General features: G+C 42.5%; 1 protein-coding gene and 1 long non-coding RNA gene across 3 annotated transcripts; one reads left to right on the plus strand and one right to left on the minus strand.

Annotated features, from left to right (window-relative positions):
* Nucleotides 1-36159: 36159 nt before the first annotated feature.
* EPHA8 (EPH receptor A8) lies at nt 36160-94226 on the minus strand. 2 transcript variants are annotated; one of them, XM_072155449.1, is made up of 17 exons: nt 93904-94226; nt 78092-78156; nt 61749-62412; nt 50640-50795; nt 50077-50412; nt 48198-48322; nt 47813-47975; nt 45987-46083; nt 45780-45847; nt 45263-45388; nt 44902-45087; nt 44579-44640; nt 42892-43101; nt 42280-42429; nt 41461-41651; nt 40426-40581; nt 36160-40213 (listed from the first exon to the last, which is right to left on the minus strand). In XM_072155449.1, exons 1-17 carry the CDS (start codon nt 93983-93985, stop codon nt 40099-40101), a joined length of 2952 nt encoding a protein of 983 aa, XP_072011550.1. In that variant the 5' UTR covers nt 93986-94226; the 3' UTR covers nt 36160-40098. The 2 variants fall into 2 exon arrangements, with proteins under 2 accessions (XP_072011550.1, XP_072011551.1); XM_072155450.1 differs by having other exon boundaries at nt 50329-50412; nt 93904-94225.
* A 4699-nt stretch (nt 94227-98925) lies between these two features.
* LOC140134803 (uncharacterized) lies at nt 98926-129399 on the plus strand. Its single transcript, XR_011856406.1, has 3 exons — nt 98926-98982; nt 128865-128959; nt 129062-129399. It is a non-coding gene; the product is annotated as an uncharacterized lncRNA (long non-coding RNA).
* The last annotated feature ends 14780 nt before the right edge of the window (nt 129400-144179 follow it).

Raw genomic sequence — 144179 nt, forward strand, 5'->3', positions numbered from 1 at the left:
TCCAAGCTGCTCAAAAATGATCTACCATCTTAGGGTGTACTCCTGACCAGCTAGGAAAGGTGCACCTAGACTGGAGAATGCCTTAGTTGCTAAAATCGTACTAAGGGGTTAATGGCCCTTTAATGTAAAGGGGCGTTGTGTGTGTGATTCTCCTCCCCCCTCCTTCCTGTTTCCTGTGCTTATAATGGGCTGGCACCCTGTGCTCTCCCTCTTTGGTCTGTGGCACCTGAAGCAGTCCCTCCTTCCCAATGATGGCGATTTGTTGAATTTCTACATCAAGATGTTTATATTTTGCTGTAACTAGTTTTATAACGTTTGTTTACATATTTATAATGTGAGAGTAAGGCTACATTCACACAAACGAATGGGGGACCTATATGCAGCCGGTATAGATAGAGCATATATACGTCCCCCATACACGGCAATGGGCGCACGGCACCATACGGGAGCGGTACGGTGCCGCATGTAGCCTAAAGCTGTGAGTGGTTTGCACCACCCAATATGTGTGTGCTATTTCGAAAACTTTTAAGAGTTGTAACTGATGGTGGGTTACCCAGAAAAGAGCCAGGTTAAGGGTCAACAAGGGGTAATAGTTTATGCATTTCACCAGCCTACTCCACCGATGTCGCTCCACCTCGTGTACCTGACTACAGGTGGCACCGCGACCCAGAAACTTGGAATTGCAGAGTTCCTCAGCGATCGCAATCAAAATTGTGCAAATATAATAACCCAATATTACCCCTTATAAAGCACAATCGCTCCATAAAGCGCCCCCTGCAGGACGCCGTGTTATTGGGAAGGCCTCTGTACCGAGAAGCACTTGACAAGCAAACGAACTTATGTTTTATGCGTTTCTAAGATGTCTGACAGAGTACAAAAGTTCATCTTTAATAGGGAGGCAACATGCAATGCTTACAGCTGTATTCTGACACAGAAGCCGGGCTCTGCCGCCTTTGAAGTGTCTTCTGATATTCCATTCTGCCTGAAGTTCCTCTGGATGTTTATGCAGCAGATGGGGTAAATTCCCAGGCTGCTCAGCTCTCTCTTGCACACCGCATCAGCCACTCTGACTCGCAGCCTCTTAAGTTGGTCAGATTCTTAAAAAGCAGCCGGGCCCCAGGGAAAGAGGCTGCTGGTGGTGGGGGGACGGATCCTTTATGATGCAGCCTAATTTCTCTTATTTAATCAGAGAATTTTATTTTATCTGTGTAAAATTATTCCTGATAAGTCTAAAGTGTGTAGAAGCCGTCTCAGAGAAGAAAAACGAGAAGTTTATGGGGGGCAGGAGGTGACGCATTTGCATCTGTTTGAAAACAAGTCACATGAAGTTTAAGCTATCGCTGACTGCAAGTTGTGGAGCTTACAAAGGAGGCGATAAAATATGAAACTAAATGATGTCAGCAAAACTTCTGGAGCCTGTGTCACCTCCGCCGAGGACCTAACTGCAGATTAAGAAGCCCAGAGGCGGGGGCCGAGGCTGCGCCACAACACAAGGTCCTCAGTATAAAGGGGAAGTAGTTCTGTCATCTGTAATAAAGCACCACTATAGTACCTGGATATCGCCAGATTAGCCCCAAGTCACCAATAATACATCTACAACACCTGTACAGCCTATATACCAGCTGTATTACCCCAAAGTCACCAATAATATATCTTCATCACCTGTACAGCCTATATATCACCTGTATTACCCCAAAGTCACCACTATTACCTCTACATCACCTGTACAGCCTATATATCACCTGTATTACCCCAAAGTCACCAATAATACATCTACATAACCTGTACAGCCTATATGTCACCTGTGTTACCCCAAAGTCACCACCATTACCTCTACATCACCTGTACAGTCTATATATCACCTGTATTACCTCAAAGTCACCAATAACACATCTACATAACCTGTACAGCCTATATATCACCTGTATTACCCCAAAGTCACCACTATTACCTCTACATCACCTGTACAGCCTATACACTCACCGGCCACTTTATTAGGTACACCTGTCCAACTGCTCGTTAACACTTCATTTCTAATCAGCCAATCACATGGCGGCAACTTAGTGCATTTAGGCATGTAGACATGGTCAAGACAATCTCCTGCAGTTCAAACCGAGCATCAGTATGGGGAAGAAAGGTGATTTGATGCCTTTGAACGTGGCATGGTTGTTGGTGCCAGAAGGGCTGGTCTGAGTATTTCAGAAACTGCTGATCTACTGGGATTTTCACGCACAACCATCTCTAGGGTTTACAGAGAATGGTCCGAAAAAGAAAAAACATCCAGTGAGCGGCAGTTCTGTGGGCGGAAATGCCTTGTTGATGCCAGAGGTCAGAGGAGAATGGGCAGACTGGTTCGAGCTGATAGAAAGGCAACAGTGACTCAAATCGCCACCCGTTACAACCAAGGTAGGCAGAAGAGCATCTCTGAACGCACAGTACGTCGAACTTTGAGGCAGATGGGCTACAGCAGCAGAAGACCACACCGGGTGCCACTACTTTCAGCTAAGAACAGGAAACTGAGGATACAATTTGCACAAGCTCATCGAAATTGGACAGTAGAAGATTGGAAAAACGTTGCCTGGTCTGATGAGTCTCGATTTCTGCTGCGACATTCGGATGGTAGGGTCAGAATTTGGCGTCAACGACATGAAAGCATGGATCCATCTTGCCTTGTATCAACGGTTCAGGCTGGTGGGGGTGGTGTCATGGTGTGGGGAATATTTTCTTGGCACTCTTTGGGCCCCTTGGTACCAATTGAGCATCGTTACAACGCCACAGCCTACCTGAGTATTGTTGCTGACCATGTCCATCCCTTTATGACCACAATGTACCCAACATCTGATGGCTACTTTCAGCAGGATAATGCGCCATGTCATAAAGCTGGAATCATCTCAGACTGGTTTCTTGAACATGACAATGAGGTCACTGGACACAAATGGCCTCCACAGTCACCAGATCTCAATCCAATAGAGCATCTTTGGGATGTGGTGGAACGGGAGATTTGCATCATGGATGTGCAGCCGACAAATCTGCGGCAACTGTGTGATGCCATCATGTCAATATGGACCAAAATCTCTGAGGAGCTTCCAGCACCTTGTTGAATCTATGCCACAAAGAATTGAGGCAGTTCTGAAGGCAAAAGGGGATCCAACCCGTTACTAGCATGGTGTACCTAATAAAGTGGCCAGTGAGTTTATATCACCTGTATAACCCCAAAGTCACCACTAATACCTATACATCAGCTGTACAGCTTATATATCACCTGTATTACCCCAAAGTCACCAATAATATATCTTCATCAACTGTACAGCCTATATATCACCTGTATTACCCCAACGTCACCACTGTTACCTCTACATCACCTGTACAGCCTATATATCACATGTATTACCCCAAAGTCACCACTTTTACCTCTACATCACCTGTACAGCCTATATATCACCTGTATTACACCAAAGTCACCACTATTACCTCTACATAATCTGTACAGCCCATATATCACATGTATTACCCCAAAGGCACCACTATTACCTCTACATTACCTGTACAGCCTATACATCACCTGTACTACCCCAAAGTGACCAATAACACATCTACATAACCCGTACAGCCTATATGTCACCTGTATTACCCCAAAGTCACCAATAATATATCTACATAACCTGTACAGCCTATATAATACCTATATTACACCTAAATAACCAATAATATATCTACATAACCTATACAGCCATATATATCACCTGTATTACCCCAAAGTCACCACTAATTACTCTACATAACCTATACAGCCTATATATCACCTGTAATACCCCTAAGTCACCAATAATACCTATACATCACCTGTATAGCCTAAATGTCACCTGTAATACTCCCGAAGACACCAGTAATATATCTACATCACCTGTACAGCCTATATATCACCTTTATTACCCCAAAGTCACCACTATTACCTCTACATCACCTGTACAGCCTATATATCACATGTATTACCCCTAAGTCCCCAATAATACCACCACATCACATGTATAGCCTTTATATCACCTATATTACCCCTAACGCACCAATAATAGCACCACATCACATGTATAACCTTCATATCACCTGTATTACCCCTAAGGCACCAATAATACCACCACATCACATGTATAACCTTCATATCACCTGTATTACCCCTAAGGCACCAATAATACCACCACATCACATGTATAGCCTTTATATGACCCGTTTTATACATAAATCACCAATAAAACCTCTAACCCATAGAACCCTATGCTACAATAAAACCTGTATTTGACTGATTCCATAACTGACTGATCTCTGAATGACTGACCCAACATATGCCTCGTCCTATATTTCGTTTTGATGACTTCAATATAAGTAACCCATTATCTTCGGCTTGATGGCTTTTGATCCAGGTGGCTTGTTCAAAGTTGCTATGTAAGTCTGGCTCGGCTGTCCAGGATTCAATAATTGAGCCATAACCTCCTTATCCAACTTATCTGACCTGGGACTTGACTCTATGGTTATATAACCTGTATATATATGACTGATTCCATATCAATTTCTAAAATCTTGTGTATGACTGACCAATCCTATAGCTAACAAATTGAGCATTTGACTGATCCTACATGATATATATATATATATATATGACAGATCCCACACCCTGATTGATCCTACAATATCTCCATATTCCCTGAACTACATCTGTAACAGCTTGTTGCCTCCTGTATACCTATGTAATCACCATATAATACACTGGTACCCCTGTGTTGGCGGGCTCCTATGTATATGTACTTTGTACAAGGTCGGCTGGGGATATTGATTTCTTTCCCAGCAGTTTTTGCCGGTGACAGTTTCACACCCAGCTTCAATCATTCCCTATTTCCAGGTATCTCTCAGCGCCTCCTCCTCCTCTCGGCACTATGTTACACTTTGCAAACTTTCCATTTAAATGAGTATTTCTATCACAGCAGAATGTGTCTCCGAGGGTCTATGTAGGGTATAGACGCCAGTTGTGACATGTTGATAGCTGCACTTAGTGGGAAGATGTCGGCCGGATTATTAAGTGGGCGCCTGTCTTACTCCAAACACAATGACAAGTCAGGAATTCATGGTCAGAATACCGAGAGGATGTCTCATCCACTGCTCATCTACCTGAAGAGTCATATATAGGGTAGAAATCCTTTCCACCCCTTGTCACATTCACTTGTGAACAATTGAAGTATGTAACATTGTCTTAGGCATGAATTGCCAGACAAAAGCAAAATTAGTGGATCAACAATTATGCTTGGATTTTGGGGCGTAATGGAGACCCCTTTCTGAATTAACCTTCCCTAAAGTGTATGTGATATTTCATTTTGTGACTAAATATAATGTAAGCCCTGTAAGTCTACTTGGATAATAACTAATGGCTAGATTGGGACAAACATTCACAGATGTCTCGAATTCCGCACATTCCCATCTATCATCATGGACTTGGTCAGATTTGGTCTTTGATTTGATACAATGGGGCACATTTACCTACCCGGTCCGGTCGCAATCCCCGATCCGGATGGCCCGACGAAGATCGTGCGCCCAAGATCCTGCATGTGTCGCTTTCCTGCTGAGGTCCGCCGGAGTTCACCTTCTTCTTTCCGGTGTATGTGAGTGAATGGCTTGTGGCACAATTTGCGATGTTAAATCCAGTGCATTGTCCGAATCCGTCGGATCGTCCGACAGCCCGCCCCCTGATTTTTGTCACGTGAAAGCCGGCGCCAAAATCCGATCATGTGCCCAAAAACCCCTTCTAAATGCGGCGCAACACATACATCGTCCGGAAACCTGCCGGTCCGTGGACCCTTAGTAAATGAGCCCCAATATCTGATCACTCCTATATAGTATATGGCTGATTTTATAACTTACCGATCATATCCATGATTGATCTATGCCTTGTGATATATTTGTGGCAAGATCTCTTGGTAGGACGCCTATTGACCCAGGTGGCTTGTTCAGGTCTGCTCCCGGTTTGCTCTTATGGTTGTTCAGCCACATCTTGCTTTTTTAGCAAATTAATTTGTGTAATTTTTTCTTGTGATTGAATTCTATGACTATACAACTTTCTTGCTGACTGAACCCACATTTGCTAATTGTATAAGGTAAGAAGAAGCTGTATACCGTACGATACAGTAGATAAATCAACTTCTTGCATCCATCTTTGTACTTACGCCTTCACGGTGTACTATACATACATAAACGGAGAAGACTGAGTGTAGAGATTAGAGACGATTAATAGAGCATAAAATGGTAAATGATGCAGAAATAACATTTTAAATCTTAAGTGAAGTTTCAGGGCTTTTCATTTCATCGTCTCGCTGCCTTTGTGTTTGTAAATTGCAGTATCACCTGGCGGCGATTTCCACAGGACATGGAGCAGTGTTAATATTCAGAGCTGTGCGTGAAGGGAGAGCGGAGCGTTAGGTGAGCAGAGCCCACACATCAATGGAGCCTCATAAATTAAGAAAGATTGATTTCGCCTCACTGGAAGCTCCTCTTAAGCCAATCTGCTATCTCCCCTGAGTAACGGAGTGCAGTCCCTTTATAGAATGATAACACCAAATGTACCATAACCTGCAACGAGGCCAAAGGATGATGGCCCCAAACCTGAACTGACCAAACCACAAGTTTTGGTGGCCCCCAAACCTGGCCATGCCAAACCATATAGTATGATAGTTCTCATCCTGTTCCAACATTATGGGGCACACTTACTTACCCGGTCCATTCGCGTTCCAGCGGCGGCTTCTCGGACGAGCGTTTGGGTCTTCTGGCGATTCATGAAGGTCCTGCGCCCGATGTCCACCAGGTGTCGCTGATGCGCCCAGGTCCGCCGAGTTGCGTCGGAGTTCACTGATCTCTTCCTGGTGCATGTGAGTATGGCCCATGCGACCAATTTTTTGTTTTAAATGCGGCGGTTTATCTGAAGCCGTCGGGTTTTCGTTTTGCCACGCCTCTCGATTTCCGTCACGTGCATGCCAGCGCCGATGCGCCACAATCCGATCGCGTGCGCCAAAAACCGGGGCAATTCAGCGAAAATCGGTGCAAATCGGAAATATTCGTGTAACACGTCGGGAAAACGCGAATCGGGCGCGAATGTCCTCCTATATCTCAAAACTGGACTGGCCATGTGACTATAGTGGCTGCCCCTCAAGCTTGGACTTGCATAGTCTCACTTTTTCTCTGTGTTAAATTTTTTTTTTTCATATCTGTTTTTGAGACATTTGTTACAAATGTAGTAAAAATGTCGCTCAAATGTCGCAAGTCAGTGCTTTCCATTTTCTAAGTTTTCCTTAAGTATGGTGTCGTCTGGAGTTTTTTGCGCCAAAAAAAAGTGTTGCAAATATTAGACAATTTGAAATGATAAATGTCATTTGTGACATTTAGCACATCTGGAATAGAAGATAAATGTGTATTACTACCGAAAAACAAATGCCCAGCGGCGCAAAAATTACAATGCGCCAAAAAATATCTCAAAAAAGAAAGAAAAAACAGGAAGAAAAATAAAGATAAATGACCCCTCTTGACTGTCCATGGTAAATAAGGTGGTAGACACAATCCTAACCAAACCTAATCATGATGTGTCGTAGTCTCAAACTTGATTGTCCAGGACACTAATATTGATCTAGTATTAGCCCAAAACCTGATTTGACCATGGCACAATGGGTAATATATAGTAAGAATGGCACAGCTTGTGAAAGCCTGAATAGATGATAGTCCCAGACTTGTACTAACAATGGTACAATGGTGGATAACTTCTAACCTAAACTGTAGCTCTCAACCAAGTCCCTGTAGAAGAAGTAGAGGTTTAATCGCCCCCAAGACTCCTCTGAGCCCATGCAGTAGTTATGCAAATGACTATATACTTATCCTGAGTATCTGGAGATGTGAATGGGGATGTCCTGTAATAGACCTGATGTTAACATTCATTTATAGCGCTGGAAATATGATAGCGCTTCCCAATGGAACAGAAGGAAAAAATCTCTAGCTCTTTATTCTTTTCAGCAAAAAGAGAAGTTCTCAAGGTGTCCTTCCAACTTCACAAAACACAAAGAGATTGATCTCCACTCATGTTCCCCAGAGATGCCCAACTGAGCTGCTCCTTCCCCTTACACAAAGATAGTTGGGTCAGCCAGGGCAGGTACCGGGAGGCCTGCAGGAGTAACATATTTTTTAGGAGTTTGTATCAGCAAAAATCTAAAGATAGACCAAGACTAAGATGTTCTCAACCAGCCTTCAGTTATTTCGTACTAGAGATCCCAAAACTCTCCCCTTATCCACATGGTTCAGGTTTTCCTTTTTTTTTATTGGAGAAGATCGTAATACAGTCCAATCTACACTAATATGACTGTATTTCACATCAATGGGTTGTTTGTGAAGTCATTGGACTAGCCCAAAGAAGTATATGGAGACTTCAGATTGATGGAATCCATGTACTGTCCATTTTTGACTGACCTGATGTTGAAACACTAGAGAAAACATCTTCTTTTTTTGGTATTCGCATGAAGGGACCCCATTCTCAATGTGCTTCCTTGGTTTGACTCCCATGTGACTCCTTTAATTGTTGCCTTCATGACTTCCACTGGCTTCTGAATGTGACTTTGTTTACCTTCCATTGTGCATCCTCTGTGTGACTTCTCTATGACTCCTGTCCTGTATACGTCACCTCCAAGTCACTATGTCCTCAATGTCTTCTTCTGCTGCGTGTGAGTCCTCTCTGACTCTTTGTGTTACTTCTCCATGATTCCCCTATGGCTCTTCTGTTTGACTCCTTTCTGACCCTTTTCATTACTCTCTCTATGACTTCCGTAAGCTTCCGTATGTGACGGCTCTATGTTTATCTGACTTCTCTGTGGCTCCTCCATGTGACTTCTGTATCTAATGACTCCCGCTGGCTTCTGTCTGTGACTCCTCTAATGTTTAGCCTTTATAACTCCCCCTGTGAATCCTGTATGACTTCTGCCTGCTTCTGTGTCTGACTCCTCCATGACTTCCCCTTTTATTTGCTAATACCCTTCCCTTTTGCACCCCAGCATTGCTCGGCTTACACGCAGCGAGTGCCCTGACACTTCTGTGACTCCACTTTCTTCAGACTCAGCATTGTTACAGGCGACATGGGATGTTATATGGAGATAATTGCTTCTTTCCATCAGGCTTAGTATAGGACTTTCTATATGATCTGTGTGGATTTGAAGTAGGGAGGGGGAGTTCATCTCTCCGGCGATTGTGTATGGGGAGCACGAGCTCCGAGTAATCAGCGACAGGAGGAGCAGCAAAAACTCCCCAGTAAATAGAGAGAACTATTTGTCCTGTAGGAAAAGATTGGATGTTTCTCTGCTGATAGCAAAATATTCATTTCAGAAATCATTTCCAGAATATTCGCTGTAAACAGAACATATTTCAGACAATTGCGCTGGAATTAGAGGCTCCTCTGCTCCTTCGTCTTATAGCACAATCCTTACCTGGTGATTACTGGGCCCCGAGTGAATAGCATAGAGATACAGATGGATGAGGAGAGGAGAGGGGGTGTGGAGGTGATTGAGGATGGCATCAGGGGTTGATAGGAGCAGCTATGTGGGGACCTGGACTGGAGGATCTAATAAAGAGAGCTAAAACTGTTCTCCGACACTGGGAAAACATAGGAAACACTTATGGAGACATCAACTTGACAGCCAGCATAGATAACATATTCTATATATTTCATCCTCAGAGATAAGATATGACCTGACGATCTATTCCAGATATCACCCACATACATCAACTTTATTTTTTTTTAAATCGATTCATTAAAAAAACGGGAAGAGTTTGCACATACCCCATTACATCTGGGGACAGGGCAAGTGGAATTTATAAATTGCTACAATCCTGTCAAATTTGGGAGATTTAGAAACTTTGGGCTGAACTGAGGGTTAACAACCTCTTCTTTAATTCTTTTCATGGACAATGGAGGAAAATTTTGAAAAACTTTTTACGATACGATTCTTAGATCAGGGTCCAAACGGACTTGAACTAAAATATTACAGGATCATGGGTAACGCAGTGCAAATGCCCCCTCCATCCACTATTAAAATAAATTAAAACTAAGCTTACATTTAGAAGGAGACTTTAAAGTCCAAGTTGTTTTTTTGGGCACAAAATGGAGCACTTTTCCGATGCATCTAATTTTCCGGCTCGTTTTGTGGCACAATTTTTGGCACAAAATTAGACCAGCTAAAACCCGTTTTAGGGAGTTCTAATTCACCTTCATGAATGCGGAGACAGTTCTCATCCTTTTTGTTTGTTCGCCAATTCATTGATCCCTTGAGCCACAAACTAACATCCCACTGAAAATTATAACTTCCTGCGCCACCCTGCACACAAATTGATAAATGGCTGCCATAATTAATACATCCAGGCCTTAAAAACAAAACAGACCACCAAAACCCATACCGAATTAAAAGAAATTCTAAATTGCAATTGCTAATAAGGCAAAATAGACTAATACAGATCCCAAGCCCCAAATATATCACTACTAGCCCCAGTGTGCAGCCATCGGCACCTTCCCAGGATCTTCACCATTTATGGGGTTACCTGCTGCTTGCTATTGCTGTATAGTAGAGGTCAGTATCTCCTCTTAAGGCTATATTCACAGTATGGTTTATCTATAAGTCAGCATTACTTGGGAGGATTATACTCTTATGTATATATAACCATACTGCTGAATATGTTGGTAATTGGAGGGTGAATGGTGCCCTCAGGCTATGTTTGACAGAACCGACAGAAGAAATCTGCACTATACACAGGATTTACACTATAAATATATTCGATGTATTCACCCTCACAGATCGGACATGCCCAATTGCTTCTATAGAGAAAATCAATATCATATAAAAAGCCCTATAAATGTCTTATAGGATGTTATCATATACAACCTCTAGAAACCTCTGTATGACTAATAGCGGTAATATTAGAGCATTTGCTCTTATCCTCTCAAGACTTTTGTTGTGTTATTATTCATTGACTGTGACTTCTGCCGATTTATTACCTAGGATTTTACATAGGTACATAGTGAGATGCTCCCCTGCCAGTCGCGGGGTAATCTTCCTTACCGGGAGGACATGTCTCGCTCCTGCAGCTCTCGCCACTCTCTCGGATTCAGGTTTTTTCATTTGCTGAACTAACAAGATTTCTGTGCGGGGACCAGGAGTAAATATTGACTTTTGTACTTTGTGGAAATATCTCTTTTTATTCTCGTGATCAGGTAGCGAAGAAATAAGTAAAGATAGTAAGACAGGAGGTGTATTTAACCGGTTGTGAATCAGAAATAATCATCATACAGGAGGGTGATAGTCCTGTGGAGTCAATGGTGTTGATAATTTCCATTTACACGCGTGGCTATCATCCACGGATCTAATTATCAATAAATCTCACAGTGGTGAAGAGACTTGATTTAGAGATGATATTATTGTACAATGCACCAAGGCAAAAAAAAATTCTACAGTGGATTCCCGGATTAATAATAAGACTGCCACACTAAAGTGGAGACTGTCTTGCTAAAGAAGAGACTACCCTGCTAAAAAAAGAGTACCCAACTAAATAGTATAGTGACCTGCTAAAGAATAGACTTAACTTAAGAGTAGATGACAGACAAAAAGAAGTCTGTCCCAAAAAAATTAAGACTTTCCCACAAAGAGAAGACTGTGATGATAAATAAGAGACTGTCCCGATAAGAAAAGAGTGCACAACCAAACAGAATGCTGCCCCTCTAAAGATAAGATCACACTATTAAAGACTGCTGCCCAAAAAGAAGACCTTCCCAAGAAAAGTAAGACTTCCTCACAAAGAGAAAACTGCCCAGCTTAGAAATGAGTGCACAGCTAAAGAGAATAGTGTCATGCTAAAGAGAACACTACCCCATGTCATTTAAGGTCACACTATTAAAGACTGCCGCCCCAAAAAGAAGACCATCCCAAGAAAAGTAAGATTTCCTCCCTAAGGGAATAATTTTATTATAAAGAAGAGACTGCAATTCTAGCAAAAGTTGTCCAACTAAAGAGAATATACATCTTGTACAGAAGAGACTACCCAACGACAGATAAGATCACACCATTAAAGACTTCCAACCCAAAAGAAGACCGTTACAAGAAATATAAAACTTCCTCGCTAAGAGTTAAAGAAGAGACCTACCTGCTAAAGAAAATATTGCCCCACTAAATAAAGGACTTCATAAATGAAGTTAAGTTATTGCCCTAACCAATTAAAGAGAAGACTGTCCTACTAAAGATACAACAACCCCACTAAAAAGAAGACTACTACAGAAGGATCTGCCTGCTAAAGAGAAGGTTATTTTAACAAAGTACAAAGTTCCTCTGTAAAACCAAGACTGCCCCGAGAAAGAGAATATCCCTCCCTTAAAGTCTCACTAAAGATAAGACTAACTTGACAAATAAGAGACTGCCCTATTAAAGAAAAGACTCCATGACTAAAGGTATATACCGGCCAAAGAACAGATTGCCCACACTAAACAGAAGTGTGTATCAATAAAGGAAAGACGGCCCCTTTATAGAGAAGGCTCGTACCCCCTGAAGAAGCTTGGTCGAAACGCGCGTTGGGGAGTCCGGGAGGCAGCCACAGACAGCATACAATGGGTAGGACACTTGTCTGTTACTTTATATTGATATGCTTATTATATAACCTACCAATATACCCTAGTATGTAGTCATGCCGTCTTTTGTCTCACTGGACCTTTTGTTTTGGATTTCCTTTGCATAAAATTCACTGGTTACATCTTTTTAACAGTAAAAACCAATAGAAGAAAAGGAGCCTCATAGAGTATCACTATAGCTCTCAACAAAAAACACAATCAATGACCCTTTTCCTTTTTGGGTCATCTTTTTAACAGTGTATGAAAGTACAATTCTGTGTTGTCTTGTGTCAAAAATAAAGATTTGTATGTATTGATTTTATATGAACGCTGTAACTCCGTTTCTTTTGTGGCAATACCCTTTTTAGAGAAGGCCTAGGAGGAGATTTCTTTAAGAGGCTGAGACTGTATTAGTGATAAGACTTTCCCGGCCAAACGTTAGACTGTCTCACTAAGGATACATGTACAATACCATATTTTGGCCATGATTTGTCCACACCAGATCAAGGCCACGATAGAGGTCTATGGTACCGAGTCACGGAAAGGCGTGCACACTGTGGCTTTCTATGGGGAGGGGAAAGGTGAGGCGTCCTTCCCCCCACCTCTCTTCTGCACCTGGACGTGTGCTAGACGTGAATACACAGTTGTGCTCATGTAGTCTAAAGAGGAATCTACTGGTTGAATAGAGAACTACACAAAAAGTAAAGAGCTCCCAATATCTATATGAGCTGAATCCCCATATCTTTGGACTGTGGGGACTTAGCAGAATAACCCTAGGCTTGTTAAAAAAAATCCCCACCATAATCAATCTTTAAAGGAGACCACACCATAACTTGTTGTGGGTATGTGGGCAGGCCACAGCATTTATTTAAAGAGAAAAACTTATTAATTAATTGAATAACTTGAAAAAAGTGCAAAAATCGGAAGTTGAACAAAAAAATCATGCCCATTCGGGTCCTACGTTTCTTCGGAACAAAAAACCTTCGCCCAAATGGCGGCTGCTGTTGGGCAGACATCATGAGGGCACCTTCATTTTGCCTTCAGGCATGTGCAAAAACCACCAAAGTTGTGATATCTGTAAAGAAACAGAGAACAACCATCAGAGAATGAATTGACACAGACAAAAACCACCTGTAAATAAACTTAACCTGAGGGCAGGGTGGGTGGGCGACTTCACACCGCTTGGTCCTGATGGCAGAAGGAAAGAGACCCCTCCACGTGCCCCCATAACTCATAAAGAACCTGGGCACCGTACACCCCTCCTTTAAGAAATGGGCCAATCGCTGCCTTCCGACTTTTTAAAACTGAAATACAACCCCCCCACAGTCCTCTGTTTTTTCACTAGGTAATTTGGGGCTAGTGATGGTGTCAGTCTGCATAAACCTGGAGATGATCCAAGAACCAATTATGAAGAAGTCCACACCCAGTATGTGACCCCGGAGTAAGTCTCTTTGTTGGGGTATGAAGCAATAGGGACTAAATAACCCCAGTGCACTTCAGTCTCTGTACGCTGCACAGAAGATCCTGTGACCCTGTGATCCTTATACTGATGTATGGAGTGAGACTCCTTCACTGCTTGTTTCCTGGATAAAAATAAGACAAGTAATCTCATTCCTGTCTAGAAACCGGTCTGATAACACTCGCTCTGGTATATAACGGCCGCCCCATGGCTTCTGAGTGATAAGTGGATATACCAGATCTTCTCAAGATGTGACCCAGTTCTCCGACAATTTCTCCACACTCCTCTGTAACAATGAAACAAATGAGATTGAAAATCCTCAGAGAAAAAATAAAAAGCTGCACTTGGGAGCCTTCCCACCCGGATTGTTGTAATACGTTCATGGCTTCAGTAAAATTGGTGCCCTCTTTCAGTATCTTTCCAGCAGGGCCGGCGCCAGCACTGGGTACTGGAAAGTGCCGGGGCCCGGGGCTGCTGGTGGGGCCCACATAAGGTTGTACATAAGGAATCCATGAGGGTGAGAGGGGCTGTTTCTAATGAAACCATAGGTAAGGGGGGCTCTATACATATAATAACCATGAGGGGCTGTATATAAAGTAACCATGAGGCGGCTGTTTGGGATGATAAACTAGGGAATATTTTAGGGAACAGGAGACTGTTTAGTTTCTGAATTTTTAATGCTGCCACATGAGTTCACTGCAAAGGGGCCCACTGAGGCTCTGTCACCCAGGGGCCTACTGAAATCTGGAGCCAATCCTGCTTTCATGTACTATTGATTCTGATATTGATGTAGTAGTTCCCCCTTTGCATACCATCCCTTACTGGAATCCAACTTTGTGTCTGTCTGTAGCCCACTGTAACATCTCCTCGGTTAATAGTGCCTACAACATAGTAATAGTGCCCTCTTATTTCTTCTACATAGTCATATTCATGACCTAATCTATCTTCTGTCTGAGGCGTCCTATAAGACGGCACCTCCTCTGCCCAATCCAGTAGTAATATATAAGGTTATTCTTTTAGTAAGTGGGTTCTCCATGCTGACATGAGGTGCGAAGAGACACAGAGTCTGGTCCTACTTTGTGGCAGGTGACTGCACCCCTTATGCTGCCCAGATTTTGCTGCAGGTGGTGCTGTCTGAGGCAAGAGGCTCAACTGACCTTATGTCTGGCGCAACCCTTGTTCTTGTGGTCCGTTAGTTGCGCTAATGCTGTTATAGTGTCCCACATGGGAAATGTGTCTGCTTTTAAGTCTGCCTTCAGTAATTCCGCTCCCAACACAGTAAAAATACTGTGGTCCTACAGTGCCTTCGTAGTAGACCAGCTTAGTACACTAAGGACGCTTGAGGATCCTTCACATTGATGGTGTCATTAAGTGATTGTACAGCTATGAACAATGGAGCAGTCCTTCCAACCTATGCATTTTTGGTTTCTTGTACCTTCACTACAGTATCCAAGATAGGATCAGAAATATTGCCAGAATATGGTCAGCACATGAGGCATGGGACATGTAGAGTGACGTATCATATCCATATTGTTGATCCAATACTATACCGTCTTAAATTGCTCTCTCCCAGAAATCGGAATGTGGAATATCCCAAGACATCATAGGCCATCGATTTCTTGCCTTATGTAGAGGAAGCTTGCGGTCTACTCTGAGGGTATTGGGGCACTGCGGCACCGGTAGGCTGCCCTATTATTAGCGGATGAGCGCCAGGATTAAGGTCAGTCTCGGAAATCAGAAATTCACTGATGGAAGGCGAACAGCAGCTTTTCACAAGTGCAGGAGGGGGAGGCACAAATCCCTGGCTGTTCTGTGTGTTGTGCCAACAGTTGCGTGTAAAGCGTCGCCCATGCAAGAGGAATAGCGTGTCAAGCTTCCCCCAGGGCCCCCGTATCATGTCTGGTTACTTCTCTCTTCGCACACACACAGCGCAGCACTCCATTAGCTGAAGCTTCCTCTGCCAGTCCTCTCAGGTCAGCCAAATCAAGTGCACATAACACTGACATAGATTTCTGCTCACTTATTACAGGAACACCGCGGGCGTCTCCAGCAGAAGCAGCTTCCTAATGGCTCCTCTATTACCTACATCCACCTGTGCATGGCGCTCACTTCCAACATCTCTGAGAAGTGGGAAAGCTCCTATAAATTCTATATAGAGTGTAACAAAGAGCATGGAACCCACCAGAGAAATCCGTGAGTGTGTGGAAAATAAAGCTGAACACGCCATCATACCTGAATGGAGACGGGGGGCCCTATAGGCGAAATTCTAGAAAAGGTCATCTGCTGCCAATTCATCATGCATCACATCCAACCTTTGTAGGTCCATGTAAAATAAATACTGAGGGGCACTATTCCTATATATAATACACATCCCAAAATTCGGGTTCTTGCCAGAGATCCGGAATGGAGCCAGACAGCATATACAAAAATGGTGGTGCTCAATGTATGGCAGTCCCCGGGTTACATACAAGATAGGGTCTGTAGGTTTGTTCTTAAGTTGAGTTTGTATGTAAGTCGGAACTGTATATTTTATCGTTGTAATCCCAGCCAGAACTTTATTGGTCTCTGCGACAATTGGATTTTAAAAATGTTGGGTTGTCATAAGAATCAATATTAACACTAAAGCTTCATTACAGACACCTGTGATAACTGTTATAGCTGATTATTGTAGCCTAGGACTAAAGCACAGAAAATTACCAATATCCAGAGGTCCGTTTGTAACTAGGGGTCGTATGTAAGTCGAGTGTTCTTAAGTAGGGGACCGCCTGTAGACAAGTCTATTCAATATGGGGCAGTAGAAAACAATATGTGGCACTCACCAATACAATTTAATTGTCCTTAATTTCATTTCTTTTTAAAAATATCAGCAGATATGCAGGGTGGGAGCATGGGGCAGACGGGATGAGCAACCTGGTCTGCCCCCTGCTCCGACCCTGAATGTCTTTTTTAGAAAGAAATTAAATAAAGGACCTATAAAGTTTTATTGGTCAGTGCCACATTCTGTTCCCAACTTTCTTAGGGAAAAATTCAGATCCCATCCCTTCCTGAAGAGCGGGGAGGGCTCTGATTTGCTGTGGATATCGATAACAGATGCCACGTATCAGGTCCACACACACATATGAAAGGTCATAGGTGGTTCTGCTTAGACCTTATCTTTGTAGATTGATTGATTTCTTTTCTTTTATATAAATAAAAAACCAAAAAAATTACAGATAATATATATGAAATATCTATCCATCAACATTCAAAAAGATTATTATAAAATTATAACATCTTTCATGAATTAATTCATTTTATTTTCAGTAACACCTCTGCCCTATCCCTTAATTTTTTCACTTTATATTATCTTCTTCTGTCTTTTGGCCCAGATTACTTTGTTTCTACTAATCTATATATATGGCCCACATTTGTCAAAAACAGTGCAGTATGTACTAGGTGCAGTTTGTTTGTGTAGTGTGCAGGGGGCGCCAGATTCAGGATTTCTGGTGCATGTTTTTCATGGATCTGGTGCCCCCTGCACTGCTCCAACTTTTTTTTTGTTGCACTTTTAACAAGGGGCGTGCAACACAATTCTGTCGGACTCTGCATGATTAATGTGGCGCACGGTCTGACTGTGAACCGGAACACTCCTGTGCAGAATATTGGGGGTCATTTACTAAGGGCCCGATTCGCGTTTTCCCGACGTGTTACCCGAATATTTCCGATTTGCACCGATTGTACCTGAATTGCCCCGGGATTTTGGCGCACGCGATCGGATTGTGGCGCATCGGCGCTGGCATGCACGCGATGGAAATCGGGGGGCGTGGCCGAACGAAAACCCAACGGATTCGGAAAAACCGCCGCATTTAAAAATAAAATTGTGTCGCGAAAATTTCACTCACCTTCATCCAGGATAGGCCGGTGTATTTCGAGGCATTCCAGCGGACTTCAGCGCAGCAGCGCCACCTGGTGGATGGCGGAGGAACTACCATCATAAATCCTGGCCGGACCTGAATCCAGCGCAGAGAACGCGCGGCTGGATCGCGAACGGACCGGGTAAGTAAATCTCCCCCTTTATGTGCAAGCAGCTCGCCCTGAAAAGAACTTGCAAAGTCCGACAGAAAACTGGCGCAGGGGCTTTAATAGATCTGGGCTTATGTGTCCATGCTTTCCGAATTCATATAAATTTTATTAACTTCATGATATTCTACCAACCACAGAAGATTTGTTGTTTCATCCGTAGCCCGGATTGTAGGAGATCTTGGATTTTTCCAATGATATAAAATAACCTTTATTACTACCAAGAAATACCTTCATAATAGTTCATGCATTCGGCTCTACACCCACTTTACCGATTTTGGTACCCAATACACAAGCCTTTGGGTCAATCGCTATACAACATTCAAATATCTTTTGCAATCTATCAACAACTTCTACCCAATATTGATATAACTTTGGGCTCCTCCATAGTATATATATTATATAGTGTAAGATATATCTGAGTTTCCCATCACTCCTAGGGCATTTTTCATTGCTTTTCTTTCTAAAACGATTCAATAGTTTTGCTTTATAAAATGCTGACTGTATAAATAAAAATTGGGAAACAGTATATGAAAGAATTTTCATCTCTTTTTAAAAAAAATAATTTTTAAGGCATTAACCCATTCATCTGATAGAACTGATAGATCTTTTATTCCCCACCCCCATGGATCTATTTAAGGCTGTAAACAAGGGATACATTTTTTTCTTAAAATCATTTTCAAGCAGTACCTGCATCTGATTTCGGCATAAAAAACACCCTTAAATCTTAATCTCCCACATGAATCCTCGAAGGATGTTATTTGCCCCTTTTCTATAATTTAGTGCACATAAGGTAAACCTCTCTCATGCTTTATATTTGAATATCCCCAAAATTGAGTCTCCTTAATAAATCCTGTGCAATTTCAATGTTACTTTTACCTTCTCCAATACCCAATAAGCAAGTGTAAAAAATGGGAACTTGTTCAAGTAGACACCCAATTATTATAAACCTTTTAATAATTATATTTATTGCAAAAAACATAGGGTGGGAATTTGTTAAAGGGAACCTGTCACCAGGGACCTCATTTTCACTAAAGACAGGTTGCAGAAGCTTATTACACCTGCAGTGCAAATCTGCCTCTCTGCCTTTTCTAAGCATTTGCATTACAATATAATTGTGTGTTATAACTTACCTTGCATCCTGACAAAATCCGGGGATAGTCACAGAGGCTGGACTTTGGTTTAGATGCATTTAAAAAAAAAACAACATGTGCCTTATCTGTGTTACTCACTCCTCAGAGCTTGGCCCCCACCTTTGTGCTCCTGTACAGCTCCTCCTCCTGCTCCTTCTCAGAGATCACAGCCTGGTGTGATGACATCAGTGGGGGAGGGACAAACTGTACAGGAGCACAAAGATGGAGGCAGCCTGCAGCTCAGACAAGTCACATGTTGTTTTTTGAAATGCATCCAAACCAAAGTCCAGCCCCTGTGACTACCCCAGGATTTTGTCAGGATGCAAGAGTAAGTTATACAATTATATAGTAATGCAAATGCTTAGAAAAGGCAGAGAGCCGTTTTTGCACTGCAGGTGTCATGGGCTTTTACAATCTGTCTTTAGTGAAAATGAGGTCCCTGGTGAGCGGTTCCCTTTAAGATCTGATAAGACCAATTTAGACCTGATAACAAAACTCCTGTCTTATTTTATGGATAAGGGGATTTACATTGTGAACCAAAAAAGTTTTCCATGTAACCAAATACCTAAAATGTTCTACAACCAATCAAAATGGAACAGTCTTACAAAAGTGAATTTGTTATCCAAAATACGTGCCATAGATTTCGATCAAGTCAATTACATGATCATATCTTCTGACTGATGGATCTCTTCTTATGGGTGCCCGAATTTGGGGTTATGAAGTGGACGTTTAACCATTCAGCACCCAATATACTAAATAGAGGACACATGAGGGTAGTAGTGGGACCCCAACTGACCCCACCTGTCAGCAAGTTATACTCTTGGATAGGGGAAAACTTGCTTCGCCATTTGATGTGACTGGACAACCCCTTTAAGTACACTTTTCCATGAAAAGTGTGCATTGAGTTACAAGTAAATGTAATGTGTTGCATGTAATACAGGAAATGAATGCTGGGTCCAAGTGGTTGCTACCAGAACATTTTTAATAATACTATAGCCCAGTTCTATATATGTACAGTATATTGTGGTTATTGTGGTTGTGGAATCGGGTCTTCCGATGATTCACTAAGGTTGTGCGCCCGATGTCCACCAGGTGTTGCTGCTGCGCCGAGGTCCGACGGCCAAGCTCCCCTGATTTCTGTTGCGTGAAAGCCAGCGTGTTTGCACCAAAATCCGATCGCGTGCACCAAAATCCCGGCGGAATACGGCGCAAAACGGGAAAATTCAGGCAACCCAATGAAAGTGCGGCCGCGGAGCCCTTAGTAAATGAGCCCCATTGTGTATTTATATAAATGAGTATTTCTACATATAGTATATAATGATATTGTTTACATAAGAAGAATATATTACACTTATTTACGTATACAGTATAGAATTGAATCCAAATCTAATTTATTGATACTGTTTACATTTACAATATACAGGCAGTCTTTACATTAGCAGTATATAGTTGAATTATTCATATGAATGTTAGATTGGTATTTATGTTCTGTATGCAGTAGATGGTGATACTGTTTAAAATGAGCAGTTTATAGCGGATTTGTTAATGAGCACAACAAATAATTTCATTATTTAAGTGTACATTGTTGCAGTATTCAAAGAAAATCTACCACCAGGATGAAGGATCGTAAACCAAGCACACTCAGACATACTGTCAGGATCAGTGGATCCTCTGGACCACCGTGGGAGATGGAACTAGCCGACACCTGGGACCAGAGTCTAAGTGGCTCCTGGTTTTCACCAGAGCGCGCCGCAAAGTGGGTTGGACTTGCTGCGGCAGGATACCACCAGGTTGTTTCACAGGTGCGACTAGCCCGCGGTGGCGGTCGAGGTACCTTAGCAGAAGACAGTCTCGCGGTCAGGTCCAGGCTCAGGATCAGGGCAGGCGGCAGAGATGCAAGGTCAAGTCCAAATCTGGGGTCAGCAATGGGAGGTCCAGGCAGGTGGGAACGGGAACACAGGCACACAGCAACACGGAGGAACTCGGGTAACACAGGACACAGGAGCGGGAATACACAGGAACGCAGGAATAATCACCAGGAAGCTTTTTCTTAGGCTGTGAGGCACAAAGATCCGGCAGGGGACACAGGAATTCTCAAAGGTGAGGTGTACAGCCAGTGCACCAATTAGCGGTGCGCTGGCCCTTTTAATTTTCAGCAGGAGCCGCATGCACAGCAGTCCAGGGAAGAGCAGGAGCCGGGAGAGGTGAGTGAAGTGGCCAGGCTGCAGAGGGGACACACGAAGGAGCACGGATGCGCCCGCGATCCGAGACAGGGATCGCGGGGGCACCCGTGACACATACTGTGTACATACTGTACATCTGTGCCCCCTCTGGCACTCTTCTTTTAGCTCCTTATGCTCTTGTTTTCACAAAATAAGGCCTTAAAAATTATGAAAATGAGCCTTAGTCCAGATTTTAATTAACAGCTATTAAGCCCAGAGCCCCTCAGGCTGATTTTCATAATTTTTTAATAAGTTTTTTTGTAAAAACAAGGTCACACAATGCTAAAAGAAAATCGGACCCTGCCAGAAGGGCACTTACCTGCATGTTAGTGTGCTTGGTTTACAATCCTTCATCCTGGTAGTTAAGTATTTGTGTTACTAGTACAATTTATGTGTATGGTCTAGTCTTGTTATTTGTATCTATTACATGTTAGTCTTGCTTACCCTTTATTACCTGTACTGTATGCAAGCTTTATTTCTATGCTTTTTTATAAAGCACTCACTTCAGATATATATTTTATAAGTATAGAACTATATTATTTTTTTAGCAAAATATTCACAATATACATCTGCATTATATGTTGTACTATATATTTAGCACTAGCCTGGTACTTGCATATTGCTTACTCTTCTATTTGCACACGGCATGACTCTTTGCTCTCTGTTGTGTATGGTTATATTGTTTCCAGTCTATAGTATTATTCGCCTTTTTCCAGCGGGTCCCTACGCTCTCCCTGCTGTATTTCTTCTATACTTCACAAGCTGTGATCATTCAGCTCTTGTACGTGGCCGCTGTATACATCTCAAACATCACATTACGCTCTCATGTAGTCATTCTGTGGAATTAACTGATGTAGGAAATACTTGGGAAATGTACTTCGGGAACGTCGAGAAGTACTTGGTTTATGTCAATGATAATTGAAAACTATCTCCAAACCTGCTTTGTTTAGTATAGATGTAGGATTGGTCCTCAGAGCTGATACCTATGGTAGGCCTTAGGTATACACGGCCTGTAATGTATAGAGTAGTACCATGTAATGCATGCTACATACAACCAGGGGCGTAACAATAGGGGGTGCAGAGGTTGCGGTCGCACCCGGGCCCAAGAGGTTTAGGGGGCCCTTATGGTGTCACTTTCCCATATGAGAAGACTATTACTATAAACCGTACATTATAGTCGGGGGCCTGGCACAGACTTTACACTGGGGCCCATCAGCTTCTAGTTACACCACTGCATACAACCATCACCATCTCAGATTCAATAGGACAGTCCTAGATGTTAGGTAGCATCCCAGGTGGAACGTGGGGGCAATTGCCTCTCTACCAGGGGCGGATTAAGACTTCTCCTGTATGAATATTATAGCCCCTACAAGTCCGTAAATCACTTCCTACTATAATACTTGAATCAGCTTTTTAGAGAATGGAGGATGTGTAGAGGACCTTCAAAGGTCCTGAAATGACTCTTAGGTACATGTGTATTAAGAGCAGGAACAGATGTATAAGGATTTCATGGATGAAGGGTGATTTGGATGGGCATGGGCCCTAGAAGGCTTGGGCCCCGGGCTACCGCCCAAACCACCCATGTTATATAGCGCAGTATAGTGTGTTATGTATAATGTTATGCATTGTGTAAGGTACATGTTGGGAAATGTAAGTATCCGTATGGGTGGGATAAGGATATAGTTTCATCTGTAGCAGTGAATCATAGGGTTAGACTGTGGTATCCCTGTCATGAAGCAATGTGGGGGTCAGGTGTCATGTGTAGGAAATTCCGTGACTGTGCTACGCTCCTGGCAGATGGGTTAAACGCTGCGACAGAGGGGAGCGTCTCCCTCATGAAAGAAACATCAGTGTTAATTGAATCAGAAGTAGCAAGGCAGCCGCACGCTACCTCATGTATACTTTATACGGTGTCAGAGAGATGGCCGGGAAGGCAAGAGCGTAATGAAGACCCAACTCTCCCTGTACTGAACCTTACGTTGGCCTATAAGGAATATCCAGAGGATCCTGCATTGCTGTAGTTTTCTCTTTTGACATTCAGATGTGGATAAGGGTCTGGAGCATTAGAAATGGTCTCAATTATTCCACCCTGGTGAGGTTTTAGGTTTGTGCAAGAGTAGGGAGTGAATGGAGGCTGTTTCTGGTCAAAGCCGATATCAACAACTTTTCACGAGATTCTTAATTTTGAAGCATTATTTCAAGATCCTTGGCCAATGAAAAACCTATAACAGGACCCACCTGCCATAATACTGGTGATGAACCGGGGCAACAATGACCTATTCATCTCCTATAACCTTAACTTTTTTGGACAACTCTTAAAAGTCCATAGGGACAAATAAATTGAGTGACATTGAGCATCGGGTGACATCTAGAACGCTGAAGGTCATTCAATCTTCAACATCACATGATCATAAGCAGTTTTTGGACTATGTAGAGGGTCCCACCATGGGTCTGTACTGTAACCCAATAAGAGATCCAACATTTGGAGACTAATATTGGGGTCAATGAAATGTTGGAATCCAATAATGATTGCGACGGTCTTCACCAAATTTATCAGTTGTGAAGAAAATGAAGAATATGTGCAGATTATTACCCTGAGACCCCTTTCCCCTCGCCAAAGGTGTTGCTAACCCCTCTCTCTTCATAGAAATAAAAAAGTGTATGGCTGCAAATTCCTATCATAACTTTTTAGCTGCCCCCGATTTCATTGTGGGATGTGGTCCCAGCTCAGGGACTGTTAGGGTTAAGTGCGTGCTACTCGGGCTGGTAAAGAGCCGCTCGTACTCGCTGCCTGCTGTGCTGCTGAGAGGATCGCACTGTGCAGAGCATTGATCTGTTTGCATGTTTCCGTGACAGGATTTTCGTGCCTGGATGGCGTGTGGCATTTATTCTATTCCTGTCAACCTTGTGAGAGTTGACATGACGATGATGGCGTGCTGGGATCTCGGTGACTTGGAAGCAGAGGGGAGATGAATGGGACGGTGGTGGGGGGTGATGTTTGTTGACTTGTAGGTGCCAGAATTGTGTAAGCTCACTGACCTGGCATGCCCATTGATTTGCTGCGCCCTGCATCCACTCCGAGAACTGACGGGGTGATTAAAAGGGTCTTTAGAGATAAAAAAATATTGGGAAGCTAAAATCCATAAACAGTCTCAGGCTGAAAGGATGAACGGGCAAGTCCTGTGCTGAAACTTTCTCATCTCCATCCTGCATCCTAGTGTCACTGTGCTGATATCATGTGCTGAGTGATGATAAAGTCATTTCTCAATAAACCTCCAGTACATTTATTTAATTGTTTTATAGGAAATCTATTGTATCACTCGGCCGTATTTTGACACCACCCTAGAACCTGTCCACACAGCCCCATTTTATGGGAACACTTTGGAAGTATAATTCATATATATACTTCATAAACATACTGTAGAACATTACTTATCTGATAACACTATGCAGTGCCCTTATAATGGTAGACTACAATGCACTCACAAAACCCCAAGCCTGTAATAATCAGTAACACCGCACCCCCCCCCCCCCTTCATGTCCCACTGGCGTGAAGGTGGCAGATTGGGGAAAATAATCGCAAGTGCTAGCAATAAGCTAGCATTTGCAATTATTGCTGAGCTTCTACGACACTGAATAATACAGTGAGTAATATAATATATACAAAATATATTAATTATATAATATATGAGGTCGGTTCAATAAGTACACGTGTTAGAAATGGAGACACCATTTAAAAATATATATATATATATATTTTTCAACATAGCCCCCTTTTAGAAAGATACACTTCTCCCAACGTTCCTGCCATTTTTTTAACCCCTCAAAAAAATAGGATTTGTTGAACTTTCCAAAATACACCTCTTTCTCGGTGATGACTTCCTCGTTTGAGCTAAAAAATTTTCCCGTGAACCATTTCTTCAAGTTAGGAAACAAGAAAAAGTTGCAGGAAGCCAGATCGGGTGAATACGGGGGGGTGCGGCAGCAATTTATAACGCAATTCATGCAGTTTAGCAGCGACAACTCCGGATGAATGTGCTGGTGCGTTATCGTGTTGAAACAGCACCTTCTTTTTCGCGGCCGTGTCTCCTTCAATTTTTTGTCAAAGCGGTCCAATAACTCACTGTAGTATTGTCCAGTGATCGTTCTTCCTTTTTCAAAAAAATCCATGAGGATTGCATCCCAAAAAATCATCGCCATGACCTTTCCGGCTGATGGGACCGTCTTTGCCTTCTTTGGAGCAGATTCACCAGGAGAAATCCATTGTTTTGATTGCTGCTTAGTTTCTGGTGTGGTGATGAATCCAGGTTTCATCAACGGTGACAACTCGATGCAAAAACTTCTTCGGATCTCGCTTAAATTGCTCCAAACACTGCTTTGAAGTTATCAGCCGCATCCGCGTGTTGTCCACCATGAGCAATCGCGGCACCCATTGGGCCGACAATTTTTTCATTGCCAACTTGTCATGTAAAATAATTAATTGCTGTTCTGGTCGACACACCTACCACACACCTACCACGTCAGCCTCTGCTACTTCGCACACTTTCGTTCGGCGATCAGCGAGTATCATGTCATGGACTTTTTGAATTATTTCCTCGGTAACCACACCTGCTGGGCGTCCTGGTCACTCCTCATCAAAAACAGATGTTCGCCCATGTTTAGATTCGTTGAACCAATATCTAACTGTGGTCATAGATGCCGAAGTGTCCCCATAAACAGGATCCAACTTTTCTTTTATCTCCTGGTAATTTTCCCATCCAAAAACAAAAAGCAAATTACTGATTGATACCGCTCTTTTTCCATCCTAGCGAATATCACGAAACACGTCTTACTCACATGGCTGCCAAATCCAAACTAATCAATCAATCAGTCTGCAATTTGTTTTGCCGTCGTTTGATAGATGGCAGCACACGATGATAACACCGACTTCCCTCAGGAACGCCCTCTGTCATCAAACATGGATACTTATTGAACCACCCTCATATATATATAATATAATGGGTAATGAATATATAACCCTCTAATTTATACAGCCCCCCCCCCCCGTAATTTAATTAACCACTTAACGCTGTTAACAATGTATGAAGAGGGCTCACGAGGTTGCTGTGCACCATGAGATGTACTATCAAGGTCACGAATTACAGTTTTGGTTCCCTCAGGTGACACTGTGAGGAAAGTTTCAGTCAGTTTTCCGCTTTGTTTGAGGCCCATTTGTCAGTTGGTGCACAGTTCCTCACATTGTGTTCGGCACTAGATATTGTCAGGCAAATTGTAATGACTTTCCCCCAGCACCATCATTAGACGGAGCTCTATCCGAGCCCTGAATCTCAGCCTGCTCCCTGCTCTGCATCCATTGATTTTCCACTCTGGACAGACTTAGTTGCTAGTAATGAAAACTGAGAAGAAAATTGGACATTACAGGGAAAAAAAACTTTGAAATGAAAATAAAATGGAGTAATTTGCTTAGACAGAGGCAGAATGAAAGAAATAAGTGTTTCTGTGCCTGAGTGAGCAGCGATTCCCTGTGTGAGATAAATGTTACAGGCAGTCAGGGTGACCCGATGCCTCCAGCCCTGGGGATGAACGCATAAGGGCACCCCTTCTGGTAGGGTTCAAGGGAGATGTAGGCATAATCTACAATTATAAAAATCTTAAAATATAAATAAGACCCCCATGGTATAACTGACATCCATGCTCTCACTCCTGAGGTAATTTCCCGCCAAAAGCTTGGGCAGATTAGATGTCACTTGGTGATGTTTGTCATTGGTCCAGGTTTATGCCAACGTCAGGCTGCCACCATGAAGTTCTCCTTGAGGTACCCAATGACTGGAGTTGCTAAGCTCAGGGGAAGTGGGGGGTATAAATAGAGACTTAAGGTGCTTAAGGTTTTGGCCAGACCCTTACAGTCTGTTAAGATACCCCCCTCAATTTTGGTTATTATTGCATTGCATTCAGGACTGTATTGCTCTACTCCTCCCTGGGAGGGGGGAGGTTAAGATATCAGAAGCTTTCTAGCACTTGGAAATCAATCAGATCTCAAATCCATAGTGCAAGTGACCATAAGAAACTTTGTAATTTATCTTATCAAAGAAAATTGCCTCTTTCTCCACTTACTTTGACTCTTACCATCCTGCCACAAAATCTCATCCACAAAAAAATAATTTGTCCAATAAACGTCCAAATTACAAAAAAATAAACATTTTATAGCCTGTAAATTGTGACAATGAAGATCTGCCCCGAATGGCGCCTCCTTCCCTTCTATGCCCGGCCGTGTGCTCATACAGCAGTCACCACCACATATGGGGCATCCTCATACTCAGGAGAAATTGGGTATCAAACTTTGTGGAGTTTTTGGTCATTTAATACTTTGTGATGGTTTAATTTTTGGCCAAAACTAATGTATTATCTAAGGTTTAACTAACTTCTCAAAGTCGATTTTTCAGACATTAAGGGGTGTCAATTCTAAAATGGCACAATTTACGGGGGTTTTAATGTTATTTAATCCTCTCAAAGTCACTAAGCAGGTGCCTCTAAATAAGGGATTTGGTGATTTTAATAAAAATGAGAAAAATTGCAACTTCGGAACCACCTAACAACCTAGAAAAGAGAGAGGATGCATAAAAAGCTGATGTAAAGCAGATATTTGGGAAATGTTAGTTATAAAGTTATTTGGGTGGTATGACTATCTGCCTGAAATGCAAAAAATTAGCAAATTACCATGAAAATGAATAATTTTTAGAATTTTTTGCCAAATTTCAGTTTTTTTCATAACTAAACACAAAAGATATAATCAAAAAATTTCTATTAATTTGAAGTACAATGAGTGATGAGAAAACAATCTCAAAAAACCTTGGATATGTTAAAGCGTAACAAATGTATAACCTATAATGACACAGGGCAAATTTGCAAGCCCGGAGGCATATAGCCGTTGGGCTAATGACTGCACAAAGGGGGTCTTAGTTAGCGGGGTTTAAGTACAGGATAAGGCCCCTTTGACTGAGGTGGTTTTTCCGTCCCTTTCTTATTTCCTGCGTTTGATATGGTGGTGGGGGCTACGTGACTAGGGACGGGTCTGGGTCGCGGGTGGTACAGGAAGTGAGCATAGCTTAAATACAAGCTGCAGACGTCACTCACCCTCTTTCTGGATCGCATTTCCCACCCGCCCTCCCTTTGTTTAAATTGTTTTCAGCGTTACATTTGTCACAGCTGGCGGATAGTTGGAGTTATTTGGCCTACATGCCCATTGGCTGGTCGGCATACAGGTGGGAGGGTTTTGCACTTTTTGTGTGCTGTTATTTAAATTTGTTTATTGTTCAATCTATGTTTTGGAAATAATACAAAAAATATTAAAAAATTAAGAAAATAATCGCAAGTGCTAGCAATAAGCTTGATTTAAAATTGATTTATTTGACCCAGGTCTTTTACAATTTTAGTGACAGGTGGTGCTGTAATCACAAAAAATCGAAATGTTGAAAAAGAGTATATTTCTAATACATATCAGATACAAGATCTGAAAATAGACATATGCAATCTTTTTTCTAAAAGTTTCCAATGTTACCAATATCCATCCCTTAATGTAGAACATTCAAATTTAGAAAACTTTGTAGACCACAAGAAAAATCTCCATCTTCAGAGGGGAGGAGACTTAAGTTAATCATCTGACTGATGTGTTCTACATACACTTCGATGGGCTCACAGCCCTCTACAGGAGCTGTACACGTTCCATAGCCCTTAGAAAGATAGGACATGGGAGGAGACTTAAGTTAATCATCTGACTCATGTGTGAGAGGCGGGGACTCATATTACACCAGCCCCTAATGTGTGAGAAGGGAGGACTCACATTACAGCAGACCCCCATGTGTGAGAGGCGGGAACTCACATTATACCAGCCCCTGATGTGTGAGAGGCAGGGACTCACATTATATCAGCCCCCGATGTGTGAGAAGGGAGGACTCACATCACACCAGCCCCCGATGTGTAAGAGGTGAGGACTCACATGACACCAGCCCCCGATGTGTAAGAGGCGGGGACTGATGTTACACCAGCCCCTCATGTGTAAGAGGCGGGGACTCACATTACACCAGCCCCCAATGTGTAAGAGGCAGGGAGTCACATTACACCAGCCCCCAATGTGTAAGAGGTGAGGACTCACATTACACAAGCCCCCAATGTGTAAGAGGCAGGGAGTCACATTACACCAGCCCCTGATGTGTGAGAGGCAGGGACTCACATTACAGCAGCCCCCAATGTGTAAGATGCAGGGAGTCACATTACACCAGCCCCCGATGTGTAAGAGGTGAGGACTCACATTACACCAGCCCCTGATGTGTGAGAGGCGGGGACTCACATTACACCAGCCCCCAATGTGTAAGAGGCGGGACTCACATTACACCTGTCCCTGATGTGTGATAGGCGGGACTTAAATTACACCAGCCCCTGATGTGTGAGAGGTGGGGACTCACATTACCCCAGCCCCTGATGTGTGAGAGGCGGGGACTCACATTACACCAGCCCCTGATGTGTGACAGGTGGGAACTCACATTACACTAGCCCCCAATGTGTGAGAGGCAGGACTCACATTACACCAGCCCCCGATGTGTGAGAGGTGGGGACTCACATTACACCAGCCCCTGATGTGTGAGAGGCGGAGACTCACATTACACCAGCCCCCAATGTGTAAGAGGCAGGACTCACATTACACCAGCCCCTGATGTGTGAGAGGCGGGACTAAAATTACACCAGCCCCTGATGTGTGAGAGGTGGGGACTCACATTACACCAGCCCCTGATGTGTGAGAGGCGGGGACTCACATTACACCAGCCCCTGATGTGTGACAGGTGGGAACTCACATTACACTAGCCCCCAATGTGTGAGAGGCAGGACTCACATTACACCAGCCCCCGATGTGTGAGAGGTGGGGACTCACCTTACACCAGCCCCCGATGTGTGAGAGGTGGGGACTCACATTACACCAGCCCCCAATGTGTGAGAGGGGGGGGACTCACATTACACCAGCCCCCAATGTGTGAGAGGGGGGGAACTCACATTACACCAGCCCCCCAAGTGTGAGAGGCGGGACTCACATTACACCAGCCCCCAATGTGTGAGAGGGGGGGACTCACATTACACCAGCCCCTGATGTGTGAGAGGCGGGGACTCACATTACACCAGCCCCTGATGTGTGAGAGGTGGGGACTCACATTACACCAGCCCAAAATGTGAGAGAGGCGGGACTCACATTACACCAGCCCCCGGTGTGTGAGAGGAGGGGACTCACATTACACCAGCCCCCGGTGTGTGAGAGGAGGGGACTCCTATTACACTAGCCCCTGATGTTTGAGAGTTGGGGACTCTCATTACAGCAGCCCCCGATGTGCGAGAGGTGGAGACTCACATTACACCAGCCCCTGATGTGTGAGAGATGGGAACTCACATTACACCAGCCCCTGATGTGTGAGAGGCGGGAGTGTGGTCAGTTAAAAAAACTAAAAATAAATGGTATTGGGGATATTTATCATATACCGGAGCTTGCATGCCAGTGTATGATAGCCCCCCCGTTGCATTTTCGTAGCGCAATACATCAAGAGGCTTGATGTATCAGGGTGTTTTGCAGCATTTATTCTACTTATCACATGCAAAAAGCTGCCAGCTGCAGCGAGTGTGTAGGTGCGGGGACAGTAACTCCCCACACCAGCCCACTCCCGGCTGGTTACACCCCCCTGGTCCTCCTGGCCCCCTGGCCCTCCTGGCCCCCTGCCCCACTGGCTTGAAGGTGGCGGAGGGGGCTAAATAATCGCAAATGCTAGCAATAAGCTTGATTTAAAATTGATTTATTTGACCCAGGTCTTTTACAATTTTAGTGATAGGTGGCGCTGTAATCACAAAAAATCGAAATGTTGAAAAAGAGTATATTTGTAATACATATCAGATACAAGATCTGAAAATAGACATATGCAATCTTTTTTCTAAAAGTTTCCAATGTTACCAATATCCATCCCTTAATGTAGAACATTCAAATTTAGAAAACTTTGTAGACCACAAGAAAAATCTCCATCTTCAGAGGGGAGGAGACTTAAGTTAATCATCTGACTGATGTGTTCTACATACACTTCGATGGGCTCACAGCCCTCTACAGGAGCTGTACACATTCCATAGCCCTTAGAAAGATAGGACATGGGAGGAGACTTAAGTTAATCATCTGACTCATGTGTGAGAGGCGGGGACTCATATTACACCAGCCCCTAATGTGTGAGAAGGGAGGACTCACATTACAGCAGACCCCCATGTGTGAGAGGCGGGAACTCACATTATACCAGCCCCTGATGTGTGAGAGGCAGGGACTCACATTACACCAGCCCCTGATGTGTGAGAGGTGGGGACTCATATTACACCAGCCCCTAATGTGTGAGAAGGGAGGACTCACATTACACCAGCCCCTGATGTGTGAGAGGCGGGAACTCACATTATACCAGCCCCTGATGTGTGAGAGGCGGGGACTCACATTACACCAGCCCCTGATGTGTGAGAGGTGGGGACTCACACTACACCAGCCCCTGATGTGTGAGAAGTGGGGACTCACATTACACCAGCCCCTGATGTGTGACAGGTGGGAACTCACATTACACCAGCCCCCAATGTGTGAGAGGCGGGACTCACATTACACCAGCCCCCAATGTGTGACAGGGGGGGGACTCACATTACACCAGCCCCCAATGTGTGAGAGCGGGGACTCACATTACAACAGCCCCCAATGTGTGAGAGGGGGGGGGGACTCACATTACACCAGCCCCTGATGTGTGAGAGATGGGGCCTCACATTACACCAGCCCCCGATGTGTGAGAGGTGGGTACTCACATTACACCAGCCAAAAATGTGAGAGAGGCGGGACTCACATTACACCAGCCGCTGATGTGTGAGAGTTGGGGACTCTCATTACAGCAGCCCCCGATGTGCGAGAGGTGGAGACTCACATTACACCAGCCCCCAATGTATGAGAGATGGGGACTCGCATTACACCAGCCCCCGATGTGTAAGAAGTGGGGACTCACATTACACCAGCCCCGATGTGTGAGAGGTGGGGACTCACATTACACCAGCCCCCAATGTGTGAGAGGTGGGACTCACATTACACCAGCCCCTGATGTGTGAGAGGCGGGGACTTGCATTACACCAGCCCCCGATGTATGAGAGGTGGGGACTCACATTACACCAGCCCCCGAAGTGTGAGAGCCGTGGACTCATATTACACCAGCCCCCGATGTGTAAGAGGTGGGGACTCGCATTACACCAGCCCCCGATGTTTAAGAGGTGGGGACTCACATTACACCAGCCCCCGATGTGTGAGAGGTGGGGACTCACATTACACCAGCCCCCGATGTTTAAGAGGTGGGGACTCACTTTACACCAGCCCCCGATGTGTGAGAGGTGGGGACTCACATTACACCAGCCCCCGATGTTTGAGAGGCGGGGACTCACATTACACCAGCCCCCCATGTGTGAGAGGTGGGGACTCACATTACACATGAGAGGCGGGGACTTACATTACATCAACCCCTGATGTGTAAGAGGCAGGGACTCACATTACACCAGCCCCCCATGTTTGAGAGGTGGGGACTCACATTACACCAGCCCCTGATGTGTGAGAGGCGGGGACCACATTACACCAGCCCCCGATGTGTGAGAGGCGGGGACTTACATTACATCAACCCCTGATGTGTAAGAGGCAGGGACTCACATTACACCAGCCCCCGATGTGTGAGAGACGGGGACTCACATTACACCAGCCCCCGATGTGTGAGAGACGGGGACTCACATTACACCAGCCCCCGATGTGTGAGAGGCGGGGACTCACATTACACCAGCCCCCGATGTGTGAGAGGCGGCTACTCACATTACACCAGCCCCCGATGTGTGAGAGGCGGGTACTCACATTACACCAGCCCCCGAAGAGAACAGAAAACTACCTTCTACGTCGTTGTTCCTGGGTTATGCCGGATGTACTTTCTACATGAAAAAAAATTTGATTCCCCCTCCTCACCCCGGTGGAGACGTAGCAGCTGTGACTCACTGCTCCTCCTCCCCTCTGCATAGAACTTCGTTGTAGTCTCACACCTTAGCTTACTTCCATCTTGCTAGTGAGAAAATTCAGCTGAAATTTCAGAAAGAGAGGAACTCTTTCCTCTGGTAAGATGCAATCACTTGTGCTAATAATTTTGCTGAAAAGTTATTGACCATTTAACCTCACAAAGTTTTAGCTGTGTCTGGATTTCTCACATTCACGTTTAACCCCTCCCTGCCCGCGCAGTGTCTCATCATCATGTGGAGACAATTTCCTCCCCAGCAGGATAAAATCTGTTCTACTTGCAGCAATTTGCATGAAATGATGGGACTGAATGTCACGCAGCTAATAATCGTCCCGCAGCCCTCCCTTCATTTGTTTAATCTGATCACATGGCGACAGTTTACTTATCATCCGATAATCATCAGCCTCACGCTGAGACGCAGGAAACTTGGTCACCGAGATCTGCAAATTACTCTCCCCCAAGGAGGGACCCGGGATAATGAAGCTCCAGGAACCGAGCTGCTGCATTCACTGAGTGCCGGATGCCTCCGCGTATGACTGATTTCTGCTGCTTCTGGCGGACGATCAGGTTCATGGTTCGCAGAAGAATTTAGGCTTATTTTTCATGTCATAATAAAAGATTTGTCTGGAAGGCAGAATATTCTCTGTAATTGTGTGATGCCACAAAAGTGCTTCAGGTTAAACTTCCGGAGCATAGGTTATCCTGGGCATGGCCAATCTCTATGTGGTAGTATACAGATGGGCAAGTGACTGCCTCACCCTCTGCCTAGTAATCAGGTAACAACAAAAATCTATGCCTAAAATATCTAAAATACCATATTTTTCCTTAGAATTATTTATTGTTATATTTATTGTTCTGATCCTGAGTTACATCTTGTATAATGCTTCAGGGCTGCACTCACTATTCTGAAGGTGGAGCCACTGGCGCACATTTATCAAAACTAGTGCAAACTGTACCCCAGATTCATGAAAAGTGGTGCACCTTGCACTGCTCCGGCAGAGTGCACCAAAAAATAAATAATGCAGACCACTGTGTACATACATGACATTACTTATCCTGTACTGATCCTGAGTTACATCTTATTTCATACTCCAGAGCTGCACTCACTATTCTGCTGCTGCTGGTGCAGTCACTGGGGCAGATTTACTTACCCGGTCCGTTCGCGATCCAGCGGCGCGTTCTCTGCGCTGGATTCGGGTCCGGCCGGGATTCACTAAGGTAGTTCCTCCGCCGTCCACCAGGTGGCGCTGCTGCGCTGAAGTTCCCCGGAGGCGCGCTGGAATGCCCTGAAATTCACCGGCCTATACCTGGTGAAGGGAAGTGTAATTTTCGCGACACATTTTTTGTCTTAAATGCGGCGGTTTTTCCGAATCCGTCGGGTTTTCGTTCGGCCACGCCCCCCGATTTCCGTCGCGTGCATGCCAGCGCCGATGCGCCACAATCCGGTCGCGTACGCCAAAATCCCGGGGCAATTCAGGTACAATCGGCGCAAATCGGAAATATTCGAGTAACACGTCGGGAAAACGCCAATCGGGCCCTTAGTAAATGACCCCCATTGTGTACATACAAGACATTACTTATCCTGTGCTGATCCTGAGTTACATCCTGTATTATACTCTGGAGCTGCACTCACTATTCTGCTGCTGGTGGAGTCACTGTGTACATACATGACATTACTTATCCTGTACTGATCCTGAGTTACATCCTGTATTATACCCCAGAACTGCACTCACTATTCTGCTGGTGCAGTCACTGTGTACATTCATGACATTACTTATCCTGAACTGATCCTGAGTTACATCTTATTTTATACTCCAGAGCTGAACTCACTATTCTGCTGCTGGTGCAGTCACTGTGTACATACATGACATTACTTATCCTGTACTGATCCTGAGTTACATCCTGTATTATACCCCAGAGCTGCACTCACTATTCTGCTGGTGCAGTCACTGTGTACATACATGACATTACTTATCCTGTACTGATCCTGAGTTACATCCTGTATTATACTCTGGAGCTGCACTCACTATTCTGCTGGTAGTGCAGTCACTGTGTACGTGCATGATATTACTTATCCTGTACTAATCCTGAGTTACATCTTATTTCATACTCCAGAGCTGCACTCACTATTCTGCTGCTGGTGCAGTCACTGTGTACATAAATGACATTACTTATCCTGTACTGATCCTGAGTTACATCCTGTATTATACCCCAGAGCTGAACTCACTATTCTGCTGGTGCAGTCACTGTGTACATACATGACATTACTTATCCTGTACTGATCCTGAGTTACATCCTGTATTATACCCCAGAGCTGCACTCACTATTCTGCTGGTAGTGCAGTCACTGTGTACGTGCATGATATTACTTATCCTGTACTGATCCTGAGTTACCTCCTTCATTATACTCCAGAGCTGCACTCACTATTCTGCTGGTTGAGTCATCTTTTCTGATCCTGAGTTATTGATTTCTCTACTGATGGTATCAAAGAGCCCCCACCCCTAGCAACCAAATGACACAATGAACTGGAGGAACCTTCTTAGGACAATATTTTATTCCCATGAAAAAATGTGAAGATCTGTAATCAGGTCATGAAGGGTGACATGTAAAGCGGTTCATCCTGGGAAGCACATAGAGATGTACAGTAAAACAGCACATGGCATTGAGGTTGTTCATACAAAAACAGCTTCCATAGGAAGAAATGACCAATATATAATATATCGAGAGTTATCGATGCGTAGAAAACAAAACCCTCCCACGAAATTCAAGCTCAAGTTTAGCCGGATGTGTGGTGGTTCTGAGTATTGTGTGCGCCTATGTACAATGGTAGGTCGGTATTATTGTCCTGGTGCAGGTTACAGCAGCAAAATATCCTCGCTCCAACCGGTATTGTTCAGTATCCAACATTAGAGTCCTTGGGTCTTCCATGTCTTCCATGTTCTCCACTATACATACTAAAATGTAATACCCTAAAATTCATCTACAAATTTAAAAAAAAATTATGTAAAGGACTTACATTATAAGGTGGTCCTGAATTATAGGTATTGTTGGCATTAATTCACTCTCATTGACAGATGTTTAGAAACGTGGAATTTTACAATCAAACAGATCCACCGTTCAACTGAAAGAGTTTGAGACAATTTAAGACAAATTGTTGAAATAGCATTAAATCTATGAAAATAAATCTATTCAGACCCAAAATAAACTCCAGGAGGCTGAATTCCGGCAGCCACATGTACGTGCATGGACACAAGGCCTGATTCTCGTGAGCCGTCTACAGCTTCAGAGTTGGCGGGCAAGTTCATCACCGATGCCAGATATCTCCCAGACAAAAGCACATCTGTAACACTGGGCCCAGAAGACTCCAAATACTGCCAGGTCCTCAGTCCTATCCAGTTAGTATTTAACCCCCTATTTGCTGTACTGCAAAGGTGATCGTGTCAAGGTGAAGACTAAAACCTAATCAAGATCTTCCCACCAATACAGGGACCCTCGAGGGTCAAGGTGAAGACTAAAACCTTATCAAGATCTTCCCACCAATACAGAGACCCTCGAGGGTCAAGGTGAAGACTAAAACCTAATCAAGATCTTCCCACCAATACAGAGACCCTCAAGGGTCAACGTGAAGACTAAAAACTAATCAAGATCTTCCCACCAATACAGAGACCCTCAAGGGTCAAGGTGAAGACTAAAACCTAATCAAGATCTTCCCACCAATACAGAGACCCTCAAGGGTCAAGGTGAAGACTAAAACCTAATCAAGATCTTCCCACCAATACAGAGACCCTCGAGGGTCAAGGTGAAGACTAAAACCTTATCAAGATCTTCCCACCAATACAGAGACCCTTGAGGGTCAAGGTGAAGACTAAAACCTAATTAAGATCTTCCCACCAATACAGAAACCCTCGAGGGTCAAGGTGAAGACTAAAACCTAATCAAGATCTTCCCACCAATACAGAGACCCTCAAGGGTCAAGGTGAAGACTAAAACCTAATCAAGATCATCCCACCAATACAGAGACCCTCGAGGGTCAAGGTGAACACTAAAACCTTATCAAGATCTTCCCACCAATACAGAGACCCTCGAGGGTCAAGGTGAAGACTAAAACTTTATCAAGATCTTCCCACCAATACAGAGACCATCGAGGCAGCGAGATATCAGGCCCATCACTCTTTTTCACTCACTTGTGTGTAGTCATGACCCTTCATCCTAACCCTCTTGACTTTCTAGGATCTAGTTGCTAAACTTTTCCCTTAATGTTTCCCATTCTTGGTAGCAGCATGAATATAAGATGAGACACATCAGAGAACTGGACCAAGTTACAAATCATCACAACATTGATAACACTGAGAATTGAGTTATTGAGTGTCCATTGCCTTGGAAGAGTTATTGATAGAAGTGCCCAGTAGTTTATACTGTTTCACCTTCGGCCACATGATTGTTACTCAGCAGAGACTGTGTGTCCGAGGTGCATGAGACCCGTGTATTCCGGTAGTGTTAGGTGCCCCACTGCTTGTGGTTATTGGGTTTCCACCATCCATCCAGCAGCAGATTTGGTGTGGAGATAAACAGAGACTCCTTTAAACTTTGTGCGTTTCCACAGCATAAATAATCCTCTCTCAACAATGCTCAACCTTACGGGGCCTTCATCAGAGATAGACCAGATCCACACCAATCCAGCCTCATCTCCAACTCCTCTGAAGGCGACTTGTCATTTACTTTAAGCTGTAAATTTAGAGAAAAGTGATTGTCTGAAATTAGTTCATCCTTCACCTGAATGGAGTTTGTTGTCTCTAATAGTTTGTTGACTCCTCGAGCCTCAGACCGCAACGCATCAGCTGCTCCATGCTGGAATTAGAGGCTAATGAAGCTTTCTCAGAACTTCTCCAGGTATTGATTGCGTCCGCTCATACCTTTCACAATTAATCTGTGTGTTTCTTTTATTCAGGTCTTGGTCATTACTAAATATCGAGTGACCAAATTGTAAAGATTTCATCATCTCTTAGTGTCAACCTGGACTGTGGGGGAAAATGTTCTGATGCAACCTACACAAGTGTCATCCATCAGGACTACTTAGAGTTCTAAAGGCCTTTGAAGAACCATCCATTTTCTTATCATAGTCTTTTTCTTAAAGTAGTAACTTATTAATCTAAATAAAATGTCTTTACAATAGACTAAAATTTTCCATTATACTCATCTGCAAAGGAAAACTCTATTATTCTATATAGATTCTTATTGCACACTCGCCGCTCTAGTGCATTTTGCTCCAGGTTCTAGTGTCCTCACCAAGTACAATTATTTGTGAATAAAAGTGCAATAATTCCATTAGATAATCTATAAACAGTATCCATAAAAGACCAATATCCTTGTGCATGCTACGCTACAGTCAACATGTCTGAAAAATATTCTCTTACCCACCAGTAGGCACAATGATCACCTCCACACCATAATAACCATGTGAAGATCGGGACTTGATGAGGTGCTCAGGATGTAGTCATGCTCAGGCCCAGATAAGGTGGTCTATAAGGTGTCTCTTCTACATACAAAGACACCAGTACTACATTATAGTTGGGGGCCTGATAAAGATACAGCTAAGGGACAGCTAATCTTCAAGTTACACCTCTGCTCTCTGTGCCGACTTTATGTCAAAAATATTGTGGTCTAAAGTTAAGCTCCTTCTAATTTCACCATTTAAGGATTTCTCTGTGCTCCATAACATAAACATCAATATAATCCTCAAAATATTTATAGAAAATGTGCAATCCTATTATTTGTAACGGCCAAAATCCCAAAGTAGAATTTAGCTGAAAAGTCATGGATGCCCTATCCTTCTAGAAAACTGCAAATTTAGTGAATTGTAGACTAAGCCTCACCCATGAGGAGCAGGAGAAGCCAAGTTCTTGCATGTAAAGGCCTTTCTACACACACAATGTGAAGACCACTCACTATACAGAATGCAGATCTTTTCATGGTCACTTTGGACACTATTTCCCCAAAGACATTCCGACCATGGTCATTGTAGATACAGATGAAGCAAGATCTTCTGCCTTCCCACCTGAAGAAACATCTTGGTCTGTGGAGTTGTGGATTTGAGTAACAACCAGAATGTGACATCATTTGTTAAGCACAGGTGATAGTCATATGAACTTCTTCAGAAGTGGAGCTATCAGGCCCACGCACATGAGTGTGGTACGAGGCCCAATTCTACCCTGTATTCAGAAAGCACCCTGTATATATTACACCGTACTATTGCTATAATAAGACTGCAGCACTAAGAGATATCTATGTAAACACAGCACACAAGGAACCCAAAACAAGATGTCTGGAATGAGTCCATAGAAAAAGCCAGCTCCTACACTTGTTCTGTTCCATGTCTGGACCTCTGCAGAGGGGCCCAGTCTCAAGCAGAGGGTCCTGTCTCCATGTACAGCCCTCCTGGAACTTGTGGCTTCTTTACAATCAGTCCTCTTCTCGGTGGGCTTCATCACAAATGCATTCTAGGTCCTAATGTGTTGATGAGATGAGCCCTCATGATCTGGATGCTTGTTAAGATCTTCTTTTGATGTCCTATTAATGAGATGCCAAGCCTCCTGATGTCACTGAGAAGACAGAGGTCTAGAGTTAGTAATATCCCCTTAGATATTGCCAGAAAAATAGGAAATCATGGACAGTGTAGTAAGGGAAAATAAGGGTCACTATGAACAATCTATAACATGTATGGCTAATATCAAGGCAAATGATAAAAATGCATTGCAGATCAACATGTGCTAGCAACCCCTCAACTATATATACTGCATAGCAGTGTACTTACTCTATATTCATTCTCATGACCATCCCTAGTGAGCGGTATCCACCCATCAAAAAGTTGTTCTTGTATTGTCCAAGTTTGATGGAGTCCAACCAGTCATCCACTGTGGCACAGCTGGCAATATCAAACAAACCCCTGTCCAGTCGAGGGTGGCCGATCCTAGGAGAAGAAGCGTGGTACATTGTAACCACATGGATAGGAGGAAGGACTGGACCGTGCCGGTAACAGTGTATTGGCCTATGCTCATGCTATCAGTGATCATACATGGTTGATATTGGGAAAATGGAGGGCAAGATAATTCCAGGAGCATGTCTAAGGATGGAAGAGGAGTCAAGCCATTCTTTTGACCTGTCCCATCATGTTATTTCAAGCCAAGTAGAGAGGTCACTGTCCTAGATTGAAGGATGTCTATAAGAGAACATTTGGAGCACGCTCTTTGACATGATACACAGAGAAAGAAGACGACAGAGGTGTTCTCATGATTTGATGACTTTTATTAGATAGTTTAGTGAGCATGTCCTTGGCCATGGACACAGGTAATTGTGGAGGTCCAACCTGACCTGAACCATCAGCTATTGTTTTCTAATGGAGAGTTTTAGGAGAAAGCTCAGTGACATCAAATTCAGAATAATCTGATTACTTTAATTATAGCGTGCATGAGTCTGCTCATGGTTGGATGGGGAAATTTAGCTGCCTAGCACCTACTGTCATTTATAGGGGAATGTTAGGAGAATTCTCTGTAAATGTTGAGCGGAGGAAAAAGATGTTTGAGCTGTTGTTATGATATAACCAAGAAGCACCAAGAGTGCTGTGAGCTTGCTCTGGACCATGTCCATTGGTCCATTGACTTTAGTAGTAGATAGTTGGGAGCATGCTCTGTGACATAATGTACAAGAAAGATGTTTAAATGATTGTATGATTTTTGCGCCTATGGAGTGTAGTGAGCATGCTTTGGGCCATATACATAGCTTAATGTAGGAGGAAGCACTGTCCTGTAAAGATATGTGGATGGTAGGGACTTAAATATGTCTCTCCTACCTGTTTACTGTGGCGCTCAGCTTCAGATGCTCTGGGTTACGGATGAGTTTATCCAGAATACTGACAATAAGGGAAAACCTGGGCCTCTCATTGCGGTCCCTTTGCCAGCAGTCCAGCATGAGCTGGTGTAAGGCTGTAGGGCAGCCCATAGGAGCAGGTAAGCGATATCCTTCCTCCACCGAATTTATTACCTAAAAACAAATAAAACTCATAACAATATGGTATAAGGCACAAGACAAGACCACAGGGGCACAATCCATCTTGCCTAACTATGTGGATACGTTCTTACGGAAAAAATGACTCAACTCATCTATGAACTAAAAAAATAAATCTTAATCTGGATATCTCTTTCTTGGTTGAACTTGATGGACATGTGTCTTTTTTCAACCTTATAAACTATAATAAACTATGAATCTGGATATCACCTTTCTGTCCACCAACCCCATCCCCAGTTACAGCCTCAAAAATACAGAAGTTATTATCTCTCAAGATCCCAATCACAATGATATTGAAACACGTTAAAAGGATGTTCCATCAAATAATAGGCACAACATTGGGCAGAAGGTTTGTCCTGACTATGCCTGCATGTATTTTAGGCCTTTGAGACAACATATATTACCCATAATTGTCATTATATTTATCAGATTTACTAATTAGATGCTGTAGAAAATCTGCCTGTACTTTATACACTGTTGAAGGATTTAATTGTGTCCAGAAATGCATCGTCCAACAATCACCAAGCTGGGCACAAAATGGGTGTTAATAGGGGCTTCAAGGACAAGTCCCACCCTTTGGTAACATCAGTAGTGGAGTACATACATCTCGATTAGTCATGTTCCAGTATGGTCGCTCTCCGTAAGCCAAGACCTCCCACATCACAATGCCATAACTCCACACATCGCTGGCGGAGGAGAATTTACGGTAAGTGATGGCTTCTGGTGCCGTCCAGCGGATGGGAATTTTTCCTCCCTAGAAAGCAGAATAGTTGTTGTGTCAAACTTAATATTATGAATTGTAAGACCCTCTTGTACTATCTTCCAATTTTTTTAAATTTAAAAATATAGGGAATCTTAAAATATGTAATAATCTTAAACATGTCCATCTAATGTCATCACAAACCACCGGTCTGCTTCTGAATATGTCCAAAATGTGGTCAGTTTATTAAAAATCATTGTATAATGCAATATTAATATATTCTCCTGCATTGTGGACACATCATGAAAGGGATCCCTTCATCTTGTCCTGTTCAGTTCTTCTTACAGAAAAATCAGGAATATTATACCCAACCATCTGTTGTCACCGACTGTTCTCCATTTATTCCTGGGCTGTGTGATGTGACGAGAGAACATTGTATCCAGACAACCAGGAGACCATCCAAACCAAATTTACAGAAATAGTTCTCTACCCCTGCTGCCCATGTAGGTGTCTCACCGTCGTCGTGTAGGCTGCATTAGGGTCGTCTTCCAGTATCCGAGACAAACCAAAATCTGACACTTTACACACCAGGTTGCTGTTCACCAAAATGTTACGAGCTGCTAAGTCCCGATGAACGTAGCCCAAATCAGAAAGGTATTTCATTCCTGAAGCAATTCCCCTCAACAGGCCGACCAGCTGGATAATAGTGAAGTGGCCGTCGCGGCTCTAGAAGAAGCACAGACGTCACAGTCATCACGTGGCCTTCCCACAACTTATAATAATCCAACCCTTTTATTGTAGATAAGCAGCTGGAATACATCCAGAATCTTGTTCACAGTAATATTTTCCTTTGTGGAGTAAGACCCAGAGGCCTATTGGTGGAGATTTATCTGACATCCAAAGCCAGACTTTGGATTTACTTGGCATCCAGTGCAGACAATCTTCTCTGCACTGGAGTGGGCTGCGTCTTAGGCTTATGTACGTCACTTACCCTTTTTGTGCCAGAATATTTATTTTACACCTTACAATTTACTCCAGTTTGTGGCATAATTATAGTTATATTGTTGCAGGGTGGGTACCCCTTCCAATGAGCCCTGGCCACTTTTTTAGAAATGTGGTATCAAATGGTTGAAAGTTGCAATTTGTTGTACAAAAATGTACAACTTTTTAACTCCAGAAAACTTCCAAAGTGGTGATAAAACATTACACCATTAAGGATATACCCCCCTCCTCATTTACCTTATATGAGTATTGCTTAAAGACTGGTAGGGAAAGAGATTCCTCCATTGCAATTATGGCTTTGGTCACTCATGGGATAATTAAAAAATTCTCCTTTATTGTAGTGTCAAGATGCTCAAATGTCTAATAAAACTTGATTTGTAGAGTCTAGTAGGGTCCGAAACAAGTTTTACCATTTGATCATCTTGACACTACAATAAAGGAGAAACTTTTAAGTATCCCATGAGTGACCTGTAATTGCAACAGAGGAATCCCTTCCCCTACCAGTGTCCAATCTTTGCGATCAAGTGTGAGTGCCTCCATACATTCCCCGGCACTCACCACACCATCGTATGAGCCATTATGCTCCAGTTGTACCGAACATACAACTCCATAAGGTGAGCACAACCAAATTTAAATATTCATCAGGACTGCTAATGGAACTTACACATGTGGGGTTCTGAGACTTTTTTCCTTCTCCTTTTTTCTCATTAATAAGAGGACATTTTACCATCTTCACCAACTCTGTGTTTTCTGTCTTCCCAAACCCAGGACCACCCATCGTACAGTAGAAAGTCTGATTCGCATAGCCTCTGTAACCAATATCATAATTAGGCTCTCTAGTGTCAGTTGAGTGGTCTTTGGTTGGAAGAGGCAGCCTGGCTTCACCAGATGTTGTTTGCTCTGAAAGGGTGGGAGCTAGAGAGACAATTCGTAGTATGGAGCAAAGAGTTTGAGTGGATAAAGATGATGAAAGTTTTTCTTTGAGGAAATGCCATTTAGTCAGTATATACTGACTTTTACTAGATGGTGGCCAGAAGGAAATTATTTGGCATCTTTTAGGCTAACGTGGCCCCATGGGCCTGTTTAGTTTTAGGAGCATTCCCAGCATACTCTATAAAAGAAGATGAAAACCTGTCCTCACCAAGGAAGGATGAGCTGCCAGTAACTATATTACTGTAAGAGATTCCAACTATTTACATACCCGAAGAAATGTGTCCAGAGATCCATTCTCCATATATTCTGTTACAATCATTGTTAATTTGCCTGTAAAAAAGATCAGAAAGAGAAGAGTGAACATGAGGCAAAAGCCAAATGTCTAAACTAATAATAATGTTGTCACATGTTGGATTAAATTGACCAAATTTTGTAATATCAGAACTGCCGTATAGAAGTTCTCAATACAAACACACCACCATCCCTAAAGTTCCTCCAATGTGATGTAGCCCTACAACATGCCTCATATCATGCCTGTTTCTATCTATGATTCCCATGCTATTTTTCATAAGAATACATGGTATTACATACTTCTGGTCACCACTCCCTCCAAGTGAATGACATTCGGGTGGTCAAACTGGGCCATGATGCTGGCTTCACTTAGAAAGTCTCGTCTTTGCTTCTCATTATATCCAACTTTTAAGGTTTTGATGGCGACTGGGATCTCACGTTTCCCTGGAAGCTTCAACCGTCCATAGCAAACTTCTCCAAACTCCCCTACAATAAAAATAGAAAGCAGACACTGGACTTAAGAAACAGGCCTAGAAGTTCTCCACCATAGACAAGTTTGTGTGATTTTGGATCAACATTTAAAGAATGATCAAAATCATGATCAATGATCGAACAAAAAACTGAATGACACTTAACATAAAGCAGGTGAAATTGTACCAACCCGATCCAATTATCTTTTCAATCTTGATTCTCGAAGCCTCGATCTCCCGAGCAAACTCATGGACGGCCTGGCAGGGATCTTCGTAGGTGTGAGGGTCAACATAGAGCTTAGACTCTGCCAAGGTGACTGTAAGACGGAGATCCCAGAGATTCCATTACTCATCATGAGCCACAACGTAGCTTATGAGTATATGAGTGTTATAAAGTAGACACGTCTAATGGGTGACCACCACGACCCAATACCTCACAGACCTACATAAAACCTGGAGTTGTAATAAAGTTTTAATTGTCCCAATTCTTCCTCTAGTTAAACTCAACCCCGCGATTATCACAGTACAGACTGGCGTCAATTTAATTTCAAAGGATTTTTCTAGCTTGTTCTGGGGATTAAAGCTGGAGTTGAGATACATTATTTCATCTTTTGCTTCTGTGATTCTAATTCCTCAGCATGATAATAACTTCCAGCGTCTAATGATATTAACTGATTTATCTTCTGCTCCCGCTGACTGCCAACTTACTTTGTCCATTCTGATAATGCATTTTCTCCTCGTCAGACTCCTGGAAAGCCTTGCTGTATCCACAGTGTCTGCAGAATAGAGGGACACCCAAAGAGAATGATTTGTCCACACTCAAAGAAGCTCAAATGTGTATCAAACGTCTGAATCGACGAGGAGCCACCAATAAACATACAATAAACTTCAACGCTCCCTCAATGAAAGCCTCACCTTTTTTTGCAGATCAGTACAGTGAGGAGAACGACAAGTCCAGTGATAAGTGTCAGGCAGATCCACACAATTGTCATGGTGTCGTATCTTAGGGCAACTGAGACACAAGGCAAATTATTCAAATGGTTTATATTTCCAATATTAGCTACATACATTTATCATGCAGTGTTCGACAGTGTGTCACACGCGCCCTATGTTAAAGGTGCACCCAAAAAAAGTTGGTGCACTGTGTCGGGAGCAGAGCAGGTCACAACAGCTTCATGAAGAACAGGTGCCACAAATCTTGAATCTGGCGCCCCCTGCACACTACACAGGCAAACTGCACCTAGAACAATTTGCACTGCTTTGGATAAATGTGGGCCAGAGCGTGTGACACAATTCTGTCTGACACTGCAGGACTGTGCACCCGAACACCCCTTCCAGTGCAGAATTATAAATACATGTCCAAGCAGTTTGAGCTAAAAAGAATGTGCAAAGTCTGACAAAAAACTTGTGCAGGGGCTTTGATAAATGGGGGCAAATATTTAAGAGGAATAGCATAAAGGAGAATAGTCAACAGCATGTTCAATATCTTAAACAATATTGGGATCGGTAGGATAAAAAGGCAGGTCTAACAGACGCGCTATTCAGTGATGTGTTTATGTTTTTATTGGAATGCACCTGCACAACGTGTTTCGGGAACGCACCGTTCCCTTTGTCAGGTCCAGGTGACAGCGTTTTACAGTAGATCAACTGCCAAGTCCTTGAGTCGTATAAATAAATGTGTCTGACAAAGAAATGTCTCTGAGCCCAGGGACTGTATCTGAGATCCGATGTAAATAGACCCTGGAGGAGAAGAAATTTACATGATCTGTAAGGCGGCCAGCAGTGGAACGTTGTGTGCACACAGCTCTCCGCTGCCAGCCACGTTACACAAAGTGCCTTACAGATCAAATAAATTTCTTCTCCACCAGATCTCATATACATTCCCTGGGCTCAGAGACGTTTCTTTGTCAGACACATTTATTTATACGATTCAAGGACTTGGCAGATGATCTACTATACAATGTAATAACCTGGACCTGACGAGGGGAACGGTGCGTTCCCAAAATGCGTTGTCCAGGTGCATTTATATTAAAACGTCAACTCAACACCTCACTGAATAGTGTGTCTGTTTGACCTGCCTTTTTATCCTAATTTCTGCAGTACTCAAGGTTCCGAAGCGCACAATGGCCTCCATAATCCTTAAATGGAAGAAGTTTTGGACGACCACAACTCTTCCTGGACCTGGTCGAGGAAACTAAGCAATCATGAGAGAAGATTACTGTGGCTTAGCTCCAGCTTTATGGCAGAGTTTGCCGACGGAAGCCTCTCCTCTGGGCAAGACATATGAAAGCCGCATACAATGTGCAAACACATGAAGGACTCCCAGACTATGAGAAATAAGATTCTCTGGTCTGATGAGATGAAGATTGAACTTTTTGGTGTTAATTCTAAGCGGTGGAGAAAACCAGTCGCTGCTCATGTGTTTATAAGCATGTTACAGTATCTCAAACGGGCAGAGCTCAGGACAGGACAGGTATAAAGTGTAATGGCCGGATATCAGAATGTTACATTATGTCAGCAGAGAAGGATATGTATAAGTATTTATCAGCATGCTACAGTATCTCAGAAGATCTGGGAAGAACATGTATTATGGCTATATCTCAATATGTTACAGTATCTCAGATAGGAAGAGCTCAGGACCAGACATACATGAAATATAATGCAGTATGTCAAATGGGAGGATCTCAGAACAAGATATCTTCATTCCATAATATCATGTAGTGGTCCATACTGTCACTTACTTTCTTTACTAGTCTCCACTTCTACTGTCTGGCTAAACCTTCCACAGCCAGCAGAGGTGCGGGCCCTGACCTGGAAGACATATCGGGTGGATGGCTTGAGTCCTGTTACTATAGCCCGAGTGTCTTTAGACTTCAGTGTAGAATAGCTCTGCATCTCCTTGTCCTAAAAAATTAAAATAACACAGTATTTAGTTATTACGAGTTCTATTTTCTCATATGGAAACTGAAAAATTGTCAAAAGATAAAATACACATGTTCCTGGTTATCTCAGTACAAAGTACAGTGCAATGGGTAATACTGTAGACCACTTCCTGGATGGCTGAGGATATGTTTGGGCAGATGGTGGATATTTGGTATATATTGTGCATTGGTCATAAAAAGTCACCTTTTCAAAATATTTGATCTCATATTCCAAGATGATGCCATTGGGCTGGTCAGGTTCTTGCCATATTAAGGTCACGCTGTTCTGTGCCGTCTTCTCTTTACGAATAACCACAACCTGAGAAGGAGCTGAGAGATGACAGAGAAGCTGCTATCACTTGAACATTCAATTATTCAGCTAAATAAATTGCTTTGTGAAAATAATGTATCAAATTATTTTATTAATCTCACACCATGCCAGAACTGACAATGAAACCTTTCCCATAACCAGTCTCCTTCAATGACCCCTACTCCTTAGAAATTACTCTTCATGTGTATTATCCCCTCTTAGAAACTACTCTCCATTATCTTCTCCTGCAGGAACTTCTCTCTCTCAATTACTCCTTCTCCACAGTGACTTTTCTCTATTACTGATTCAACAATGACTACAGTGTCAACTATTCTTTCTTGACCATTCTCCTTCTATGACTTGAGAACTTTTCCTCTTCCTTACTGACGACTCTCTGTCAGGGTCTTCTCACCATCAATATCTCCTCTCACTGAATGACTCCAAATCAGTGGCCACTCTCCACCTATCACTCCACTTCTACAGCGACTTCTCTCCATTAGTGTTTCCTCAACATCAGTGATTACCCTCAGTGATTTTGCTCTATCAATTACCCCTTCTTTCAGTGAATTCTGTATTGTAATGACTCTACTAGTGACTCCTCGTCATCAAAATCTCCTCTCGGTGAATGACTCCTCTGACTTCTCTTCCTTAGTGACCACTGTGAATTAATGACTTGTTTCCCTTACTGAATACTCTTCATCAATGGCCCCTCTCCCTCAATGACTCCTCTTCCTTAGTGGCCATTCTTCATAAATGACTCCTCTTCCTTAGTGGCTATTCTTCATAAATGACCGCTCTGCCTCAATGACTCTTCTTCATTAATAACCCCTCTCCGTCAATGACTCCTATTCCTTAGTGGCCAGTCTCTGTCAATGACTCCTATTCCTTAGTGGCCACTCTCCGTCAATGACTCCACTCCCTTAGTGGCCAGTCTCCGTCAATGACTCCTCTCCCTTAGTGGCCAGTCTCCGTCAATGACTCCTCTCCATTAGTGGACACTCTCCATCAATGACTCCTATTCCTTAGTGGCCACTCTCCGTCAATGACTCCTCTCCATTAGTGGACACTCTCCATCAATGACTCCTATTCCTTAGTGGCCACTCTCCGTCAATGATTCCTCTCCCTTAGTGGACACTATCCATCAATGACTCCTCTCCCTTAGTGGCCAATTTCCATCAATGAATCCTCACCCTTAGTGGACACTTATTCAATGACTCCTCTTCCTTAGTGACCACTCACCATCAATGACTCCACTCCTTCTCTATCAATTGCTTCCTTTCTTATAATTCCATTTCTTTTTACTTCATTTGTATCCTTCTGATTACCAATAATGACCATTCTCAGACTTATTTACTTGTTTTTTTGACATCCAGGTCTGGATTCTTGGATCTTGAGATTTCATGTTCACCTGGATGAACTCATGTTGTCCTCTCTTTTGCCATTTGGTTTAATAATATGCTTACATACTGTAAGGAGTATTTTGGCTTTCACCTTTTACTGATATTATTCAGAGGTCTTTTTGAAAACCTCTCTGAAGACAACGACTGACTATTCCTATTGCTAAGAGTTGCACCCTTAAGTTTGGTACCCTCTCACTAGAATAGAATCACTTCAACAAATCCATATATTACAAGTACCCAAAACGATCAGTACGAGGAATAGCAATGAGCCATTTTGGTATTTAGACAAGCTGTGATTATGATAACAATTTTTTTTTAGTGCAGAACATCATGGCCCCAGTTACAGAACACACTGGTTTTGCAGAGGGTCCTACCTGCCTGGTTCGTGGTTATATTCACTGTGGAGAACATCCTTTGCTCCAAGCTAAAGTCGGACACCCCGTTGACGGCCTCCACCCAGAAGGTATAGTTCATGTGGGCCTGAAGATTTGCCACTGTAAGGGAGGTCTTTGCAAGGCTCATCTGCTGGGGGGTGTAACGAACACCTCCGCCACAGGGCTCACATTGACCCGCATCCCAAGCACAGCGTCGGCAAATGACATTGTATGTGACATCTCTGCGCCCACCTGTGTCCCTTGGTGGGTTCCACTCCAAGGTCACGGTGGTGCCATTAACACTGGAGATGAGATTGACTGGAGCAGAAGGTGGACCTAACAGGGAAAACAAAGAAAAGGATCAACAGTGAACAACACCATCAGCTGGTGTCTAATATGGAGGCCCAATCACTTACATAAGAGGCCCCTATGTTGAAAACAATACATTCTGTGAATTTGAGAGCATCACAAACCGTTCAAGTATTCAAGTCAGTCAACGATATGGCCAAATCTCAATGATACATGTTGTTCACCTCCAGTGTGAACTCCTGTCCCGTACTCACGTGTGCAGGCTGTAGATGGAGGGTCGTCGGCAGAACGGTAATAGTTGGTATCACATTCACAGATTTGGGCAGCCAAGGTGTCTGAATGACTAAACGGTGGGCACTTTGAGCACAGCTGGTCTCCTGGCGAAGACTTATAGTATCCAAGATCACAAGCTGCAAGACAAAAAACTTTCATGATATCTATACAGTAAAATGTGTAAACGGCAACAAAGATAGAAATGAAGAAAACTAAACACAAATAAAGTAAAGCCGGTAGCTTGATGAGGTCATCACATCATGATGTCATTTTCTAGACACAAACTTGAGAGAATTTGGTGGAGGATGCGGGAACACTGAGAAGTTTGCAAAGTGGCTAGAGGACACATTTCATTGTCGGGACTAACCCTTTAATGGATGCATGAATGAGCATTTTGCAAGTATTGGTGATGTAAAGCAGTTAGCACATTAATAGAATTTTTAGTTTGTCTGAAAATCCATGGATAAGTAAATAAACCTACCGCGGAGAAGTGAGAACTTATAGGGGAAGGGGGCTGTTCTTAATATGAATTATTAATATAGGATCGGCGGGGGGCGAACACTCAGCACCCCCACTGTTACCAAGTGATGACATGGGTGGTCAGTGGTGGTTCTGAAGTCATACTTGACTATTGTGACTATTGTGCGTTTTACACCTAGTTTCCCCTTATTAGGTTATTGTTCCTCACAGCAGTACAATTCCTGTTCTGTGAATGTAAGACAGGGGGGAGATTGCTGCAGATTGGAAGGTGTTCCCACAGCTAAGTCATTAAAATCAAGCCAAAGTAATTAAGGCAAAAGTTAATTAGCTCATTAACATGGAAGGTTAGGGAAGATTATAAAATGAAGGCAAATTGCGGATTTCTCTTCATTTATCATCTGGGCCTTTATAATACAAGACAAGACAGTGGGGTGACAAAGCAAGACACAGATGTCCAGCCGGTGAACAGGACGGTCAGGTGGGAGGGGCAACCTGTGCAACACTTTAGGAAATGGCTCAGAAACTTTTGCAATTCCCGCAGGGTTTAAAAAAAAATAAATTGTGGAAGAAGGATCAGCAAGGATTCTCAAACCACATTTCGTTATACGCTGCACCAACAGGACATTATACAAAGGAAAGTCTACAACCATATAGTAGCTAGTGTAAGGAGAACAAGGCACAAGAAGTCTCATTAAAGCGGGAAAGACAGGGCTGGAGTTTCACTTTAAAGGAAATCTAACATTTAATTTTATGCATTGTGAAGAAAACATACCTAGAGACTGCTGTAGCTACACTGATGCAGAAAAATATCTTGTTTATTCCCTGAACTGAGTGATTTTGCTGAAAAAAACAATTATAAAATTATTAGAGTGAGGCTCTGTCGCTCCTTTTCCTCCGTTTTCTTGAGTGAATGATGTCATCACTGTGTTGTGCTTGACAGGCACAAGTAATCAATCGCTGCAGCATCCCCCAGATGCTGTGTATGAGTGACCCAGCTCATGTTGATTAGTCCTGTCTGGACAGTTAAAAAACTCTGTATAATGTGTTTATAAACAGCAAGATAAAGCAATCAAGATTCCCAGGGACCTGAATGTTTTAATTGTTTGGTCAACAAAACCACTCAGCACAGGGATTAAACAAGATATGTGCCTGCATCAGTGTCGCTACAGCATTCTCATGGTATGTTTGGTTCATAATGCATGAAATGCATGGTAGATTTCCTTTAACACTGCAGGTCATTATAACCACTATAATAATATCAGACCCCAGACCAAACCTTCTGTACAGACCCAAGGCCAGAACATTGTTATTACAGACTTGCATCCATGTACTTTTTTGTGCAGTTCCCAATCAAGCCCCCCTCCCGTTTATATAGATCCCGGAGTAGAAACTTGTTTAAGTAGACCCTTGATCTCTCCTTGATTCAGACCCCAGACCTGTTGCTCATACAAATGCAAAACCAAACTCCTCTTTTATACAGATCATAGAAGCTTCCTTTAAGTAGACTCCTCTGTATATAAACCACAGGCCCCTTCTTCATACAAAATGCAGACCATATCTTGTTGAAAATTTACATGTTCACTAAAGTTTCAACAAACTTTGCATAAACTTTGGTTATAATGCAAATCATTCTAAGAATCTTTGTAATATATCTTGCCAGATATAAATGCTTCTTTTCACCACTTATCTGGCTCTTTTATTCCTCCACGCGGCTTAACTGGCCATAATTCTGAAATACCTGTCTAACTTACAATTTAGGGAGAGAGAAAATACTATAGAAGTCTACTGAGAGGAGAAGGGAGCAGGAGCTAAGTGCAAAGTAGAGACAAAGGCAGGAGCTGCTGGAGCTAATAGTAAGTTTCTTTTTCACCCCAGATGCTTTATTCACATCAGTACCGGTCAGTACATCTCTATAATGTGCAGTGTATGGAGGACATCACAGTAGCTAATCTCCACACACCAGCTAGGAGAGAACTAGAGAATTAGGCAGAGACTGTGGGAAAGGCTGCTACAAAATACAGAATTAAAGGGAATCTGTCATCAGCAGTATAATTGTGTATATGTGCTTAAAAAATATGGAAAATGTTATATACAATGGGGGTCATTTACTAAGGGCCCGATTCACGTTTTCCCGACGTGTTACCCGAATATTTCCGATTTGCGCCGATTGTACCTGAATTGCCCCGGGTTTTTGGCGCACGCAATCGAAATTTGGCGCATCGGCGCCGGTATGCACGCGACGGAAATCGGGGGGCGTGGCCGAACGAAAACCCGACGTATTCGGAAAAACCGCCGCATTTAAAAAAAAATTTGTGTCGCGAAAATTTCACTCACCTTCATCTTGGATAGGCCGGTGTATTTCGAGGCATTCCAGCGGACTTCAGCGCAGCAGCGCCACCTGGTGGACGTCGGAGGAACTGCTTTGATGAATCCCGGCCGGACCCGAATCCAGTGCAGAGAACGCGCCGCTGGATCGCGAACGGACCGGGTAAGTAAATGTGCCCCAATATGTGAGCAATGCGGGGAAACTATGAATATTTTCAGTATAGCGGCACTTTATATGTGTAGGTGGGATATGTGTTATTTATATGTATGGGATGTATGTGCATACATATTGGTCTTTGTGATAATGAAGATGTTATAGGTAGTCTTACCTGGAAGTATTATCTGTATAGTGGTGTGAATTATTTAGTGTTATCCTATTATATGCTGTAGAACAGATGATTTTCCATTCTGTTTGTATCTCGGCTCTATTAGTGTTTTATCCATTTTTCACCACCTAATTAGTTTCTATGGCCTTGACTCATCGGGCATGATAAGAGCTTTAAGAGATGCGGGCATGAGTTAAAGGGATATGTAAATGGCCCTATAGAGTCGAATCTGTCAGCGTTCAGTCTACATCGTGTGATCTGCACTGATAAGAGACTAGGACGAGCTGCGTGCACTGCCGTATAGGTTCTGCCGTAGTCCGCAATTTGCTTCTCACCAAATTTGAAACAGAATGGAGATAAGGGGCATAATTTCAGGAGAAGTTGAAAAGAATGCTACACTTTGGGCACATTTGGCTCCAGGTTGCAGTAGGCCCCTGGGTGACAGAGCCTCAGTGGGCCTCTTGGCAGTGAACTCACATGGCAGCTTTAAAAATTCAGAAACTAAAAAAGTCTCCTGTTCCGTAAAATATTCCCTAGTTTATCAATCCAAATGGCACACATCACCCCCTATGGATTCATTAGATACAGCCCCCTTGACCCCCATGAATTCCTTATGTTCAGCCTTATGTGCACCCCAGGACTCGCCGTGGTATTCTCAGAGCTGGCACTGGATCTGACTTTGGGGGCGTCCAAAGCTCCCGCTGGTTGCCATCTATTGACCGATGCCTTTGCACCTGACAAACCGATGGTGACAACGTCTTGTTCATTGCATTTGATGTCTTAGCCAATGGCTGGCATCATAAGTGACTACGGAGACCAAAGAATGGGCAGGATGTGACACCTGACATCATCGCCGATGGCCTATTGGCAGAGGAAAGGTCAGGAACACTGTAGGAGCTCGTAAATTCACTTGGGGTAAGTGATGCCCCTTCAGGTTTTTTTGCTCCGAAAATACGATTAGACAAGAACTAGCTGGGCTAGAGGCGTAGCATGAAAGAAATTGCCCCTATTAATACCGGAAAAGCATCACATTAAAAACGGCAGCTGGTAAGGTTGAGTCATCAAAATCAAAGACGAGAGGTTCCTCCATCCCACCCTTAGGCTGGTGGCACACGTGGCGTTTTGAACCCGTTTTGGGGCCGTTTTTAAGCATGCCGTTAAAAAACGTATACGTTTTTGAAAAACGCATGCATTTCTTGAGAACGCATCCGTTTTTTGACCGCTATTACCAATTATCTTAATTAAAACGGGTCAAAAACTGATGCTTTTTCAAATGCATGCATTTTTTAACGGGCTGCTTAAAAACGTCCCAAAAAACGGGTTCGAAATGCCACGTGTGCCTCCGGCCTTACTGCTGGGCCCTATTACCCGCCCTGCCATAAAACTGATTCCTATAGATAGAAGGAAGGGGTCTCTGCTGGTAGCTCAGACCCTGCTGACGCCACGTTTCTTATTTCTTTCTATAGAAAAACTGAAGTCCCTTGGTATTTTTAGAAAGATTATTAGTCTGCAGAAAGTGATTTATCTCCCCACGTGCAGATAAAAACCCCGACATGAGCGACAGCAGCTGGATCTCCGCTCCTCCGCCTGACAATTAAAAGTGCTAATTTCTTATTCCAATAGATCCGCTTGGCTTGTAAATCTCTCTGGTGAAGCGGCTTTTGCCGAAGAAAAAAAATGACATTTCTGTAGGAGCAACACATAAGAAAGCGCCTCGGCTCGGAGTGTTTATTCCTGGTGAGAAATATGCAGATTTCCGGCTTCTTCCGATGCTCGAGTCTTTGTGCTGCTTCCGTTTCATGTGAGCACATCCAGTGAATAACCTCGAAATGAACCCCGGTGCTTCCAGTGGCGGGAGGCAAAGTTATCGCCTTAATCTAATCAGATCAAAATGGCAACACAAGGAAAGTGCCACTATGTGTTGGCACGGGATGTCACTTGAAGCTGCTGGGCCCCAATGCAAGATCTCCAAACTATAATAATTATATTTTGTTAGGCACCTCATATGGATAAGAGCCCCTTTGGGCTCCTGTGTTGTGGTATGATCAGGGGTGCACCAGCCATGAAGCAAGTTGAGCCTTTAGCCTCAGGCTGCAGCAAGATTGGGGCAGTAGCAGAGGTGCAACCACCTGCTACAAAGCAGGACCTGCCTCTTAAAAATAGTGTTAGCATTGGTGTAAGATACTTCACGGAGAACCCACCTACTGAAAAAACTGACCTGATTTATTTATGCTGGATGGGGCAGTGCCTTCTATAGCTTTCCTCTGGCAGCAGAACATTTCGGTTCACCCCTGGGTGTGATCACACTCTGCATCTTCTTTCAATGTGTATAGTCATGGCCATAAGTTTTGAGAATGACACAAATATTATATTGTCACATGATCTGTTTCCCTCTGGTTTGTCAGATGTTTTATCACCTACAGAAATACAAGTGCAATCATATTATGTAACAAAAGCTTTTATTGTCAGTGAGAAGGAGTTACTGCAGCGAGTCAGTATTTGCAGTGTTGTCCCTTCTTCTTCAGGACCTCTGCAATTCTCCCTGGCAGCTCTCATCACCTTCTGGACCAAATCCTGACTGATAGCCGTCCATTCCTGCACAATCACTGCTGCATTGTGTCACAATTTGTTGGTTTGTGTTTGTCCACCCGTCTCTTGATGATTGACCACAAGTTCTCGATGTATTAAGATCTGGGGATTTACAGGCCATGGACCCAAAATCTGTGTGTTTTGTTCCCTGAGCCATTTAGTTATCACCTTTGCTTTATGGCAAGGTGCTCCATCATGCTGGAAAAGACCTTGTTCATCAAACTGCTCTCGGACGGTTGGGAGAAGTTGTTCTTGGAGGACATTCATCAGGAGGAAAGGTGATTCATCAGAGAAAATGACTACCTCAGTCCTCAGCAGTCCACTCCCTGGACCTTTTGCAGAATATCAGTCTGTCCCTGATGTCTTTTCTGGAGAGAAGCGGCTTCTTTGCTGCCCTCCGTGACACCAGGCCTTGCTCCAGGAGTCTCCGCAGTCTCACAGTGCGTGCAGATGCACTCACACCTGCTGCTGCCATTCCTGAGCAAGCTCTGCACTGCTGGGAGCCCCATCCCCAAGCTGAAACACTTTTAAGAAACGGTCCTGGCACTTGCTGGTCCTTCTTGGGCATCCTGGAGCCTTTTTGGCAACAATGGAACCTCTCTCCTTGAATTCCTTGATGATGCGATAGATTGGTGACTGAGGTGCAATCTTTCTAGCTGCGATACTCTTCCCTTTTAGGCCAGTTTTGTGCAGTGCAATGCTGACTGCACGTATTTCTTTAGAGATGGTTACCAGAAGAGAAACAATGATGCCAAGCACCAGCCTCCTTTTAAAGTGTCCAGTGGTGTGATTCTTACTTAATCATGACAGATTGATCTCCAGCCTTGTCCTCATCAGCACCCGCACCTGTGTTACTGGAGCAATCACTGCAACAATGTTAGCTGCTCCTTTTAAGGCAGGCCTGCAATGAAGTTGAAATGTATTTTGCAGGAAAGAGTTCATTTTCTAGGCAAATATTGACTTTGCAATTAATTGCTGTTAAGCTGATGACTCTTTATAACATTCTGGAGTATATAACCTGATGCAGTAGACTTTGTAAAAATTAACATTTGTATCATTCTCAAAACTTATGGCCATGACTGTAGTCCCCAGTGCAGCTTGTCTCCCCATCCTGCTGCCTATTGAAGATACACATTGTACTAATCTAGAAAGTTTAACGTGAACACCTTTCCATTCATGCACTCTGCACCTGATTGTATAATCTCTGTTCTGATATTTCCATTTTTTTTAAATTTCCTTTGCTTTACTATCAATCCCATGTTGCATCAGCACAGTTTCAATTGACAAGATATAGACGCACCCATCTCTACTAGCTAGGAGTGCACTGCGATTATCCTCTAGATCTATATTCTCCAAAATAAGCTGGGAGGAAAAAACTTGAGCTTATTTATAACTGTTTGACAGGAACCTTACTTATTATATATAACTGAAGTTTCTTCCCCCTATGGAGAGTCTGTGTGGTACTGTCCATCATAAAGGAAGATCTGATGCCGGTGATGGGTGACATCTCTATAGACTCCAGTTTGGAAACTGTAACCTTGGAGGTAGGTTCATATTGCATCCTAATGCAATATATGAGGGAAAAACAGCCGGGAAAGTAATAAGTACTAGTTGTAATTCATTACTTGAGCTTATGGTAATTTCTTTGTTTTTGGATGGAGTGTCTCTTTAATGAAGACTCAATCCTTATCCTCCCTGGTTCTTTTAACTGGATAACATCAGTTTAGGTTGTAAAAGATCCAAAGATTGCTTTGTGGTTCTCCTAAACTTTGGGAGAACCACAGAAGAATGTTTAGATTTCACCCTTTGTGACCTTGTAATGATCATTTGTTACTTCATCAATGTTAGGATTCTTTACCAAGGCAAATTTTGGCATAGATTTTCTGAAGGAAAATCTTTGTGGAAAAAACACCTCAAATCAGGTCTCACTGATTATATTCACTAAAAAAGTAGCATGACCCATCTGAGGATTTTGCAGAGAAACTTCTGGGAAGTTCTGAATCTAAAATTGGTGGAAAAAATAGTTCTATAGATTAAGAAAATTATTATTACGTCATTTCCGCACTTCCTGTTTCAGTAAGGGTGGACATTGCCCCCCACAAAGCTCCGGCACCTTCTATAATATCTGGAAGTTGATGGATCTTCTACAGGATAACGTCGGGACCGTCCATGGATCAGACTCTCTGCTATGTCTTCTAGTACAGGGGTGATACAGACACAAAGGCGGCAGCTGGCGGACAGCAGACAGCCCGTTCCACGTTCCCGCTTCTTGGATTAAGTCAATATTTTCCAGATAATTAGTGCTGAAATAATTAATGAAAGGTTTGATAACAGCCATCAGCATTTAACCTTGAATAAAGTTCTGCAGAAAGACGTCCGGGGAGACAGCGGCGATCCTGGCAAACATCATTTTCATGTTTGAAGAAGAGGACACCTTTCCACTAAGTACCCATTATAGAGCCGACCAAACAAATAACCCTCTAAAGAGTCTCCCTGGGACCCCAGATCGTCCATTTATATCAACAGTCTACTCCGATATGACTGGATGGAGTCAGATGTCCGTCAGGCGCGCCAATCTATCAGCGTTTGCACAGTTGGAACCAGGGTGGCGGGAGCTTTATGAGTCTGGAAATGTAATGTTCCCTCACTCCAGTTTCCTACGGGAGCCCGACGAGTAGAAATAGAATTTTCTGAACGTGCGTCGTGGGGAAAGTGAGAAACATCTCGGTGGATAATTAGAAATAATTGCAGTCCATATAGAGGAAAATAAAAAAGGGCATTAACCCTGTCCTGAACGTTCAACACCTTGCTCCAGAGACACCTTGACAATCGACTAGACTGACTGAAGAGGTGGAGTCATGGCCTCTAATTACCCCACCAGAAGGATATCTCCATCAGGGGATATGTGACCCTGGTTCAGGGATAGTGCAAGTGATCACAGGGGACTCAGTCTTAAAAGAAACTTAGCATCAATAGATCTGATGGTAGATTCCTCCTGAACCTACCTAACTTGTTAAAATACTTTATTGTAGTAATATGTAAATCACCTGCAGAGGCTTCTGGGGTGTGGAGTATCCTTAGCTCCCAGTGCCCGGCCAGGCTAGTACACGCCCCAGTAGCCTCTGAAGGTAATTTTCCACAAGTTAGGCTTCGGGATTATTAAATTACAGATTAGGGCAGAGGCAGGCAGGAGGAACCTACCTTCACATCTACTTCTGATGGTAAGTTTAAGGGGCGTAACTTGGGGAGGCCGGGCCCCTAGTAAACTTCTGAATACAGCCCCCTTCCTCCTTAAGGCTAATATATACACACACATATCTGTAATACATACATACAATGTGACGCATAATATGAATATAATGATGCACATCCTCCATACTTTATTGTCCGGTTAGATGCTGGGGCCCCCTAACACTGCGGGTCCCATGGCCGCTACTATGGCTGCTACCACTGTAGTTATGCCCTAGGTAGGTTTCCTTTAAAAGACTATGGTTTTACCTGGATTAACACAGCACTAAGTATATTGTTTCGGCTCTCCAGCCATGTTAAATTCGACATAGTGTAGCCGGAATGCAGATGGAGCTGTGTTTGGCTCCTTCCAAAATAGTTGACATCTCCACCAATCAACATATCCTTAAAGGACATCTATCACCAGGATGAAGTATTGTAAACCAGGCACACTGACATACTGGTGTGTGCCGCCTCTGATAGAATTTTCTCTTCTTTTAACTACTTTAGCTATAGGTTTTTGCAAATAAAGGCTTTTAAAATTAAATTATTTAAGTGTATGTAGCCTAGAGCCCTTCAGGCTTATTTGCATAATTTTTAAAGCATTTTTTTCTTAAGAACAAGGGCATAGGAAACTTGAAGAAGAGTGGATCCTGCCAGAGGGGTCACACACCAGAATGTCAGTGTGTTTGGTTTACAATTCTTCATATTAGTGGTAGATTTCCTTTAAGGCCATTAATAGTTTCAGGCTAAAAAGGAAACTTTTATATTTATATATTCTTGCCCAAGATGTGTACTATCTACAAGTAATCTCTGCAAAAACTGCTTTACCACCACCTCCTGCCTCCTGCTTGAGGTAGGGGAGAGAGAAACCAATCTCAGCAATGAGCAAGCTACATCACCTAAACTCCAATGGGACTGCTATGTTAGCTAAACGAAAAAGTTTTAAGTGCAGACCCTCCTCATGCACTTAAAATAAGACTTTCTTTAGATTTTTTTCCTCTTCTCTGGTTTTTATGTATCCCATGATGCCCCATAACAACATCATCTGATACAACACAAACAACTACCCCAATATTAAAGTGAAACAGCTATTCCTTTTATACAGGTTTAACTGCCTTTTCTTCTTCCCTGGTTTACTATAAATCCCATGACGCCTCAGCACACTAAATGACCAGCCAGAGACAGAAGCAGTTATTTGTAACTGGGTATACCCTGATTCACACTGAAGCTAAAGAACCTTCCCACAAGTTTTTTCATGCCCTATTTATAAAGTTCTCTCAATTCGGAATACAGTTTTATTAATTTTTTTGCAGCTATTTTCAACAATGGGACTTGAAGATAAGGATTCTTTAAATGCTTGCAAAATGCAGTAAAATACTTAGTATTCCTCTGCATTATTACTTGACAGTCAGTTGACTAGGCACTGCCTGTGGCATAGCCTGATAGGCAGATACCGTTGGCAGGCCTTTGATAAGCCTCCAGCTATCTTGGTAACTCATTGTTTCCCTGCTGGTTTATGGGGGGGGGGGGGCTCACACCCCCTCTCTGGGTTAAACATCTTTGATGCCACATAAACCATTGACTAATTCTAAATTGTGGAAGATTATGTAGAAAATTTCCCCTCCATCCCCGGGGGAACTGATATTTGAGTTTTCTTCATTTTATCTCTTTACAGGCCTAGATCGATCTCCTGGATCACCATTAATTGGGGCAATCATACACATAATACATTATCATTGTGGGAAGCACGGTGGCTCAGTGATTAGCACTACAGCCTTGCAGCACTGGGGTCCAAATTCAAGTCCTATCCAGTTCAGCAGCTGCATAGAGTTCCTCCGGGTCCTCCAGTTTCCTCCCACACTCCAAAACATACTGTTAGGTTGATTAGATTGTGAGCCCCATTGGGGACAGGGACTGATTTGGCAAGCTCTGTGTAATCTGCGTGCGCTATATAAATAAAGGAATTATTTTAATAAGACACAGGGGGAGATCTATCATCACATTGTCTGGCTTATTGTATTGTTGTTTGAGACTTCTTGGTCTCAACTCTAGACCAAAAAGTTTCACATTGCAGTAAAACAATCCAGAAAATGGTCCCATTTATACAGAAGGCGCAATCAATAATTTTTTCTGACTTACCTACACAAGAGTCACTACGTTCCTCGAAGCCAGCGCTGCACACACACTTCCCGATGGGAACTAGCCATTCTCCCTCTGCACTGCAGTACATTTTCGGGGTATCCCTCTCTTCGGAGTGACCCACACACTCTCCTTGAACCTCCACCAAGGAAGAGGAGTCAGCGCCAGTCACTGCTTCGGAGAAGGCGGCCAAGTTGCGCACCATTGAAGGACACTTCTTATAATAGACTCGCACGGATACAATGGCGATACAAGCCCCTATGTCCTGGAAGGCCAAATAAAATCCACGTCTGTTCAGGGGTCCGACACCACGGACTTCTGTATTAAGCTTAAGTCTCCGTACTCCAAGGTCAACACCGGTGAAACTCTCATCTGCGGCTATTGTGTCTATCTTCATGAACTGACTCTCTCGAGTGCTGGTGCCAAGGTCCCGGTCGCTCTCCATGTAGTACAGGTTGAAGGTCTCTTTACAAGTCCCCAGGACCCCCGGCATACTGTTACAATCTCTCAGCGTGAACTTAATCTCTGCATACACCCGACGGGCTCCATCTCTTTGTACCCAGTTTGTCCGTAGCCAGTTGTTCTGGTTTGGAGACATAACATTACAGACCTGGTAGGTGTGGATAGGGCTGTAAAACTCATCCATTTCATTGATAGAGTCCCACTGTGACAAGATAGAAAATACACGAAATCTCATGTCAGTCAATAACCTCAAATCCAACCCCTCACTTTTCTTTCGCAACTTATACAATGCTAAGTGATGTCACAATACAGGGATTTACAGGGATAATACACACAGATATGTCACAGTACAGGGATAATACACACAGATATGTCACAGTACAGAGATAATACACACAGTGATGTCACAGTACAGGGATAATACACACAGTGATGTCACAGTACAGAGATAATACACACAGTGATGTCACAGTACAGGATAATACACACAGTGATGTCACAGTACAGGGGTAATACACACAATGATGTCATAGTACTGGGGTGATCCATACAGTTGTGCCACAGTAGAGATACAATTTATCTTATACGTACAACTAACTAGTTTTTAGGTGATAACATTCCTTATAATCTCTTTGTATGTCCCTGGCTGCAAATAATAAAATCAGAATGGAAAAAAAAGCTTCCACCCATGAAGATGATTGTTATTGGTATGCCGTGGTCAGGTCCTTGTGGATTTTATAAGTTATGACATAAGGAAGTTAGTTTTTGCAATTAACTTTCTGGGAGCAAAGTTTTCTGCAAGATGATTGGCGTTTTTATTAGTACCATATCCCTACTTATCCACTTTTTTGGGTTTCACAGAGTAAGTTTAAGCAAAGAAATTCTGGGGAAAAAAATGTGGATATTATTTATATAACTTTAAAAATAAAATTTTAAACATTATTTTATTGAACGCTACTTTTCATAGACGGAGCTTTGTGATGGTTTGTTGAGCAGGATGAGTGGACTATATCATTGGTACTATATTATATTTTATGCCTTTTTTGGGAGGGAGAAGAAAAACAGAAAGTTTTGGTCTTTTGAGGTCAACACAATACAAATAAAGTGTACTTTAAAAATGTATTAAAAAAATAAATCTTTGTTCCATTTTCCAGTTTTTTTTTCCAATGTTTAATCATTTGCTTCTATACATTTTTCGTTCCCGCAAGGGTTCTTCACCACTATCAAGTATACAGAAAGAAGCCAAAATATACACATACTATATTATGCCTGTACTTAAAATGTCCCAGAAAGGGTTATCCAGCATATCAAATAAAGACTGTTGTTGCAAAAGACTGCAACATATTGGGGGTCATTTACTAAGGGCCCGATTCGCGTTTTCCGGACGTGTTACCCGAATATTTCCGATTTGCGCAGATTTTCCCTGTATTGCCCCGGGATTTTGGCGCACGCGATCGGATTGTGGCGCATCGGCGCTGGCATGCACGCAACGGAAATCGGGGGGAAAAACCGCCGCATTTAAAAACGGAAAATGTGTCGCTTGGGACACGCTTACCTTCACTTGGTCCGGGTCGGTGAATTTCAGGGCATCCGGATGCTTTTCAGCGCAGCAGCGCCACCTGGTGGACGGCGGAGGAACTGCCTTGATAAATCCCGGCCGGACCCGAATCCACCGCAGAGAACGCGCCGCTGGATCGCGAACGGACCGGGTAAGTAAATCTGCCCCATTATGGTGATCCACAAGGAAGCAAGTTCTACTTTACAGGCACAAGTACTAATATATGGAAACAATGCCTGTACAATATAGAACAAAAGGAAAAAACACAACACATTGCTTTCTTTTGTTTCTTTATTTGACACGTCTATGGGCATAAATATCTCCCAATGGGACAGAATTTTGTACCTGTAAAGTAGAACATTACTATTGAGGCTTTTAGGCTAATAAAATCTTTTTCACAGGTATCTCAGGAGCAATCTTCAGTTCTCACAATGACTTCTCCATAGGAAAAAAAGAAAGGGAAAAAAAAAACCTATGCAAAATATTTAACTTTTTGAGTGGCATTTAAGAAAAAAAGTATATGGACATCACATTGGAGACAGCACTGGGCATACATGGGCAAGTGCCAGGGCCCAGATCTGCTGGGGTGGCCCATATGAGACTACATATAAGGAACCAATGGGGGTAAGGGGGGCTGTATTTAATGAATCCATAAAGGGGCTTTATAAAAAAAAATAATAACCATAAAGGGGGGTAGTTATAATAGACTAGGAAATATTTTAGGGAACAGGAGACTGTTTTAGTTTCTGAATTTTTTATGATCCCATGTGAGTTCACTGCAAAGGGGCCCACTGAGGCTTTGTCACCTAGGGGCCTACTGAATCCTGGAGCCCACCCTGGCTCTTATGTACCATGGTTATTACAGGGATGAAAGGGATTGGATTTATATGGTATAAATCATCTGCACCAACTTCCACCCATACAGTACAGTGTTTTAAGCTGGAATCAAGACAAAAAAAAACTAAGATAAAAAAAAATAAGATAAAGCAATACATCATAAAGAATGAAATTAAAAACTTAAACTTTTAAGAAAAATATCATGATTATTTAATGTACTTATTTTTTTACTTAATTTCTTTTACATTTTTTCAATTTTTTCATTTGTTTCATTTCATTTTTCTATGATTTATTACTTCATCTTATTCTATTCTGCCATATGTTGCCATATGTTGCCATATGCTGAATACACGTATGTTGATTGAATTTGCTTGTATCATTAAAGTACATTGAAAACAAATAGGAAGAATACTAGTGATGCTGCTTGGAGCTGGTGCCGATGATTTATACTATTTACATTACATTTTATAAAAAAAAAAAAGTTTTATATGGCAAAAATGTATCATTTGCAAACATTCTGTAATTTTCATCAGACAACCCTTTCAACTACAAGCTCCAGTGACGTCACAGAGGACGTAGGAGTTATCACAATGTTTGTGTTTCATTGGTCAAATTTTTTTCTTCTTTTGCAATTTTTTTTTTTTTTTAAGGGCAAAACGTTGCCCCGGATTATAAAGAGTTAAACTATATACAGGCAGTCCCCGGGTTACATACAAGATAGGGACTGTAGGTTTGTTCTTAAGTTGAATTTGTATGTAAGTTGGAACTGTATATTTTATCATTGCAATCCCAGCCAGAACTTTTTTGGTCTCTGTGACAATTGGATTTTAAAAATGTTGGGTTGTCATAAGAATCAATATTAACACTAAAGCTTCATTACAGACGCCTGTGATAACTGTTATAGCTGATTATTGTAGCCTAGGACTAAAGTACAATAAATTACCAATATCCAGAGGTCCGTTTGTAACGAGGGGTCGTATGTAAGTCGAGTGTTCTTAAGTAGGGGACCGCCTGTAACTAGATTTTTCTTTTATTGGGCTGTCAAAACTGCATTTTAAAACCGATGATTGTGTGTCCTTTCCCTCAGGCGACCACATCAACGTCTGAAATGAGCTTATAAACGAAATCTACGTAAAAAAATCAAAGAACAATAATGTAACTAATGGGGGCGAAAGGTAGAAAAGTAAACTGGGAAAACTAAACGTAGCAAAGGTCGTGTGAAGGACCTTCATGCCATTCCTATCCGGGAGGCTTATCTATACATCAGTCATGTGATGCCGCTCTATTGGGTGATCCTACGTTATAGTATTACATTGCCTTTGTGTTACTATGTCTCATCCACATAACTAGATAATATTTCACGTGATGATGTCCCTGCGTAACACTATATATCTCCTGCTGACCCAGTGGGTGTTTACATTAATATACATATATTTTATGTTTTCCCCATTGACGGTGAAGAAAGGATTTGTAGGAAACATCACTAATTGAGGCGTCAATCTCAGACAAAACTAATGTCCTGGGGCCCCGCGGATCGACTCCTCTCAGCAGGTGCCATATAGCGTTGTCCATCACGCGTGGCTGCTGCGGCTTCTCTGTGAATAAAGCCATTTTTACCGGTGTCTGCAGATCACAGACTTCTCCCTCCTCCCCCCGGTACAGGACACATTCAGTATAAATAGTCAACTATAAGAGATAACTGGAGAAAATATTACTACCACCAGGGCTGGAATCAGCAATGGGCTTCCCGGGGCAACTGCCGGGGCCCAGAGCTGCTGGGGGGGGCCCACATAAAGATGTACATAAGGAATCCATGTTTGTGAAAGGGGCTAAATATAAAATAACATGAGGGGGCTTTTTGAGTTTATAAACTAGGGAATATTTGAGGGAACAGGAGACTGTTTTAGTTTCTTGATTTTTAATGTCACCACATGAGTTCACTGCTAAGGGGCCTACTGAGGCTATGTCACCCAGGGGCCTACTGAAACCTGGAGCCAACCCTGACTACGACATAAGTAAGACAAGACAATAACCAGAAAATGTGTTAGTTTTAGTTAGTTAGTTAGTTTTACAATCTAAGCAAATATTAATTGATTCAGAGTTTGGGAGAAAATTCCTATTTTACATACACAATTACTAATTTTTTGCCTAAAGCTTTGGATCATGCTTTTATACAAAATTGTTATCATTATATTATGTATAAGGGCGTGTTCTATGGCCACACATCTCCTTAAGGAGAAGGGCTTCAACCAGTTTCCAGATTGTTCAAAGGAAAAGCTCATGTATTATACTCCAGAGCTGCACTCACTATTCTGCTGCTGGTGCAGTCACTGTGTACATACATGACATTACTTATCCTGTACTGATCCTGAGTTATATCCTGTATTATACTCCAGAGCTGCACTCACTATTTTGCTGCTGGTGCAGTCACTATGTACATGCATGACATTACTTATCCTGTACTGATCCTGAGTTATATCCTGTATTATACTCCAGAGCTGCACTCACTATTTTGCTGCTGGTGCAGTCACTGTGTACATTCATGACATTACTTATCCTGTAGTTATTCTGAATTACATCCTGTATTATACTCCAGAGCTGCACTCACTATTCTGCTGGTGCAGTCACTGTGTACATACATGACATTACTTATCCTGTACTGATCCTGAGTTATATCCTGTATTATACTCCAGAGCTGCACTCACTATTTTGCTGCTGGTGCAGTCACTATGTACATACATGACATTACTTATCCTGTACTGATCCTGAGTTATATCCTGTATTATACTCCAGAGCTGCACTCACTATTTTGCTGCTGGTGCAGTCACTGTGTACATTCATGACATTACTTATCCTGTAGTTATTCTGAATTACATCCTGAATTATACTCCAGAGCTGCACTCCCTGATAACACCTTGATAACTGCTACAGAGTGGATCGGTTTCCCTGGAGCATCCTCTATGTGCACCATACTCCTCGTACTTCCATTTAATATTTCCATAATTATGCTCAGGGAGTCCGTCCTGTTCAGTGCCTGCTGTCCAGAAGCCGCCAGCTCATAATGAACGCTCCCTTCTGTCTTCAGGGACAATTTATTCATTTTTTTTAGAGCTTGTGATTTCAGATCCTAATGTGGATTCCATCGCTGTGTCTATCACAATGTGTCTAAAATGAAGCAAATGAGAAGCCCTCTCAGCCGGCGCAGCATGAGTGACAGCTATTCCATCCGTCCTGTGGTGCGGTTAAGGGAATATAGCTGAAGGACATGTTCACACTATTGGAGAGAACTTACACCAACTCCAACTTTTTGCACCGTTCCATAGACGCTCCTCTAATGATCCAACTTTATGTTGGCCCCAACCATTCCCGAGCAACCAGTTCTGTAAATCTGTGCAGTCAATAAGATAATTATATTCTTAATTGTCAGATGGGTGGTCCTGGGCTTGAGCACACAATATGGCACCGCCCTTAGCCTAATCTGCATGTTGTGTGGCAAAATTATTATTATGATTTCTAAGGAATGTTGGGGAGTACATAAAAAATCCCAACTCTCCTGGAATCAGTAGAGCGGCATCTATCAAAGGAGGCAAAAAGTTACGATTGGAAGAAGCGGTCAAAAGATCCCTTTAAGATGAATTTTCTAACATGAAAGTGGTTAATGGTGGTCTTGCTGCTCAATTGAGTTTGAGTAACTGGTGTCACATTGGTCCAGTCTATATAAGCAGGAAGTTTCCCTATTGTATAGCAAAACATTGGGAGGTTTTCAAGAGGTTCTTGGAAATCATGTGTGAGGCCCCAGGAAAAGGAAGATATATCCTAGTTTGTTCTGCTGGGTGCCATTGTTATTATTGGAAAAAAATATGTCCTGGGGTTCAGTTTTGTCAACTGTCTCGTTAACAGTAGGGTCACTCGTACCATTGGGGGGGGGGGGGGGGGGGGGTACCGGGGCGGTAGTCTCTCGGATTAATCATGGTCTGGCTGTTCACTCAATCCCTGTATAATGATATGCTTATTTCAAAGCATCAGCCTCCCTGGAAATGCCTTGTTTTGGAAATGAAATGAGTTTGGAACAGCAGGTATGAATCTTAAGCCTATAAACAGGGAGCGAACGCCTGAGCTTATGTAACGCAGCTTGTGCAGCCAGTAAATAGGTATGTGTCTCCCACCGCTGAATCGGTGATATCAATCTGCCTTACTAAGTGAGGTGCCGATAGGAAGGGCCTGTCTGCAAGTGCTGCGTTGGGTTGTGGTGGGGGGGAGAACTAGGCAAAGATTTGCACATGTTTAATACATTAATTGTAGCGCCTGGAGCAAAACGCCTATTAACATTTTATCCTTGAAAAGAAAAACATTCGAACATTTCTAAAAGCAAATAATAGAAAGAAATCCTCTCCTGCGCTCTACGGGAGAAGACCATGCCTCAATTTACAACTGGGCCAAGGATGCAAGGAGCTTAGAACTTCTTTTGTTGAGGAGACTCACATATAAATGACTTACTTCATAGAACATATAATGTAATCTCGGAAGAGTAAAATTGTGATGCATTTGGGGTTGGAGTAGCAGCAGCGATCACATGCGACATCCAAAAGAGTTGTCGCCTGCAAGGTGCATTCTAGAGAAGATGCCATTTGATCCTGGTGGCGTGGCCAAGCAAGAAAAGTTTTCCAATGATGATGCATGTTTCAATTCTTGTAGAGCCTTCCTGAAGTCACCTCCTGCCTAAAAAAAACTATGAGGGAGATGCAAAGGCAGACGACACCAGTTTTTTTCTGTGCCACATTTATTACTGTGATGTTAAATTCTAGTTTAGAACTGTCATGTTCTACTTTCCGCCTTCATAGAGTTGTGCGCCACAATGCCGTTTCTGGAAACCACGCCCCCTTGGTGAGACAAGTTGAAAAAGGAAACAGTGTTGAAAAAGGGTCTAAAAAACTTTGATAAATGTGGCGGAAAAAAATTTTCTGGTGCAAATTACACCAGAAGTCTGGAAAATTTAACTTAAAGGGGTATTCTCATCTGGGCATTCACTTTCAGTTTCATTAATCTTCCATATATAAACATTTCTTCAATTAGATGTTATTTAAAAAAATTCTCCTGTGTGAAGATAATTTCTCATAAATGTAGTCATATGGTCCCTTAGAAATAAGACTGTGTCCTTGGTTACGGCCACCGCTGCTTGAGGGATTGCACAAAGAAACAAAAAGTTTCTGAATATTAAAAGTCTGGGAGTTATTGCATGTCCTACAGCCGTCCTGTGGTAATGAACGCTGAATCCAGGTGGTCAGGCAGAGCTCATTAGCGCATATCTGGCCACTGTTGCCAGAGTGTGAGGTGGTCGTATCCGAGGAAGCTATATCGTTTCTAAGGGACAACATGACTACATTTATGAGAAATTATCTTCACACAGGAACATTTTTTTTAATAACATCCAATTGAAGAAGTGTTTGCATATGGCAAATGAATTTAATTAAATGTGAATGCCCAGATGAGAATACCCCTTTAAAGTCAAACTGTAAAGTTACTGACATACTAGTTTTAGCACAGTTGGAGAAAGCCTTTGACAACAATTCCAACAAATCTCGTATCATGCTTCTGGTTTCTTCCTATCCTGAGATATATCTGGTATATCCAACATCATTTATTATCAAATCAGATTCAGCTATCCTTGAAGTGGGTGGGCACTTCCTGGTTGTGACATCAGCTCAGGGCACCTAAGCCAGAACAGGACAGCAAGTTTGTAATTGGACAACCTGAAGCATGTGATGAGTCACATGCTTGTGACATCACTTAAGGTGCTATTTTTCTGTACTCCTCTACTATTGACACTCCCAACAAACCTCCTGTTGTTTGCAGCTGTTCTATACTCTATCCCATGGTTACCAGGAAACATGGCAAATGGAGATTAGCCTGAGGGGACAAGGTAATAATAGCTGCTAGCTGCTAAACACCTGCAAATAGCTAATCAGAGTAAATTAGAGAATTGCTGATTTTTGTTGGTGCAGAGTTAGGAAAAAGTTTTTATACTTTACAACTGTACTTTAATACATCTCCCCCTATGTGTGGTCCTTGGATGAAGACCATGTTTCTATAGTAAATTCATGTTCCTGTGCGGTGTCCACATGTCCATGCTGAGGTTATATTCTGATTCCCAGTCCTGTTCCAAGCTTCATTTCTGGTCTTGTTGCTTTTCTACTGGTTTTGAGATCATCCAGCAAAAGTGTTCGCTCACTTGAAGAAGACCAAGAACTTGAGGAGGACCAGGAGTCCCGTAGGGTTAGCTTCCCAGTCTAGCTTGCTTCACACCAAAAGAAGCCATAAGGATCCACTTTTTTCCAAGAGAAAACATAACTAAGGACAACTGTGAAACAAATTAGGTGACTCTATACTAGAAAGGCTCCATAGAACCTCATTCCATGAAGCCAGAACCTACTGATATTACAAGGTAGGATCATGATCTAGAAGATAGTTTGCATCCCTAATCACTGAGATGAAAAGCTCCCCTCACATAGAATGGATGGAACCTGACAAGCCCGGGCTACAATGCACCCAGCCACAAGAGCGAGCTCCTGAGCCTTACATCAGCTCATGGGTCACGTCATTAGAATTGGAAGCACAGAGCAGACGTCTGGAAATCATCCAGTCCTATTTATCTGCAGCTGCAATATTGTGCGTGTCCCTCAGAAAAAAGTTCTTATCTGTTATTAGATTCATGAAACTAATTTGATTCACATATTTTACAGGTGAATTCTCCTAAAATGTATTATGAAATGAAGCCGTGCAGCCGGACACAGGGGCTAATTGGAGCTGAGAAGACTCAGCACCGTCACACATTGCCGCAGGCAGAAAAAATAATCACATATTTAATACAAACTCACAAATAAGCACAACACAAAGTCGTGTGGAGCCCACACATCCCGAGTCACAGGCGAGCGGCCAGCGCTCCGAGCATTCATGCCACCAGCTCATAATAATTAGAAATGAACCAAGAGCGCGGCAGAGATGAGGCTACATCGCGTTTCTTGTCCTAGATGACTAGCCATTGACTTGACTGGAATGTTCAAAGACTCAAGTCAGCAATGTAGGGTGAAATAGCCCAGGCCTCAACTAACTACACAGTCCTAAAGGCAAGAGACCTCTTCGAAGACTTATTCAATGATGGTTGTACTACCAGGCCGATCCTAATAATCTTCCGTCAGCAGCTTGAAGGGGTTGTCCAACATTTTAACTTAATGCACACAAATGTAAACGGCCATATATATGTGTAGCATACGGCCCCATTCATTACAATGGGCAATAAGGCCATCCAATTTCAATAGCCGTATTGTGCAACGTACCATACCACGAGCAAGACTTACGAAAATGGAGGAGCATGTCCTATTTTCTCTTGTATTTCGGTTCGTAGAAGTCAATGGGAACGTATAAAATACGGGTTGCATGTGTGCTGCATACAGTTGTACATCATATTCTGCCGTATATATGTGCAGTATCCAAAACCAGTGGGAAGTGAATAGTCAGCCAGCCAATAGTAATTTATCCATCAGCCAGCCATCATTTGCCAACCCAACGTATTTTATAACGATACTGTATGAATACGGTGCTCATACGGGTGAAAAACGTCCTGTATTTATGGCCAAAATACAACTGTATAAACAGAACAGGAAAAAAATGTGGACGTGTGCTTGAGTCTCACTATCTGATCATCGGAGAAGAAGGACAGACAACCATTCCCTACATTTATACAACATAGCTCAGAGCTACAAGCAGATGTGACCAGTTTTTCCACTTTGGATTCGACCATGCCCTTTACTACAAGCCATTGCTATGATTGGCTAGGGGGTCCCCTGATCCCTCATCTCTAGATGTAACCCATTCACTTAAATTGGAGCTGAGACAGAGCATGGAGCCATTAGCATCATGTAGTGGCTGGGCCTGAAGAGCCAATTGGAAGGGGTCACTGTGCTTGGATTTTGATTGCCTGAATGACATTATATCATTATAAAATGTTGCACAAGCCCTTTAAGGGTTTAATGACATTTTCTTTTGAATGAAATGGTCATGTGATGTCACACAGGTGCACGGCTCGTTAATATCACAGAGAGTAATCAAAGCTGTGTGATAGAACCCCCCTTGCACCTGTGTTACATTACATGACCTCGGACCGGTGTTTATCTACAGGAAGTAAACAATGAAGCTTCCTGTTGCATGACAGCAAGCAGAGATCTAGAAAACTGTGAAAAAAAAAGCTAAAGAAAGTATATTGGAAAATTTTAAAACTTTTCATTATACTTACAATATCAATTATTTGCAGAAATGTGGTTAAAGTGGACAACCCCTTTAACTACCAGACTGTAATTGTATAACAATCATTAAAAGAGACTGCAAGGGTCTGGATAATATCATTTGTTCTGTAGATTGTAGGGGGTAAGAGGCATCTAACAAATCATGTTGGACCTCAGTAGAATATTTAAGTATCAGCTGAGCATGAAATTTCCGAGGGAGCAGGCACTCAACCGGTGACTCGGGGAACCACATGGAAAGGTCTTTTGATGTTTTACTCTTCACTGTAAAATAAAACTTAATACAAAAAAAAACTAATTAATGGGTTTCAAACAGCCCTTCATGTCCTGATGGGAGCGTCGGGGAGAATTTCCTTTTGGCTGAAATGAGCCATCTTCTCAACTCAACGGAAAAGGTGAGATTTTGATCAGCTTCGTATCTGCAGCCCAAATACCTGTTCTCGCTGGCGGTCTTTCATCCACAATTTCTCACTGTTAGTTTGAAGTGTTTTTTTTAATAAATAAGGTTCAGTCTGTCTCGTCTGCTGCCATCGTGATAACATCCCCCAGTGAGACGCAAATGAGGACATATTAATTAACAAGGGGAGGTTCTGATTCCGTCTGCATCAAGCCTCTTCTTATGGCTTCAATTAATGTCAACGCACAAGATGGAAGTAACAAAGCTGCTGCTCGAGGGACTGGGAGACACAAAAGAGGACCAGAAGGAAAGACTCGGTGAGGCGGCACTGGTGGACGTGGTCAAAGAGAAGCATTAAAGGGGTTGTATCAATATGAACGTTTATCCCGTTTAGGTCCCAGCTTTCAGACTCTCTTCAATCTAAAGAAAATAAAAACTACAAGTACCTTCTAGGGTTTGGCCTTCCTGTAAGCCCATCCATATGTGTCAAAGATGTCAAGGACAGAGATGTGTCCTGTTCTGCATTGACTTCTATTGGTTTCCGAAACTTAGAGGTATAGAGTTGATGAGGAGACTTGTAGTTCTCTTTTCTGTGGATCAAGGAAGGTCTCAAGAATCAGATTTTTTCCTGATCATATATATATTTCGCCTATCCCGTGTTAATCTTGACATAACCCCTTTAAGGTGGCCATACACATTTGATAAATGTAGGTTTGTAGGTTGTACAATTATATCCCCCAGACAGCCCGGTACATTTTAGTTCACACGGTAGCTGCAACTGGACAAACTTTTTCAATGACATTGGGAAAAAGTGGAAGAATATTTTTGGAAATGTTTTTCCGATCAACGATTGTTATTGAATGAACAATCTTCTAAGATCAAAGAATCCTTTATCTGACTAAGGATGCGCATACACATAAGATTAAAGTTAAAGGTATCGGTCCAGAATTACTGATGGCATACCTGTAGAATAGCCGCTGCGCTGCCCATTACCACCGGCCTGAGGTTGTATACAGAGGCTGGTGATGACGTCTAGTTAAAATTCTAGGACACCTACCAGCACTGTTCGGCCCTCGAAGGTAATGGGGCACATTTACTAAGGGTCCCTCGGCCGCATTTCTGTCGGGTTTCGCAAATTTTTCCGTTTTGCGCTGAATTGCCGCAGGTTTTTGGCGCACGCGATGGGATTGTGGCACATGGGCGCCGGCTTGCATGCGACACAAATCGGTGGGCATGGCCGTCGGACAACCCGACTGATTCTAAAATTGTGTCGCGGAACACCCACTTACATGCACCGGGAAGAAGATGGTGAACTCCAGCAGAACTGAGCGGGGAAGCGACACATGCAGGAACTCGGGAGCACGATCTTAGTGAATCATGGCAGCTCCGAATCTCCTAAATGTGCCCCAATGAATGGTTTATAGAACTATTCTTTTCATATGGGAAAGTGACACCTTGAGGGCTCCCTAAGCCTCTTGGGCCCAGTTGTGACCCCACCCTCTGCACCCTGGACCTTGTACTAAAATCAAAAATACTGCCTAAATCTGCTTACAATACCTTGTAATGAAAATCTTTAAGAAAACTGCAGGTGGTTATCAAGGCAAAAGCTCCTTCCACTATGTTTTCTTTCAAGGGCTTGAATACTTAGGTAAAAACAACATTTTGTTTTATCCTTTATGACAAATTAGCAAATATTTCTCATTCTTATTCTCGAAAGGTTATGAATGCAGAATGATGGTGGAAATCTCATTTATTTAAAATTATAGCAAAAGGTCACATACAAATGTGAAAAAAACGGAGACTCTGAAGATATCCTGAACTTACTTGGTGCCTATGAAGAAGATATTGAGGCTTTGCAGTGCTTGTCCGTAGATTAAAAAACATGGCTGCTTTCTTCCAAACATTGCCACGCCTGACCATGGTTTATGTCCGTATTGCAACTCAGCTGCATAGAGAAGAATGGAATTGAAGTACCGGCACATACCATGGTCAAGTGTGGCGCTGTTTTAGAAGAAAGATGCCATGATTTTCAACCTCTGTACAACCCCTTTAAGAATCAGTAAATTCCATCATATATTACAGGGTGAACATCTGCCTATCCTCGCTATTTTGTTGACTTTCCGGTGTAGGACCCAGGAGACATATTATTGTGAAGCATCTCTGAAGCATTGTGAGAGTGCTGGAGGGTGACTGTCTCATAGGGTGCATTTCCTCCTGTGACCAGAGAAAGTCCAAATTTTAAAGGGAATCGGTCACTGAACCTCCCACAAATTCTTATGGACCAAGGATTTAGTGTCCCAAATCGCTCTATATCACCTCTGGCCGGAGCAGCAATATAAAAATGACACGTAGACTTCACTGAGTGCACTGCAATTGAAGCCCATATAGCACACCTTGTTATCACTGGGCACACAGCATAGGTCCGGCACATGTACACCCTAGAGACACCCTAGGGACAATATGACCAGGGCCCATCTCTAGGTAATTATAATAATATTTTTTTTATTCATTACGGCCATGGAAAACAATGATATTGGGCAAAATGGGAAACCGTTTGGACCTGTAGGTGGTTTAGTGCTCCAAATTGCCCTGGCAGATTCCCTTTAATTTTGTTCATATTTCTAAATTCAATATTTTGGGAACATTTTTTTTGTCCATGACAAAATCTTTAACAATAAATGATCATTTTGGCAATGACACACAGTGATGTTTTTGAAAGACGTTAAAGTCTTCAACGCTTTGACAAATAGGTGCCAGATCTTTAAATTTTGAATGTTAAAAAAGGATTTTTTTGACCTTCCGTTTGGTAGAACATTCTTACAAGTTCTGGTCAATGTGGACTATAATGTATATGGCTGGATCTGCTCAATAGATCACCAGACGATCATTCATTCCCAAACGTTCAACCATAAACCAACGTCTGTCTAATGTGTACGACCGCCTAGAACATGCAGGCTCTCCGCCTTATCTCCAGCTCCTCCAGTCTTCTGCTGCAATGTTTGTTCTTCCTGATAGAGTGGACATCTTTATTCTTTGTGTTTGGACGTGACGCAATGTCTCTCAGACAAGGCCAATTCTTTCCTTGATGCGCCTCTTCATCCAGCCAATCTCTATTGTTTCTGTCATCAGCTCTCTAGCATCTGTTTCATTATTCATTAGAGCTATTATTATGCTGGGACCCGATGTCATCTTCAACATGACAGTGAAGGCTGCAAAAAATCACCAAGTCCCGTGTGCCTGATGCATGTTGGTGAACCCGGTAAACACTGCTTAATGTGTCTGCTCTGCCAGATATTCAGCGTATATTTCTCCACCACCATAAGGGGATCATTACCTATCACTGCATCTGTCACTGGGCTGTCACCACAAATGTCCCCAGTGTATTCCAAATTAAATCCAGACAATTAAATGAGAAGTTACGAAAATATGGAGAAAAATAAAGAAGGAATAAGTATCCTAAAACCTGAAGATAGTATGAGTAAAATCTTCAGGAATAATCTCTATACTGGTGGGAGAATTATGGAGATCGCCTTTTGTATGGGTACAATTTTTTTGGATCGTCTCCAGTTTATTTAAAATCTTCTGTGAACATCACGAATATCAGAGAAATTTTGTGGATCATCTCCAGTATAGGTAAAATCTTTGCAGACCATCTTCAGGATGGGTGAAATCTTTGTGAAGCATCACCGGTATGGGTAAAATCCTCAAGGATCCTCTCCAGAATGGATGTGAATTTTGCAGATCATCTCTTGTGCACATGAAATCTTTGTGGAACATCTACAGAGTGCGGGAAATCTTAGGAGGTCATTTTCAACATCTCTCATAGAAATCTTTGCGTAACCTCTACAGAGTGGATAGATATTTGGAGATCATCTTCTGTTTGAGTGAAATCTTCAGGGATCATCTCTACTATGGATGAAATATTTGTGGATCATCTCTTGTGTGCTGGAAATCTTTGTGTAATATCTACAGAATGGGGGAATACTTTGGAGGTCCTATATATCTCCTATATGAGGGAAAGCTTTGAGAATAATCTTCTGTATGGGTGAAAATGTTGCCCCTCAAAGAGATGATCCCCAAAGATCTCATCTGTACAGGAGATGAGCTCCAAATAATTTCTCATACTAACCTTGATCACAAGTGAGTGAGACATATAAGAATTGGGCTTCTAGCAGTGCTGGGTGTCCGGGAGTAGTTGCCCTGTGTCATACTGGTGTCTATCAGCACAATATGGTCACAAAACATTTATGTATTTTCCTACCACCTGGTGACAACCCTAAAAATACCGGAGCACTCATCAGACCTGACATATTATAAGACGGTATCACACAAGCGATTCCCTGTGCCTGCAGCATGCTGCCTGCTGTGTCCTGCGAGGTCACCGACTCCTGGGGACACATTGTGCCGAGGATGATAGGTCTCCTCGCTGTCACTTGTTTGTGATATCTTTCTAATAGCGCAGGAGTCAGTGATGGCTTAGACTAGGGTCTCCCAGGAGGAGGATGAAGGGGTCAGGTCTATACCCGCTGACCCTCTCTCCCTCTCGCAGGTTGCACACAGACACCACAATTACTCTCTTCACAGAAACTCCACTCTTATTTTACAGCCAATTACACCTGAAGTGTTTTCAGCAATTCCACCGGAGCTCTCGCAATCCTTGTCCATTACCGAGGCACACCGGGCGGCTGCACACGGCACCGAGACGGCGCTCCATTGTTACATTAGAGTAGAAAACCGGAAGGCTCCATAGACAGATGCATGATGTGCTCATCAGTCAGATCACAGTACTTACCCCATGAGGGGGGTAGGTCAGCCAGCCCCAATCTCCAGGAATTGTTGCTGTGTCCAATAAATTCACTAGAAAAAAAAAGAGAAATAAGGCAAAATTATTGTCCATGTATAAAACACGGCACTAGATGGGATAATGTATTTACTTTACTACTAGACATATCAGGATCTATCAGCACACGGCTAAAGATTAGAGACCGGGTGGGCAATTCATTTTCCCAAGGGTCCACATATGAAAATGGATTGGTTTTAGACTAAAATATTTATATGGGTTCTTCAGGCATAGCAAGTTAGGCCCTATCCACAGGATACGACTAAACTTGCTGATTGGTGGGGGTCTCAATGATGGGACCCCTACGGATCTCAAAAACAGGAGCCCATTGTACCCCTGTTGCGCTCAAGAGGAAGAGAGCAGCCAGCGCATGCTTTATTTATCTCTATGGTGCTGATGATGATTGCCGATCACGGCGCTCGGCTATCTCCAACAGCGCAATAGAGATGTACAGAGCAGCCAGCACATAGGCAATTGGTTCCTACGGCCATCTCGAGCACAACGGATCCCCGTTCTTGACATCACTGAGACCCCCACCGATCACCAAGTTTGGCCCTGTGGGTAGGGCCTAACTTGCTATGACTGGAGAACCCCTTTAACTCAGTTGTACCCAATACCTATATACTGTATACAGTTTATAGCTGATCCCTAGATAAAAAAAACAGGAAATAAAACATCGCAACGATTCAATGAAAATATGGAGGACCTAATTGCATCATTATTTAATGATTGGGAGGGATGCTTACACGGATCGGTCAGAGATAGATAGTGGGCCGAATCTGGCCAAGAGCCGTATAATGCCCAGGTCTGGCATAACTGTCAAGAACAGGTATCAGGATCTGTCAGCAGAAGAACCATCACCTGATGGACAAAATATTTACTGACTACCAGAGGCTTTAGGATCTGTCATCAGGAGAACCATCACTAGAGGACCATAAGGAGTTGTAGGATTATAAGCTGAAGAACCATCACTAGAGGACAAAACGTTTACTGACAACGAGGAGAGGCATCAAGACCTGTCAGCAGAAAATCATCTTTCTATAATGCAGAAAACCTTAACTTGACCCCTTGCAATTCCTTTTATATCTATCTAACTGTATTGCTATCTATTTATCCATGTATATTTATCCACATTTATGTATATCTATGACCAACCTACTTATATATTTTTATGTATCTACCTTTGTATGACCAGATTTCTCAGGCAGCAGCACATTAAGGGTGTCCTCCCATTCCATGATGTCAGACACATCTATCTATCTATCTATCTATCTATCTATCTATCTATCTATCCCATATCTATCTCATATCTATCTATCCCATATCTATCTATCTATCCCATATCTATCTATCTATCCCATATCTATCTATCTATCTATCTATCTTATATCTATCTATCTATCTCATATCTATCTATCTATCTCATATCTATCCATCTATTGACTATCTATCATATATATATATATCTATCTCATATCTATCTTTCTATCTATCTATCTATCTATCTATCTATCTATCTATCTATCTATCTATCTATCTAACTATCAATCATATATCTATCTATCTATTGTCTATCTATCATCTATCTATCTATCTATCTATCTATCAATTACATATCTATGGATTATCTTTTATTTATCAATTTGTCTATCTCACATCTATCTATCTAGGCAAAGGAAAAAACATGTAGTTAAAAAATGTTGTAGAGGATTTATTCCATATCTATCTATCTATCTATCTATCTATCTATCTATCTATCCCATATCTATCTATCTATCTATCTATCTATTTATATGTATATCTATCTATCTATCTATCTATCTATCTATCTATCTCATATCTATCTCTATCTATCTACCATCTCTCTGTTGCATATCTATCACACATCTTTCCAGCTCCTTTCTATCTATCTATCTATCTATCAATCTATATATCTCATATCTATCTATCTATCTATCTTATATCTATCTATCTATCTTATATGTATCTATCTATCTATCTATCTCATATCTATCTATCTATCTATCTATCTATCTATCTATCTATCTCATATCTATCTCTATCTATCTACCATCTCTCTGTTGCATATCATCTATCTATCTATCTATCTATCTATCTATCTATCTATCTATCTATCTATCTTATATGTATCTATCTATCTCATATCTATCTATCTATCTATATATCTCATATCTATCTATCTATCTCATATCTATCTCTATCTATCTACCATCTCTCTGTTGCATATCTATCACACATCTTTCGATCTCCTTTCTATCTATCTGCATTATCACAAGGGTTAAGGATACATGTAGTCCGAGCTCACGTATATATAATTATAGCATCTCCACAACCGGCAGCTCGACGGTCAATGATGTAGGAACTGTCCCCTCCGGCTACAATTGCTCACGATTAAAACTTCAAAGGGTTCCCAGGAGATTTCTTGGCCGGCTCCAATTCCTTTGGAACAATTCCCTTCACATTGATAATTAAACCCTTATCGGCCCATGTTCCAGGAATAATGCAGAATATGAATGCAGAACTTTCCCTCCCAGTGACCGAGTTCACATCGGGTTCATCTGTGATGTCAGCAGCGTTTACGGAGGCGAATCCTTCTACACTGAGGTGACCTGGAAATGTGAAACATTGGGAGCTATCATCTGTACCCAATACGGCCCTGAGACCCCCAACACAGCCGCATTCAGAAGTCATCCAGGTCTCATCCCCCCGTGTACGACTACCGGGTCACACCCCTACTATGCTCAGGAGGGGCACACGGGGACCCCCTGATAATGAGGAGAATGGGGAGAAAGATTGGGATGATAATTAGCAGGAGAAGGCGACAATTTTATCACATTAATCACATGTTGGCCATTAAAGGGGTTGTCCACTTTCAACAAATTCCAGCAAATAATTGATATTGTTTGTGTAATGAAAAGATGTACAAAGGTCCAATATACTTTCTGGCAGTTTTCTAGATCTCTGCTTGCTGTCATTCAGCAGGAAGTTTACTTTCTGTGGCTAAACACTGATCCCTAGTCATGTGATGTTACACAGGTGCACGGCTCATTATATCCCTGGTCATGTGATGTCACACAGGTGCATTGCTCGTTCCATCACTGGTCATGTGCTGTCACACACAGGTGCATTGCTCGTTCCATCACTGGTCATGTGCTGTCACACACAGGTACACGGCTCGTTTCATCTCTGGTCATGTGATGTCACACAGGTGAACAGCTCGTTACATTCCTTGTCATGTGATGTCACGCAGGTGCACCACTCGTTACATCCCTGGTCATATGATGTCACAAAGGTGCATTGCTCGTTCCATCACTGGTCATGTGCTGTCACACACAGGTACACGGCTCGTTTCATCTCTGGTCATGTGATGTCACACAGGTGAACAGCTCGTTACATTCCTTGTCATGTGATGTCACGCAGGTGCACCACTCGTTACATCCCTGGTCATATGATGTCACAAAGGTGCACAGCTCCTTACATCCCTGGTCATGTGATGTCACACAGGTGCACCACTCGTTACCTCCCTGATCATTTGATGTCACACAGGTGCACCACTCGTTACTTCCCTGGTCATGTGATGTCACACAGGTGCACCGCTTGTTATATACCTGGTCATGTAATGTCACACAGGTGCACCACTGCTTATATCTCTGATCATTAGATGTCACACAGGAGCACGGCCCATTATATCCCAGCTCATGTGATGTCACACAGGTGCCGGTTCATTAGCACACAGCTCTGATTACTCTCTGTGATATAACAAGCCGTGCACCTGTGTGACATCAGAGACTGGTGCTTATCCACAGGAAGTAAACAATGAAGCTTCCATAGCAGGACAGCAAGCAGAGATCTAGAAAAACATAAAGGAACTGATACAGAAAGTATATTGGAAAATTGTATAACTTTTCATTGCACAAACAATATGAATTAGTTGCTGGAATTTGCTATAAGTGGACAGCGCCTGTAAAGATGTTTAAAGAGGTCTCACTTATTGGGTGATTGCTGCATTATGCAAAATACCCACTGGAAACGCCAGTGGCTGGTGCTGGTAATGATGGCCGGTGTTAACCAGCTAAATGCTGCCAAGAAAAGCCACTAGGGGCACTTAAACTCCCAGCGGCATGTTGAGAGTGTAGAAGACTCCAGCCTTATCATTTCAGTAGATCTGTTACAATGTGCTAGTGGTACATTGTAACAGATCATCAGTAAAATCCTCATAAAACACCATTACAAATAGTTAAAATCACTCTCCTTTCCCTAGAACTCATATAATAAATACATTTTAAAAAATCAAAATCATATTGCCACGTCCCACAAGTCCAGACCAATCAAACTATAAACAGTTATTCCTGGCAATGTACATTGTAATGTAAAATTACATGCAACATACAAGATAGGGTCTGTAGGTTTGTTCTGAAGTTGAATTTGTATGTAAGTCGGAACTGTATATTTTATCATTTTAACCCCTCCCGATTTTTATTTGATTTTAAAAATGTTGGGTTGTCATAAGAACCAGGATCAACAATAAATCTTTATTACAGACACCTGTGATAACTGTTATAGCTGATTATTGTAGCCTAAGGCTAAAGGACAGTAAATTACCAACATCCAGAGGTCCGTTTGTAACTAGGGGTCGTCTGTAAGTCAGGTGTTCTTAAGTAGGGGACCGCCCGTAGTGCCACTTTTTCAACATTTCACAACATAAAAAATTTAATAAAAAGCAATCAAAACGTTGTGTAGTCTGAAAAATGTTAGAAATTAAATCATGTTCCACAAAAAAAAAACATCTTACAGATTGCCGTACTGGTGTCAGAATGTGGCAAAATAGCATTTTTATTTTTTTCTTACCAAATTTTTTTACTTTCTTAAATCTATTCCAAGCTACATACATTAGCTATACCCCTGATCGAACCGAACAAGAGACTAAAGGGGAGGCGTCATTTATAGCGCACAATGAAAGCCGTAAAAACAGAGGCCACATGAAACGTGCACGAAAAAAAAAACGCAGAGCATTTAGAATTTTTTTCCTGCTTCCCAGTACATGTCCTGGAATATTCTACACCACCACTAGGAAGTAACATTTGCAGAAAATTTGCAGAAAACAAGCCCTCATACAGCTCTGCACATGGAAAAATAAAAAAAGTTATGAATTTTTAAAGGAGGGAAGCAATAAATGGAAACACAAAACCGAAAAATCGATGAGAAGGGGTTAATCGTGGTAGTGATGGTGGTAATTATGTTAACGATATGGGTGATGATGATGACGGGAAGGATGATATGAAGGGACCATGCACTAACCGGGATTGTAAGGGTAACCCTAGAAGACCCTAACCCCAATTGTAAGGATAACTCTAGATGAGTTCACACAAACCTTCATTGAAAAGATGTGACCAGATCCTAACTCAGATCGTAAGATGTAGGGATGAATCCCTATCCCTATTTGTAGAGATATTTGTAACAAGGATAATCCTTGTTGTGGTTTTACTCTAACTCCAATTCAACGGATAACTATAGAACAGCTGTAAGGATAATCCTAGATGTGACCTGACCCTAACTCCAATCGTAAGGATAATCCTATATGTGACTACACTCTAACCCCAATTACACTATACAAGAACCATAGTAGGACATTAACTATGCAAATCATTTTATAGATCCATTTGTAGTGTATTTAGAGTGAAAACACTAGAGTGAAAAGTCACCATAAAAACAAATAATAATATTGTTTTTATTATCTTATGATTCTTTTTATAATAATAAAGATGATTTCTTTTGGAAAGATATCCCTATATATGAAAACCGGACCAAATCATCAACTAAAAGGATAACCCTAGATATGACCTTCCACTAACACTTATTGTAAAGATAAGCTAATTACAAGTATAACCATAGATGAAACCATGTTCTACTGTGAGGATAACCCTAGATGTGTCCTGGCCATGACTCAAATTGTAAAGATAAACGTAGATGTGACCATGTTCTAAACCCAATTATAAGGATAACCCAAGATGTGACTAAGCTGTAACCTGAATTTTAGTTCTAAGAACAATCCTAAATGTACCCAGAGACTAATTGTAAGGACAACCCTTGAGTTGAATTGAGCCTAGACCTACCCGTATTTTCCGGACTATAAGGCGCACTTAAAAGCCTTGGATTTCCGTGGAAATCCAAAGTGCGCCTTATAGTCCGGTGCACCCTATGTATGGCGCTGGGCAGCGGACCCTACTTACATAGGTCCCCGCTACCGGAGACCGGAGACAGCAGATCTCCAGCGGGAACTGCAGACCACGCGGCACGAACAACTTCTGCCGCGTGGTCTGCAGTTCCCGCTGGAGATCTGCTGTCTCCGGTAGCGGGGACCTATGTAAGTATGGTCCGCTGCCCTCCTCCACCTCCCCCTCACCTTCCCCGCTCACCTTCCCCGCGTTCCCCGTCGTGTCTCGGCGTCGCGTCCAGTCGCGTCTCGGCGTCGCGTCCCGTCGCGTCCCGTCGGGTCTCCGCTCCGCCCCCGGACCTCTGCCACGCCCCGGACCCCATGCCTTATAGTCCGATGCGCCTTATATATGGAATTATTACGGTGCGCCGTATAGGGCGAAAAATACGGTAATTGTTTAGATAATAATAATAATATTAATTCTTTATATACAGATTACACAGCGCTGCACAAAGCATGACAAATCGGTCCCTGTCCCCAATGGGGTTCACAATCTAAACAACCTACCAGTATGTTTTGGAGTGTGGGAGGAAACCGGAGGACCCAGAGGAAATCCACGCAAACACGGAGAGAACATACAAACTCATTGCAGATGTTGACCTGGGTGTGACTAGAACCCAGGACTCCAGTGCTGCAAGGCAGAAGTGCCACCCAACTCAAATTAAGAAGAAATAAGCAAGAGAGGACTTGATAAATTTATATAAATACGGTAAAAAGTTTTGTCTTCAATTCAAAAGACAAGGGGGTGGTCTCTCCTTTGAGATTAAACTTTTAAAATGTTTCTTTTCCAGACGCGACAAGGCTTCTTTACTGTAAGTGAAAGGATTCCGTGGAATAGCCTAGCTCAGGTGCAGAGCACAGCAGAGACAGAAGAGAACTTAAAAAAGAGCCCAGATGCTGATTATTATAGCAAAGTGAAATAGATGGTTATGTTATAATATAGAATTGTGTTCTCTTACACCCCCTTCCCTCCAGCCCCTTCCTTTGTCTTCCTCAGTTGAACTTGATGGACATATGTCTTTTTTCAACTTTACTAACTAAGATATGACCTGGCCATAACCCTAATAGTAAGACTAAGCCTAGATGTAATCAGATCCTGACCCTATTTGTAACTAATAACCAATTGTGCACCTGCCATGAGGCAAGTTGAGCATTTTGCCTCAGGCAGCACTACCCTCAGGAAACCGAGGAGGGGGCACAGTCATCCGCTACAAAGCAGAACCTGACACTTAACAACAGTATCTCTTCACACAATGTCAGAATGAATGAAAGTCACTGCATGGATAACTTACTTAATACAAAAGTGACATGATGTGTAAGTATTGGATGGGGCGAAAGGAGACACCTCTCTATAGTTTGCCTCAGGAAGAAGTCTAGGTTTGCCCCTGGCGATAACCATAATAAACCTAAGTGTTAGAATACAAATAACCTGAAAAAATAAGGATAACCCTTACCCTTGTCGTGACCTGCTCGTAACCCTATATGTCAGAATCACCCTAACCCTGCACTAGAATGCGGCTGTGTCGTAAGGGCGTATTACATGAGACAATGATGGATCAAACAATGATTTTTAAGTGATTAAACAACGAATATTCTTCATATTTTTTGACATCATTGTGACATAGAAATAGAAGGAAATGAGTGATAATCATCTGCCCATGTAAAAGGTGTAAACACAAGTCATATAACTAGCACTGCTACAGCTCTGCTACACCGGCTCCCAGTATTCCAGGTATTCTTCATACCGTTCCAGCACAGCTATGCCTTATACACAGGTTCTCCGCACAATCCACCACTATCAGTCTCTATATTTGATGGCACTTGCCCTAATCCATCTTCATCCATAGCAATTTACAGGAAAGATTGAGGCTCATAATCCTTAACCTTTGACCCTCTAGTCCCCTGTTATGACTCATCGGGATTCGGAAGACTCCCAAACACATCTAGTCCTCACCCGAGTGGGTCAAATTCCGGCAGCTGAAGACAAAATAACGGGGGCATCAGGATGGGCCTAGTCTGTGAGGAAAACATGGCCGCACCACTGGATATATTACCAATCACACCGCATACGTGGGACAGACGTATCATATATAAGGCGCACCGGATTATAAGACGCACCGGATTATAAGGATGAATGACCAGCAGGTGGCAGACCTGTGCACAGTTCAAGGCAGCTGTTGTCTGTAAGTACGGTTCATATATAAGGTGCACTGGACTATAAGGCGCACCTTTGATTTCTGAGAAAAATAAAAGGATTTTTTGTGCGCCTTATAGTCCGAAAAATACGGTACAAGTGTACATCTCATGCTACACATATCCCAAAAGTACGTATAACCCATCATATAAAACACTGCTGTACCGTCCAAATGTGTTCTCCTCACACGTAACACATGAATGTACAACCACAAGCATAGGTAAAGCATATATATTACACAGGTATACACAGAAATCCATGTCTAGTATATACAACCTCTCACATATAGAACGTTTATGGAAGGCAGTACACATATAGCACATGTATATACTACTACACACATAACACAGGAATGTACATCACCTAATATACAATATAACACATATAACAACACTGCACGTGTGCGCACATCATTTATGTATGGAAGACGTGTGTGTACATCGGTAACATATATGAGTCAGCCATTATAAATGCAGTATCTTCTATCTATTGACCTATCATATCAGTTACTAGTGGTAATAATTAGGAATGATGTGGGGACCAGCTGTCATCCTCATTCTCCTAATCATATGTATCATCATCACACTTATTATTGTACTTATCTGCATCATCAACACCATCACCCTTATCATTCTCCTCATCTGTTTCATCATCATCCTCATCATTGTCATGCATCATAATCATTGTCCTTATCTGGATCATCATCCATCTCCTTACCTGGATCATCATCCTCATCATTTGAATATCTGCATGATCATCCACATTATTCTCCTCATCTGTATCACCATCATTGTTATCACCCTTATCATTCATTTCATCTGTATCATCATCATTCCACTTATCAATCTTCTTATCTGTACTATCATCATCCTCACACTCTTCTCATCCATATTATCATGCTCCTTCTCATTCTCATGCTCCTTCTCGCATCATCATCATCATCATCATCAAGCTTATCATGCTCCATTTCTGCATCATCTTCAGCATTCTCCTCATTTGTATCATCATGCTCCTAACCTGTATCATCATCATCACTTTTCTCATTCTTCTCATCTTCACAATCAACATCATCATCACTCATATCAATCTCCTCATCTGCATCATCATCTCCCTTATTCTCATCATCTGTATCATCGATACTGATGCCATTCTCCTCATTCGTATCATTATTATCATCATCTCCTTTATCATTCACATAATCTGTACCATCTTCACTCTTGTCCTTCTCCTCATCCATATGATCATCATCACTCTCCTCATTCTCCTCATCCATATGATCATCATCACTCTCATCATTCTCCTCATCCATATGATCATCATCACTCTCATCATTCTCCTCATCCATATGATCATCATCACTCTCATCATTCTCCTCATCCACATGATCATCATCACTCTCATCATTCTCCTCATCATGGTTTTCATCTGTGGTTTGCACTGGGGCAATGCCCAATACTCTGTTTATTTTACAGGTGTCCTTCTACACTCTACCTACATATCAGGAGACACATTCAGGGGCGTAACCTGAGGGGGTGCAGAGGTTGCGGTCGCACCAGGGTCCAAGAGGTTTAGGGGGCCCTTATGGTGTCACTTTCCCATATGAGAAGACTATTACTATAAACCAAACATTATAGTCAGACTTTGCACTGGGGCCCATCAGCTTCTAGTTACACCACTGGACACATGATATGGACATCCATGGCCCGTACCATCTGTCATGTTAGAATCTGGTAAAACTAAAACAGGGGCAGTTCATGGCCTAGTAGAGAATACAAAAACAACATAAAAAAAGAGAAGGGTAAGAACCAGGGGGTAAAATCTTTAGTGTGGACCATAGACAAGGTGGTGCAGATAGATACATGACATATGAAGCATAACCTCACATGATGCAGACCTCCAATTAAATGACTGAGACCCCTCCATACAAGAAATTGAAAGATTGATATTTCTACATATAGAACATCCCATGACTCGAGACCTCAACATCCAGGACATTAGATGATAACAAATAATTGCACCCAGAGGACATTACATGACCTGGACCACCACATGACTGAGACCACAACATGACCTGGACCACCACATGACTGAGACCACAACATGACCTAGACCACCACATGACTGAGACCACAACATGACCTGGACCACCACATGACTGAGACCACAACATGACCTGGACCACCACATGACTGAGACCACAACATGACCTAGACCACCGCATGACTGAGACCACAACATGACCTAGACCACCGCATGACTGAGACCACAACATGACCTGGACCACCACATGACTGAGACCACAACATGACCTGGACCACCACATGACTGAGAACACAACATGACCTAGACCACCGCATGACTGAGAACACAACATGACCTAGACCACCGCATGACTGAGACCACAACATGACCTAGACCACCGCATGACTGAGACCACAACATGACCTAGACCACCGCATGACTGAGACCACAACATGACCTAGACCACCGCATGACTGAGACCACAACATGACCTAGACCACCGCATGACTGAGACCACAACATGACCTAGACCACCGCATGACTGAGACCACAACATGACCTAGACCACCGCATGACTGAGACCACAACATGACCTAGACCACCACATGACTGAGACCACAACATGACCTAGACCACCGTATGACTGAGACCACAACATGACCTAGACCACCACATGACTGAGAACACAACATGACCTAGACCACCGCATGACTGAGAACACAACATGACCTAGACCACCGCATGACTGAGACCACAACATGACCTAGACCACCACATGACTGAGACCACAACATGACCTAGACCACCGCATGACTGAGAACACAACATGACCTAGACCACCACATGACTGAGAACACAACATGACCTAGACCACCGCATGACTGAGAACACAACATGACCTAGACCACCGCATGACTGAGAACACAACATGACCTAGACCACCACATGACTGAGACCACAACATGACCTGGACCACCACATGACTGAGACCACAACATGACCTAGACCACCGCATGACTGAGAACACAACATGACCTGGACCACCGCATGACTGAGAACACAACATGACCTAGACCACCGCATGACTGCGAACACAACATGACCTAGACCACCGCATGACTGAGACCACAACATGACCTAGACCACCGCATGACTGAGACCACAACATGACCTGAACCACCACATGACTGAGACCACAACATGACCTGGACCACCACATGACTGAGAACACAACATGACCTAGACCACCGCATGACTGAGACCACAACATGACCTGGACCACCACATGACTGAGAACACAACATGACCTAGACCACCGCATGACTGAGAACACAACATGAACTAGACCACCGCATGACTGAGACCACAACATGACCTAGACCACCACATGACTGAGACCACAACATGACCTAGACCACCGCATGACTGAGAACACAACATGACCTAGACCACCGCATGACTGAGACCACAACATGACCTAGACCACCACATGACTGAGACCACAACATGACCTAGACCACCGTATGACTGAGACCACAACATGACCTAGACCACCGCATGACTGAGACCACAACATGACCTAGACCACCGCATGACTGAGACCACAACATGACCTAGACCACCGCATGACTGAGACCACAACATGACCTAGACCACCACATGACTGAGACCACAACATGACCTGGATCACCACATGACTGAGACCACAACATGACCTAGACCACCGCATGACTGAGACCACAACATGACCTAGACCACCGCATGACTGAGACCACAACATACAGGACCACACATAAGGAGATCTCTTCAAATAGATAGATGATGTGTCCAATCCAAACAATATATTACATGACCAAGACCTGGACATTGTGTGACCAAGACATTTATATTGGACATTAAAAGAATAAACCCCAACATGAAGAACATTAATTAGCTAAGATTCCCACTAGAGGTAAATAGCATGAGGACATATCATGGCCTAAAACACAACTTTACATGACCAAGACCTATACAACCAGGATATTATATGACATCTATAGAACAACATACATCACCGAGTACACATAAGAATTTTATATAATCTACATCCGGACATTCATGATATTACACGACTGAGACCTCTACATACTACATATGATACACTATACTCACCAACCATACAAGAACAATACAACAACTCAACATGTCTAAGACATCTACACCGGAGGCATTGCATGATTGAGACATTGATGCATAAGTTACTACACAATGAAGACCTCCTCAGACAAGACTTATAATACCCAAAACATCCTGTATAAAACATAACATGACCAAGAGTTGGCCGAAAACTGCAAACACTGCGTTCTCCACAAACACATGATTAAAGTCTCAAAGATATTACTAAGACTTCCACTAATTGGACTTTTTTGGATGAAAGCCTTCACAGTCAGGAAAATACAGGCAGTCCCCGGGTTATGTAAAATATAGGTTCCATAGGTTTGTACTTAAGTTGAATTTGTATGTCAGTCGAAACTGTATATTTTATAATTGTCGATCCAGACAAAAAAATTTTGGCCCAGTAACAATTGTAGTTTGATCACAGAGGCTATAGGGGTACATCTTTAACTAGGGGTCGACCTCAGGCGGTCCCCTACTTAAGGACACCCGACCTACAGACGACCCATAGTTAAAGACAGATCCCTCTGCCCACCTTGACCTCTTGTGAAGTTTCTGGATGTTACTATAGTCCCAGGCTGCAATGATCAGCTGTAATGTGTCTGTAATGAAGCTTTATGGATAATCCTTGGTCCAATGACAGCAAAAAATTTTGAAACTCCAATTGTCACTGGGGCAAAAAAAAAAAAATTGCCTCCGACTACAATTATAAAATATACAGTTTCGACTTACATACAAATTCAACTTAAGAACAAATCTTCGGAAACTATCTTGTATGTAACCCGGGGGCTGCCTGTATTGGTAGAATTGGATAGAGGAATGTGCTGAGGAAGAACATAAGTGCCAAAGTTCCTAAATCTTCAGGCTCTACTTGATCTGAGACATAAATGTCATTATCACAAAGATACGGTACTTGTATACAGTAGACCTGAGCTTCCAAAATACGTTTTCCTTATGTAGGTTTGTCATCACTCTCCCAATGGAAGATGTGAGAGAAAATAATAATTAGGTGCTACAAGAGTGGTCTCTAGCTGAGGGAGTTCTTGAGGGAACATAAGGGTCTGGTGAGGATAGATGGGTTTAGAGAGTAAGAATAGTCCAAAGCAGACAGCAGGATCTGGGTAAAAATGAGGTTCTGGTGGCAGTTTTGAACTGGCCCTCCAAAGTACTAGGGTATCCTCCAATGCACCCAGACTCTAACCTAACACAGTATCACCAAGATACTCATTTGTAAGCTAATAAGGCCTATTACTCAGAGGATGAGGAAATGTGGGACCCCAGAGTGATCAGTGTGCCCAAGGAACCCCAGTCTAATAATGTCTGGCTGGGACCAAGGACACCTGAGGAGACAGAGTGGTCTGGCGTTGAAAGAAGGGCCTGGAGGAGAACAAGGAGTCTGAAGGAGAGTGGGGTGGGGAAGGCCTAGAGGTGAAGATGAGACTGAAGAAGACAAAGGGTTCTGGAGGAAACAGAGGAATTTAGGGGGACAGACAAAAGAGTGTGGAGGAGTAAAGGGGCATTAAGAAGACAGAAGAAGGTCTACAGAGGACAGAAAGGTCTTGAGGAGACATTGGCATATGAAGTGGGTATAGAGGATTTTGTAGAGGAAAGAGAGGTTTGAGGTAGACATTGAGAACTGGCTGGAGGGGAGCGATGGTTCTGCAGAAGATGGTGACTTTGGAAGATACAGAGCAATCTAGAGGTGACAGGTGAGTGTGGAGAAGATAGAGGGGTCTGAAGGAGTGTGCATGGAAGTTTGGAGGGGACAGGGGGTTGTATTCTCCTCTCCCCTCTGATAACACACTCATGCTTGACCAAACAGAATGAACATGTATATGGGAATGGTGGGAGGAATAGCTGTCAAACAAGTGTTCACCTGACAGCTATCTAGGGTCCAAAGGCAGCTTAAGAAGTACTATAGACATTGTGATCACGTAGAGAAGCGTGAGAGTCAGTGATTCAAGGATCCGGCATTTTTTCGTTATTTGCTACGCAATATGAGAAATAAGCGGGAGGATTTTGGGGTGACTTAATAGTAAAGCTGTGATTACGAGGAGGCAGGTATATATATATACGTATTTGGTCCATGTGAGGGCTGCATAATGTGTATTTTCCAGAATTTTATTTACGAATTGCACATGGAATGAGGGGCAACTATCAATGGTGTGAATGCAGACATGGTAAGTCATCTCCTACCCCCACCACCTATTGTGGAGGTCCTTCATGATGCTTGCTTGCTGGTGTTTATTGGTGATTGGTCCTATATATTGGTGCTTTGTGGGGTCATATGCTGTGCAATATGTTCTTGCTGGCCATACGCAATTGATTTAGCTTGTTTGGCCAACAGCTATCTCTTCCGATTCTGGCACAAACAAGCGTCAGTCAGTTTCGGCTGAGCATGCATGTTTACTGCCATGGGGAGATAAGCGGCTGCAGATATCTCTTACACCGTGTACCTTCTAGGAAGTTAACATCCAATGCGACTAATAATTGGATTTAGTCCGATCCCATGAAAACCTGAGCTCCTCAGCAGTGTCTCCAATATGACTTATTTGTCTCCAATATGACTATAGGTAGGTATCAGCACCGGGACTATGTGATATTTTATGCAGGCAGTGGAATAGACTAAGCTGACACCAATTATCATACAAAGACTGTGGTTTGATAACGTAGACGCCATAGTTGGCGTCGCATTTTACCTGTCTGACATGGGCTTCTCTGCACGGACTTGACATAAGTTGGATGTGTCAGAGAGGGAACTGCGTGTGTAACTTGGCACATCTGTGGTAGCCGCTGATAGCCTCAGTCATTTGATAGAGATATCAAGTTTGGCAGCTCCCCAGCCATTGTCCACACTTCAAAGGACCTGTCCCACCTTGTCGCCCCAGGCGAAAAAACCAGGCAGCATTGTCTGGAGGACCTCAGAGAGTATTTTTATGTTGTACCTTCAAAGCAACCCAGGATCAATGACAGCTGCAACTTTAGAATGGAAGAACCATCTCCCCAGGTTCTGCTCCATTCCAGCAGCTTCTTAAATGTGCCGTAAATAAAGAGTTCCTCATGCAAATTCGTTAAAAAACGTAAAAGAGAATATGGAAACTAACATAGTGGTGGAGGTGATGGATGAAAGTGTCAGACTGAAGTAAAACTGACTCTTACCTTCACTGCCACCAGCCGAGACATAGGAGACCACAGAAAACCCGATGCACAGCATGCAAGCAATCCGGGGAGCCTGTGCCATTGGAAGCGAGCGCTCCTGCCTAGATCTTTGGCCGTCTCTTCTCTTTAGAAGCTCTCAGGATCACTGCGATACAGACGCCAGCAAATCCTAGAGCACTTTAAATCCATTTTCTCACATACACATAGGCAGGCTGCAAGGAGGAGGAGGGGGTAGGCTGCCTGTCAACGGCTAGCAGCCAATTGTACCGAAAGCCCCCATCCATCCCACATCTGCTGCACCCCCCCTGCTCATCCACAGCACAGCGGAGCAGACACTTTCTCACCTCTCCAAAACTGGAGTGTATATGATAACATTGGACTGAACTTAGGAAGAAGGACATGTTCGGGGCAAACATTAACATGGGGAGGGGGGGGGGGGTTAGTTACTAAACTCAAAACTTCGAAGAATTCGATGCCCTATATATAAAAATACATAGTGTGTGGGAATATATGTAAGTATCCGAGCTATTGGATCAGTAATACAAAACAGACAGTGGTATAATGAGTACATCAAGTCCTCAGTACATCCGAAAATTGGGTCACCATTACCAGTGGGGTACCACAGGGGGCAGTATTGGACCCATTTCTCATATCTATATTTTTAATAACGACCTTGTAGAGAGATTGCACAGTAAATGATTATTTTATTTTGTGCACAATACTAAACTGGATAAAGGAATGATAGAAGATGACATATCTGGGGAGAAGAGCAGCAAATGACGCTTAAAAATGTAAAGTTATGCACATGTGAAGGGTTAATACAAACCATTAGTACATATTAAAAAGGTGGGGGAAAAAAATCACAAAAATTGACAGGAGAAGGGAATTTTAGTTGACAGGAAAGGTAATTGTGGTTGTTAGTGTCAGGCAGCTGCTGTCAGGGCAGATCACAGAGGTTGTGGCGTCACATGATGAGAATGTACATATATAACTTATGGATTAGCGGAAACAGTATTGGGAAACACAGCAAAGAGTGTGAGCAGGCAGAAAGAATGAAGGGAATGGGGGGGACCACAGCTGCTGCAGCACATCCTAGTACATAGCTCAAATGCTGAAGAGTATCATAGTACATAGGTGCTGCTGTACATGACAGGTGAGGGGATATTACACTGCTGTACATGACAGGTGAGGGGATATTACACTGCTGTACATGACAGGTGAGGGGATATTACACTGCTGTACATGACAGGTGAGGGGGATATTACACTGCTGTACATGACAGGTGAGGGGATATTACACTGCTGTACATGACAGGTGAGGGGGATATTACACTGCTGTACATGGCAGGTGAGGGGATATTACACTGCTGTACATGACAGGTGAGGGGGATATTACACTGCTGTACATGACAGGTGAGGGGGATATTACACTGCTGTACATGACAGGTGAGGGGATATTACACTGCTGTACATGACAGGTGAGGGGATATTACACTGCTGTACATGACAGGTGAGGGGGATATTACACTGCTGTACATGGCAGGTGAGGGGATATTACACTGCTGTACATGACAGGTGAGGGGGATATTACACTGCTGTACATGGCAGGTGAGGGGATATTACACTGCTGTACATGACAGGTGAGGGGATATTACACTGCTGTACATGACAGGTGAGGGGATATTACACTGATGTACATGACAGGTGAGGGGATATTACACTGCTGTACATGACAGGTGAGGGGGATATTACACTGCTATACATGACAGGTGAGGGGATATTACACTGCTGTACATGACAGGTGAGAGGATATTACACTGCTATACATGACAGGTGAGGGGATATTACACTGCTGTACATGACAGGTGAGGGGATATTACACTGCTATACATGACAGGTGAGGGGATATTACACTGCCGTACATGACAGGTTAGGGGGATATTACACTGCCGTACATGACAGGTGAGGGGATATTACACTGCTGTACATGACAGGTGACGGGATATCACACTGCTATACATGACAGGTTAGGGGGATATTACACTGCTGTACATGACAGGTGAGGGGATATTACACTGCTGTACATGACAGGTGAGGGGATATTACACTGATGTACATGACAGGTGAGGGGATATTACACTGATGTACATGACAGGTGAGGGGATATCACACTGCTATACATGACAGGTGAGGGGATATTACACTGATGTACATGACAGGTGAGGGGATATTACACTGCTGAACATGACAGGTGAGGGGATATTACACTGCTGTACATGACAGGTGAGAGGATATCACACTGCTATATATGACAGGTGAGTGGATATTACACTGATGTACATGACAGGTGAGGGGATATTACACTGCTGAACATGACAGGTGAGGGGATATTACACTGCTGTACATGACAGGTGAGGGGGATATTACACTGCCGTACATGACAGGTGAGGGGATATTACACTGCCATACATGACAGGTGAGGGGATATTACACTGCCGTACATGACAGGTGAGGGGATATCACACTGCTGTACATGACAGGTGAGGGGGATATTACACTGCTGTACATGACAGGTGAGGGGATATCACACTGCTGTACATGACAGGTGAGGGGGATATTACACTGCTGTACATGGCAGGTGAGGGGATATTACACTGCTATACATGACAGGTGAGGGGATATTACACTGCTGTACATGACAGGTGAGGGGATATTACACTGCTGTACATGACAGGTGAGGGGATATTACACTGCTGTACATGATAGGTGAGGGGGATATTACACTGCTATAGATGACAGGTGAGGGGGATATTACACTGCTATACATGATAGGTTAGGGGGATATTACACTGCTGTACATGACAGGTGAGGGGATATTACACTGCTGTACATGACAGGTGAGGGGATATTACACTGCTGTACATGACAGGTCAGGGGGATATTACACTGCTGTACATGACAGGTGAGGGGGATATTACACTGCTGTACATGACAGGTGAGGGGGATATTACACTGCTATACATGACAGGTGAGGGGATATTACACTGCTGTACATGACAGGTGAGGGGATATTACACTGCTGTACATGACAGGTGAGGGGATATTACACTGCTGTACATGATAGGTGAGGGGGATATTACACTGCTATAGATGACAGGTGAGGGGGATATTACACTGCTGTACATGACAGGTCAGGGGGATATTACACTGCTGTACATGACAGGTGAGGGGATATTACACTGCTGTACATGACAGGTGAGGGGAATATTACACTGCTGTACATGACAGGTGAGGGGATATTACACTGCTGTACATGACAGGTTAGGGGGATATTACACTGCTGTACATGACAGGTAAGGGGATATCACACTGCTGTACATGGCAGGTGAGGGGATTTTACACTGCTGTACATGACAGGTGAGGGGATATTACACTGCTGTACATGACAGGTGAGGGGATATTACACTGCTATACATGACAGGTGAGGGGATATTACACTGCTGTACATGACAGGTTAGGGGGATATTACACTGCCGTACATGACAGGTGAGGGGATATTACACTGCTGTACATGACAGGTGAGGGGATATTACACTGCTGTACATGACAGGTGAGGGGAATATTACACTGCTGTACATGACAGGTGAGGGGATATTACACTGCTGTACATGACAGGTTAGGGGGATATTACACTGCTGTACATGACAGGTGAGGAGATATCACACTGCTGTACATGACAGGTGAGGGGATATTACACTGCTGTACATGACAGGTGAGGGGATATTACACTGCTGTACATGACAGGTGAGGGGATATTACACTGCTGTACATGACAGGTGAGGGGGATATTACACTGCTGTACATGACAGGTGAGGGGGATATTACACCGCTATAGATAACAGGTGAGGGGGATATTACACTGCTGTACATGACAGGTGAGAGGGATATTACACTGCTGTACATGACAGGTGAGAGGGGTATTACACTGCTGTACATGACAGGTGAGCGGATATTACACTGCTGTACATGATAGGTGAGGGGATATTACACTGCTATAGATGACAGGTGAGGGGGATATTACACTGCTATACATGATAGGTGAGGGGATATTACACTGCTGTACATGATAGGTGAGGGGATATTACACTGCTATAGATGACAGGTGAGGGGGATATTACACTGCTATAGATGACAGGTGAGGGGGATATTACACTGCTGTACATGACAGGTGAGGGGATATTACACTGCTGTACATGACAGGTTAGGGGGATATTACACTGCTGTACATGACAGGTTAGGGGGATATTACACTGCTGTACATGACAGGTGAGAGGGATATTACACTGCTGTACATGACAGGTGAGGGGATATTACACTGCTGTACATGACAGGTTAGGGGGATATTACACTGCTGTACATGACAGGTTAGGGGGATATTACACTGCTCTGTACATGACAGGTGAGAGGGATATTACACTGCTGTACATGACAGGTTAGAGGGATATTACACTGCTGTACATGACAGGTTAGGGGGATATTACACTGCTGTACATGACAGGTGAGAGGGATATTACACTGCTGTACATGACAGGTTAGGGGGATATTACACTGCTCTGTACATGACAGGTGAGAGGGATATTACACTGCTGTACATGACAGGTTAGAGGGATATTACACTGCTGTACATGACAGGTTAGGGGGATATTACACTGCTGTACATGACAGGTTAGGGGGATATTACACTGCTGTACATGACAGGTGAGGGGATATTACACTGCTGTACATGACAGGTTAGGGGGATATTACACTGCTGTACATGACAGGTTAGGGGGATATTACACTGCTGTACATGACAGGTGAGAGGGATATTACACTGCTGTACATGACAGGTGAGAGGGATATTACACTGCTGTACATGGTTGGTGACTTACAGCAGCATTAAAATGGTAAGTAGTTTTCTACTGGTGATCACTTTACTGCAGTGCTGTACGTGAAGTGTTCCTTTACTGCTTTGCTGCATTTGGCAGATGAGAGGTGTAGTAGGTTAATAAGTTGTTTACTTCATTACTGGATATGGCAGGTAAGTGGATACTGCTTGTTATATCTGACAAATGAGCAGATTACTACAGTGATGTATATGTCAGGCATATTTATTATACTACTGCAACAGGTAAGTGTTTTTTGTTTTTTCATTTTATATCTGACAGGTAAGTGTTATATCTGACAGGTAAGTGTTAATTCTGACAGGTAAGTGGTTTACTTTGGTGCCATATTTGGTACTAAATGGTATTACTGCACTGTAGTGCTGTATCTGACAAGGGTTTATTTTCTAACAGTTACAAATATGACAGGTAAGTGCATTTTCTAACAGTGATACATCTGACAGGTAAGTCAGCTTTCTTCTTTTTTTGGTTTATAGGTAAAAAAAACCTGTCTGAGGCAGATTTATCATCTTTTTTTGCCACTTTTTGTTGTGTTTTTGCCACTTTTTTGTCTATAATTTATATTTGTACCATATTTGCGTCTATTTTTGAGACTTTTTTGACACTTTCCAAAAGTTTTAGCCAAAAATGGATTTTAGCCATTTACGCCTTATTTAACTTAGTAATCCAGATGTTTCCCCAAATTTATGACATGTGACTTTTTTAAAATGTCTCAAAAGTGCCTCGCTACAGAGCAGGTGCAGATAACAAAAAAAAAAAAAAACAATCAGACACATTTCATAAATCAATTTTATTCTTTTTTTTTGTTTTTTAGGTAAAAAATCTGCCTGTGTGTTGTGCTATGCACATGTTGTAGCATTTTTTATATGTAATTTTACTGCATATTTTCCACTTTTTTTTCCCATCCCTTTTGACTGAGGATTCTGCATGGAAACTGCACATTGATGCAAAATTTCACTCTCCCATAGACTTCGATGTGAAAAATTTTTTTTTTTGTAATTTTGTAACTTATTTTTCACATTTCACATTTTGTCTGAAGCATCAGAAACATGCAGCTGTTCTTGATGTTTTTTAATATATTTTTTTAATTGATTCTTTTAAACTGAAAAAAATTATCATAGCTTAACAATATAAACCATCATAAAATGGGGCTGTTCACATTAAACCCCTCCCCCTCCCCTGTCTGAACACATGTGTCGCTCAGCAGGGGGGAGGTCCCCAGTGACTTCAATCTCCATATAAGGCATTGACCTCGTTGGGAAACCACCAAATACAATGGCAACAGTCAATCACTATATTTTGCCGTGGTTGACTCCTCCCCCTGCTTTCAGGGGGAGGGGTCATTTACTCCAGTGATTTATCTGACTGGTAAACATTTCTTTATCTTGGGGTTTAATCTGACAGGTAGGTGGTTGTATACATTGTAACAGTATATCTGGGAGGTAGGTTGTTTATTGCAGTACTGTTTCTGCCATAAAAGAGTATTTCAACATTGCTGGAAGTAACTAGAACAGATGCAGTGTTTAATCTGACAGGTAAGTGGTTCCTTAACCCATCCCGACATTTGACATAACGGTGCGTAACGGGAGCAGGGACTTACTGCAACTGGATGTAGTATTACGTCAAGCTTCTGGCACCGACTGCAGAACGGAGCCGGCACCAGAAGCTGCTGGTGTCAGCTGTATATTACAGCTGACACCAACCTCTAACACCCCCAACACCCATCGCAATTTGTTAACCCCTTACGATCCATGGTTGGACCTCCCCACACCGCTTACCGGGGGGTTGGCAATCGTGCGCAATATCTTCCAGGTGCCTAATACATCTGTATTACACTGGGTTATAGGAATAAGTGCTTAAACAAATGATCAGGGCATCGCTTGTTCAAGCTAACCAACAAGAAGAAAAAGAAAAAAAGTTATAAAACATTTATGTTTTTTAAATAAAAATAATTAATTAAATAAAGTAAAAGTCCCCAAAACACCAACATTTTCTATACATAACTTATAAGGTACAAAAACCACAAAAGAACAAAAAACCATCACATATTTGGTATCGCCACATCCGTAACAACCTGAACAATAAATCAGAAACATTATTGGAACCAGCTCGGTGAACGCCGTTACAAAACCCCGGAAAAACTTGCCAAAAATTTAAATTTTTTCATAAAATCCCTTCACAAAATTGTTCGAAAAAGTGATCAAAAAAGTTATGTGCACCAAAACGCCAGCACTGAAAAGAACAACTCAACACTTAAAAAATAAGCCCTAAGTTCTGTTTACCAAAAAATGTTAAAGTTATATCTCTGAAAAGATGGCGATAAGAAAACAAGAGATTTTCTCTATAGTAGTTTTTCTTCAGTAAGATTGTAAAAAATATACAGGCGGTCCCCTACTTAAGAACACTCGACTTACAGACGACCCCTAGTTACAAACGGACCTCTGGATATTGGTAATTTATTGTACTTTAGTCCTAGGCTACATTGATCAGCTATAACAGTTATCACAGGTGTCTGTAATGAAGCTTTAGTGTTAATCCTGATTCTTATGACAATCCAACATTTTTAAGATCCAATTGTCACAGAGACCAAAAAAATTCTGGTTGGGGTTACAATGATAAAATATACAGTTCCGACTTACATACAAATTCAACTTAAGAACAAACCTACAGACCCTATCTTGTTTGTAACCCGGGGATTGCCTGTATATGAAAAACTATATAAATAAGGTAACACCGTAATGGTAGTGATCTATAGAATAAAGATAACATTTTATTTTTATGGTACAGTGAACGGCTCCCCCCAAAAAATAAAAAATCCGAATTGATTGATTTTTTTTTTCCTCCATACTTTGAAGAGTTAATAAAATCTCATGAATAAGATATAGACCTACTAAAAATGAAGTATTTGTAAAGTGCGTCTCATGTTGCAGAAAATAAGCCCTTTTATGTCCAAATTCCCAAAAAATAAAGATTGTATAGCCATTACAATGTGACCATGAATAATCTGCTCTGAATGGCGCAGCTTCCCTTCGATGCCCTGGCGTGTGCCCATACAGCGGGTTACCACCACATATAGGGGATTGGAATACCCGGGAGAGATCTCTACCAATTTTGCTGTTATGACTATGTTTTAAAAAAGTAGGACAATTTTTAAAAATTTTCAACAAATATTGTTTTTCATAAATAAATGCCAAACACATCACCAACATGAAGTGCAATGGGGGTCATTTACTAAGGGCCCGATTCGCGTTTTCCCGACGTGCTACCCGAATATTTCCGATTTGCGCCGATTGTACCTGAATTGCCCTGGGTTTTTGGCGCACGCGATCGGAATTTGGCGCATCGGCGCCGGCATGCACGCGACGGAAATCGGGGGGCGTGGCCGAACGAAAACCCGACGGATTCGGAAAAACCGCCGCATTTAAAAAAAAAATTGTGTCGCGAAAATTTCACTCACCTTCATCCTGGATAGGCCGGTGTATTTCGAGGCATTCCAGCGGACTTCAGCGCAGCAGCGCCACCTGGTGGAGGGCGGAGGAACTGCTTTGATGAATCCCGGCCGGACCCGAATCCAGTGCAGAGAACGCGCCGCTGGATCGCGAACGGACCGGGTAAGTAAATCTGCCCCAATGTGTCACTAGAACCAATCTTAAAATCACTTGGATACGTTAAGACGTTCCAAAGTTATATTGCTGATTGAGCAAGTCCTCACATGACCGAATAAAAACTTCTGTGCCAGAATGTGGCACCCATGTATTCAAATGGGCAATACGACTATCCATGTACATGGCCGTATTGTCCACCAAGCTGTATAAAAATATAGAGCATGTCGTATTTTCCACTGCATTTCCGTTCCGTATGGCCCATAAAGTCAATAGGAACATATAAAATATGGGCTAAATACATGCTGCATATGGCTGTGCATCGTATGCTGCGTTATATACGTGCAGTATCCAGAATCAGTGGGAGGAGCATTCTGTCAGCAGCCAATAGTCATCCATCATCTGCCAGCCAACTGTATTTTATTCGGTTATGGTACGGATAGAGTGCAATACGCTGCCATACTGTTGCAATACGTCCCGTATTTATGGCCAGAATACAGCCGTATATAGAGAACAGAAAACACCATACGGTCATGTGCATGAGGCCTTAGACTAAGCTAGTCCTTGCCTGCAGGTGATGGTCAGCTTCCCCGGGCTAGCCCCAGATCCGACAACTTCTCTCTCTGTGAACACGAAGACCAGATAGTTGGGAAAAAATCTAATGGATACTAGGGTCTGGTGTACTAAATTTGGCCCTCCCTCACTGAACAAGAGTGGCGAGTGAATACAAGAGAAAAGACAAACTGCACAGAATCTCTCACCACAATCAAAGAAAGAAGCTACTTAGTAACTACAGATATTCCTACAGAACAGAGCCAGGGATAAGCGGCAGATACAACAATACCTGGCAAGGACTGAATGACAAAACTAGCACTAACCCCTTACCGACACGTGACGTATAGTGTCACTATAAAGTGCAATTTAATACGCAAAAATGAAGCGCTGACACAGCTCTCTACATGGGAAAAAAGTAATGGATTTTTGATGATGGGGAGTGAAAAATAAAAACGCAAAAACAATACCTGGCAAGGACTGAATGACAAAACTAGCACTAACCCCTTACCGACGAGTGCCGTATACTGTCACTATGAAGTGCAATTTAATACGCAAAAATGAAGCGCTGACACAGCTCTCTACATGGGAAAAAAGTAATGGATTTTTGATGGTGGGGAGTGAAAAATAAAAACGCAAAAAACAAAAAAGAAGTTGGCCATTAAGGGGTTAAATGGAGCCCAACTAGTCCTGATAGGATAATACAAATGAACACAGCTGAGACTTCAAAAGACTAGTAGGTAACGCAAAAACACGAGCAACAAAAAGGCAGGTCAAAAGAATCAGGCCATATAGAACAATGGTAGAGAACCGCTGCTTCAAATACTGACTGTCTAGCCTGTTCATTCTTTCTATCAACCTGAGGTTTGCTCACTGCAGAGTGGGCTTTCAGTCAATACACTATATGATGAGCAGATCCTTACCCTGTTCAGATTTGAACTAGTGAGCAATTCCCACTGTTGTGTTGAAACGATTACTCATGGAGATTCTCTGCATTATCCTGTCCTCTCTTGCATTTGTCTCTCCAGGGAAACCAGCCTTCTTCAGGGAATTGAAGGAGTTTGTGATATTAAAGATACAATATCACAGACTTGGAACAGCCAATATCTATGGTTGATAGGGTCACCCCTTTGGCCTTTATTTGGACAACCTGCTGCCAGAGGGTTTAAGTCACTTTGGAATGGCACAAGATTTCTGCAATTCAAAGCTTAAGCTTAAAAATCTTACACATAAGGATATATTCACATAGGACTAAACAATGGCCTTGACATTTAGGAAATTGTGTATATGTTGTAATTATGATATACATATAGTGCTGACAGGTATGAAAGTGACAGGTAAGTGCTAATGGTGCCTGATGTATCAGACTGGTAAGTGCTTTTGTTACAGTGATGTGTCTCAAAGGTAAGGGTCAGACAGGTAAGTAGTTTAGTCTTGTGCTGTATCTGATAAGTTTCCCACAATGATGTGCGTTACAGGTAAGTACATTTAAGTGGTTTACTACAATGTTGCACCTGACAGGTAAGTGGTTTACTACAATTTTATATCTGACAGGTTAATAGTTTGATACAGAAATATTATTGAAAGGTAATTTTTTTCTATCTGACAGGTAGGTTTATTATAGTCTGACATCAAGTGGTTACTGCAGAGATCTATCTTAAAGAAAATCCACCATCAAAATCCATCATGATAAACCAGGAACATTTACCCCTCATTCATAGATCTAGGCTCCATGACTGTGATAATCTTCTGATATTTGTTATCCATGGCCTTATACTTTTTAAAAGCAACTTTTAAAATTATGCTTATGAGCCTCAGGGGCTCTGGGGTGTTTCCAGAGCCTCTCAGTGATATATTTTCACTTGCTGTTACAATGAGCAGGTGTCCCCTCCCCTGGCACTCCCTGCTGCTGCTAGATTACACAGGCAGAGGGAGGAGGGATAGAGCAGCGGAGGGGGGGACATGTTCTATTAATTGTAACAGTAAGTGAAAAGACATCGCTGAAAGGCTCTGGAAACACCCCCAGAGCCCCTCATACTCATTAGCATAATTTTAATAGTTGAATTTAGAAGAAAGGAGGCCATGAATAACACATATAAAAAGATTACCACAATCCCGGTGCCTGGATCTATGAGTAAGGTCCCTGGTTTATCGTGATGGATTTTGGTGGTAGGTTTCCTGGAATGAGCTTTATTTTATTTTACATTAATCTGACAGGTAAGTGGATTTTACAATAACGCTCTGATTTTTTTTTATTAGAGTGCCATATCTTACAGGTAAGTGGATTACTAAGGTAAGTTATTGACTGGTCAGTGGTAAAAAACAAGTCTGACAAAATCTCATGTGTCAGAGACCTCTATCATCTCATGTGTCACCATCTTGGATAATAAAGCCTCCATCATTTCCTGTTTTGGTAACTTCTAACTTCTTCTACCCCATGTACGGGAATTGTCTCATTGGCCAGCTCCTCCATAATTTCATGTTTCAGAGATGTCCATCCTCTTATGCTGATAACGTCTATAATCAGCCTTCATCAACTCATCACAGATTTAAGCACCCAATAGATAACCTCTATCACACCATGTGCACCCAAGTTACAGTATCTCACGCTCAGCGCCTTAACTATTACTTCTTTCAGGAACCTCCATCATCTCTTGTTCTAGAAATATTGCATCTTTTCTTTCCAGGAGCCTTCTAAGGCTTTAAAGTTTCCATAATTTCGTATAAACCTTGTCATTGCTTGTAGCAGATCCCACAGAGGCCTCGAGAAGAGGCCCACAGAGGCCCACGGGCCTCAATCATTTCATGTTTCAGATAGGTTCTTCATTTCATGTTTTGGAAACCTCTATCATCCCAGGTAGAGGATCTAACATCATCATGTGGACTTTAGGAACCTCTTTTATCTCATGAACCACAAACTGCATCATTTCATGTGCCATAAAATCTCTCTCCTCCCATATGCTACCTCCATAATTTGATGCTCTGGAAACCTCAATCATCTCACGAGCTGTAATACTCCCTAATCTCATTTAGTTTTGACATAATGAAGCTCAATAACCAGTCCATCTCCCGCCCTGATAATGAGTAGGTGCATAGGGAACAGGTATGTGATGGTGAAGGTGTGGACCCTTCACCGGGCTTCTTCTCTTCTGGAGGTTGGTTCCGTACTTCTCGATCCACGGATCACAAGAAGCAGCGTCTCGTCTTCCTCTTAGCATACGTTTACTGTCATTTAAATTCTCATCCAGCAGTCGATGACTCTCAGCCAGCTTCCATAGCGAACTTTCAGCATGAAGTAAATCCCAGGCTTCCAGAGAGGATCCAGTCCTTTGTCACGTAGCCATGTGATATCCAGCATGGAGCCGGATATTAAAAAGAGGATTGTCCATTAGCAGCTGGAGGTTGGAGAAGACACGAGCGTTACCTCTGAGCATTGTCATAATGAGCAGCGGCAGACACTTCCCAGACATGAACCGTCTCATCTTGTTCTCTGAATAACTCACGACTAATAACTTAAACGAGCGCATCGCGAAATGAAAACAGCGATTAAGATGCAGGTCACAGACAGGGGAGGCCTGGGGAATGCATCTCGGCAATTGTCCCGTTGACTCCGGTTATAGACGAGAGGGTGCAGGGGCCAACAACCATCGGTGTGACATCACACACAGGTCTACAGCTCCATGTGTGTAACCCTGGAACATAATAATCCAGCCATTCACGTGTAATTGCTCCTACCACAGGGGCTCGGTGGAGCTGGCGGCCTCCTAGGACATCACTGAGGGGAGAGACTGACATTTAATAATTAAAAAGAGAGATAACTTAATACAAACTTGGGTTGGGGGTCGCTTTCAAATCAGAGATGTCATCTTCGGAGACCTTGGATGGTGAAATGTTTTCAAGAACCCCTGTGAGGTGCTCCAAAATTTGACGTAATCAGTCAGTTCTCAGACAGGTTACATTCAACGTGCCATTTCTCGATTCTGTACCTCCAGGAGGGGGAGGCTGGAGGAGCCTGGTACAGTGACGGGGCCAAGTAGTAGGGGCATAAAAAAACTGAGGGGGCACCAGCTGGTGGGGCATGATAAACTGAGCGAGGACAGCTGGAAGGGAATGGTATATAGAGGTGGCTAGTAGTAGGGACATGGTAAACTGAGTGGGGGCATCTGGAAGGACATGGTAGACTGAGGGGCTGCTGGGAGGACCTGAGGTAATGGCGAGATGGGGTCATGGTAAAATATAGGAATATATAGGTAGCTCCCAACCATCCCAGATCGTGTGGGGAAGTCCCCGATTTATGGAATGGTGAGCAAAGGAGACATTTTGTGGCCCTGCTAAGAAATGTGGATTATTGTAGCAGAGAGTTCCTGGATCAGTAGTGGATTATAATACAGGCGGTTTGGGCAGTAGCCTGGGACCCAAGCCTTCTAGGGGGCCCTTGCCACCCAAACCACCCACCAAATTTTATACTGAGAAGGACCTTCATCCATGAAACCATACATATGTTCATGCTCTCATTACACATGAACATAAGAGCCATTTCAGGACCTTTGAAGGTCCTCTAATGGTCCTGAAACCACAGATGAAAGCAGGCATAAGGAATGCATCCTCCATTCCCCAAGAAGCTGATTCTAGTACCAGATGTAGGAAGTGATTCCAGATTTGTAGGGGCTATAATATTCATACAGCCCAGGGCCCATGGTGGTCTTAATCCACACAAGACCAAAAGAAGCAAAACCAAGGAGTGAGGTCTCGCTTCCCGGGACCTGTCAGAGGTCAATGGATGTGTTTGTTTCCACACAGTCTTTCCGGTGGGGTTCTTCCTCAGGCGGCTCTGAGCATCACATCACTCAGAGGACAATATTTCGGAATTGGAATTCAGCGCACCCCTCGAGCCAACAAGGTGCAGCCTGAAGTGGAGTCTATGTTTGTAAAGGCTTTGGATATGAAGTGTATTGAAATGCTAAACAGCCCTTTCCCATCCGGGCGCTTCTCATTAGGACGAGGCGCAGGGAGACGGCGCTATTTCATGACTGATTGTCGGATATTAAAGGGATTCGTGTTCTTTTATCTGTAAAAAACCTGAGAAGTTCTTTTCAGATGGCGTCTCCTCTGTCACTGAAGCTGAAATGAGATCCTTTATTAGCCAAAGGCAACGGGGCCGCTCGTCAGGTGTCATTGTGGGGGCGGGGGAAGGTTGTTCACCGAGCGACTGATCGTCCTTCTCAGACGCACTAATTGTCCTGATTACAGACGACCATCACTATACCATGTCCATGACACACTGTAACGAGCACTTCTGCTGTGTACGGACAGCTTTTCATTCCCAATGTCAACATTCAACGTTTCCTCTCGTTCCCAGCAAGCAGAGATACATTGACAACACCCCCCAAACTTTTACACAATGACGTCAATGATAAGAATTGCTCCAGAGATAGGGAGACGTATCAGTATTTGAAGGGTAACAGTGTTTTATAGTATTGAGGTGGGGGGGCATCATAGATTCTTTTTAAAAAGCAGGTGCAAAGTGCAAGACTTTCGGGAAATAATTGATATTGTTTGCGTAAGGAAAAGTTTTACAATTTTCGAATATACTTTTTGCATTAAATCCTTTCTAGATCTCTGCTTGCTGTACTGCTATAGGAAGCTTCTATGTTTTCTTCCAGTGTATAGAAATCTGCCCATGGTTATGTGATGGACATGCAGGAGCTTTTAGTATCACACGCCTCTGATTACTCTCTGTTACTCTCGTGCACCAGTGTGACATCACAAGACTAGGGATATAACAAGTTGTGCACCTGTGTGACATCACAAGACTAGGGATATAACAAGTTGTGCACCTGTGTGACATCACATGACCAGGGAAATAACAAGTTGTGCAACTGTGTGACATCACATGACAAGGGATATAACAAGTTGTGTACCTGTGTGACATCACATGACCAGGGATATAACAAGTTGTGCACCTGTGTGACATCACATGACCAGGGAAATAAGTTGTGCACCTGTGTGACATCACATGACCAGGGATATAACAAGTTGTGCACCTGTGTGACATCACATGACCAGGGATATAACGAGCCGTGCACCTGTGTGACATCACATGACCAGGGATATAATGAGCCATGCGTCTGTGTGACATCACATGACCAGGGATATAACAAGTTGTGCACCTGTGTGACATCACATGACCAGGGATATAACAAGTTGCGCACCTGTGTGACATCACATGATCAGGGATATACCAAGTTGTGCACCTGTGTGACATCACAAGACCATAGGCAAATTTCTATCCACTGGTAGTAAACATAGAAGCTTTCTATAGCAGAACAGCAAGCAGAGATCTAGAAAATACAGGATTGATACAGAAAGTATATTGGAAATTTGTATAACTTTTCCTTACACAAATCATATCAATTATTTGCTGAAAGTGGACAACCCCTTTAAAATACTTCTGCCTCATAGTCTTAGAGTGTACTGCACCGGATATAGGGGCAGATTTACTTACCCGGTCCATTCGCGATCCAGCGGTGCGTTCTCTGAACAGGATTCGGGTCCGGACGGGATTTATGAAGGTAGTTCCTCCGCCGTCCACCAGGTGGCGCTGCTGCGCTGAAAATCATCTGAACGCACCGGAATACACCGAGCTGGGCCAGGTGAAGGTAAGCGCTTCCCAAGCGACACATTTTCGGTTTTTAAATGCGGCGGTTTTTCCGAATCCGTCGGGTTTTCGCTCGGCCACGCCCCCCGATTTCCGTCGCGTGCATGCTAGCGCCAATGCGCCACAATCCGATCGCGTGTGCCAAAATCCCGGGGCAATTCAGGGACAATCGGCGCAAATCGGAAATATTCGGGTAACACGTCGGGAAAACGCGAATCGGGCCCTTAGTAAATGACCCCCCATGTGTGCCACCACCCTAGGGGTCTGGATTTCTCACCGATTTTTGTGACGAAAATCCACATATTAGTACAGAACATTTTTGTTAAATATCATATTGGAAGCCTCCTGTTAACCCCTTATACTTTTAGCAATTTTTTGCATTATTTTGTTCCTCTTCTTTAAAAATCCCTAACTTTTTTTTTATTTTTCCATGTACGGAGCTTTAGAAGGGCTTGTTTTCTACATAACAAATAAAACCTTCCTACTGATGGTATTTAAGTTTCCATTCCGTATACTGGGAAGCAGGAATATAATTCCAAATACAGTGAACTTGACGAAAAAAACGATTTTGCGCTATTTTCTTGTTGGGCCTGTTTGGACGGCTTTCACTATGTGCCCCAAATGACACCTCCCATTTATTCATTGGTGCGATTATGGGGATACCAAATTTATACAGGTTTTCTAAAAAAAAAAAAAAAAATGAAAACCTTTTGTACAAAAAAAATTCTTCATTTTGCCATATTCTGAACATTCTCATACTTTGGCGCACGGTGCTGTGTAAGGCGTCATTTTTGGTGGGATGTGATGACGTTTATATTGTTACCAATTGTGGGACCGTACAACCTTTTGATCGCTTTTTATTAATATTTTCATTCTTTTCAAAAAAGTGGCAACTTGGACATTTGGGCGCGATTTTCCGCACCAGGAATAACCTTTTTTTTATATACTGATAAATCAGGACTTTTGGGATGCGGCGATATCCAACATGTTTAGAATTTTTAGTTTCAACAAGATTTTATTGAATGCAAAGCATAATAGTGACTTACGATAGGGCATGGCATAACATATGTATGTTTATAATTTGTACTGTTCATTTATTTTTTATATCAGTTCCAGGAAAGGGGGAGGGCGATTTGAACTTTCAGGTTTTTTCCAAAACATTTCTTACTTTTTTTTTTTTTTACTACAGTATTATACTATTCTGTTCTATACTATACTATAGTATTTCACTATATGGGCTTTTTGTTGTGATCTTTTACAATGTGCCGCTGCTGCACCACTAATTCATCTTTGAACTGTGCCTGCAGGCAGATGTTAGTAAGTGATTTATCACTGATTTGAGCCTAAAAAGACACAAAAAAAATGTACAAACAGACTCCAGTCCCAGGGGGGATATGTTTTGTATGGGCGGGGCAAAAAATTGCTCCAAATTTCATAAAAAAAGAGTGCAAACCCCCCCCCCCACACACACACACACACACAATTTATCTAAAATAAATCAGCCCATAGATAAATGATGGAGCAAAAGTGCTTAAAAAAGAAGAAAAAATAAGGCTAAAGATACCACCCCCCTATAATGTACAGGAGTGTTATATATAGTGTTATTATGTACAGTTATGTTACCAAGGATTATGCTGTATATGGGTTATATTATATTGTATTATATAATGCACAGTGATATATAAAGTAAATGGTGTAATATGTAGCATATTGGTTATAATGCACAGTAATATATAAGGTTTATGGTGTGTTATATAGTATATGGGTTATAATGCACAGTAATATATAAGGTATATGGTGTGTTATATAGTATATGGGTTATAATACACAGTAATATATAAGGTATATGGTGTGTTATATAGTATATGGGTTATAATGCACAGTAATATATAAGGTTTATGGTGTATTATATAGTATATGGTTATAATGCACAGTAATATATAAGGTATATGGTGTATTATATAGTATATGGGTTATAATGGACAGTAGTATATAAGGATTATGGTGTATTATATAGTATATGGGTTATAATGCACAGTAGTATATAAGGATTATGGTGTATTATATAGTATATGGGTTATAATGCACAGTAATATATAAGGTTTATGGTGTATTATATAGTATATGGTTATAATGCACAGTAATATATAAGGTATATGGTGTATTATATAGTATATGGGTTATAATGCACAGTAGTATATAAGGATTATGGTGTATTATATAGTATATGGGTTATAATGCACAGTAGTATATAAGGATTATGGTGTATTATATAGTATATGGGTTATAATGCACAGTAATATATAAGGTATATGGTGTATTATATAGTACATGGTTATAATGCACAGTAATATATAAGGTATAAGGTGTATTATATAGTATATGGGTTATAATGCACAGTAATATATAAGGTATATGGTGTATTATATAGTATATGGGTTATAATGCACAGTAATATATAAGGTATATGGTGTGTTATATAGTATATGGGTTATAATGCACAGTAATATATAAGGTATATGGTGTATTATATAGTATATGGGTTATAATTAGAGATGAGCGAACATGCTCGTCCGAGCTTGATGCTCGGTCGAGCATTAGGGTACTCGAAACTGCTCGTTGCTCGGACGAATACTTCGCCCGCTCGAGAAAATGGCAGCTCCCCCCTTAGGGCTACAATAACGTTCTACTTTTTTTATTTTAATTTGTATCTAGTACCATTTTGTGAGGAATTAGCAGGGGGACTTGCTACCGTTGTGTTTAGCTCTTAGTGGCACACATATCCATAGCAAAGACCGAAGTGGGAAAATTTAGTAGGGGTTGGATTTCAATTAGGCACTAACTCAGTGTCATCTCATCTGGCATAGTAGTGTGCTTTGATACTTGGCTAGAAAATAGCCATAGGAGAATACAAAGAGCTTACTTACGCCTACAGTAGCGTTCTATATATTTGATTTCTGGTTGATCTGCTGGTGGCTGTACTTTCTGCAGTGCATGTACTAGCCAATTCTGAGCAATTTGTAGTGAGACTTGCGACCGCTGTGTTCTGCGCTTAGTGACGCACATATCCATAGCAAAGACCGAAGTGGGAAAATTTAGTAGGGGTTGGATTTCAATTAGGCACTAACTCAGTGTCATCTCATCTGGCATAGTAGTGTGCTTTGATACTTGGCTAGAAAATAGCCATAGGAGAATCCAAACAGCTTACTTACGCCTACAGTAGCGTTCTATATATTTGATTTCTGGTTGATCTGCTGGTGGCTGTACTTTCTGCAGTGCATGTACTAGCCAATTCTGAGCAATTTGTAGTGAGACTTGCGACCGCTGTGTTCTGCGCTTAGTGACGCACATATCCATAGCAAAGAACGAAGTGGGAAAATTTAGTAGGGGTTGGATTTCAATTAGGCACTAACTCAGTGTCATCTCATCTGGCATAGTAGTGTGCTTTGATACTTGGCTAGAAAATAGCCATAGGAGAATACAAACAGCTTACTTACGCCTACAGTAGCGTTCTATATATTTGATTTCTGGTTGATCTGCTGGTGGCTGTACTTTCTGCAGTGCATGTACTAGCCAATTCTGAGCAATTTGTAGTGAGACTTGCGACCGCTGTGTTCTGCGCTTAGTGACGCACATATCCATAGCAAAGACCGAAGTGGGAAAATTTAGTAGGGGTTGGATTTCAATTAGGCACTAACTCAGTGTCATCTCATCTGGCATAGTAGTGTGCTTTGATACTTGGCTAGAAAATAGCCATAGGAGAATCCAAACAGCTTACTTACGCCTACAGTAGCGTTCTATATATTTGATTTCTGGTTGATCTGCTGGTGGCTGTACTTTCTGCAGTGCATGTACTAGCCAATTCTGAGCAATTTGTAGTGAGACTTGCGACCGCTGTGTTCTGCGCTTAGTGACGCACATATCCATAGCAAAGAACGAAGTGGGAAAATTTAGTAGGGGTTGGATTTCAATTAGGCACTAACTCAGTGTCATCTCATCTGGCATAGTAGTGTGCTTTGATACTTGGCTAGAAAATAGCCATAGGAGAATACAAACAGCTTACTTACGCCTACAGTAGCGTTCTATATATTTGATTTCTGGTTGATCTGCTGGTGGCTGTACTTTCTGCAGTGCATGTACTAGCCAATTCTGAGCAATTTGTAGTGAGACTTGCGACCGCTGTGTTCTGCGCTTAGTGACGCACATATCCATAGCAAAGACCGAAGTGGGAAAATTTAGTAGGGGTTGGATTTCAATTAGGCACTAACTCAGTGTCATCTCATCTGGCATAGTAGTGTGCTTTGATACTTGGCTAGAAAATAGCCATAGCAATAGGATAGCATTGTTTGGTTTTAAAAACTCAAAAAAAAACAAAAAACACAAAAAAAAACAAAAAACACAAAAAAAAACAAAAAAAAGTTAAAAAAAAAATAAAGTTATAACTCTCATTTTAAAAATGTTTAACCCGAGGGCTAGGGGTAGAGGACGAGGGCGGGGACGTGGGCGTCCAACTACTGCAGGGGTCAGAGGCCGTGGTCCTGGGCGGGGTGAGACACCACCTGCTGATGAGGGAGCAGGGGAACGCCGCAGAGCTACACTCCCTAGGTTCATGTCTGAAGTTACTGGGACTCGTGGTAGAGCACTGTTGAGGCCAGAACAGTGCGAACAGGTGATGTCGTGGATTGCTGACAATGCTTCGAGCAATTTGTCCACCACCAGTCAGTCTTCCACGCAGTCCACCCATGTCACCGAAATCGCCACTCCTCCAGCTCCTGCACCTCAGCCTCCTCCCCCCCAGTCTGCCCCCTCCCAGGAAAATTTGGCATTTGAACCGGCATACTCTGAGGAACTGTTTTCTGGACCCTTCCCACAGTCACAAACCACTTGTCCGGTTGCTGCTGAGCAATTTTCCGATGCCCAGGTTTTCCACCAGTCACAGTCTGTGGGTGATGATGACCTTCTTGACGTAGTGGAAGTGTGTAAAGAGGTGTCCGACGATGAGGAGACACGGTTGTCAGACAGTGGGGAAGTTGTTGTCAGGGCAGGAAGTCCGAGGGGGGAGCAGACTGAGGGATCGGAGGATGATGAGGTGACAGACCCAAGCTGGGTTGAGAGGCCGGGTGAACACAGTGCTTCTGAGACGGAGGAGAGTCCTCGACCAGAACAGGTTGGAAGAGGCAGTGGTGGGGCCAGACGGAGAGGCAGGGCCAGAGCTGGTGCATCAGCGCCAAATGTGTCAACTAGTGAAGCTCCCGTGGCGAGGGCTCTTGCGGCGAGGGCTAGATCTTCAGAAGTGTGGAGGTTCTTTAAGGAAACACCGGATGACCGACGGACTGTGGTGTGCAACATTTGCCAAACCAGGCTCAGCAGGGGTTCCACCACTACTAGCTTAACTACCACCAGCATGCGCAGGCATATGAATGCTAAACACCCCACTCAGTGGCAACAAGCCCGTTCACCTCCGGCCGTGCACACCACTGCTCCTTCCCCTGTGTCAGCTGATAGTCAGCCCCCTGCCCAGGACCCTGCCACAAAAACCCCATCGTCGCCTCCACGATCCTCCACAGCATCCACCAGTGTTCAGCTCTCCATACCCCAGACGCTGGAGCGGAAACGCAAATATAGTGCAACCCACCCGCACGCCCAAGCCCTTAATGTGCACATCTCCAGATTGCTTAGCCTGGAGATGCTGCCCTATAGGCTAGTAGAGACCGAGGCCTTTCGCAACCTCATGGCGGCGGCCGCCCCTCGGTATTCGGTCCCCAGCCGCCACTACTTTTCCCGATGTGCCGTCCCAGCCCTGCACCAGCACGTGTCAGACAACATCATCCGTGCCCTGACCAACGCCGTTTCTGACAAGGTCCACCTGACCACGGACACGTGGACGAGTGCTGCCGGGCAGGGCCACTATATATCGCTGACGGCACATTGGGTTAACTTGGTGGAGGCTGGGACCGAGTCTGACCCTGGGGCTGCTCATATACTGCCGACGCCGAGGATTGCGGGGCCTACCTCGGTCCAGGTGTTTCAGGCCTACTATGCCTCCTCCTCCTCCCACCCCTCCTCCACCTCCTCCTCCGAACTACCATCCGTGGGCACGGCGCCATCAGTCGGTAGCTCTAGGCACAGCAGCAGTGCCGTCGCTAAGCGACAGCAGGCGGTGCTCAAACTGCTGAGCCTAGGCGACAAAAGGCACACCGCCCAAGAGCTATTACAGGGCATCACGGCGCAGACTGATCTGTGGCTGGCACCGCTGAACCTCAAGCCGGGAATGGTTGTGTGTGACAACGGCCGTAACCTGGTGGCGGCTCTGCAACTCGGCAGACTGACACATGTGCCATGCCTGGCCCATGTGTTAAATCTGATAGTTCAGCGTTTCCTCAAGACATACCCCAATCTGTCTGATTTGCTCACGAAGGTGCGCCGCATCTGTGCGCATTTCAGGAAGTCCAGCCCAGATGCTGCCACTCTCAGGGCAGCGCAGCGCCGCCTCCAACTGCCCGCTCACCGACTGTTGTGCGACGTGCCCACGAGGTGGAATTCAACACTGACCATGTTATCCAGAGTTTACCAGCAGCGCAGAGCGATTGTAGACTGCCAGATGTCAACTTCCACCAGAACTGGTAGTCAGGTCAGTCAGCTTCCTCAAGTCTACAATGAGGAGTGGACGTGGATGTCTGATATCTGTCAGGTGCTGAGTAACTTTGAGGAGTCAACACAGATGGTCAGTGGCGATGCCGCCATCATCAGCCTCACCATCCCGCTGCTTGGCCTGTTGAAAAACTCTCTGGTCAGCATGAAGTCGGAAGCTTTGCGCTCGTCACAAGAGACAGGGGAAGAATATTCCCTTGTTGATAGCCAAAGCACCCTCAGGTCTGTTTCTCAGCACATATCGGAGGAGGTGGAGGTGGAGGAGGATGAGGAGGAAGAGGAGGAGAATGTTGGCGAGACACAAGAGGGGACCATTGTTGAGTCCTTCACTGTTCAGCGTGTATGGGCAGAAGAAGAGGAGTTGGAGGAGGAGGAAATGGACAGTCAGGCCAGTGAGGGGAGTGAATTCTTACGCGTTGGTACTCTGGCGCATATGGCAGATTTCATGCTAGGCTGCCTATCCCGTGACCCTCGCGTTCAAAGAATTTATTCCAGCACCGATTACTGGGTGTTCACTCTCCTGGACCCACGGTACAAGCAAAATCTTTCCACTCTCATCCCTGCAGAGGAAAGGAGTGTGAGAATGCATGAATACCAGCAGGCCCTGGTGCACAAGCTGAAACAGTATTTCCCTTCTGACAGCGCTAGCGGCAGAGTGCGTAGTTCTGCGGGACAAGTAGCGAGGGAGAGTAGGCGAGCAGGCAGCTTGTCCAGCACTGGCAAGGGTACGCTTTACAAGGCTTTTGCCAGCTTTATGTCACCCCAGCAAGACACTGTCACCTGTCCCCAGTCTCGGCAGAGTAGGGCTGATCTTTACAGAAAGATGGTGAGGGAGTACGTAGCTGACCATACCATCGTCCTAAATGATCACACAGCTCCCTACAACTACTGGGTTTCAAAGCTGGACATGTGGCACGAACTGGCGCTGTACGCCTTGGAGGTTCTTGCCTGCCCTGCCGCTAGCGTCTTGTCCGAGCGGGTTTTCAGTGCAGCTGGTGGCATCATCACCGATAAGCGTACACGCCTGTCGACTGACAGCGCTGACAGGCTGACGCTTATTAAGATGAATAAAGGCTGGATTTCTCAGAATTTCCAATCTCCACCAGGTGAAGGAAGCTCAACCTGAATAATTGATCCACTCCTCCTCCTCCTCATTTTCCTCCTTCTCCTCCTCTTTGTACAGTAAAGCAGAGGAAAATGGCTATTTTTTGACAGGGCCCACTGGCTCTTGCTATAGTACTTCATGCATTTAATTTTTCTGGAGGGCCACCTACCCGGTCCTCTGTTTGAAACAATTTTTGTGAGTGCCACATACAGGCACTCAATCTATTCCATTTTTCTGGAGGGCCACCTACCCGGTCCTCTGTTTTAAAAAATTTTTGGGACTGCCACATAGAGGCACTCAATCTATTCCATTTTACTGGAGGGCCACCTACCTGCTCCTCTGGTTTGAAAAATGTTTGGGACTGCCACATACAGGCACTCAATCTATTCCATTTTACTGGAGGGCCACCTACCTGCTCCTCTGGTTTGAAAAATGTTTGGGACTGCCACATACAGGCACTCAATCTATTCCATTTTACTGCAGGGCCACCTACCTGCTCCTCTGGTTTGAAACATTTTTGGGACTGCCACATACAGGCACTCAATCTATTCCATTTTACTGGAGGGCCACCTACCTGCTCCTCTGGTTTGAAAAATGTTTGGGACTGCCACATACAGGCACTCAATCTATTCCATTTTACTGGAGGGCCACCTACCTGCTCCTCTGGTTTGAAAAATTTTTGGGACTGCCACATACAGGCACTCAATCTATTCCATTTTACTGCAGGGCCACCTACCTGCTCCTCTGGTTTGAAACATTTTTGGGACTGCCACATACAGGCACTCAATCTATTCCATTTTACTGGAGGGCCACCTACCTGCTCCTCTGGTTTGAAAAATGTTTGGGACTGCCACATACAGGCACTATCCAAATTAAATTGTCTCCATAGCAGCCTCCACACGTTGTCTCCATTGCTACCTCCAAAAGTCGTCCATATAGCTGCCTCCATACATCGTCCCTTTATCAAACGAGGTGTGTCAGGCAGAAATTTGGGTTGTTTTCATGGATTCCACATCAAAGTTGTTAACTTTGTCGCCACCCTGCTGTGTTATCCACAAAATATACTGGCAAACTTTTACCATTTAGGGATATTATTTCAGCGCTTCTTGCGCATCTGTTTACATTCCCCTCACCCGGCATATCCTAAACTTATAAGAACGCTACTACACTTGATCTTATACAAAAGGTTCTTAGAAGTGCTGTTTGGGGAGTAGCCTAGAGACAGGGGCTTGGATTGGCGAAAGCTCGCCTGGCAGCGGAGCGCCAGCTCCATGCGCATCATGCGCTTCTTGCGCATCTGTTTACATTCCCCTCACCCGCCATATCCCAAACTTATAAGAACGCTACTACACTTAACTTGGTGCAGGCTGGGACCGAGTCTGACCCTGGGGCTGGTCATATACTGCCGACGCAGAGAATTGCGGGGCCTACCTCGGTCCAGGTCTCAAAGGCCTACTATACCTCCTCCCACCCCTCCTCCACCTCCTCCTCCTCCGAATTACCATCCGTGGGCATGGCGCCATCAGTCGGTAGCTCTAGGCACAGCAGCAGTGCCGTCGCTAAGCGACAGCAGGCGGTGCTGAAACTGCTGAGCCTAGGCGATAAAAGGCACACCGCCCAAGAGCTATTACAGGGCATTCCACATCAAAGTTGTTAACTTTGTCGCCACCCTGCTGTGTAATCCACAAAATATACTTGCAAACTTTTACCATTTAGGGATATTATTTCAGCGCTTCTTGCGCATCTGTTTACATTCCCCTCACCCGCCATATCCTAAACTTATAAGAACGCTACTACACTTGATCTTATACAAAAGGTTCTTAGAAGTGCTGTTTGGGGAGTAGCCTAGAGACAGGGGCTTGGATTGGGGAAAGCTCGCCTGGCTGCAGAGCGCCAGCTCCATCCCAAGATCCAACTAACATAGTTTTAACTGCAGCACCTTTAATCTACTACTAGTTCACTGCCTCCATAATAATAATAATAATAATCTTTATTTATATAGCGTCATCATATTCTGTAGCGCTTTACAAATCATAGGAAACAAATACAAATGTAATGTAACAGAGCACAACATTTGTATGGAACAACAGGAGTGAGGTCCCTGCTCGCCAGAGCTTACGGTTTATGAAGATGATGGGGTAACACGAGGTAAAAGAATATTTAATGGTCAAGCCATTCTTCTTAGGGAATAGAAAAAAATATAATAAATGGAATTGCTGTCGCTTGAACCACTCAGCCGTCATCTTATATACCAGGTCCAGGGTGAATGGGACTGCAGAGAAGTCTGGTGCCTGTTGGTTGCTGGATAACAGATGGGAGGACGACACAGGACGGGTTAGTAGAAGAGTTAAAACTTCATGCAGTTAATGAGTGTTATAGGCTTGCCTAAAGAAATGGGTTTTAAGAGCACGTTTGAAACTTTGGAGGTTAGGTATTAGTCTGATAGTCCGGGGCAGAGCATTCCATAGAATTGGTGCAGCTCTAGAGAAGTCTTGGAGACGCGAGTGGGAGGTCCGCACTAGGGTAGAGGTTAATCTAAGATCACTGGCGGATCTAAGAGCACGGGTTGGGCGATAGACTGAGATAAGAGAGGAGAGGTAGGGGGGTGCAGCATTATACAGAGCTTTATGGATGAGGGTTATTATTATTTTAAACTGTATTCGAAAGGAGACTGGCAGCCAGTGCAGCGACTGGCATGAACTGTAAGCATACATGGTCTCCTTATCAAACGAGCTGTGTCAGGCAGAATTCTGGGTTGTTTTCATGGCTTCCATGTTAACTTTGTCGCCACCCTGCTGTGTAATCCACAAAATATACTGGCAAACTTTTATCATGTACCGATATTATTTGAGCGCTTCTTGCTCACCTCCTTTGGTTCCTCTCTGACACCCATTGGTTTGAAGCCTGAGTCCATTTAGGGTATGTCGCCATGCCACTCTCTAGCCTGCTGCCGCTGCCTCTGCATGCCGTCCCCTATAGTGTCAGGGTCAATTATTGCATGTTTTAGATGCTATCTAGCCTCATTCAGTCACTCTGTCATGGCCATGCTGTTGCCCATAATTTTGGCATAATGGTGCGATTAGGCAGCCTCAGAGGCATCCATGCATGCTGCCCCTGCTGTTTCCTGTCCATTTCCGTGGTGTTTCCATCCTTTTCTGAGGTTCCCAGGTGTTTGGCCAAGCTTCCCTGTGCAGAGCCTTGGTCCCCTTGAAAAATGCTCGAGTCTCCCATTGACTTCAATGGGGTTCGTTATTCGAGACGAGCACTCGAGCATCGGGAAAAGTTCGTCTCGAATAACGAGCACCCGAGCATTTTAGTGTTCGCTCATCTCTAGTTATAATGCACAGTAATATATAAGGTATATGGTGTGTTATATAGTATATGGTTATAATGCACAGTAATATATAAGGTATATGGTGTGTTATATAGTATATGGGTTATAATGCACAGTAATATATAAGGATTATGGTGTATTATATAGTATATGGTTATAATGTACAGTAATATATAAGGTATATGGTGTATTATATAGTATATGGTTATAATGCACAGTAATATATAAGGTTTATGGTGTGTTATATAGTATATGGGTTATAATGTACAGTAATATATAAGGTATATGGTGTGTTATATAGTATATGGTTATAATGCACAGTAATATATAAGGTATATGGTGTGTTATATAGTATATGGTTATAATGCACAGTAATATATAAGGATTATGGTGTATTATATAGTATATGGGTTATAATGCACAGTAATATATAAGGTATAAGGTGTATTATATAGTATATGGTTATAATGCACAGTAATATATAAGGTATATGGTGTATTATATAGTATATGGTTATAATGCACAGTAATATATAAGGTATATGGTGTGTTATATAGTATATGGTTATAATGCACAGTAATATATAAGGTATATGATGTATTATATAGTATATGGTTATAATGCACAGTAATATATAAGGTATATGGTGTATTATATAGTATATGGGTTATAATGCACAGTAATATATAAGGTATATGGTGTATTATATAGTATATGGTTATAATGTACAGTAATATATAAGGTTTATGGTGTGTTATATACTATATGGTTATAATGCACAGTAATATATAAGGTTTATGGTGTATTATATAGTATATGGGTTATAATGCACAGTAATATATAAGGTATATGGTGTATTATATAGTATATGGGTTATAATGCACAGTAATATATAAGGTATATGGTGTGTTATATAGTATATGGTTATAATGCACAGTAATATATAAGGTATATGGTGTGTTATATAGTATATGGGTTATAATGCACAGTAATATATAAGGTATATGGTGTATTATATAGTATATGGGTTATAATGCACAGTAATATATAAGGTATATGGTGTGTTATATAGTATATGGGTTATAATGCACAGTAATATATAAGGATTATGGTGTATTATATAGTATATGGTTATAATGTACAGTAATATATAAGGTATATGGTGTATTATATAGTATATGGGTTATAATGCACTGTAATATATAAGGTATATGGTGTATTATATAGTATATGGGTTATAATGCACAGTAATATATAAGGTTTATGGTGTGTTATATAGTATATGGTTATTATGCACAGTAATATATAAGGTATATGGTGTATTATATAGTATATGGGTTATAATGTACAGTAATATATAAGGTATATGGTGTGTTATATAGTATATGGGTTATAATGCACAGTAATATATAAGGTTTATGGTGTGTTATATAGTATATGGGTTATAATGCACAGTAATATATAAGGTATATGGTGTATTATATAGTATATGGGTTATAATGCACAGTAATATATAAGGTTTATGGTGTATTATATAGTATATGGTTATAATGCACAGTAATATATAAGGTATATGGTGTATTATATAGTATATGGGTTATAATGCACAGTAATATATAAGGTATAAGGTGTATTATATAGTATATGGGTTATAATGCACAGTAATATATAAGGTATATGGTGTATTATATAGTATATGGGTTATAATGTACAGTAATATATAAGGTATATGGTGTATTATATAGTATATGGGTTATAATGCACAGTAATATATAAGGTATATGGTGTATTATATAGTATATGGGTTATAATGCTCAGTAATATATAAGGTATAAGGTGTATTATATAGTATATGGGTTATAATGCACAGTAATATATAAGGTATATGGTGTATTATATAGTATATGGGTTATAATGTACAGTAATATATAAGGTATATGGTGTATTATATAGTATATGGGTTATAATGCACAGTAATATATAAGGTATATGGTGTATTATATAGTATATGGGTTATAATGTACAGTAATATATAAGGTATATGGTGTGTTATATAGTATATGGTTATAATGCACAGTAATATATAAGGTATATGGTGTGTTATATAGTATATGGGTTATAATGCACAGTAATATATAAGGTATATGGTGTGTTATATAGTATATGGTTATAATGCACAGTAATATATAAGGTATATGGTGTATTATATAGTATATGGGTTATAATGCACAGTAATATATAAGGTATATGGTGTATTATATAGTATATGGGTTATAATGCACAGTAATATATAAGGTTTATGGTGTGTTATATAGTATATGGTTATAATGCACAGTAATATATAAGGATTATGGTGTATTATATAGTATATGGGTTATAATGCACAGTAATATATAAGGTATATGGTGTGTTATATAGTATATGGTTATAATGCACAGTAATATATAAGGTATATGGTGTATTATATAGCATATGGTTATAATGCACAGTAATATATAAGGTATATGGTGTATTATATAGTATATGGGTTATAATGCACAGTAATATATAAGGTATATGGTGTATTATATAGCATATGGTTATAATGCACAGTAATATATAAGGTATATGGTGTGTTATATAGTATATGGTTATAATGCACAGTAATATATAAGGTTTATGGTGTATTATATAGTATATGGTTATAATGTACAGTAATATATAAGGTATATGGTGTATTATATAGTATATGGGTTATAATGCACAGTAGTATATAAGGATTATGGTGTATTATATAGTATATGGTTATAATGTACAGTAATATATAAGGTTTATGGTGTATTATATAGTATATGGTTATAATGTACAGTAATATATAAGGTTTATGGTGTATTATATAGTATATGGTTATAATGCACAGTAATATATAAGGTATATGGTGTGTTATATAGTATATGGTTATAATGCACAGTAATATATAAGGTATAAGGTGTATTATATAGTATATGGTTATAATGCACAGTAATATATAAGGTATATGGTGTATTATATAGTATATGGTTATAATGCACAGTAATATATAAGGTTTATGGTGTGTTATATAGTATATGGTTATAATGCACAGTGATATATAAGGTATATGGTGTATTATATAGTATATGGGTTATAATGTACAGTAATATATAAGGATTATGGTGTGTTATATAGTATATGGTTATAATGCACAGTAGTATATAAGGTATATGTAGTGTTATATAGTATATGGGTTATAATGCACAGTAATATATAAGGTATATGGTGTATTATATAGTATATGGGTTATAATGTACAGTAATATATAAGGATTATGGTGTGTTATATAGTATATGGTTATAATGCACAGTAATATATAAGGCATATGTAGTGTTATATAGTATATGGGTTATAATGCACAGTAATATATAAGGTATATGGTGTATTATATAGTATATGGGTTATAATGCACAGTAATATATAAGGTATATGGTGTGTTATATAGTATATGGGTTATAATGCACAGTAATATATAAGGTATATGGTGTGTTATATAGTATATGGGTTATAATGCACAGTAATATATAAGGTATATGGTGTATTATATAGTATATGGTTATAATGCACAGTAACATATAAGGTTTATGGTGTGTTATATAGTATATGGGTTATAATGCACAGTAATATATAAGGTTTATGGTGTATTATATAGTATATGGTTATAATGCACAGTAATATATAAGGATTATGGTGTATTATATAGTATATGGGTTATAATGCACAGTAATATATAAGGTATATGGTGTATTATATAGTATATGGTTATAATGCACAGTAATATATAAGGTTTATGGTGTATTATATAGTATATGGGTTATAATGCACAGTAATATATAAGGATTATGGTGTATTATATAGTATATGGGTTATAATGCACAGTAATATATAAGGTATATGGTGTATTATATAGTATATGGTTATAATGCACAGTAATATATAAGGTATATGGTGTATTATATAGTATATGGGTTATAATGCACAGTAATATATAAGGTTTATGGTGTGTTATATAGTATATGGGTTATAATGCACAGTAATATATAAGGTTTATGGTGTGTTATATAGTATATGGTTATAATGCACAGTAATATATAAGGTATAAGGTGTATTATATAGTATATGGTTATAATGCACAGTAATATATAAGGTATATGGTGTATTATATAGTATATGGTTATAATGCACAGTAGTATATAAGGATTATGGTGTATTATATAGTATATGGGTTATAATGCACAGTAATATATAAGGTATAAGGTGTATTATATAGTATATGGGTTATAATGCACAGTAATATATAAGGTTTATGGTGTATTATATAGTATATGGTTATAATGCACAGTAGTATATAAGGTATATGGTGTATTATATAGTATATGGGTTATAATGCACAGTAATATATAAGGTATATGGTGTATTATATAGTATATGGTTATAATGCACAGTAATATATAAGGTTTATGGTGTGTTATATAGTATATGGGTTATAATGTACAGTAATATATAAGGTATATGGTGTATTATATAGTATATGGTTATAATGCACAGTAATATATAAGGTATATGGTGTGTTATATAGTATATGGTTATAATGTACAGTAATATATAAGGTATATGGTGTGTTATATAGTATATGGTTATAATGCACAGTAATATATAAGGATTATGGTGTATTATATAGTATATGGGTTATAATGCACAGTAATATATAAGGTATATGGTGTATTATATAGTATATGGTTATAATGCACAGTAATATATAAGGTTTATGGTGTATTATATAGTATATGGGTTATAATGCACAGTAATATATAAGGATTATGGTGTATTATATAGTATATGGGTTATAATGCACAGTAATATATAAGGTATATGGTGTATTATATAGTATATGGTTATAATGCACAGTAATATATAAGGTATATGGTGTATTATATAGTATATGGGTTATAATGCACAGTAATATATAAGGTTTATGGTGTGTTATATAGTATATGGGTTATAATGCACAGTAATCTATAAGGTTTATGGTGTGTTATATAGTATATGGTTATAATGCACAGTAATATATAAGGTATAAGGTGTATTATATAGTATATGGTTATAATGCACAGTAATATATAAGGTATATGGTGTATTATATAGTATATGGTTATAATGCACAGTAGTATATAAGGATTATGGTGTATTATATAGTATATGGGTTATAATGCACAGTAATATATAAGGTATAAGGTGTATTATATAGTATATGGGTTATAATGCACAGTAATATATAAGGTTTATGGTGTATTATATAGTATATGGTTATAATGCACAGTAGTATATAAGGTATATGGTGTATTATATAGTATATGGGTTATAATGCACAGTAATATATAAGGTATATGGTGTATTATATAGTATATGGTTATAATGCACAGTAATATATAAGGTTTATGGTGTGTTATATAGTATATGGGTTATAATGTACAGTAATATATAAGGTATATGGTGTATTATATAGTATATGGTTATAATGCACAGTAATATATAAGGTATATGGTGTGTTATATAGTATATGGGTTATAATGTACAGTAATATATAAGGTATATGGTGTGTTATATAGTATATGGTTATAATGCACAGTAATATATAAGGTATATGGTGTATTATATAGTATATGGGTTATAATGCACAGTAATATATAAGGTTTATGGTGTATTATATAGTATATGGGTTATAATGCACAGTAATATATAAGGTTTATGGTGTGTTATATAGTATATGGGTTATAATGCAAAGTAATATATAAGGTATATGGTGTATTATATAGTATATGGGTTATAATGCACAGTAATATATAAGGTATATGGTGTATTATATAGTATATGGGTTATACTGCACAGTAATATATAAGGTATATGGTGTGTTATATAGTATATGGTTATAATGCACAGTAATATATAAGGTATATGGTGTGTTATATAGTATATGGGTTATAATGTACAGTAATATATAAGGTTTATGGTGTGTTATATAGTATATGGTTATAATGCACAGTAATATATAAGGTATATGGTGTGTTATATAGTATATGGGTTATAATGTACAGTAATATATAAGGTATATGGTGTGTTATATAGTATATGGTTATAATGCACAGTAATATATAAGGTATAAGGTGTATTATATAGTATATGGTTATAATGCACAGTAATATATAAGGTATATGGTGTGTTATATAGTATATGGTTATAATGCACAGTAATATATAAGGTTTATGGTGTGTTATATAGTATATGGGTTATAATGCACAGTAATATATAAGGTATATGGTGTGTTATATAGTATATGGGTTATAATGCTCAGTAATATATAAGGATTATGGTGTATTATATAGTATATGGGTTATAATGCACAGTAATATATAAGGTATATGGTGTATTATATAGTATATGGGTTATAATGCACAGTAATATATAAGGATTATGGTGTGTTATATAGTATATGGTTATAATGTACAGTAATATATAAGGATTATGGTGTATTATATAGTATATGGGTTATAATGTACAGTAATATGTAAGGTATATGGTGTATTATATAGTATATGGGTTATAATGTACAGTAATATATAAGGTATATGGTGTGTTATATAGTATATGGTTATAATGCACAGTAATATATAAGGTATATGGTGTATTATATAGTATATGGTTATAATGCACAGTAATATATAAGGTATATGGTGTATTATATAGTATATGGTTATAATGCACAGTAATATATAAGGTATATGGTGTGTTATATAGTATATGGGTTATAATGCACAGTAATATATAAGGTATATGGTGTATTATATAGTATATGGTTATAATGTACAGTAATATATAAGGTATATGGTGTATTATATAGTATATGGTTATAATGTACAGTGATATATAAGGATTATGGTGTGTTATATAGTATATGGGTTATAATGCACAGTAATATATAAGGTATAAGGTGTATTATATAGTATATGGGTATAATGCACAGTAATATATAAGGATTATGGTGTATTATATAGTATATGGGTATAATGCACAGTAATATATAAGGATTATGGTGTATTATATAGTATATGGTTATAATGCACAGTAATATATAAGTATATGGTGTGTTATATAGTATATGGTTATAATGTACAGTAATATATAAGGATTATGGTGTATTATATAGTATATGGGTTATAATGCACAGTAATATATAAGTATATGGTGTGTTATATAGTATATGGGTTATAATGCACAGTAATATATAAGTATATGGTGTATTATATAGTATATGGTTATAATGCACAGTAATATATAAGGTATAAGGTGTATTATATAGTATATGGGTTATAATGCACAGTAATATATAAGGTATAAGGTGTATTATATAGTATATGGTTATAATGCACAGTAATATATAAGGTATATGGTGTATTATATAGTATATGGGTTATAATGCACAGTAATATATAAGGATTATGGTGTATTATATAGTACATGGTTATAATGCACAGTAATATATAAGGATTATGGTGTATTATATAGTATATGGGTTATAATGCACAGTAATATATAAGGTATATGGTGTGTTATATAGTATATGGGTTATAGTATACAGTAATATATAAGGTATATGGTGTGTTATATAGTATATGGTTATAATGCACAGTAATATATAAGGTATATGGTGTGTTATATAGTATATGGGTTATAGTATACAGTAATATATAAGGTATATGGTGTGTTATATAGTATATGGTTATAATGCACAGTAATATATAAGGTATATGGTGTGTTATATAGTATATGGGTTATAATGCACAGTAATATATAAGTATATGGTGTGTTATATAGTATATGGGTTATAATGCACAGTAATATATAAGGTATATGGTGTATTATATAGTATATGGGTTATAATGCACAGTAGTATTATACATACTTATTCATGTATCACTTATAATGGTTGCGGTTGTATCGGATTGTAATATCCGGAGCCATTATAGACGTATCTGAGTCTTTCTCCGTCTTTCTTTCCTATGTGTCAGAAGTTTGTGAACCCCTGGGATTGACTTGACAGCAGCATTGAAGTTGGATGAAGCTCTGTGCCGGTGCCCACCTGGGACCCCTCTCTAGTGTAAAGGTCAGGCTCCTTGGCCCCAGGAAGGCGGGAGGAGGGGGCCGCTATCTCCCACTTCTCTCACAGCTCAGACATTATTTGATGTCATTTTCCTTCATCTTGCAGAACAAATACTGAATCTTACAAGATGTTTTAAAGACTTGGCAAACAAATCTAAACCCAGGACATGTCTCCCTGTGGATCGTCTTGTGCCTGGCATGGAGGGGCTCCAGACCCTGGGCGCCGGCCTCCATGATGAGCCCCTGCAGATGCTGGTGGATACTAGTGTTTCTCTACAGTTGGTTTCTTCATGTACAGGAACCATCTTTTCGGTTCAGATACGTAAAGAAGTGTGCAAAAGTTTTAGGCAGCTGAAAAAAAAAAGTTATACAATAAGAATAGAACAGTTTTCAGAAACAGAGACGTGAAACTTTTGTTTTTACCAATTCACAAAAGCAAAATGAATGAACAAAATTGAAATATAAATTAAATTAATATTTAGTGCTACCACATTTTACCTTCATAGGGCATCAATACCTTTAGCTGGACATGGTATTTGAAGAAACTCAGTGGGTTGGATGTTCCAAACATCCTTCTCCACATCTCTATAAGTATTTCTAGACAGATCGAATGGTGTTAAAATCAGGGCTTTATAGAAGTAGAGTATCTGTCTGCTCTGCAGGTGTAGAGTGTCTGACTATTTCATACATCGTACTTGCACCATGTGATCTCATCCTATATTGTGCATCACGTGACCTCATCCTATATGGAGCACCATGTGACCTTCTCCTATATGGAGCACCATGTGATCTCCTCCTATATTGTGCATCACGTGACCTCATCCTATATGGAGCACCATGTGACCTTCTCCAATATGGAGCACCATGTGATCTCCTCCTATATTGTGCATCACGTGACCTCATCCTATATGGAGCACCATGTGATCTCCTCCTAGATTGTGCATCACGTGACCTCATCCTATATGGAGCACCATGTGACCTTCTCCTATATGGAGCACCATGTGATCTCCTCCTATATTGTGCATCACGTGACCTCATCCTATATGGAGCACCATGTGACCTTCTCCAATATGGAGCACCATGTGACCTCATCCTATATGGAGCACCATGTGATCTCCTCCTATATTGTGCATCATGTGACCTCATCCTATATGGAGCACCATGTGACCTTCTCCTATATGGAGCACCATGTGATCTCCTCCTATATTGTGCACCACGTGACCTTCTCCAATATGGAGCACCATGGGACCTTCTCCAATATGGAGTACCATGGGACCTTCTCCTATATGGAGCACCATGTGATCTCCTCCTATATGGAGCACCATGTGACCTCATCCTATATGGAGCCCCATGTGACCTCATCCTATATAGAGCACCATGTGACCTCATCCTATATCGTGCACCACGTGACCTCCTATATGGAGCACCATGTGACCTCACCCTATATGGAACACCATATGACCTCATCCTATATGGAGCCCCATGTGACCTCCTCCTATATGGAGCACCATGTGACCTCACCCTATATGGAACACCATATGACCTCATCCTATATGGAGCCCCATGTGACCTCCTCCTATATGGAGCGCTATGATGACCAGTGCTAGAATCTATTCTTCGTTGAAACGTAATTTTGGAGTAAAGTTAGTAAAGAGTCCTTTGGCGTCATTACATGAGGGATAATCCGCTGGTCATGTGATCGGGCAGCGGCTGATGACTACTCCTCATTTTCCTCAGTCGCCTCCAGCGTGGATGTGTGTGAGGCCAATGATTCTTATCACGGCGGGTAATCAGCCGCTCATTCGCCGCTATTATCACTCGGCCACTTTCAGTCTCTTGTACTCAGTGGGGTGTCCTATTGATTTCTGTATTTTGTAGCTAAGACTCCGGAGGCTCCATCTGGTAGACGAGAGGAGAAGGACACGGAGCAGGGATGGGGCCGAATCTTGTACGAAATGTTTACAGACAGAGGACGAATCCAGAGCCTCGCTATGTCCTTGAAGTATTACCAGACGTTACATATACCACAACCACATGATACACGGGGCTCCTGTAGTCCTCAAGTATTACATAGGACTGCAGGACACATCTACTACATGATCTGTACTCAGAGAGGTATCACTGTGTTATGTGTAGTGTTACATAGGACTGCAGGACACATCTACTACATGATCTGTACTCAGCGATATCACTGTGTTATCTGTGATGTTACATAGGACTGCAGGACACATCTACTACATGATCTGTACTCAGAGAGGTATCACTGTGTTATCTGTAGTGTTACATAGGACTGCAGGACACATCTACTACATGATCTGTACTCAGAGAGATATCACTGTGTTATCTGTGGTGTTACATAGGACTGCAGGACACATCTACTACATGATCTGTACTCAGAGAGATATCACTGTGTTATCTGTGGTGTTACATAGGACTGCAGGACACATCTACTCCATGATCTGTACTCAGAGAGATATCACTGTGTTATCTGTGGTGTTACATAGGACTGCAGGACACATCTACTACATGATCTGTACTCAGAGAGTTATCACTGTGTTATCTGTGGTGTTACATAGGACTGCAGGACACATCTACTACATGATCTGTACTCAGAGATATCACTGTGTTATCTGTGGTGTTACATAGGACTGCAGGTCACATCTACTACATGATCTGTACTCAGAGAGATATCACTATGTTATCTGTGGTGTTACATAGGACTGCAGGACACATCTACTACATGATCTGTACTGAGAGATATCACTGTGTTATCTGTGGTGTTACATAGGACTGCAGGTCACATCTACTACATGATCTGTACTGAGAGATATCACTGTGTTATCTTTGGTGTTACATAGGACTGCAGGACACATCTACTACATGATCTGTACTCAGAGAGATATCACTGTTATCTGTAGTGTTACATGGGACTGCAGGACACATCTACTACATGATCTGTACTCAGAGAGATATCACTGTGTTATGTGTGGTGTTACATAGGACTGCAGGACACATCTACTACATGATCTGTACTCAGGGAGATATCACTGTGTTATCTGTGGTGTTACATAGGACTGCAGGACACATCTACTACATGATCTGTACTCAGAGAGATATCACTGTGTTATATGTGGTGTTACATAGGACTGCAGGACACATCTACTACATGATCTGTACTCAGAGATATCACTGTGTTATCTGTGGTGTTACATAGGACTGCAGGACACATCTACTACATGATCTGTACTCAGAGAGTTATCACTGTGTTATATGTGGTGTTACATAGGACTGCAGGACACATCTACTACATGATCTGTACTCAGGGAGATATCACTGTATTATCTGTGGTGTTACATAGGACTGCAGGACACATCTACTACATGATCTGTACTCAGAGATATCACTGTGTTATCTGTGGTGTTACATAGGACTGCAGGTCACATCTACTACATGATCTGTACTCAGAGTTATCACTGTGTTATCTGCGATGTTACATATCTGTGGTGTTACATAGGACTGCAGGTCACATCTACTACATGATCTCTACTCAGAGAGATATCACTGTGTTATATGTGGTGTTACATAGGACTGCAGGTCACATCTACTACATGATCTGTACCCAGAGAGATATCACTGTGTTATATGTGGTGTTACATAGGACTGCAGGTCACATCTACTACATGATCTGTACCCAGAGAGATATCACTGTGTTATATGTGGTGTTACATAGGACTGCAGGACACATCTACTACATGATCAGTACTCAGATCGTTATGCCAGTGTTATCTGTGGGGTTACATAGGACTGCAGGTAACATCTACTACATGATCTGTACTCAGAGTTATCACTGTGTTATCTGTGGTGTTACATAGGACTGCAGGACACATCTACTACATGATCTGTACTCAGAGAGATATCACTGTGTTATCTGTGGTGTTACATAGGACTGCAGGTCACATCTACTACATGATCTCTACTCAGAGAGATATCACTGTGTTATATGTGGTGTTACATAGGACTGTAGGTCACATCTACTACATGATCTGTACCCAGAGAGATATCACTGTGTTATATGTGGTGTTACATAGGACTGCAGGTCACATCTACTACATGATCTGTACCCAGAGAGATATCACTGTGTTATATGTGGTGTTACATAGGACTGCAGGACACATCTACTACATGATCAGTACTCAGATCGTTATGCCAGTGTTATCTGTGGGGTTACATAGGACTGCAGGTAACATCTACTACATGATCTGTACTCAGAGAGATATCACTGTGTTATCTGAAGTGTTGCATGGGACTGCATATCACATCTACTACATGATCTGTACTCAGAGAGTTATCTGTAGTGTTACATGGGACTGCAGATCACATCTACTACATGATCTGTACTCAGATCGTTATGCCAGTGTTATCTGTGGGGTTACATAGGACTGCAGGACACATCTACTACATTATCACAAACATACACGACAACCCCTTGCAGTCGGCTCTCTGATTTTCTCTCTTCATTACGTCTTTTGTATTATTTCCCAGACAAAGATGAAACTTTTTGGATCTGCGCCAAGGCTTAAAGTGACAGCGCTGGCCGGAGAGTCACACCGGATCGCTTACTCTAATGGTGACAGACAATAGTTTGGCTTGTGATCTGAGGATGAGCCCCTACGTCTCGCCTCTCAGCTGTGCTGCTACTATGTTGTCAAGCACTTCAAAGAGGGACCTCGAAATATGACCGGACCTGCCGGTAATTGTCATTTAGCATGCCAAGATCCGGTCATGTTATCTGCTCCCATCATGCACCAGGGCTCCTACACACAGAGTAATATGCAATAGCAATATGTTAACACAGAAGGAACTTAGAAGTCAATTAACTTACTAGTCAAGCAGCTATCCAACCGGCCAACCAGTCCAGTCAGTGGACCAGTCACTCAACCTACTAGGCAATCAACCATTCAACTGCCCCAACATCCAATCAACTAACCAACCAACCAGTCAAGCTCTCACTTTAAGGTTTTTGTGTTTGGCCTGTGTTCTGTTTCATTTACCACCACTGTCTCCAGGATCGCATAGGGTCTTCAACTACCCACGTAGAGATGCAGGTCCATCAAACCCAAACTGTAATCCTACAGTGTTGATCCAGAAAAAGACTGCAAACTCCTATGAGAGTCATTCTTTCCTTTGGTTACTTGATATTACACGCTCTTTGGATGATGGGGCAGTTAATGGAGGCTTGATGGACCAGAGTAGGCTAACGAAGATCATGGAAGAGAAGGAAAGCAAGACGAAGAGCCCAATTGTCCCAGGTGTCCCTGCGATCCATGCCTCGGATCACAGGCGCACCCGTGCCCCTCTCCGTGGCGGTGCTGCCCCGTCCCCCAGCCCGCACTCACCTCTCTACACTCCTGCTTCCGTCCTGGCTGGGATGGGCGTGCGTGAAGATTTAAAGGGCCAGCGCACCGCTGATTGGCGCAAGCACTTCCAGGTTTCCCATAAAGACCGGCGGCTCCCTTCACTCCCCTCCGGATCTTTGCGCTCATTAGCCATTGTGAAAGGTTCCTTGTGAGTTCCTGTTTTCCACGCCTGATTCCCTGTTGCTGACCTCGCATCTCTGCCACCTGCCTGACTACCTGCCTGTGCCGGAACTCGAGCCTGGAAACTGTTTCTGTACCGCGACCTCGGCTGCCACCGCAGGCTAGTCGCACCTGTGGAACGACCTGTTGGCACTCTGCCGCAGCAAGACCATCCCGCTTTGTGGCGGGCTCTGGTGAAGACCAGGTGCCACTTAGACTCCGGTCCAAGGTGTCAGCTAGTACCATGACCCCCGGTGGTCCAGGGGGTCCACTGACGCCGAACCCTGACATCAACACAAACTTTACTGAAGTTCATGGAATGCATTGAGGAGGTAAGTTGTCATTGAAGAGTAGGTGCAGCAGGGAGAAGTGAGCAGGAGCTGCTTCTAGGTGTAGATCTTATCAAGATGTGCATAGAAAGGAGGAAAGAAGTTTTAAGAAGAGATGAAGTAGAAGAACGGAAGCAGGAGGATTGTAGGACGATACGCACCTCTGTACCACCATTCCATGACACACCACAGAGATACACGCCCTACATTACCCATCACACAAAACAACATTATCCCCAACAGGTCACGTTCCTTAATACAGCCGCTCATGCTGAACCACCGGATTACCCTAACAGTATAAGGTTATAAATCTCTGTGTTGCAGTCAGCCAGGGGTTAAATGATCTACTCTAAATCTGGAGAACTTCATCAAGAAGCGTAATGTAATTACAAGCACCTATTCATGGCCCATGAGTGGCATCCCTCCAGGACTGGGCATGACGCTTGTCAACCATCTCCGAGCATCTCCTGTTGACTGGACGCTCCAGGGAACGTTAGTGTGTTTAAGCCTCCTGTCTGTTCTGACCACTGACACCCTGTCCAAACATCGCTGAGGCCGCAGCTACCTGACTGCTCATGTCCGCCCGTGTGACAGCTGCTCATGTTCTCCAGCCAGGAGCCGTCTGTCACACCGGTTATTTTTAAGGCTTCTCCGTTCTACAAAGGACCTTGATAAGAAGTCACGCTGCCTCCGAGTCATCACTTAGTCAACAATTATTCTGAAGAATCAACAGGCCCCCAAAATCGTTCTCCGAAGATGAGCAAGGACATCAAGCGGCCGCCCAATCTCAGGAAGAAGCTTCTATCAGCTCCTGGAATTACTAGGATAATGTGCAGCGAGGGGACAGGACGTGGTCACAGCACTTCAGGCATCAGACACAGTTCTCCATGACACATGCATCATGTATGACCCTCATGTATCATGTATGAGGCTCTTACTACTGAAGACCAGACTGATGCCTTACATACTATATATAGGGCAGACATAATTCAGATGTAGGTCCCTCTATAAGATGTCCTCTGTGACCAGCAGAACAGGGAACTGTAAGTCCATCTTAAAGGGTTAATCTGTGAATTCTAGACTCCTGTCTATGGATTCTGGTTCTTGACTCTAGATACTGGCACTTCCAGTCTTCAGCAACTGTGCCCGACTGCAATGTGTCGGGAAGGGGGGGGGTTGGTCAGTTTCACGGGACCTGCTTTTGGCCAATCTGTGGTCACCTCAGACCTTGAAATGTGAAGTGTCTTTCACGGATTGGCCAAAGCGACTCAAAAGACAGAAGAACCACATAATGAAGATAGGGTAACTACACAGTTTCAAACCACTCCTGCCCCATGTAAATGAATATGGAGACGGCCATCTTGCCTGAATTGCTGGACTGCTCTAACTTCAACCCAAAGATTTCCATGCTACCCTTTACATTGTGGCCCCCTTATATTGTGATTCCCAGGAGCTCCTCCTCATATTATGTCCCCTCTATCATCTCCCCTCATATTGTGTTCCCTCAATCATCTCCCCTCATATTATGTCCCCTCTATCATCTCCCCTCATATTGTGTTCCCTCAATCATCTCCCCTCATATTGTGTCCCCTTAACCTCGTCAGAGGTATGAAGCCAAGTTTCAACCCATAATGTCTTTATGACGCTTGGTCTGTGCCGGGAGCTGAGCACAAAGTATCATGGTGCCGTATGGAATATGGTTTTGCTGTTGTCTTGGATAGTGAAGCCTCCGCTCTGCCCCGCACTCATTTCCATGTAGTGGGACGCGTGTTTGTCTCTGCGTTCTGTCAGACGTTCACGGTCGGACCGTGGATCCTGCACAATGCACTGACCAGATTCTTCAAGCCTTGAACATACGTTTCTGACAATATTTACTATATTCATTTTACTTTACATTGTAATATAATATTCTCCTCCTACACTTTATACAACAAAGGGCACAACTGCAAATAATCTGAAACCCCAAACCCCCCCCCCCCCCCAACCCCAACCTCCCGTCTATCTATAGGACAATTCTATAATCTCTGGAATTTTTCCTCTCAATTCACAAAGTGAACGTTCACAGAGCAAAGTGAGTTAATAAATAAGGCAAAAAATCTTCTCCGGATCAATGTATGAATCATGTGACAGCGCTGCCCCCTAGTGTTATATCACCAGCAGCTCTGTATATAACTACAGGACAGGAGACAGCGCTGCCCCCTAGTGTTATATCACCAGCAGCTCTGTATATAACTACAGGACAGGAGACAGTGCTGCCCCCTAGTGTTATATCACCAGCAGCTCTGTATATAACTACAGGACAGGAGACAGCGCTGCCCCCTAGTGTTATATCACCAGCAGCTCTGTATATAACTACAGGACAGGAGACAGTGCTGCCCCCTAGTGTTATATCCCCAGCAGCTCTGTATATAACTACAGGACAGGAGACAGTGCTGCCCCCTAGTGTTATATCACCAGCAGCTCTGTATATAACTACAGGACAGGAGACAGCGCTGCCCCCTAGTGTTATATCACCAGCAGCTCTGTATATAACTACAGGACAGGAGACAGTGCTGCCCCCTAGTGTTATATCCCCAGCAGCTCTGTATATAACTACAGGACAGGAGACAGCGCTGCCCCCTAGTGTTATATCACCAGCAGCTCTGTATATAACTACAGGACAGGAGACAGTGCTGCCCCCTAGTGTTATATCCCCAGCAGCTCTGTATATAACTACAGGACAGGAGACAGTGCTGCCCCCTAGTGTTATATCACCAGCAGCTCTGTATATAACTACAGGACAGGAGACAGCGCTGCCCCCTAGTGTTATATATCCAGCAGCTCTGTATATAACTACAGGACAGGAGACAGTGCTGCCCCCTAGTGTTATATCCCCAGCAGCTCTGTATATAACTACAGGACAGGAGACAGCGCTGCCCCCTAGTGTTATATCAGCAGCAGCTCTGTATATAACTACAGGACAGGAGACAGTGCTGCCCCCTAGTGTTATATCACCAGCAGCTCTGTATATAACTACAGGACAGGAGACAGTGCTGCCCCCTAGTGTTATATCCCCAGCAGCCCTGTATATAACTACAGGACAGGAGACAGCGCTGCCCCCTAGTGTTATATCTCCAGCAGCTCTGTATATAACTACAGGACAGGAGACAGTGCTGCCCCCTAGTGTTATATCACCAGCAGCTCTGTATATAACTACAGGACAGGAGACAGCGCTGCCCCCTAGTGTTATATCACCAGCAGCTCTGTATATAACTACAGGACAGGAGACAGCGCTGCCCCCTAGTGTTATATCACCAGCAGCTCTGTATATAACTACAGGACAGGAGACAGCGCTGCCCCCTAGTGTTATATCACCAGCAGCTCTGTATATAACTACAGGACAGGAGACAGTGCTGCCCCCTAGTGTTATATCCCCAGCAGCTCTGTATATAACTACAGGACAGGAGACAGTGCTGCCCCCTAGTGTTATATCACCAGCAGCTCTGTATATAACTACAGGACAGGAGACAGTGCTGCCCCCTAGTGTTATATCACCAGCAGCTCTGTATATAACTACAGGACAGGAGACAGCGCTGCCCCCTAGTGTTATATATCCAGCAGCTCTGTATATAACTACAGGACAGGAGACAGTGCTGCCCCCTAGTGTTATATCACCAGCAGCTCTGTATATAACTACAGGACAGGAGACAGTGCTGCCCCCTAGTGTTATATCACCAGCAGCTCTGTATATAACTACAGGACAGGAGACAGGGCTGCCCCCTAGTGTTATATCTCCAGCAGCTCTGTATATAACTACAGGACAGGAGACAGCGCTGCCCCCTAGTGTTATATCCCCAGCAGCTCTGTATATAACTACAGGACAGGAGACAGCGCTGCCCCCTAGTGTTATATCAGCAGCAGCTCTGTATATAACTACAGGACAGGAGACAGTGCTGCCCCCTAGTGTTATATCACCAGCAGCTCTGTATATAACTACAGGACAGGAGACAGTGCTGCCCCCTAGTGTTATATCCCCAGCAGCCCTGTATATAACTACAGGACAGGAGACAGCGCTGCCCCCTAGTGTTATATCTCCAGCAGCTCTGTATATAACTACAGGACAGGAGACAGTGCTGCCCCCTAGTGTTATATCACCAGCAGCTCTGTATATAACTACAGGACAGGAGACAGCGCTGACCCCTAGTGTTATATCACCAGCAGCTCTGTATATAACTACAGGACAGGAGACAGCGCTGCCCCCTAGTGTTATATCACCAGCAGCTCTGTATATAACTACAGGACAGGAGACAGCGCTGCCCCCTAGTGTTATATCACCAGCAGCTCTGTATATAACTACAGGACAGGAGACAGTGCTGCCCCCTAGTGTTATATATCCAGCAGCTCTGTATATAACTACAGGAGAGGAGACAGTGCTGCCCCCTAGTGTTATATCTCCAGCAGCTCTGTATATAACTACAGGACAGGAGACAGCGCTGCCCCCTAGTGTTATATATCCAGCAGCTCTGTATATAACTACAGGACAGGAGACAGTGCTGCCCCCTAGTGTTATATCACCAGCAGCTCTGTATATAACTACAGGACAGGAGACAGTGCTGCCCCCTAGTGTTATATCACCAGCAGCTCTGTATATAACTACAGGACAGGAGACAGTGCTGCCCCCTAGTGTTATATCTCCAGCAGCTCTGTATATAACTACAGGACAGGAGACAGCGCTGCCCCCTAGTGTTATATCCCCAGCAGCTCTGTATATAACTACAGGACAGGAGACAGTGCTGCCCCCTAGTGTTATATCACCAGCAGCTCTGTATATAACTACAGGACAGGAGACAGTGCTGCCCCCTAGTGTTATATCACCAGCAGCTCTGTATATAACTACAGGACAGGAGACAGTGCTGCCCCCTAGTGTTATATCCCCAGCAGCTCTGTATATAACTACAGGACAGGAGACAGTGCTGTCCCCTAGTGTTATATCCCCAGCAGCTCTGTATATAACTACAGGACAGGAGACAGTGCTGCCCCCTAGTGTTATATATCCAGCAGCTCTGTATATAACTACAGGACAGGAGACAGCGCTGCCCCCTAGTGTTACATCCCCAGCAGCTCTGTATATAACTACAGGACAGGAGACAGTGCTGCCCCCTAGTGTTATATATCCAGCAGCTCTGTATATAACTACAGGACAGGAGACAGTGCTGCCCCCTAGTGTTATAGCTCCAGCAGCTCTGTATATAACTACAGGACAGGAGACAGTGCTGCCCCCTAGTGTTATATCACCAGCAGCTCTGTATATAACTACAGGACAGGAGACAGCCCTGCCCCCTAGTGTTATATCCCCAGCAGCTCTGTATATAACTACAGGACAGGAGACAGTGCTGCCCCCTAGTGTTATATCTCCAGCAGCTCTGTATATAACTACAGGACAGGAGACAGCGCTGCCCCCTAGTATTATATCCCCAGCAGCTCTGTATATAACTACAGCTCAGAAGACAGTGTTGCCCCCTAGTGTTATATCTCCAGCAGCTCTGTATATAACTACCGGACAGGAGACAGTGCTGCCCCCTAGTGTTATATCACCAGCAGCTCTGTATATAACTACAGGACAGGAGACAGTGCTGCCCTCTAGTGTTATATCACCAGCAGCTCTGTATATAACTACAGGACAGGAGACAGCCCTGCCCCCTAGTGTTATATCACCAGCAGCTCTCTATATAACTACAGGACAGGAGACAGTGCTGCCCCCTAGTGTTATATCACCAGCAGCAATGTATATAACTACAGGACAGGAGACAGTGCTGCCCCCTAATGTTATATCACCAGCAGCTCTCTATATAACTACAGGACAGGAGACAGTGCTGCCCCCTAGTGTTATATCACCAGCAGCTCTGTATATAACTACAGGACAGGAGACAGGGCTGCCCCCTAGTGTTATATCCCCAGCAGCTCTGTATATAACTACAGGACAGGAGACAGCGCTGCCCCCTAGTGTTATATCACCAGCAGCTCTGTATATAACTACAGGACAGGAGACAGCGCTGCCCCCTAGTGTTATATCCCCAGCAGCTCTGTATATAACTACAGGACAGGAGACAGTGCTGCCCCCTAGTGTTATATCACCAGCAGCTCTGTATATAACTACAGGACAGGAGACAGTGCTGCCCCCTAGTGTTATATCCCCAGCAGCCCTGTATATAACTACAGGACAGGAGACAGCGCTGCCCCCTAGTGTTATATCTCCAGCAGCTCTGTATATAACTACAGGACAGGAGACAGTGCTGCCCCCTAGTGTTATATCACCAGCAGCTCTGTATATAACTACAGGACAGGAGACAGCGCTGCCCCCTAGTGTTATATCACCAGCAGCTCTGTATATAACTACAGGACAGGAGACAGCGCTGCCCCCTAGTGTTATATCACCAGCAGCTCTGTATATAACTACAGGACAGGAGACAGTGCTGCCCCCTAGTGTTATATATCCAGCAGCTCTGTATATAACTACAGGAGAGGAGACAGTGCTGCCCCCTAGTGTTATATCTCCAGCAGCTCTGTATATAACTACAGGACAGGAGACAGTGCTGCCCCCTAGTGTTATATCACCAGCAGCTCTGTATATAACTACAGGGCAGGAGACAGTGCTGCCCCCTAGTGTTATATCCCCAGCAGCTCTGTATATAACTACAGGACAGGAGACAGTGCTGTCCCCTAGTGTTATATCCCCAGCAGCTCTGTATATAACTACAGGACAGGAGACAGTGCTGCCCCCTAGTGTTATATATCCAGCAGCTCTGTATATAACTACAGGACAGGAGACAGCGCTGCCCCCTAGTGTAATATCACCAGCAGCTCTGTATATAACTACAGGACAGGAGACAGTGCTGTCCCCTAGTGTTATATCCCCAGCAGCTCTGTATATAACTACAGGACAGGAGACAGTGCTGCCCCCTAGTGTTATATATCCAGCAGCTCTGTATATAACTACAGGACAGGAGACAGTGCTGCCCCCTAGTGTTATATCACCAGCAGCTCTGTATATAACTACAGGACAGGAGACAGTGCTGCCCCCTAGTGTTATATCAGCAGCAGCTCTGTATATAACTACAGGACAGGAGACAGTGCTGCCCCCTAGTGTTATATCACCAACAGCTCTGTATATAACTACAGGATAGGAGACAGCGCTGCCCCCTAGTGTTATATCACCAGCAGCTCTGTATATAACTACAGGACAGGAGACAGTGCTGCCCCCTAATGTTATATCCCCAGCAGCTCTGTATATAACTACAGGACAGGAGACAGCGCTGCCCCCTAGTATTATATCCCCAGCAGCTCTGTATATAACTACAGCTCAGAAGACAGTGCTGCCCCCTAGTGTTATATCACCAACAGCTCTGTATATAACTACAGGACAGGAGACAGTGCTGCCCCCTAGTGTTATATCCCCAGCAGCTCTGTATATAACTACAGGACAGGAGACAGTGCTGCCCCCTAGTGTTATATCCCCAGCAGCTCTGTATATAACTACAGGACAGGAGACAGTGCTGCCCCCTAGTGTTATATCACCAACAGCTCTGTATATAACTACAGGATAGGAGACAGCGCTGCCCCCTAGTGTTATATCACCAGCAGCTCTGTATATAACTACAGGACAGGAGACAGTGCTGCCCCCTAATGTTATATCCCCAGCAGCTCTGTATATAACTACAGGACAGGAGACAGTGCTGCCCCCTAGTGTTATATATCCAGCAGCTCTGTATATAACTACAGGACAGGAGACAGTGCTGCACCCTAGTGTTATATCACCAGCAGCTCTGTATATAACTACAGGACAGAAGACAGCCCTGCCCCCTAGTGTTATATCCCCAGCAGCCCTGTATATAACTACCGGACAGGAGACAGTGCTGCCCCCTAGTGTTATATCACCAGCAGCTCTGTATATAACTACAGGACAGGAGACAGTGCTGCCCCCTAGTGTTATATCTCCAGCAGCTCTGTATATAACTACCGGACAGGAGACAGTGCTGCCCCCTAGTGTTATATCACCAGCAGCTCTGTATATAACTACAGGACAGGAGACAGTGCTGCCCTCTAGTGTTATATCACCAGCAGCTCTGTATATAACTACAGGACAGGAGACAGTGCTGCCCCCTAATGTTATATCACCAGCAGCTCTCTATATAACTACAGGACAGGAGACAGTGCTGCCCCCTAGTGTTATATCACCAGCAGCAATGTATATAACTACAGGACAGGAGACAGCGCTGCCCCCTAGTGTTATATCACCAGCAGCTCTGTATATAACTACAGGACAGGAGACAGTGCTGCCCCCTAGTGTTATATCCCCTGCAGCTCTGTATATAACTACAGGACAGGAGACAGTGCTGCCCCCTAGTGTTATATCACCAGCAGCTCTGTATATAACTACAGGACAGGAGACAGTGCTGCCCCCTAGTGTTATATCCCCAGCAGCTCTGTATATAACTACAGGACAGGAGACAGCGCTGCCCCCTAGTGTTATATCACCAGCAGCTCTGTATATAACTACAGGACAGGAGACAGCGCTGCCCCCTAGTGTTATATCTCCAGCAGCTCTGTATATAACTACAGGAAAGGAGACAGCGCTGCCCCCTAATGTTATATCACTAGCAGCTCTCTATATAACTACAGGACAGGAGACAGTGCTGCCCCCTAGTGTTATATCACCAGCAGCTCTGTATATAACTACAGGATAGGAGACAGCGCTGCCCCCTAGTGTTATATCACCAGCAGCTCTGTATATAACTACAGGACAGGAGACAGCGCTGCCCCCTAGTGTTATATCTCCAGCAGCTCTGTATATAACTACAGGAAAGGAGACAGCGCTGCCCCCTAATGTTATATCACTAGCAGCTCTCTATATAACTACAGGACAGGAGACAGTGCTGCCCCCTAGTGTTATATCACCAGCAGCTCTGTATATAACTACAGGACAGGAGACAGTGCTGCACCCTAGTGTTATATCACCAGCAGCTCTGTATATAACTACAGGACAGGAGACAGTGCTGCCCCCTAGTGTTATATCCCCAGCAGCTCTGTATATAACTACAGGACAGGAGACAGTGCTGCCCCCTAGTGTTATATCCCCAGCAGCTCTCTATATAACTACAGGTCAGTGCTGCCCCCTAGTGTTATATCACAAGCAGCTCTGTATATAACTACAGGACAGAAGACAGCGCTGCCCCCTAGTGTTATATCACCAGCAGCTCTGTATATAACTACAGGACAGGAGACAGTGCTGCCTCCTAGTGTTATAGCTCCAGCAGCTCTGTATATAACTACAGGACAGGAG

This window comes from Engystomops pustulosus, chromosome 6 (assembly GCF_040894005.1).
Source record: "Engystomops pustulosus chromosome 6, aEngPut4.maternal, whole genome shotgun sequence".
NCBI lineage: Eukaryota > Metazoa > Chordata > Amphibia > Anura > Leptodactylidae > Engystomops > Engystomops pustulosus.

Excerpts from the sequence above, each read along its gene's own strand:
- EPHA8 (XM_072155449.1), bottom strand. The coding sequence starts at position 93,985 with ATGGCACAGGCTCCCCGGATTGCTTGCATGCTGTGCATCGGGTTTTCT. Across the intron at positions 48,323-50,076 it reads TATAACCACGAACCAGGCAG|CTCCTTCTCAGGTTGTGGTT; the intron begins GTAGGACCCTCT and ends GTCATCTCTCAG. Across the intron at positions 43,102-44,578 it reads CTCTGGACACATTTCTTCGG|AGCCGCGACGGCCACTTCAC; the intron begins GTATGTAAATAG and ends TGCTTCTTCTAG.